The sequence below is a fragment of the Mustelus asterias genome, chromosome 7 (assembly GCF_964213995.1).
Source record: "Mustelus asterias chromosome 7, sMusAst1.hap1.1, whole genome shotgun sequence".
Classification (NCBI taxonomy): Eukaryota; Metazoa; Chordata; class Chondrichthyes; order Carcharhiniformes; family Triakidae; genus Mustelus; species Mustelus asterias.
In genome coordinates this window covers 137312720-137456599 of record NC_135807.1, presented here as the reverse complement: position 1 = coordinate 137456599, position 143880 = coordinate 137312720, and the positions used below count along the sequence as shown (strand labels likewise).

Genomic DNA, 143880 nt, shown 5'->3' with positions numbered 1-143880 from the left:
GGTCGGTGGGGGGGAGAACGGGTCGGTGGGGGGGGAGAACGGGTCGGTGGGGGGGAGAACGGGTCGGTGGGGGGGAGAACGGGTCGGTGGGGGGGAGAACGGGTCGGTGGGGGGGAGAACGGGTCGGTGGGGGGGAGAACGGGTCGGTGGGGGGGAGAACGGTCGGTGGGGGGGAACGGGTCGGTGGGGGGGAGAACGGGTCGGTGGGGGGGAGAACGGGTCGGTGGGGGGGAGAACGGGTCGGTGGGGGGGAGAACGGGTCGGTGGGGGGGGAGAACGGGTCGGTGGGGGGGGTCGGTGGTGGGAGACGGAGTGGTTGGTCGGTGGGGGGGGGGGAACGGGTCGGTGGGGGGGGGGGAACGGGTCGGTGGGGGGGGGGGAACGGGTCGGTGGGGGGGGGGAACGGGTCGGTGGGGGGGGGGGAACGGGTCGGTGGGGGGGGGGAACGGGTCGGTGGGGGGGGGGGAACGGGTCGGTGGGGGGGGGGGAACGGGTCGGTGGGGGGGGGGAACGGGTCGGTGGGGGGGGGGGAACGGGTCGGTGGGGGGGGGGGAACGGGTCGGTGGGGGGGGGGGAACGGGTCGGTGGGGGGGGGGGAACGGGTCGGTGGGGGGGGGGAACGGGTCGGTGGGGGGGGGGGAACGGGTCGGTGGGGGGGGGGGAACGGGTCGGTGGGGGGGGGGGAACGGGTCGGTGGGGGGGGGGGAACGGGTCGGTGGGGGGGGGGGAACGGGTCGGTGGGGGGGGGGGAACGGGTCGGTGGGGGGGGGGGAACGGGTCGGTGGGGGGGGGGGAACGGGTCGGTGGGGGGGGGGGGGGGAGAAAGGGGGGGGGGGAACGGGTCGGTGGGGGGGGGGGAACGGGTCGGTGGGGGGGGGGGAACGGGTCGGTGGGGGGGGGGGAACGGGTCGGTGGGGGGGGGGGGGGAACTGGTCGGTGGGGGGGGGGAACGGGTCGGTGGGGGGGGGGGAACGGGTCGGTGGGGGGGGGGGAGAACGGGTCGGTGGGGGGGGGGAGAACGGGTCGGTGGGGGGGGGGGAACGGGTCGGTGGGGGGGGGGGAACGGGTCGGTGGGGGGGGGGGGGGGGAGAAAGGGGGGGGGGGAACGGGTCGGTGGGGGGGGGGGAACGGGTCGGTGGGGGGGGGGGAACGGGTCGGTGGGGGGGGGGGAACGGGTCGGTGGGGGGGGGGGAACGGGTCGGTGGGGGGGGGGGGGGAACTGGTCGGTGGGGGGGGGGAACGGGTCGGTGGGGGGGGGGGAACGGGTCGGTGGGGGGGGGGGAGAACGGGTCGGTGGGGGGGGGGAGAACGGGTCGGTGGGGGGGGGGGAACGGGTCGGTGGGGGGGGGGGGAACGGGTCGGTGGGGGGGGGGAACGGGTCGGTGGGGGGGGGGGAACGGGTCGGTGGGGGGGGGGAAACGGGTCCGGGGGGGGGGGGGGGGAAACGGGTCGGGGGGGGGGGGGGGGGGGAACGGGTCGGGGGGGGGGGGGGGAACGGGTCGGGGGGGGGGGGAACGGGTCGGGGGGGGGGGGGGGGAACGGGTCGGGGGGGGGGGGGGAACGGGTCGGGGGGGGGGGGGGGGGAACGGGTCGGGGGGGGGGGGAACGGGTCGGGGGGGGGGGGAACGGGTCGGGGGGGGGGGGGAACGGGTCGGGGGGGGGGGGGAACGGGTCGGGGGGGGGGAACGGGTCGGGGGGGGGGGAACGGGTCGGGGGGGGGGGGAACGGGTCGGGGGGGGGGGGGGGGGGGAACGGGTCCGGGGGGGGGGGGGGGAACGGGTCCGGGGGGGGGGGGGGGAACGGGTCCGGGGGGGGGGGGGGGGAACGGGTCCGGGGGGGGGGGGGGGGGGGAACGGGTCCGGGGGGGGGGGAACGGGCCCGGGGGGGGGGGAACGGGTCCGGGGGGGGGGGGAACGGGTCCGGGGGGGGGGAACGGGTCCGGGGGGGGGGGAACGGGTCCGGGGGGGGGGGAACGGGTCCGGGGGGGGGGGGAACGGGTCCGGGGGGGGGGGAACGGGTCCGGGGGGGGGGGGAACGGGTCCGGGGGGGGGGGAACGGGTCCGGGGGGGGGGGGAACGGGTCCGGGGGGGGGGGGGGGGGGGGGCCGGGGCTGGGGGGGAGAGAACGGTTCCGGGGGTGGGAGGGGGGACGGGTCCGAGAAGGAGGGGAGGGGGGTGGGAGAACGGGTGCGGCGGGGAAGGGGAAACGGGTCCCGGGGGAGGGGGCGGGGAGAGAATGGGTCCGGGAGAAGGGGGGCAGAGTGGGGGGAACGGGTCCGACGGTGGAGGGGGGGAATGGGTCCGGGGGGGGGGGGGGGGGGGGGGAGAAGAGGGTTCGGGGGGGGGGGGGGGGGAGAGGCTGGAGGGGGGAACGGGTCCGGGGGGGGGGGGGGGGGGGGGGGGGAGGGGGGAGACGGGTCCAGGGGGGGGGGGGGAGGGGGGGAACGGGTCCAGTGGGGGGAGGGGGGAACGGGTCCAGGGGGGGAGGGGGGAACGGGTCCGGGGGGGGAGGGGGGAGAAGGGGAAAAGGGGGGAACGGGTCCTGGGGGGCGGGGGAGGGGAAGGGAGGAAGGGGGGAAACGGGTCCGGGGGGGGAAGGGGGGAAACGGGTCCGGGGGGGGGGGGGGGGGGGGGGGAGAAGGTGGGTCCGGGGGGGGGAGGGAGGGAACTGGTCCGGGAGGGGGGGGCGGGGGAAGGGGAATGGGTCCGGAGGGAGGGGGAGGGGAAGAGAATGGTTCTGGTGGGGGAGGGGGGAGGGGGGACGGGGGAGGGGGGAGGGGGGCGGAACACAGCTCCGCGCGGGGGGGGGTTGAGGGGGGAACAGGTCCGGGGGGGACGGGCGGGTCAGGGGGGAGGGGCGGCGGGGGGGGGGGGGGGGGGGGAGGGGGGGAGAAAGGAAGGGCAGCCGGGGCAGGGGGCGAGGGGTGGGGCGCAGTCAGGGCGGGGCGAGGAGGGGCCGCAGTCAGGGCGGCCGGCGAGGAGGGGGCGCAGTCAGGGCGGGGCAAGGTGCGGGGCGAGGAGGGGGTGCCGTCAGGGCGGGGCAAGGTGCGGGGCGAGGAGGGGGCGCCGTCAGGGCGGGGCAAGGTGGGGGCGCCGTCAGGGCGGGACAAGGTGGGGGCGCCGTCAGGGCGGGGCAACGTGGGGGCGCCGTCAGGGCGGGGCAAGGTAGGGGCGCCGTCAGGGCGGGGCAAGGTAGGGCGAGGAGGGGGCGTGGAGGGGCGGGGCGAGGAGGGGCGCGGTCAGGGCGGGGCGAGGAGGGGCGCGGTCAGGGCGGGGCAAGGAGGGGGCGCGGTCAGGGCGGGGCCGCGGTCAGGGCGGGGCGAGGAGGGGGCCGCGGTCAGGGCGGGGCGAGGAGGGGGCCGCGGTCAGGGCGGGGCGAGGAGGGGCCGCGGTCAGGGCGGGGCGAGGAGGGGCCGCGGTCAGGGCGGGGCGAGGAGGGGCCGCGGTCAGGGCGGGGCAAGGAGGGGCCGCGGTCAGGGCGGGGCAAGGAGGGGCCGCGGTCAGGGCGGGGCGAGGAGGGGCCGCGGTCAGGGCGGGGCGAGGAGGGGCCGCGGTCAGGGCGGGGCGAGGAGGGGGCCGCGGTCAGGGCGGGGCGAGGAGGGGGCGCGGTCAGGGCGGGGCGAGGAGGGGGCGCGGTCAGGGCGGGGCGAGGAGGGGGCGCGGTCAGGGCGGGGCGAGGAGGGGGCGCGGTCAGGGCGGGGCGAGGAGGGGGCGCGGTCAGGGCGGGGCGAGGAGGGGGCGCGGTCAGGGCGGGGCGAGGAGGGGGCGCGGTCAGGGCGGGGCGAGGAGGGGGCGCGGTCAGGGCGGGGCGAGGAGGGGGCGCGGTCAGGGCGGGGCGAGGAGGGGGCGCGGTCAGGGCGGGGCGAGGAGGGGGCGCGGTCAGGGCGGGGCGAGGAGGGGGCGCGGTCAGGGCGGGGCGAGGAGGGGGCGCGCGCGGTCAGGGCGGGGCGAGGAGGGGGCGCGCGCGGTCAGGGCGGGGCGAGGAGGGGGCGCGCGCGGTCAGGGCGGGGCGAGGAGGGGGCGCGCGCGGTCAGGGCGGGGCGAGGAGGGGGCGCGCGCGGTCAGGGCGGGGCGAGGAGGGGGCGCGCGCGGTCAGGGCGGGGCGAGGAGGGGGCGCGCGCGGTCAGGGCGGGGCGAGGAGGGGGCGCGCGCGGTCAGGGCGGGGCGAGGAGGGGGCGCGCGCGGTCAGGGCGGGGCGAGGAGGGGGCGCGCGCGGTCAGGGCGGGGCGAGGAGGGGGCGCGCGCGGTCAGGGCGGGGCGAGGAGGGGGCGCGCGCGGTCAGGGCGGGGCGAGGAGGGGGCGCGCGCGGTCAGGGCGGGGAGGGGGCGCGCACGGTCAGGGCGGGGCGAGGAGGGGGCGCGCGCGGTCAGGGCGGGGAGGGGGCGCGCGCGGTCAGGGCGGGGCGAGGAGGGGGCGCGGTCAGGGTGGGACGAGGAAGGGCCGCGGTCAGGGTGGGGCGAGGAGGGACCGCGGTCAGGGTGAGGCGAGGAGGGGCTGCGGTCAGGGTGGGGCGAGGAGGGGCTGCGGTCAGGGTGGGGCGAGGAGGGGCTGCGGTCAGGGTGGGGCGAGGAGGGGGCGCGGTCAGGGTGGGGCGAGGAGGGGCTGCGGTCAGGGTGGGGCGAGGAGGGGGCGCGGTCAGGGTGGGGCGAGGAGGGAGCGCGGTCAGGGTGGGGCGAGGAGCGGGCGCGGTCAGGGTGGGGCGTGGAGGGGGCGCGGTCAGGGTGGGGCGAGGAGGGGGCGCGGTCAGGGTGGGGCAAGGAGGGGGCGCGGTCAGGGTGGGGCGAGGAGGGGGCGCGGTCAGGGTGGGGCGAGGAGGGGGCGCGGTCAGGGTGGGGCGAGGAGGGGGCGCGGTCAGGCTGGGGCGAGGAGGGGGCGCGGTCAGGCTGGGGCGAGGAGGGGGCGCGGTCAGGCTGGGGCGAGGAGGGGGCGCGGTCAGGGTGGGGCGAGGAGGGGGCACGGTCAGGGTGGGGCGAGGAGGGGGCGCGGTCAGGGTGGGGCGAGGAGGGGGCGCGGTCAGGGTGGGGCGAGGAGGGGGCGCGGTCAGGGTGGGGCGAGGAGGGGGCGCGGTCAGGGTGGGGCGAGGTGGGGGCGCGGTCAGGGTGGGGCGAGGTGGGGGCGCGGTCAGGGTGGCCGTCGTAGCCCCGCCCCTTTCCCCTCCCCGTGACTGAGCTGGTTGCCATGGCGACTCCGCCTCTCGGGCACTGGCGACGCAGGGACTCCTCAAGACCCCGGATGGTGAGTGCCTCGCTCTCGCGCAGCACCCAGCACCCGGAGGCCGCGGCGGAGCCGCCACTTCATGAGGCAACAAGAAGGAGCCGCCTTCTGCTTCCTGAGCCGGGCGCTTCATGCTGCTTCACCTCATCTGACTGAAGTCACTCACTCCGTTTATCGGTTCAACCACCATTTGAATCCACGACGGACAGGCAGTTATGAAGGGGAAAGCGCACGTACCTGTCCTCCGAGGCTAACTCCTTCTTCCAACGGAATTTTCAGCCACCACACAACCGACAACCGCAAACAGAACCGAAAGCTCGAGGAACCTGCGTAGTTCCCCACTGCGCATCCCTGCTGACGTCAGAGACAGCTCGCAATGGGGGCGGGGCCAACGCTGGAAACGCGTCATAGTGACGAGTGGACGGGGCCAATGGGCAGGGCCAGCGCTGGAATCGCCCTCAGCATCCAGGGTGCGTGGCCGGTGCTGGGACCGCCCCTCAGCATCCACGGGGCGTGGCCGGTGCTGGGACCGCCCCTCAGCATCCATGGGGCGGGGCCGTTCTTTGGAAGCTGCATCCATACTCTTCGCAGGTGAAACACAACCCTCCAGGTCAGGCCTTAGTGCTGAGGGAATCATTGAATCCCTACAGTTCAGAAGCGACCATTCAGCCCATTATATCTACACTGATTCTCTGACAGGGCATCTTACCCAGACCCGTTCCTCTGCTCTATCTCCATAAGAAGTCTCACAACACCAGGTTAAAGTCCAACAGGTTTATTTGGTGGCACGAGCTTTCGGAGTGTCGCTCCTTCTTCAGGTGAGTGAGGAGTTGGGGTCACAAACAGGGCATATAAAGACGCAAACTCAATTTACAAGATAATGGTTGGAATGCGAGTCTGAACAGGTAATCAAGTCTTAAAGGTACAGACAATGTGAGTGGAGAGAGGGTTAAGCACAGGTTAAAGAGATGAGTATTGTCTCCAGCTAGGACAGTTAGAGAGATTTTGCAAGCCCAGGCAAGTCGTGGGGGTTACAGATAGTGTGACATGAACTCAAGATCTCGGTTGAGGCTGTCCTCATGTGTGCGGAACTTGGCTATCAGTTTCTGCTTAGCGATTCTGCATTGTGTGTCATGAAGGCCGCCTTGGAGAAAGCTTACCCGAAGATCAGAGGCTGAATGTCTGTGACTGCTGAAGTGTTCCCCGACAGGAAGAGAACACACCTGTCTGGTGATTGTCGTAGCGTCTACATGGTCTCCCCAATGTACCATGCCTCGGGACATCCTTTCCTGCAGCGTATCAGACAACGTTAGCCGAGTCGCAAGAGTATGTACCGTGTACCTGGTGGATGGTGTTCTCACGTGAGATGATGGCATCCGTGTCGGTGATACGGCACGTCTTGCAGAGGTTGCTGTCCACCATCAAACTCACCGTAGAGTCTGAATCGGTTGCATTCTTGGACACATGCATCTCCATCAAGGACGGTCACCTCAGCACTTCAATGTACCGCAAGCCCACGGATAACCTCACGATGCTCCACCTCTCCAGCTTCCACCCTAAACACGTTAAAGAAGCCATCCCCTAGGGACAAGCTCTGCTCAGATGAGGATCGCAACAGACACCTACAGACGCTGAAAGACCCCCTCCTAAGAACAGGATATGGCGCTCGACTCATCGATCAACAGTTCCGACGCGCCACAGCGAAAAACCGCACCGACCTCCTCAGAAGACAAACATGGGACATGGCGGACAGAGTACCCTTTGTTGTCCAGTACTTCCACGGAGCAGAGAAGCTACAACATCTTCTCCGGAACCTTCAATATGTCATCGATGAAGACGCACATCTCGTCAAGGCCATCCCCACACCCCCACTTATTGCCTTCAAACAACTGCACAACCTCAAACGGACCATTGTTCACAGCAAACTACCCAGCCTTCAGGAGAACAGTGACCTCGACACCACACAACCTTGCCACAGCAACCTCTGCAAGACGTGCTGGATCACTGACATGGATGCCATTATCTCACGTGAGAACACCATCCACCAGGTACATGGTACACACTCTTGCGACTCAGCCAATGTTGTCTATCTGATACGCTGCAGGAAAGGATGTCCCAAGGCATGATACATTGGGGAGACTGGAATGATCTGGAATGCACCATCTGAGAGTGTGGTGGAGACAGATTCACACAGCGAGTGGTTAGGATCTGGAATATACTGTCTGAGAGTGTGGTGGAGGCAGATTCACACAGCGAGTGGTTAGGGTCTGGACTGCACTGTCTGAGAGTGTGGTGGAGGCAGATTCACACAGCGAGTGGTTAGGGTCTGGACTGCACTGTCTGAGAGTGTGGTGGAGACAGATTCACACAGCGAGTGGTTAGGATCTGGAATGCACTGTCTGAGAGCATGGTGGAGGCAGATTCAATCATGGGATTTGAAAGGGAAATCGATCATTATCTGCTGAGGTAAAATTTTTAAGGCTCCGGAGACAATGCAGGGAATGAAACTGGGTAAAATTACCCTTGCAAGGAGCCAGCACAGACATGATGGACTAAATGGCCTCCTCTTGCGCTGCAACCATTCCATGATAAGTGCTATCCACTGAGCCATAGTTTGTCATAGTGTCACAAAATGGTAGGGTACTATTAAAAAATTTTTAACAGTGTGTTCCCACTGCTGTTCTGATGCCTTCAGCCCCTAATCTCTGGCTGAACTGGTTTCTGGGGATGGTTGCCTCTCTCTCTCTCTGTCTTGCTACTGCTTCTTCAACACCTCATCTGTATCTAAACTGCTGCCTGGCTCACAGCACTCTGACTGCTAATTGTACCAATTGCAAAGAACACCCTGTTTCCTATTCTTTTCTTAGTTGCTGCCCAGACATGGTTTACTAAATACATGGCAGTTTGATATTACTTATGCAAAAAATATTCATTTTAATAGCTTCCTACCATTTTGTGACAAGAGTAATGAATTAACTAACCTATTTAATGTAACTATCCCCAGGATAACAGAATTAATACAATCCAAGGGTTAAAAGTAAATAGATATCTACAATCAGCCAATTGAATCTAAATGATCTCAGGACCTATATGATATGTTTTATCTTCCGAACATTAGCTAACTTGTCTTTGCCCTACTGCTTTTTAGTTATTAATTGTTTTACACTACTTCTCTTTCTGTTTAAATTTTGGACTATTAAGTGAACTGTTGCAATGCAGTTACAGGGGCTGATGCTCTGAGCATTTTAGTGAGCCTCATCGTCTTTAGCTTGGTCACCCATAAGACCATAAGACATAGGAGCACAATTAGGCCACTCTGCCATTCAATCATGGCTGATATTTTTCCCATCCTCATTCTCCTGCCTTTTCTCCATTACCCCGATCCCCTTATTAATCAAGAACCTATCTATCTCTGTCTTAAAGACATTCAATGACCTGGCCTCCACAGCCTTCTGCGGCAAAGAATTCCACAGATTCACCACTCTCTGGCTGACGAAATTCCTCCTCATTTCTGTTTCAAAGGATTCAGCCTGAGGTTGTGCCCTGTGATTCTAGTTTTTCCTACCAGTGGAAACATCCTCTCCACATCCACTTTATCCAGGCTTCGCAGTATCCTCTAAGTTTCAATAAGATCCCCCCTCATCCTTCTAAACTCCAATGAATACAGACCCAGAGTCCTCAACCATACAGCAAGCTCTTCATTCCAGGGATCATTCTTGTGCACCTCCTCTGGACCCTTTCCAAGGCCAGCACATCCTTCTTCAGATACGGAGCCCAAAACTGCTCACAATACTCCAAATGGGGTCTGACCCAGAGCCTTATACAGCCTCAGAAGTACATCCCTGCTCTTGTATTCTAGACCTCTCGACATGAATGCTAACATTGAATTTGCTTTCCTAACTGCCGACTGAACCTGTACATTAGTTGGCAGTCAGGAAATCCATCCATTTAAAGCAACACATTCTCAGGATAGGGACATCACTGGCGGGGCTGGCTCATCCCTATGTGTGGAGGCGAGAAGGTGTGTTCTTTCAGGACTAGCTGCAGTCTATGTAGCAGCAGTAGTAGTTGTTACAACCGAAAAACAAAGATTTGCATTTATACAGGCCTTTCATGATTGTGGGGGCTCCCTAAAGCTTTTTTCCCCCCTTTATTCTTTCATGGGATGTGGGTATCTCTGGAACGGCCAACGGCTCGTCCCTAAATGCCCTTGAACTGAACCAGGCCACTTCTGAGGACAGTTAAGAGACAGTCACATTGCTGTGGCTCTGGAGTCACATGTAGGCCCGACCAGGTAAGGACGACCAATTTCCTCCCCTAAAGGGCATTCGTGAATGAGATGGGTTCTTATGACAATCATTTGATAGTTTCATGGTCACCATTATGGAGATCATGCTTTCAATTCAAGATTTTCACAGAATCATTGAATCCTACAGTGCAGAAGGAGGCCATTTGGCCCATCAAGTCTGCACCAACCACAATTCCACCCAGGCCCTACCCCTATAACCCCATGCATTTACTCTAGCTAGTCCTCCTGACACTAAGGGGCAATTTAGTATGGTCAATTTGCACATCTTTGGACTGTGGGAGGAAACCGGAGCACCCGGAAGAAACCCATGTAGATATGGGGAGAAATTGCAAACACAAACAATGACCCAAGCTGGGAATTGAATCTGGATCCCTGGCGCTGTGAGGCAGCAGTGCTAACCACTGTGCCACCCTGCTGCCCAATTTTATTAATTGAATTTTAATCCCACCAATTGTCACGTGGGATTTGAAGCCATTGCCCCAGGGCATTAACTTGGGCCACTGGATTACGAGTCTAGTGACATTACCACAATGCCACTGTCTCCCCACTTTACAAGCAGATACAGACTTTTGAAATTGCTGGGCCACTCCAGAGGAGCATTTAAGAATCAACCACATCACAGTGAGTCTGGAATCACATACAGACCAGACTGTGTAAGAGCAGCAGACTTCCTTCCCTAAAGGATATCAGTGAACTAGACCAGTTTTTACGCTAATCCAGTAGTTTCATGGTCACCATTACTGAGAGTCCCTTTTTGTGCTTGATTTATTTACAAACTGAATTTAAATTCTCCAGCTGCAGCGGTGGGATTTGAACTCATGTCATCATATCAATGCCTCTGGATTACTAACCAAGTAACCTCGCCACTATGCTACTCTACCCTGTCGCAATATGAGTTGTGATGTGGAGTCACGGTCACGGGCATTCGGCCTCTGATATTCGGGTAAGCATTCTCCAAGGCGGCCTTCACAACACACGACAGCACAGAGTCACTGAGCAGAGACTGATAGCCAGGTTCCGCACACATGAGGACGGCCTCAACCGGGATCTTGGGTTCATGTCACACTATCTGTAACTCCCACAACTTGCCTGGACTTGCAAAATCTCACTGGCTGTCCTGCCTGGAGACAATACACATCTCTTTAACCTGTGCGAATGCTCCCTCCACTTACATTGTCTGTACCTTTAAGACTTGATTAGCTGTAAAGACTCGCATTCCAATCATTATTCATTATTCTGTAAATTGAGTTTGTGTCTTTATATGCCCTGTTTGCTGTTTATGAGCAGATCGCCCACTCACCTGACGAAGGAGCAGCGCTCCGGAAGCTAGTGGCGTTTGCTACCAAATAAACCTGTTGGACTTTAACCTGGTGTTGTTTGACTCCTTGCAGTATGAGTTGACAGGATTGAACAGGTTGCGTTTTTACGATCTGACAGCCTCAAGGTCATTTATATTGATTTCGATTTTTGTTTTCGTAATGACACAAACAATACTTGATCTTAAATAACAAACTATCACACAGAAAATCCCACTCAACTCACTGCCGCGGATCATTTTCCGATTCATCAATCAGCTACACAGGATGTCCTAACCAGATTTACCGGATTTAAATTCGATTTGCAAAATGATAATTCCAATTATTTATTACTTTTTCATCTGTGCTGGCGTCTGCAGCTCTGGTAGAAGACAGCAACCTCCCTAATTAGGGAGCTATTCAAGGGGCCATGACATATTTATCTACTTTGCATCTTCAATACTGACGTGAGCGACTACAGGGTACTAATTAGATGCACCTGGAAATACCAGAGTGTGCACTTTTTTTAAAAAACGCCCTTTAATTTGAATGTCTCTTACAGGAATGGTAAGAAACATTCTGTAATTTGTATGACATATCCATCTACTCCAGAGAAATGGCCACTAAGCTGAGACTCCTAGTGCTGTACTGAGGGAGTGCTGCACCGTCAGGGATGCCATCTTTTGACTGAGTCTTAAATCCGGTATCACCTCATCAGTGGGTGTAAAGATTCTACGGCAACTTTTCAAAGGAGAACAGGGCAGTTCCCCTCGGTGTCCTGGCCAACCATTCCCAGCAGCCAACAACCTGAACAACAGATTATCGGATCACGTTTGTTGGTGGGAGCTTGCTGTGCACAAAGTGGCGACCGCACTTCCTACATTTCACCAATGACTACACTTCAGATGTACTGTAAAGTGCTTTGGGATGTCCTGAGGTTATGCAATGTGTTATAGAAATGCAAGTTCTTTTCTTTAAAGATGTAAATGTTGAGTATCTCCTGCGCTGTCAGCTTTCCCAACGTCATAGACATGGGTCGGAATTCTCCAGCTGCTGATGCCCTGCCGCTGCTGCAAGCGAGGGCAGAGAATTTGGCACTCAGCCAAATCTCCGTTCACTGCAGCGAGACCACAGAATCCCGCCAGTGTGAACGGCCTGAGAATCCTGGCCAAGATCTCCTCTTCTTTCCAGGCCATTCTGGATAGTGCCCCGGGTGTTTTCTCCTGCAATGATCTCCGTCAGGCCCACTGCAGGGCTTTTCTGAGGAAATGTTACCCTGGAATGCTATATGGGGCCACTTTTCTGTTGCTCACTTCCTGCTCCTGCTACATCAACAAGGTCAGGTGCTGGTGTGGAGAGCCATGCTATGGCCTTGCACATTACTCTGTTTCATGCCCAATGAATGTTTGCTGCCATTGAATGCAAAATGCACTTTAAGTCACTGCTGCCCATTTAATGGTGGGGTAAGCAATTCCACCTCCAATTGCGTGAATCCCTGCAAGAAGAGGAACTCGTAAAGAATAACTCATTAGGTGCAAATCCAGTGGTTTTATTGGAATGAGGTGGATGCCTCTAATGTGTGACATTAAGAGTTCAGTTACCAGAAAATCTGGACTCTTGTGAGAATATTTAGAATTGATACCCTGTACCTCGTGAGACAAGAGCCCTTTCCTGACTTCCTGCCAGAGATAGGCAGCTGGGACATTTAAACTCGGTATCCTAAAGCTGACAAATAAAACCAACCATACCCAACATTGCACTTTCCAGTACCTCAATGACTATTGATATCCAATCTTTGATATGCTGCCTGGGCCCTAAACTCTGCAATTCCTTCCATTCACCTCTCTGTCTCTCTCTCTCTCTATCTTTCTCTCTCCCATTTAAGATGCTCCTTAAAACGTACTTCTTTGACCAAGCTTCTGGTTACCTGCGCTAATATGCTCTGTGTCAGATTTAGTTTGATTGTCAATTCTGTGAAGAGCCTGGGGACATTTCACTGCGTTAAAGCTGCTTTATAAAGGTCAGTTGCTTTGCTGTTGCGATATTGTGCATGTCAGAAATTCCTGGCAAAAGTTGAAAATCAAGTGAAACCAGTTTTGTTTATCCATTTGTGATAACTACAAGTGTTGATCAGGCTGTCTCTTGCAGGTGGAGAGTATGAAACTAAATCTCAGCTTAAGAGGTTGGCCATTTAGGACTGAGATGAGGAGAAATTTCTTCGCTCAGTGGGTTGTGAAGATTTGCAATTTTCTACCGCAGAGGGTTGTGGGTGCTCTGTAGTTGTGTATGTTCAAGACTGAGGCTGACATTGAACATAAGGGCATCAAGAGATATGGGAATAGAGTGGATGAGGAAGAAAATCAGCCTGAATTCAGGAGAAACCTGTTTACCCAGAGACCGGTGAGAATGTGGAACTCACTACCCTTGAGGTGAATAACATAGATAAAAGAAAACTGGATAAACGCTTGAGGGAGAAAGGAACCAAAGATAATGTTAATGTTAATTGAGGTAGCTTGTGTGAAGTGTAGGCACTCAGATAGGTGTATGTTGGGACCAGTGACCTGTTTCTGTGCTGTGAATTCGACGTAATGTAATATAAATAAACTTGTGCATTTGTCAATCATAGGGTGTTAGAATGTTGCTCTTGGTGCAATTTTCACACCACAGAATGTCTGGAAATGTTCTGTCTTCTTGCTGAATTGATTCCAACACTTGAGGTAGCTGATGCGCACTTGCATAAAGGATAAGCTTAAAAAGACAGGACTCTGATCGCTCCTCAGAGAACACAACTGTTGTGGCAATTCATTCCTGGCACCATGCACAAAGCTAGCAGCACGTCTAAACATCTGAAGCATCTAAACGAGCTCCGTGAGGAAAATAATTTTATGCATGTCTTGGCGACTCTGCAACCGAATGAGAATTCAAAATAGCTCGAGTGAGAGAAGCTAGAAAATCTTAAGTCGACACAAGTCCACAAAAAAAGTTTTGAGGAATAGATTTGTTTTAATTCCTACTTGCCACAGTTTGCGGGGAATGATCAAAACTAAATTGCTAAAGTTCTGTTCAGTATGACAGCTTTTAAAACGTTGGTGGGGGGGGGGGGGGGGGGGGATGGGGGGAGGTGCTAGATTTCCTTCTGAGAATTCAACTCTTCTCAGGCCGTCCCAGAGATTAAATCAATGGAAACTGGATAACGCAGAACCTTCACCCTCTAAAAACTTTTGGGAATAAACCAAAGCGGCACCAAACTGCTGTGGGCAGGATCTGAACCAGGTGGGCAGAAGTGGACAGGTTTCCAAGCTAGTAAGTAACCCATTTAGTTTTCCATATCAGGTCCATGAAAGGGTTTTAGGGCAAAGTACGTGCTGTGTTGCCTGTATTTTACCCCAGCACCGTCTAATAGAAGTGGTTGTTCAGGCAGAGGTGGGGACAATGGCAACACTGTTTTAGCAGCAGCATGCACTAAATTTAGTAGGAAATCCCTTCCACACAATATAGGTAAATGTGCTTTGCAAGTGTATATTTATATAACAAATATCCACAACCATTCAGTACGAAACTTTGCAATCTTCCTCTTTCATAAAGTTTGGAATTCAGACATGCATTTATCAGGTATCACATATCTTAGTGCAGTTACTTGTCCAGCAACCATGTTGACCACACAATGAGACTCTCCAGATCTGAAACCACCTCTGTATCCAGAATGTTGCTTGCCCATTGCCATGACATGCCCTATTGGTGCCACTAGTTATTGGATCCACTTGCTTTCTCCTGCTAGAGTAGTTATTATGATTGGCCAAGCTGACCATGATGGTAGCACCCTTCCTCAATGTTACCGGTGTTTCCACAGTGCTGGAATTCATCAAACTGATCAACTGCACTCCGACTCTGAAATTCTGCTTTACATCTTACAATTTCACCAGGATGAGATTGTTGGAGGATGTAGAAGGGGCTGATCAGTGGCAAATAGAATTCAATCTGGGTAAGCATAAGGTGATGCACTTGGACAGGACAAACAAGGCAAGGGAATACATAATGAACGGCAGGACCCTGGGAAGCACCGTGGATCAGAGGGACCTTGGTGTGCATGTATAACCGGTCCCTTAAAGTAACAGGACAGGTGGATAAAGTGGTTAAGAAGGCATATGTATACTTGCCTTTATTAGCCGAGGCATAGAGTTTAAGAGCAGGGAGGTTATGCTGGAACTGTATAAAATGTTGGTTAGGCCACAACTAGAGTGTTGTGTGCAGTTCGTGAATTCACATTATAGGAGGGATGTGATAGCACTGGAAAGGGTGCAGAGGAGATTTACCAGGGTGTTGCCTGGGCTGGAGAGTTTTAGTCATAAAGACAGATTGGGTAGACTGGGGTTGTTTTCCTTGGAGCAGAGACTGAGTGGGGGACATGATTGAGATGTATAAAATTATGAGGGACATAGATAGACAGGAAGGAACTTTTCCCCTTGGTGGAGGAATCAATGACCGGGGAAAGAGATTTAACGTAAAAGGCAGGAGGTTTAGAGTGGATGTGAAGAAAAACTCACATCCCAAAGGATGGTAGAAATCTGGAACTCTCTGCCTGAAAGGGTGGTGGAGGCAGAGACCCTTGTACCATTTAAGAAGTATTTAGGTGTGCACTTGCGATGCCCAGGCATACAAGGGGAATTAGAATAGTTTGGGGGTTTATCTTTGACTGGTGCAGATGCGATGGGCTGAAGGGTCTTTTTCTGTGCTGTATACCTCCATGATCAAAAGGCGCACAAAAGAAGTTAACATTCACATGTACACATTGTGAGGACAAGTATTGAGATCACAGCGTAACAGCAGTGTCCATTCTCATTGTTTATTGGGGGACTAGCAGGATAAATATGTGGGGATAGGGGCTGGGAGGGACTGTGGTTGGTGCAGCTTCCTTCTGCACTATAGGGAATTCTATGGAATTCTATTACTGACACAGCACAGGTATGCTTCCTACTATTTGTCTGATGGGGTTTTGGTTTGAGGTGTTACATGGTGCTAAGTAAAAAGACTATCCCTAGCTCTAATGAAAGGCCATTGACCTAAAACATTAACCCTGTTTCTCTCCATAGATGCTGCCTGACTGGCTGAGTATTTCCAGCATTTTTTTTTGTTTTTGTTTAAAGCTTATTTATTAGTCACAAGTAAGCTTACATTAACTCTGCAATGAAGTTACTGTGAAATTCCCCTAGTTACCACACTCCGGCGCCTGTTCGGGTACACTGAGGGAGAATTTAGCATGGCCAATGCACCTAACCAGCACGCCTTTCACACATAGAGGAAACCGGAGCACCTGGAGGAAACCCAGGCAGACACAGGGAAAACGTGCAGACTCCATACAGACAGTGACCCAAGTCGGAATTCAAACCCAGGCCCCTGGTGCTGTGAGGCAGCAGTGCTAACCACTGTGCTGCCCTAACCTTAACCCTAACCTCTTCAAATTCTACTAAGAGCCAAGGTGATTGGTCAACATTAGTTGAACCCTGGAGTTGAACCCCAGACACACCTTGGCACAGCAAAGCTACGCCTGCAATCGAGGAGGATTAGTTCAGTTCCAAGCTACCATCTCTGGGCATGTGAATTTGCAACCAGCTCAATCCTGCACAAAATATTTCAGCAAATTCAAAGGAGCTTAATCATCAAAAGCTGCTGAGTGGACCTTACTTTGAGAGGAAAATGTTGAGCACAACAACATTTTTCTGGTTCTGCTTTTTTCCCTGCATGAATGCTAGTTTTTGAGAAGTCTTTCTCTCCTTTGTACACTGCGATGGCTACTGCATCTACTCTCATAGCTGAATTCCCAGCTCCTGATAGAAAGTTTTGGTAACCTGCCCAGGATAACAAACAGAAAACCTTTCTGCAAACTGCTTTTTCACATCTTCCAAAAATGGTGCACAAAATCAGACCTCGTTTCAGCCTTTAATTTAAAAAGAAGTGAATATGTGGAAGAAAAATGAATAAATAAATAGGTAACATTGCTATACTATACTAACCCACTCAAATGAAAACTATAAACCCCAAATATTACGCTATTATTTTGTAGGTAACCTTTTCAATGCTTGTTATTCTTTACTTGTAATCTTTTTCTAACCACAGGAGTTAGCCAACCATGCCTGATTTCCTCTGAAGTTTCCAGCTTGACCTGACTCAACTCTCAATCAGCTCCCAAGCTTTTGAACAGACCTAACTGATTTAAAGTTGAACAGTTGCCAGGGTTTGTTGATTTTTTAAATTACATATTCAACAGCAAATGTTGCGTGTACCCATGATAGCAAAATTCCACGCAGTGTAGGCTTGTTTGAATGCAGCTCAATTCCTCCCTCAAGCCTCGGAGATAACCCACAAAGCTTGGCGGCATTTGTGCTGAGGAAGGCTGGGGGGCATAATTCTGACTGCAGCTGGTTTTAACCTCATTTTAAAGGGGGACTACAAAGACATTTATAGCATATCTGGGTTTTCGTTCCATCCCTTAAGCCATTATTATGTGAGAGCAATATGGAATTTGACTATCATTTCAACCACAATAGACCATTCCAGTTCTGCTTGAATAGCAAACTTTTCCTAAGTTCCAGTTGCAACTAAAAGACTTGCATTTCTGTAGCGCCTTTGAGGACCTCAGGATGTCCCAAAGTGATTGACAGCCAATAGTATATTTTTGACACGTAGCCACTACTTTTATGTAACAAACAAATCCCGGAAATACCCAGATAAAAGCAAAATACTACTGATACTGGAACCCGAAACAAAAACAAAATTTGGAAAAACTCAGCAGGTCTGACAGCATCTGCGAAGAGAGAAAATGGAGCCAATGGCCCTGATTTTACTGGCACAGCCGCCCCAAAATTGGGACGAGCAAGGCTTGCAGAATGGCACTCCCTGTTGACCTCGGGCGCCATCTTACGAGCCTTGAGCGGCCATGCTGGTAAAATCAGGGCCAATGTTTCAAGTCAGGAATGGCCCTTCAGAATTCTCAGCAGATTAGGCAGCATCTGTCAAAACCAAAACTAGAGTTAACGTTTCTGGTTGCTGACCTTTTAGCAGAGCAGTTGTGCAAAGTTAACTTGCTTTCTCCCTCCACTGAAACCATCTGACCCGCAGGATCTCTGCTTTTATTTCAGATGTCCAGCATCCACAGTTTGCACACAGCAATCTCCCACACAAAACAATGTGATAATAACCGGCGGATAATCTGTCTTAGTGATGTTAGCTGAGGGATAAATATCGGCAGGGACATTGTGGAGAATGCCCATGCTCTTAGAACAAAGAAAATTACAGCACAGGAACAGGCCCTTCGGCCCTCCAAGTCTGCATCGACCATGCTGCCTTCTTCGAAATAGGGCTGTGGGATCTTTCACATAAATCTGAGAGAACAGGCAGCACCCCGATTTAATACCTCACTCTAAACGCAATACCTCAACTGGAGTGTTGTGTTTAGTTCTGAACACTGCACTCTATTGCACTGCACTGAAAGGACTGAACAGTCCTTCCCTATGAACGGTATGCTTTGTCTGTATAGCGCACAAGAAACAATACTTTTAACTGTATGCTCATACATGTGACAATAAATCAACAGATGCTCCATAGAAAGCATTCTTTCTGGTTGTGTCACAGCTTGGTATGGCTCCTGCTCTGCCCAAGACCGCAAGGAACTACAAAACGAATGTAGCCCAATCCATCACGCAAACCAACCTCCCATCCATTGACTCTGTCTACACTTCCCACTGCCTCAGCAAAGCAGCCAGTATAATTAAGGACCCCACGCACCCCAGACATACTCTCTTCCACCTTCTTCCGTCGGGAAAAGATACAAAAGTCTGAGATCACGTACCAACCGACTCAACATCATCTTCCCTGCTGCCGTCAGACGTTTGAATGGACTTACCTTGCATTAAGTTGATTTTTCTCTACACCCTAGCTATGACTGTAGCACTACATTCTGCACTCTCTCGTTTCCTTCTCTATGAACGGTATGTTTTGTCTTTATAGCATGCAAGAAACAATACTTTTCACTGTATGTTAATACATGTGACAATAATAAATCAAATCAAAGATTTTAGCATGGCCAATGCACCTAACCAGCACATCTTTGTAGGTGGGCCAAATGAGGCTAATGAAAACATATATAATCATGAGTTTAAAACACTAGCACAATACTGACATGGAGTGAGTGATCTTAGACTAAAGAATGTACTAATAAGAGACTGTCAGTGTAAAAGACAGTTTGATTAAACAACAAGAATTGTTCATTTAAACAGGTATTTTCAACATCGAATGGACATAGCTTATTTCTTAGAATGTATTTTGTAAAACTTCAGCCCACGGCAAGGCACAGCAAGGTTTGATGGGATGAGGCATTCAGGAGGGAACCACATTTTTGTAGAACAATAGACTGTTGAATGTGGACATTTTTATCAGTAGGTGTGGGGAACAAAATGGCTTCCAAGGCCAGCTCAATGAATGAGAGCTATACAAAGTCAGGCTGATAACACAGGAGCAGCCAGACACTAGCAATTTCTCAGGGTCTGGTATAGTGATGTGAAAATGAATCTGTGGGAATGTTAACTTTGCTGTGTTGCTGGGCAACTGAGGGAGGTAACATCCAAAATTAAGGACAAATAAAATCCCATGAGGTCAAGATGTAAATTGTTATTGGCTGGAGTTGGTGACAGGGATGGTTATTGATTGATTTGTATTAATGTTTACTGAATAATGCCCACCGGAAAGGTGGGAAGTAAGATCCTGAGAAATGTATAATTGGCCTTACAGAGGCATTGTACTTTAGAGTGGTATTGGGTTTGCCAGAGCCTCCTAGTGGGGTGCTGTGCCAACTTATGTCATTCTCCTATTTGATCGATTGGTCAATAAAGTAGCAAGGCCAATAATGTCTTTGAATCAGGACACTGAGTTCGTGAGTCTTGTATTTAGCTTAAGTTTTAAAGTTTTTAAAGTTTATTTATTAGTCACAAATAAGGCTTACATTAACACTGCACTGAAGTTACTGTGAAATTCCCCTATTCGCCACAGTCCGGCGCCTGTTCGGGTCAATGCACCTAACCAGCACGTCTTTCAGACTGTGGGAGGAAACCGGAGCACCCAGAGGAAACCCATGCAGACACGGGGAGAACGTGCAAACTCCGCACAGATAGTGACCCAAGCCAGAAATCGAATCTGAGTCCCTGGCACTGTGAGGCAGCAGTGCTAACCACTGTGCCATCATGCTTAGCAATACACGGTCTCAAAAGAAAATTCCCATCAACAGGGAGGAAACTTACACAGACACAGGGAGAACGTGTAGACTACGCACAGTCACCCAAGCCGGGAATCGAACCCAGGTCCCTGGCACTGTGAGGCAGCAGTGCTAACCACTGTGCCACCATGCCGCCGATAATCACAGTCTCTATACCCTCTCCGTTATACAGGCAGTTTTCCAAGTTCCCACTCACCTGTCAGCAACTTGATCATCGCATGATTTTTGAGTACACGATCAGATCTCCGATTTGCACTCCTGATGGACAAGGCCCCCCGCAGAAGTAGGGAACTTATTTCTACAAAGTCCTTATGCATCAATGTTAGCTGTTAGATGGCTGCATGGCTAACAGGTGCAGTAGCATAAGCAAGAACAACAGAACCATGACAATATCTAGCAGGTAGCTAGCCTTAATTTTATGTAGCATGCTGATCTGAAAATGCTGAGCAATTGATAAATTCAAGAAACAACCTGCAGGGATTTTATATTATTGATATTTCATAAAAGGACGAGGAAGGAGTTAGAATTCGTACAGTAAATGGCCACTAGTGACCGAAAAGGTCACATGTAACTTGACCCCAATAAAATCTTCTGCAGAGTCCACACTGCAGGCGAGCTGCAGCTAATAGATTGTCAATTAACAGAACAGTGGATAAATGAGCTGCTGCGGTGAGCAACAGAAGGCAGCTAATGGCACTGGAAAAATATCAGAACTGGCTGGCGTGCAACCAGGTCTGCGATGCCATCATTTGCAGACAACTGGTTTACAAAAAAAAATTAAACTATTCACTTTACAAGTAAAATGAAGGTACTTTTCACAGAGAGAGGGGAGTCTAGCATGCAGAGAAAGAGGAAGTGAGTTTCCTCACAATCTCAGAATGCCCCAAATCACTTCAGAGCCAATGACAAACTTTCGACTGTTGAAACGTAGGAAATACAACACCCAATTTGTACACAGCAAGCTCCCACCAACAGTAATGTAGAAATAACCAGAGAATAAATTTTTATTTATCCTTTTTATTAATATTGGGGCTGCACGGTGGCACAGTGGTTAGCACTGCTGCCTCACAGCGCCAGGGACCCTGGTTTGATTCCTTGGGTCACTGTCTGTGTGGAGTTTGCACGTTCTCCCCGTGTCTGCGTGGGTTTCCTCCAGGTGCTCCGGTTTCCTTCCACACTCCAAAGGTGTGCGGGTTAGGTGGATTGGCCATGCTAAATTGCCCCTTAGTGTCAGAGGGACTAACTAGGGTAAATGCACGGGGATGTGGGGATAGGGTCTGGGTGGGATTGTGGTTGGTGCAGACGCGATGGGCCGAATGGCCTCCTTCTGCACTGTAGGATTCTATGATTGATGGAGATATAAATATTGGCAAGTCAAGTGGGGAAATTCTCCCTGCTTTTCTTTGAATACTGCATGATAACTCCACCTGAGAGAACAAATGAGGCCTTGGTTTAATGTCTCACCAAAATGACATCTCAAATAGTGCAGCGATTGCTTTGTATTGCGTTGGGAGCCTGGATTTTGTATTTAAGTCTCGAAATTGGGTTTTGAACCCACAGTGACTCAGAGGTGAGAGTGTTATCAGCTGAGCCATGCCTGGCTGGTGCTGCCTTTACTCTGCTTTAACTGGAACTAGCTGATACCCTTGACAACAAGGTGTCTTTCACACGATGGGCAAATGCATATTGATGATCCACAATATCCAGTCCCATAACATTACTCAGACTCTGCGTTAGGTTCCACCAACCTCCTACTGCCTTGATCTCAGCCCTTTCGATCAAGGAGCTGGAAGGAAGCACCTGTAGGAATGCGCTCAATAAAGGAAAGCAGAAAGGTCAGCACAGGAATCAGGCCACGTATACAAGCAGACACTTGGCAGTACATAACGTCAATATTGCTGAAAAGGGAGACATGCTGTTGAAGTTTTCCGTCTTGCACAACAACACCAACTTTCAAATGATCACAGCAAATTAAACTACAGGAATAAAGGGTTTTGGTTGGTTGGCAGATCAACCATAGAAAGCATTCTTTCTGGTTCTATCAGAGCTTGGTATGGCTCCTACTCTGCCCAAGACCGCAAGGAACTACAAAAGGTCATGAATGAAGCCCTGTCCATCACTCAAACCAACCTCCCATCCATTGACTCTGTCTATACTTCCCGCTGCCTTGGCAAAGCAGCCAGCATAATTAAGGACCCCATACACCCCAGACATTCTCTCTTCCACCTTCTTCCATCGGGAAACATACAAAAGACTGAGGACACATACCAACCAACGCAAGAACAGCTTCTTCCCTGCTGCCATCCGACTTTTGAATGGACCTACCTCATTTTAAGTTGATCTTTTCCTAGCTATGACTGTAGCACTACATTCTGCACTCTCTCCTTTATGAACAGTATGCTTTGTCTGTATAGCGCACAAGAAACAATACTTTTCACTGTATCCCAATACATGTGACAATAAGAAATCAAATCAACTCTAGCTGAGGTGTTGTCATGGAGAAACCAACTGGGAACTATTCTGTTTCAGGCTGCACCTGCTGAACAATCATGAGTGTGCTAATAGCTACACTAACAACCAATTTAAGATATTTTGTTGAGATGATAACATGGCTCATTTACACTTGCTGGAAGTGACATGCATTCATACATTTGGACCTGTTTTCTGCGAACAAAAGGAATATGTTCAAGCCTTGTGTCTATTTTGAGTATCCACGAGTTTGGGAAATGATAGTTCCCCAGTTCTTTTCTTCATTTGAAATTTGGCATTCTTGTGGTTGTCCAGATGAGTGCAAGATAAAAAGCTTCAACAACAGGTCTCCCCTTTCAGTCATCCAAGCAGTGTCGTAAACAACACCACAATCGTATAGAAATTCTCATCAGAAGGAAGAGAGGCAAGATTGGAGGAGAGTTTTGGGTCAGAACCCACTTTCAATGCCATCCTGCCCTTTTTGGTCTTGTTTGTAAATGTTGGGGGCAGGGGGTGAGTACTGGGAGCAGGTTGAGGGGGTTGCTTCTCTCTGAATCATTGTCATGTTATCTTTGAACTAGGCTGGTCGAACCCTTGGCACCAGAAATCCTGACACATTCTTCAATTATGAGGCCAATGGTAAGTACCTTGACATGAAGTGGATGTGCTTGGCTTGCAATGGTTGTAAGTGAGCACCTACAATGCTGCAACCAAATGATGGTTGACTTATGAGAGGGGTCACCATTACTGCTGAGGCAGTGCAAACAGGAATAGTTTGAATTTGAGTTAACTTTTCAACTGCAATAACGAGGCCAACCCGATCCCATCCAGGCCCATCTTCAATGGGAGCCCCCTTATTCTGAAACTATATCTCCCTAGTTCTAGATTCTCGCACAAAGGGAAACATACTCCCAGTATCCAGAACAAAAACAGAAAATGTAGGAAAATCTCAGCAGGTCTGACAGCATCTGAGGAAGCTCTGAAGAAGGGCCATCCAGACTCGAAACGTTGGCTCTATTCTCTCCCCACAGATGCTGTCAGACCTGCTGAGATTTTCCTGCATTTTGGGTTCATGTCACACTATCTGTAACCCCCATGACTTGCCTGGGCTTGCAAAATCTCACTAACTGTCCTGGCTGGAGACCATTCACACCACTTTAACCTGTGCTTAACCCTCTCTCCACTCACATTGTCTTTACCTGTAAAGACTTGATTACCTGTTAAGACTCGCATTCTAACCATTATCTTGTAATTGAGTTTGTGTCTATGTGTGCCTGTTTGTGAGCCAAACTCTTCACTCGAAAGCTCGTGCTACCAAATAAACCTGTTGGACTTGAACCTGATGTTGTGAAACTACTTATTGTGCTCTTTCAGAGAGTGGGTGCAGATTGGATGGGCTGGATCGCCTCTTTCTACTTTGTATGGATTTTATAGTTATTTGGACTAGAACATGTTTTACCAACATAATCTAGCCTAGAATAATGATACATATTCCTTTATGATATTTGTGACTATAAATTCTGCCCTGGGATAAGTTCTAGCACCGCTTCACAGCACACAGCAAACTTGGGTTTATGCAACACCAGCAGAAATGTGTTCCCAAGGCGGCATCAGGAGCGATTGCAGGAAGAAATCTGAAAGGTTGTCAAAAAGACAGAGAACAGCGCCAACGTTTTGAGTCTGGATGATTGTTCGTCAGAGCCACTTTTATAGTCTGCTGTAGCCTGAGTCTGTGGTTAGGGATTGGTGGGGGAATTAAATGGCATTGGGCTTCCCAATCAATAATTGGAGGAAATCACAGTTCATCAGACAAGCACTCTGACAACACAGGGGCTCCAGCTCGATGTTTCCTGTTTCTATTAACATGTGCAGCCTATAGATTTGGAATACATACAGCCGAGCACACCGGTATAAACCTATACAATGCAGCAGCAGCAGCAGTGTGCGGCTGGAGGACACAGAGAGCGCAGTACAGCAGCTCTCTCCCGGGTTGGATCCCCCTCCGGTATGAGCAGAGCTGGGGGAGGCGGCTCTGAGGATACGTGCCGGGACGTGTGACGTGCCCCAGGCAGGAGGTTGTTGTTGTGGAGGTGGCGCCGGATCGGGAGCGTTGCTGGCAGAGTCAGAGAGCGGAGCAGTGAGTAACCAGAGCTCTGGCAAGCTCAAGCCAGAGTGAGTGAGAGAACAAGCGGGAAAGCGATACAGTGCTAGATACAATGTGTAGCTTCATGATGTAACACAATGTATCTGATTAATGAAATGTAATGTCTCTGTCTCAGAGTAATTCTGATACAATGTATCCATTTGATACAGTAGCTGATCTGATTTATTATATGCATTCATGTTCCTTGGTAGAGACCTCGGCCTGTTATTACCCAGCCTGTGCCAAATGTTGCCTCCAGATGAAGCAAGAATGTGTGAGTCAGTCAGAGATCGGCCCACTCACCCACCTGCTGGGGCTTCTTGCACAGAGCCACTGCCAGAGGCCTGAGCAGATAATTCGCTTCCCTCTCTGTCTCTGACCTGGTGTTGCACTGATTTCATGTGCTGTGGTGTGAGAGCAGTGTACACTTCGAAAAATATAAGCCCTTCAATTCTGTTCTTATAAATGAAAATAGTAACATTCGTGTTTTGACTGTTGTGTACATGTGACAGCGTGCTATGGAACAAGAAACGCTTGGAAAAAAAAGTAATTAATCAGCCTGAAACTTACAAGAGTTAAAACTACCCTCTGATCTCATTCCCACATTTACCTCTTTCCTGCTGTCCTGTTGTCAGCTAAATTTCTCAGCTGTGCTCAGACTTAAGACCACCCAATTGTTAAACCACAAGAGACCCTTTAAAGAACTTGTGGTTACTTTAACATCTCCAAACAATTTGAATCCCAAGGCACTTGGCATTTGATACATTACTTTAAATTGCTGTATTCTGGTGAGTGCTAAATTCTGATGGGGGAGTCATATATTGAATCATATGTATAAATGTTTTTGTTTTGCCTCTCCAAATCATTCTCTAATCTCCAGCCTACAACTATTCTTGCTTTTAGAATCCCTACAGTGCAGAAGGAGGCCATTCGACCCATCAAGTCTGCATCAACCATGCTCCCACCCAGGGCCTATCCCCATAACCCCACGTATTTATCCTGCTAGTCCCCCTGACATGAAGGGGCAATTTAACATGGCCAATCCACCTGACCTGCACTTTGGACTGTGGGAGGAAACCGGAGCACCCAGAGGAAACCCACGCAGGCATGTGGAGAATGTGCAAACTCCACACAGACAGTGACCCAAGCCTGGAATTGAATCCGAGTCCATGGCGCTGTGAGACAGCAGTGCTAACCACTGTGCCACCGTGCTGCCCCAATCCTGTCCCTGTTTTTAATGTTTGTGCAGTGTAAATAAGATATCCTGGGTGGTAAATGTTCATTATTTTCCCCTTTTATTTCACTGGCCACGATGGGCGTTTTCTTGGTGCCATTTCCCCCTCTCTACAAAAGGCATTGACTTGTGCCGAGGTCCCGATGAGCTTGCTGGTAATCTTCACATCCGAACTGAGAGATTTTGGTTATGATAATCACTGCAGTCTAAACGTATGGCCAGTTCCAGCTTTCTCTCCAATACTTCCATCTTGCAACCCAAAAGGTGCAACCCAAAAGGCTTCAGTAACCAGAGAAAATGGTGGAAGTGTCCTTCAGTGGCTGCCCATAATGGGCCTATGCCAATCAACAGTACATTTTACACCCACTTCATTTCCTTTGCTGTTGACTGGTGTCACCCTTCGCTCAGTGGGTGACACTCCCATCTGAGTCAGAAAGTTGATTTGATTTATTATTGTCACATGTATTAGTATACAGTGAAAAGTATTGTTTCTTGCACGCTATACAGACAAAGCATACCATTCATAAAGAAGGAAATGAGAGAGTGTGGAATGTAGTGTTAGTTATAGCTAGGGTGTAGAGAAAGATCAACTTAATGCAAGATAGGTCCATTCAAAAGTCTGACAGCAGCAGGGAAGAAGCTGTTCTTGAGTCAGTTGGTACGTGACCTCAGACCTTTGTATCTTTTTCCCAATGGAAGAAGGTGAAAGAGAGAATGTCTGTCTGGGGTACGTGGGGTCCTTCATTATGCTGGCTGCTTTGCCGAGGCAGTGGGAAGTGTAGACGGAGTCAATGGATGGGAGGCTGGTTTGAGTGATGGACTGGGCTGCGTTCATGACCCTTTGTAGTTTCTTGAGGTCTTGGGCAGAACAGGAGCCATATCAAGCTATGATACAACCAGAAAGAATGCTTTCTATGGTGCATCTGTAAAGGTTGGTGAGAGTCGTAGCTGACGTGCCAAATTTCCTTCGTCTTCTGAGAAAGCAGAGGCATTGGTGGGCTTTCTTAATTATAGTGTCAGCTAGGACAGGTTGTTGGTGATCTGGACACCTAAAATCTTGAAGCTCTCAACCATTTCTACTTCATCCCCATTGAGGTAGACAGGGGCATGCCCTCCACTATGTTTCCTGAAGTCAATGACAATCTCCTTCGTTTTGTTCAGTAAGAAGTCTCACAACACCTGGTTAAAGTCCAACAGGTTTATTTAGTAGCACAATGCAACACCATCCGCGCTCTCAAGGCCAACTACAACATTGTCATCAAACCAGCAGACAGAGGAGGGGGTCACCATCATACTGAACAGAACGGATTACTGCAAAGAAGTGTACCAACAACTGAACAACGAGGAACACTACAAACAGTTACCCGCAGATCCGACCAAAGAACACACCCACCAACTCAACAGAGTGATTAGGACCTTTGATCCGGACTTTTAGAGCATCCTCCGTGCTGTCATCCCACGTACTCTCCACTTTGGAGATGTCTACTGCCTCCCGAAAATACACAAGGCCTACACACCCATCGTATCAGGCAATGGGACCCAGTGTGAGAACCTCTCCAGCTACGTCGAGGGCATCCTGAAACCCATTGTACAAAGAACCCCCAGCTTCTGCCGTGACACTATGGACTTCTTACAGAAACTCAGCCCCCATGGAGCAATTGAACCAGGACCACTCCTCATCACAATGGATGTCTCGGCATTCTACACCAGCATCCCTCACGATGACCGCCTCAGTACTCAATGCCGACAACTGCCAATCTCCGGTCGCAATTCCAGAACTCATCTGCTTCATCCTGGACCACAATGTCTTCACCTTCAACAACCAATTCTTCAGCCAGACACACAGAACAGCCATGGGGACCAAATTCGCACCTCAATATGCCAACATCTTCATGCACAGGCTCGAACAAGACTTCTTCACCGCACAGGACCGTCAACCGATGCTATACACTAGATACATCGATGACATTTTCTTCCTTTGGACTCATGGCGAACAATCACTGAAACAACTCTATGATGACATCAACAAGTTCCATTTCACAATCAAACTCACCATGGACTACTCTCCGGAATCGGTTGCATTCTTGGACACACGCACCTCCATCAAGGACGGTCACCTCAGCACTTCACTGTGCCGCAAGCCCACGGATAACCTCACGATGCTCCACTTCTCCAGCTTCCACCCTAAACACGTTAAAGAAGCCATCCCCTACGGACAAGCCCTCGGTATACACAGGATCTGCTCAGATGAGGAGGAACGCAACAGACACCTACAGACGCTGAAAGGTGCCCTCGTAAGAACAGGATATGGCGCTCGACTCATCGATCAACAGTTCTGACGTGCCACAGTGGAAAAACCGCACTGACCTCCTCAGAAGACAAACACTGGACACGGCCGACAGAGTACCCTTCATCGTCCAGTACTTTCCTGGAGCGGAGAAGCTATGACCTCTTCGGAGCCTTCAACATGTCATCGATGAAGACAAAAATCTCACCAAGGCATCCCCACACACCCACTACTTGCCTTCAAACAACTGCGCAACCTCAAATAGACCATTGTTCGCAGCAAGCTACCCAGCCTTCAGGAGAACAGTTACCACAACACCACACAACCCTGCCACAGCAACCTCTGCAAGACGTGCCAGATTATTGACACGGATGCCATCATCTCACATGAGAACACCATCCACCAGGTACACAGTACATACTCTTTCAACTCGGCCAACATTGTCCACCTGATACGCTGCAGGAAAGGATGTCCCGAGACATGGTACATTGGGGAGACCATGCAGACACTACGACAACGAATGAATAGACTCCGCTCAACAATCACCAGACAGGAGTGTTCCCTTCCTGTCGGGGAACACTTCAGCAGTCAAAGGCATTCAGCCTCTGATCTTCAGGTAAGCGTTCTCCAAGGCGGCCTTCAAGACACACAACGCAAAATCGCTGAGCAGAAACTGATAGCTAAGTTCCGCACACATCAGGACGGCCTCAACCGGGATCTTGGGTTCATGTCACACTATCTGTAACCCCCACCATTTGGCCTGGGCTTGTAAAATCTTACTAATTGTCCTGGCTTCAGACAATTCACACCTCTTTAACCTCTGCTTAACCCTCTCTCCACTCGCATTGTCTGTACCTGTTAAGACTTGCATTCTAATCATCATCTTGCAATTGAGTCTGTGTCTATATATGCCCTGTTTGTGAACCCAACTCTCCACCCACCTGATGAAGGGGCAGCGCTCCGAAAGCTCGTGCTACCAAATAAACCTGTTGGACTTTAACCTGGTGTTGTGAGACTTCTCACTGTGCCTACCCACATCCAACGCTGGCATCGCCACATCATGGCTTCATTTTGTTGACCGTGAGGGAGAGATTATTATCATGGATTCAAGTTCCACTGCAAGAGACTTCAGCTCAAAATCTAGGCTGTCTCTCCTGAGTAGTATTGTGGGAGAGCTACACTGTCAGAGGTTGGTACAGTGGTTAGCACTGCTACCTCACAGCACCACAGACCCGGGTTCGATTCCTGATCTGGGTCACTGTCTGTGCGGAGTCTGCACGTTCCCCCTGCGTCTGTGTGGGTTTCCTCCGGGTGCTCCGGTTTCCTGCCATAGTACGAAAGACGTGCTGGTTAGGTGCATTGGCCATGCTAAATTCTTCCTCAGTGTACCTGAACAGGCGCCGCAGTGTGGCAACTCGGGGATTTTCACAGTAACTTCATTGTGGTGTTAATTTAAGCCTACTCATGACACTAATGAATCAAATAAATACTATCTTTCAGATGAGACATCAAATTATGAGGTTCCATCTGCCCTCTAAGGTCGATGTAAAGGATTTCATGTCATTATTTTGAAGACGAGGGGTGCTCTGCGCCCACCCCTTACTGCCCACCCCTTACTGCCCACCCCTTACTGCCCACCCCTTACTGCCCACTCCCTGCAATCTCCTGGCCAATATTTAGAGAGGGTAGATTCAGAAAGAATGTTCCTGATGGTGGGGGAGTCCAGAACTAGGGGGTCATAGTTTGAGGATAAGGGGTAAACCTTTTAGAACTGAGGTGAGGAGAAATTTCTTCACCCAGAGGGTGGTGAATGTGTGGAATTCACTCCCACAGAACGCAGTTGAGGCAAAAAAGTTTTGTGTGATTTCTAGAAGAAATCGGATACGGCTCTTGCAGCTAAAGGGATCCAGGGGTATGGGGGGAAGGCGGGATCAGGATATTGAATTTGATGATCAGCCATGATCATAATGAATGGCGAAGCAGGCTCGAAGGGCTGAATGGCCTCCTCCTTTTTCTAGTTTCTATATTTCTTCCTCAATATTGTCGCTAAGACAGATTCCCCAGTCATTATAATATTTCTGGGAGCTTACTGGGTGAAAATGGGCTACATTACAGCAGTATCTACATACCAGAAGCTTTTGATTGGCTGCAGTGCATTGTGGAACTCCCTGAGGTCATGGAAGGTTCACCATAAAATGCAAGTCTTTCTTTTTAAATAGAATAAAATACATTGACTGTCCAGTGTGTGGAGGTTAATACTGTTACTGATTTGTTTACAGATTAATTAGTATAAGGAATCCACATGCTGTAGAAAAATACTGAATTGGAAGAACGTTCATAGCAATCACTTTGGAAGCATTCTATAATATGTTTAAATACACGGTCAGAATCTGGTCATGTATGAGTGTTTGAGTTTATTTCAAGTGCTTTACTCCAGCTGCATGATGTGTATTTAATTTCCATCTTGTTTACTGACACTGACCAGTGATGGGAGAAAGCAAACTGTAGAAGTTAACAGTCGCTCTTGTATCCCTTTTCAGAATTATACCGTGCAGAAGAGGCCCTTCAGCCCATCGAGTCTACACTGACACATGAGAAACACCTGACCTCCCACCTAATCCCATTTACCAGCACTTGGCCCATAGCCCTGAATGTTATGATGTGCCAATTGCTCATCCAGGTACTTTTTAAAGGATGAGGTTCCACATCCCGCCTCCACCACCCTCCCAGGCAGTGCATTCCAGACCATCACCACCCTCTGGGTAAAAAGACTTTTCCTCACATTTCCCCCTAAACCTCCTGCCCCTCACCTTGAACTTTGACTGACACTTCAAATAAGGGGAACAGCTGTTCCTTATCCACTCTGTCCATGCCCCTCATAATCTTGTACACCTCGATCAGGTTGCCCCCTCCATCTTCTCTGTTGCAACAAAAGCAACCCCAGCCTGTTCAACCTCTCTTTATGACTTAAATGTTCCATCCCAGGCAGCATCCTGGTGAATCTCCTCTTCACTCCTTCCAGTGCAATGGCATCCAGAACTGCACACAGTATTCCACCTATGGCCTCACCAAAGTTCTGTACAACTCCAACATGACCTCCCTGCTTTTGTAATCTATGCCTCACGTGATAAAGACAGGTATCCCATATGCCTCTTTCACCACCCCACTAACATGCCTTTTCTGCCTTCAGAGATCTATGGACAATCACATCAAGGTCCCTTTGCTCCTCAGAAGTTCCCACTGTCATGCTATTCATTGAGTACTTCCTTGTCAAATTATTCCTTCCAAAGTGTAACACCTCACACTTTTCAGGGTTAAATTCTATCTGCCATTTTACCATCCCTCTATATCTTCTTGTAGCCCAAGACACTCCACCTCACTGTTAACCACCCAGCCAATCTGTGACATCTGCAAACTTACTAATCCTACCCCCCACATAGTCATCTATGTCATTTATATAAATGACAGGGGGCCCAACACAGATCCCTGTGGTACGTCACTGGACACTGGCTTCCAGTCACTAAAGCAATCTTCTGTCATCACCCTCTGTCTCCAACAACTGAGCCAATTTTGAATCCACTTAACAAATTACCCTGTATCCCAATGTGCATTTGCCTTTGTAAGTCTTCCATGTGGCTTTTGTTAATTCTTCAAGGGAATATTTCAGAAAATCTGGAAATGAAAGCAGCTGGTTATTACCACATCAAGTGTTTATTCAGACATAAAGCTATGGAAGCTCCTTAGCAAAACCATTCCCTGCCCCCCCTCAGCCCCAGCCCTCGGTTTGAACTTCCCCTTGAATGATACTCTGTATACCCATCACATATGACCCTCATAGCAGCAACCTGTAATCCCGCTGATCTCTTGTACAGTCCTTGGTGTGAATCCACCCCCCTCTCTCTCTCTCACCCCCACCAGCAGCACAACCCCTGTCGATATAGCATTCTGCTTGAAATGGTAAAAGTTCCACTGAAACCCAGGCTCTGCAAAAGCACAATTGTTCTGCTAGGACTTGTATCTGACCTTTTTATTCTCCTCACTCTAGCTTCACCTCTGGGATGAGCTCAGTCTGTATTGGCGTTTGTCTTGGGTTGTGTTGGTTTGAAGGCTCTCTGAACACTTTATGATGGTTTCATTTCCTGCTGGAGAAACCAAGAGAAACCAATAAATTGCAATGGATCATTAATACCCAGCAGGAAACAGGTATGTAAACCCAAATCTCGTTCCATTGACATGTTTTAAAATATGTACAGTTCACAGGTTAGTTAAGCACAGTCTGTAGTTAAGATAAGTTTAACACCAAATCTGCGGCTAACAGATAGTGGGACACACACCGCACAGTTAATAGATATGAAACACACATCATTGTTGCCTCATGAGTTTTGAACCAATTTAAGGTCATAAGTGTGAAGCATTTAAGGGCGTGTAATACAGCAGGACTATACATGTTTTGTACGTCACAAGCTTACTCTGATAAAAGATGCAAAAGGCCAAAATACCTTCTCTGATTTACTGCGGTTGCCCTGACAACAGCATCATTCAGAACCCTGAGGCACCTTTTGCGGTGATGGCTCCTGTATCTTCAGATCAGTACCTGCAAGATCCTCTTGAGCACTCACCTGGAACCATGCACCCCCCCATAATGCCATGTTCCTTCTGTACCGTACTAGAGTGTCAGCCTCGATACTGCACTCCAGTCAAGGTGTGTTATTAAGTACCTGCAGATGCCCCCATTGTTTACCGAATACTGCTCAAGATGGACAGGGCAGTTGACCAAATCCCTGGCAACATGGTGCCATTTTTAAAAAAAAAGGCCATTGATGATGAATTAAGATGGGCTGAAATGGCTTTCCACAACCTGTGCAGCTTGTGACGTTTCTCCGCAGGTTACAGATCGAGTGAAACTGTGGCCTTTAAAACGTGAAATAACCCCCGTGCTAGCTACTAAAATAACTAGCTCAGTGTTTGCGCATTGTTAAGCCATTTGTCTTTCTCTGCTTGTTGTTAACTGGACACAGAATGTTACCTGTTCACTGGAAGTGCAAAAAGGAATAACTTGCATTTCTATAGCACCTTTCATGACCTCAGGATGTGCCGAAAAGCTTTGCCAATTAAGTACTTCTGAAGTGTAGGCACTGTAATGTAGGAAACGCAACAGCCAATTTACACACAGCAAGATCCCACACACAGCAGTGTGATAATGACCAGATCATGTGATTTAGTGATGCTGGTTGAAGGATAAATGTTGTCAGAAGAGAACTCCCCTGCTCTTCAAAACTGTGGCATGGGTTATTTTGCATGTACCTGAGAAGGCTTGAAGGGCCTCAGGTTAATTGGGGTGGCGCAGTGGGTTAGCACTGCTGCTTCACAGCACCAGGGACCCAGGTTCGATTCCCAGCTTGAGTCACTGTCTGTGTGGAGTCTGCACGTTCTCCCCGTGTCTGCGTGGCTTTCCTCCGGGTGCTCCAGTTTCCTCCCACAATCCGAAAGATGTGCTGCTTAGGGTGCATTGACCCGAACAGGTGCTGGAGTGTGGAGGCTTGGGGAATTTCATAGTAACTTCATTGCAGTGTTGATGTGACTTACTTGTGACTAATAAATAAGCTTTACTTTATTTTGTAATATCTCATCCAGAAGACAGGACCTCAGACAGTGTAGCAGTCCTTTGTTCGAGAACTGGAATGTCAGTTTCGACCTTGTGTCCAAGTCACAGTGTGTTATTAAATAGCCAGGAATGTCCTCTCTGCTAATTGCACTGTGAGTGAGATGGAGAAACCCAGAACAAATATTAGTAGAAAAACTAAATCTTGCAAATAAAAGTGCACATTTCAAATCAGCTTATAAGTGCTTTTGAACAAGTTGGAGACCTGGTGTACAAACACCACATGATCCTGAAAGGCAGACTGAACAACAACAGGCTGTAATTGTCATATATCAGGCTAGAACCTGGAGCTTCTTACAGCTTCAGAGTTTATTTTTAATTAAAGCCACTGATGTACATTACACTTTGTGTCAAAATAGCACCAACAGTCCATCTCTGACCATTTGACTGTCTCATCGATGTGCCACACACTAAGGAATTACTTTGTCACCTTGTCTAAGTGTTCATTTCACTTTGTGAAAACCCTCTTAAACTTTAAACCAAGAAAATAAGAGCAGGGCAGGGTGCTCCGAAGGAGGTGGAAGACGAGGGTGTAACGGAGGTGGAACATGGGGTGCGGGGTTGGGATTGGTGTATACTGGGGGGGGGGGGTGATGTTACTGCACTAAGCAGGAGATGGAATGGGAGGGTGGGGGAATTGGTGTATACTAGGCAGGAGATGGAAGACTGGGCAGGGGGTGGTGTTGCTACGTTAGGCAGGAGATGGAAGATGGAATGTGCAGGAGACAAGGGAGGATGTGCAGGAGACAAGGGAGGATGTACAGGAGACCGGGGAGGTACAGGAGATGGGGGTGGGGGGATGTAATTAAATTAGTATATGAAGAAGATCCAGGGAGCTCTAAAAACTGCAATGTTGCTCCTGCGTTCTGAGTGTAGATGATTGGTGAGGCCTGTGCTGAGCTTCCAGGGTTGAAATCAGTTGTGTTGTCCGTGTAGAAAGGATTCAAAGTGAGGTAGAGAATAATGATGACAGGATGTGCAAACTTGTCCCAGGCAGTGCCAATGGTGACCAGATTTTCTACAAGATTAAACGATGTTGATGCCCAAACATGCCTCTGTGCCTTACAGATTAAGCAATGAATATTAGAACAAGAATTGACAACTGCCTGAAGGCAAGAAAAACATTTTTTATGACAGCTTTCCGTGTGTATGATGTTGCAAGCATTTTTTTAAGTAATGAGGCAATTTAACGAGTCAAGTTCTTCATGTAGAGTACAGTATTTGTCTGCTTTGATCTATGTTATTCATTGTCTAAACTAGTTAGTATACACATGCTCTTGTTTTACGATACACTGGGCACTATTGTGAAGATTTATTGGCTCATAAACCCAGATCTCCTGAGGGTCATACCCAGAAGGTACCCCAGAATATGCTCGAGCGGTCGAACCCAGAATTCATCATGCAAGAACTGCACTAAATTGCCCGGGCAGTTCAAACTTCTGCTGGGCAATCATCTTGCTCTAGAAATCACCTGAAACTCTGATTTAAATTGCAAACTTTGGATGGTTCTGACTGTCTTACCAGCATAGTAACCCAGGAAAAGTTAGAAGAATTTAAACCACTTCTAATTCCTGGGTAACTACAGTACTGACCCCACCAACCAACTGACCCACCCCTAAGGACCACCCGACCCCACCATCCCCCACTGATCATCTGACTCCCCCCACCCACCCACTTACCTTGCAAACTTACCTTACCTTGGATAAATGTGAGGTTATTCACTTGGGAAGCAAAAACAAGAAGACAGATTACTACCTGAATGGCTGTGAATTGGGAGAGGGGAGTGTGCAGTGGGACCTGGGTGTCCTTGTGCACCAGTCACTGAAAGTGCAGCAGGTGGTAAAGAAGGCAAATGGTATGTTGGCCTTCCTTGCGAGAGGTTTTGAGTACAGGAGCAGGGATGTGTTGTCGCAATTACACAAGGCCTTGGTGAGGCCACACCGAGAGTATTGTGTGCAGTTTTGGTTTTCTTTTCTGAGGAAGGATGTTCTTGTTCTCGAGGGAGTGCAGGGAAGGTTTACCAGGCTGATTCCGGGGATGGTGGGACTGATGTATAAGGAGAGATTGACAGGTTAGGATTGTTTTTGCTGGAGTTCAGATGAATGAGGGGGAATCTCATAAAGACTTATCAAATTCTAACAGGACTAGACAGGGTAGATGCAGGGAGGGTATTCCCTTTGGTGGATGTGTCAAGAACCAGGGGTCACAGTCTGAGGATTCAGGGTAGACCATTTAGGACGGAGGTGAGGAAACATTTCTTCACCCAAAGAGTGGTGAGCCTGTGGAATTCATTACCACAGGAAGTAGTTGATGCCAAGACATTGAATGTATTCAAGAGGCAGCTGGATATAGCACTTGGGGTGAATGGGATCAAAGGTTATGGGGAGAAAGCAGGATTAAGCTATTGAGTTGGACGATCAGCCATGATCATGATGAGCAGGCTCGAAGGGCCAAATGGCCTATTCCTGCTCCTATCTTCTATGTTTCTATGTTTCCCTGGCATCTCCAACTGGCTGGGATCTTTAAACTTACCTGCTAAATGGCAGCCAGTGCCAGGGGCATGGCTTCACTATCCCATACGCGGCTGCGCACAACTGAAGGCCTTGGGAACCCCCAGCATTGCCCTGTTCTCACTTGGCCAGAGCCGGAAGGTCAAGTCAGAAAGGTACAGCTATGTTCCAGCATCGGTGAAAATGAGCAGAATGGCAATCCGACTGCCAATCCTCAAGTTCTGCCCCAATATATTTTTCTTCCAGTGCATTCATTGGTAAGGAAAGTTGTGCCAATTTAGATATATTTTGGGATAAATGTGTAAGGTTTACCAAATCTGAAGAGCTTCACTATGCGAGTAGGCACCTGTGTAAAAATCGTATCTGCATTTTAGGTGGGAAACTTTTGCTGAAACTTCAGGTTATAAACTAACACCTTTTAAAATTATATTCATTCTCAAGTTGTGGACGTTGTTGGTTGTTGGCAAGGTCAGTATTTATTGTCCATCCCGAAATAAGAATGTAAGAACTTATTAAAAAAATAGGAGCAGGAGAAGACCTGATCCCTGTATCCCATGATTCCCTACGAAACCAAATATCTGTCTATCTCAGCTGTGAATATATTCAATGGTGACTCACATAAACATCTAGGGCAGGGATTTCCAACGATTCGCAAAACTTTGAATGAAGAAATTTCTCCCCATCTCAGTCCTAAAAGATCAACCCCTCACCCTGAAACTGTGCCCCCTTGTTCCAGACTTGTGCCCACACATCAATAAAACCATTACCGTCTGAGTTTTAGAAGGCTTTCTGTTTTGTTTTAGCTTGTTCTCTACACACGTTTCCTAACAAATTGTGAAGCATACCAGAGTTGATAGTTGTACATTTTTGTTGAACAATTTTCAGAAGTTGTAGATTTTTCACAATTTCTGGTGTGTTGGATGAATCCAAATCCCAGATTTTAATCACTCTGCCGTTGGTGGCCGTGTCTTCAGTTGCCTGGGCTCTTGAGTTTTTAAATTCCACCCCACCCCTGAACCTCAGTCTTTCTGCCTCTCTGTCCTCCTTTAAGGCACTCCTTAAAACCTACCTCTCTGCACAAGCTTTTGGTCATCGGACCTAATATCTCCTTATAAGGCTCACTGTCACGTCGACCATAGAATCCCTACAGAAGGAAATCATTCAGCCCATCAAGCCTGCACTGACCACAATCCCACCCAGGCCCTATCCCCATGCATTTACCCTGCTAGACCCTCTGACACTAAGGAGCAATTTAGCATGGCCAATCATCGAATCCCTACAGTGCGGATGGAGGCCGTTCAGCCCATCAAGTCTACACTGACAACAGATCCACCCAGACCCTATCTCCGTAACTCCACATATTTACCCTGCTTAAACACCCCCCTCCCCCCCCCCCCCCCCCCACCCTCTCCGTCACTAAAGGGCAATTTAGCATGGCCAATCTGCCTAACCAGCATTTTTGGACTGCGGGAGGAAACCGGAGCACCCGGAGGAAACCCACGCAGACATGGGGAGAATGTGCAAACTCCACACAGTCACCCAAGGCTGGGATTGTACCTGGGTCCCTCGAGCAGCGCTAACTCCTGTGCCACCATGCCCCACCATGATGTCTGATATCACTGATCACCTAAAGGTGCTGTTATAACTACAAGTTGGTGTTTTTGGATGCTGAGCAGAATAATTTGGCATTTGAAAGGCGCACTGGCAAGATCCGGTGCTCGTCCACCTGTTACGGTGAATCATTGCGCTTAACAAAGGTCATCATCGTCTACTTTGAATGAAACCATTTCATTTCAGGTAGCTTAAAAATCTAGAATCAATGGAAGTCCAAAGAAAGTACTAAAATGTAGCAGTCAGGCACAAAAACTAATCTGAATGTCTAATGGAACATCAGCCTTTTTATAACTGAGAGAACTCGAACATTAAGGGAAGGGAATGTTGCTGCAGCTATACAAAGTTCTGGTTCAAATGCGCCTGAAGTATCGAGTACAATTCTGGGCACCAAACTTAGCAAGGATTGGCCTTGTGGAGGGGGAGTGGGGGGGGGGAGGTGGGGAATGCAATATCCTACCAGAATATTACCAGAGCTCCAAGGGTTAGATTTTGAGGGGAGATTATAGAAACCAGGTTTGTATTCCCTGGCATATAACAGGTTCAGGGGGATTTGATTGAGCTTTTTAGATCAAGGCAGATGGGCTGATTTAAGATACAGATTAGTCATTGAATGGCAGAGCAGGCTTGAGGGGCTGAATGCCCCCTCCTGTTCCTATGTGTTTACATCCGTAGAAACCGAGTGGGAGTCTCTCATTACGTGAAGTGTGGCTGATCTGAGTGCAGAATATTTTTTGGCATCAATTAGGTTTGCAGCTGAGAGCAGCCAATTAAAGCACATTCACTTACAATTGGGAATTAGTCATCATGGAAACAAAATTGCCTTTCAATGCTTCATTTACTTTGTTAGTCAATCCATTATAGAATGGTGAACCATAAGTAAGGAGACAATCAGATTGCAGCGCAACAGTGAATTATAGAATCCCCACAGTGCAGTAAAGGTCATTTGGCCCATCGAGTCTGCACCAACTCTCTGACAGAGTATGTTACCTAGGCCCTCTTCCCATAACTGCAGTAACACAGTGGTGCTGTGGCTTCACAGCGCCAGGGACCCCGGTTCAATTCCCGACTTGGGTCACTGTCTGTGTGGAGTTTGCATGTTCTCCCCGTGTCTGCGTGGGTTTCCTCCGGGTGCTCCGGTTTCCTCCCACATTCTGAAAGACGTGCTGGTTAGGTGCATTGACCCGAACAGGCCCAGACTGTGGCGACCAGGGGATTTTCACAGTAACTTCATTGCAGTGTTAATGTACGCCTTACTTGTGAGTAATAAATAAAACTTTACTTTTACTTTTAACCCCACAAATTTACCACGGCCAATCCAGCCAACCTGCACATCTTTGGACACTAAGGCACAACTTTGGATACTAAAGGGCAAGTCCAAGCCCAGCAGTGTTTGACCCCCTAGAAGAGCTAGTTTGACCCTGTGTGATGTCGAGGCCAAGAGTCTAGGAGTAAATATTTTCTGGGTTAGAAATGCTTCTGCAATTTTTGAAGGGCAGGAAATTATGGGGATTTCTATTGGTGAGTTCTGACCCAATAATATAATGCAGGACCCATCTCTGAACAACTTTCAGCATCTCTGCTATTCTTGGATCAGGGATGGTCATTTTGGGATTAGAGGGGAGACAGGGTTTGGACTTTGCCAATAGATGGAAAGCCATGGGTGGGAAGAGAGAACCTATTGAGGGTGAGAGAGATGTGGAGATGATCCTGCTATTACAAAGTGGCAGAGACTGCAGGAGACGCATGCTGTTGTGCTGTGAGAAGAGGAAAATGAGGGTGAGGAACTGTCCAGGGGCTCTTTCCAGACAGCTGTCACTGGGACTTAGAGTGACCATGCTATAAAACATTGATTCACCATGAACAGTATTACAGGAAATCTGTGTAAGCGTGAGAGAGGCCGAGAACTCATCCATAAACATACGGTTCTGAACGCAGACAGAGAAACAATATTTGACACAAATAGCATTCATGACTAAAGCTTTTGCTGTATTTTAGAAAACCATTTTACACTGTTTTATTCATGTTGCACACAAGGCTGGTTCACAGCTCATTTCCACATTAACATCTGCTGGCTGGCTGTGATAATGTTGACCTTGTGTTTATTTCTGTCCTTGCTCCCAGCGCTTGGTGCGTTACAAGGAGCACTGCATGTAACCAACCTTTGGGATGCTGGCAAATAGCAGGAAGCAGCTGTAGAAGTGACAGAGCAGCCTCTACCGGGGAAAGGATTAAATAGAACTGGGAGGATAGGAGTGATCAGATAGTTAGTAAAGAACCTTTAACACTTCCAAATTAATATTAATCCAAGTGGAATTGATTTGAAGGTGGACAGGACCAGAAGTTGGGATGTTGTTGCAGTTTAATCTGTGACAGTGGAAATGTTTGATTTAATGTATCTGTGCCACAAAGGCTGTAGAATGTGTATAATACACTGGAGAGTATGCAAGTATACCCAGGGAGAGTAACTAACAAAATATACTGGAGCATGTCTCGTGGAAGGGGTGAGGCAAGGTTATCGGCTGTTACTTTGGAAGCACTGTAGAAATGTGAGTCACGTTCCTAATACTGATTTTTCTGCTAATTGTTTTCAAAATGTTACATTCCATTTATTTAGATGATTTCATCGTGCTTTACTGACAATACCAACTTGCATTTATATAACACTGTCACCATAGTGGACCATTATACATGAATGCTCCTTGGTTGCATAGTAGTGTAATGGTTATATGAAAGGGTACAGAGTTAAGATACTGATCAGCCATGGTTTCATTGAATGGCAGAACAGGCTCAAGGGGCTGAATGGCCAAATCACATTCCCATTTCCTGCTATGTTAAGACAACTGCATTATCTTCTGAGGGGACATGTAGGAGCAACTAAATAGAGGTCTTTAAAATGTATGAAAGGTTTTGATAGCATCGACACGGAGAATATTTATTTCCACTTGTGGAGAAGAGGAAAGCAAGCGGCTATCAATATAAGAGATGATATAAAGGAGCAGTGGCGAATTCAGAAGACAACCTTCCTTACCCAGAGTGGTGAGAATGTAGAACTCGCTACCACAGGAAATAATTGAGGTGAATATATAGATGAAATTAGATATGTCTAAAAGGGAGAAGGGAATGGAGGGTTATGCTGATAGAATTAGATGTGGAATGATGGGAGAAGATGTGAGTAAAGCATGGAAGCCAATGTGGGCTGGTGGGCTGAATGGCCTCTTTCTGTGCAACTCCATGCATATTAATAATTGGAATTGGCACTATTTTTCCAGTTTCTTTCAAATGACAACGAACTCTTTTTAAAAAAAATCATGAGCACAGTTTTCTTCCTAGTTTGGAATAACTATGTTAAGAAGTTCAGATGTAATGAGTTAACTATTAGTTTGATGTTCGTGAAACTATCTCCACCAAGCTGGCTCTTGTTTAAGTTGCTTAAAGTGGATGAGTGTTGTGGGGGCAAGTGTCAGCACAAAGTATTGTCTCCCAGCTACACAGGAGGAAGGAGTGAGTGGGTGGGTGGGTCAGAAAAGAACGTAAGGAATCAGTAGGCTGTTTGGCCCCTCCAGCCTCCTCCGCCATTTCATAAGATCATGGCTGAATTTTGACTTCTGTTTCACTCTCCCGTCCATTGCTGTATCCCTTGATATCTTCCATGCCCAGAAATCTACCAACCTTAGTCTTGAATATACTCAAGAACTGAGTATCCACAGCCTTCTATAGAACATTACAGCGCAGTACAGGCCCTTCGGCCCTCGATGTTGCGCCGACCAGTGGAACCAATCTAAAGCCCCTCTAATCTACACTATTCCAATATCATCCATATGTTTATCCAATAACCACTTGAATGCTCTTAATGTTGACGAGTCCACTACTGCTGCAGGCAGGGCATTCCACGCCCTTACTACTCTCTGAGTAAAGAACATGCCTCTAACATCTGTCCTATATCTCTCACCCCTCAATTTAAAACTATGTCCCCTCGTGTTAGCCATCACCATCCGAGGAAAAAGGCTCTCACTATCCATCCTATCTAATCCTCTGATCATCTTGTATGCCTCTATTAAGTCACCTCTTAACCTTCTCTCTAACGAAAACAACCCTCAAATCCCTCAGCCTTTCCTCATACGATCTTCCCACCATACCAGGCAACATCCTGGTAAATCTCCTCTGCACCCTTTCCAACGCTTCCACATCTTTCCTATAATGCGGCAACCGAACTGTACGCAATACTCCAAGTGCAGCCGCACCAGAGTTTTGTACAGCTGCAACATGACCTCATGGCTCCGAAACTCAATCCCTCTACCAATAAAAGCTAACACACCGTAAGCCTTCTTAACAACCCTATCAACCTGGGTGCCAACTTTCAGGGATCTATGCACATGGACACCCAGATCCCTCTGTTCATCCACACTACCAAGTATCTTTCTATTAGCCCAGTACTCTGTAATCCTGTTACTCCTTCCAAAAATCTGGGGTAGAAAATTCCAACCATTGCCATTGTTGGAAACCATAGTCACTGTTAGCCTGATGAACACACAAGAGACAGGATTGGCATCCTCCTTGTTGGTGCCTGTAGGTCCTGGAGCTGTCAATGATGCAAGAGTTCACCACCAGATTCATGGGAAAGGGACCCGGGTACTGAGCCAGTCGCTGGTAGATCTGTCACGTGCATTGGTTGAATACAGTGGTGCAGCAATTGTCCAGCATGTTGCCTTGGGGGAGAGGACACAAACTATGAGTCTTCGCCAAGTTTTCTTAGTTCTATTTTCCTGTACAATAACCCACCTTGTATCTGCTGTAAACCTGAACTCAGGTTCTAACTCACACCAAGTCCTGTTAATCTATCACACTCTGTGCTTGCGGAACTACAGTGGATCCTGGTCTGACAATACCTCAATTTTTACATTCTCATCCTTGTTCTCTAATCTCTGACTGCCTTCACTCCTCTCTATCTCTGAAACCCTCCTGAATTTCTGTGCTGATTCAATTCTGGTGTTTGGAATATCCCTGCTGCATCATTGGGCTGGAAACTCTGAAATTCCCTCCCTAGACTTCTCTGCCTCTCTTTCCTCTTTTAAGATGTGCCTTAGAACCTATTTGTTTTTAACCAAGCTTTTGGTTACCTGTACTAATATCGCCTTATCTGGCTCATAATCAAATTTAGTTAATGTTCCTGTGAAGCACTTTGGAACATTTCACTCTATTTAAGGTGCTATATCAATGCAGGTTTTATTGCTACTGTTTCCTCTTGCAGTGGGGCTAGGGGCTATAATGTAATTTCTCAAAGGTTTTGATTGAAGTAATAGCTTGGTAATGCTTTTTGTTCTTTTTTTAAGAACGCCCACCTCTGCCTGGGTTGAAGGAGTTCTCATCACCATCTCCTTGTTGTGAAATGCATTCATCCCTCGATGCATAGACCGAATTGCAGAATGAGCATCGCAGTCATCTTCAACGCTCTGTTGGTATCCATCCTGGCGGCTGTGTTGTGGAAGTACGTTAAGTTATCAGAACATGCGGCATCCATTGAGGAAGAGTTGACGCTGTCCCGGCAGACTCAGGAGCTGTCCCAGGTTAGGATTGATTACCACGATGCCTTGCAAGCCCTGATGGAAGATGGCACTCGGATGATTTGCACAGGAAGAATGCACACTGAGCGGATCTGCCGTTTCGAGTCCCTCTGTTACTACACCGAGGCTGAGGAGTTTGTCTTCTTCCATAGCAACGCTTCTGTCTTGCTGCCAAATCTGGGCTCCCGCCGCTTTCAGCCTGCTCTGCTAGACCTGTCTTCTGTCGATGATCACACCACACAATACTTCAACTTTGTGGAATTGCCTGTTGCTGCTCTTAAGTTAATGCCCAAACCGGTTTTTGTGCCAGATGTTGCTTTGATCATGAATCGTTTCAACTCGGACAACCTTATGCACGTCTTCCATGATGACCTCCTCCCGATCTACTACACCATACAACAGTTTCCAGACTTAGACCAAGACCTGCGATTGGTGTTTATGGAAGGTTGGAGTGAAGGCTCACACTTTGACCTCTACAAGACATTTAGCAACAAGCAACCCCTTCTGAAGGATCAGCTGAAAGGTCTGGGCAAGTTGCTTTGCTTCACAAAGTCTTATGTTGGGTTGTCAAAGATGACAACCTGGTATCAGTACGGGTTCCTCCAACCTCAGGGCCCAAAAGCAAATCTGCTGGTGTCTGGGAATGAAATCAGGCAATTTGCAAACTTCATGGTGCAAAAGTTAAACGTGACCAGGAACTCCGGTGGTGAAGGCTACATTGTGCTATTCAGTCGCACGCTCAACAGGTTAATTCTGAATGAGGCAGAATTGATCTTAGTCTTGGCACAGGAATTTCAGATGAAGCTTGTTGCGGTGTCTCTGGATGACTATTCCTTTGGGCATCTGGTCGGACTGATCAGTGGAGCCTCCATGCTGATCAGCATGCATGGGGCCCAGCTGGTGACGGCACTCTTTCTGCCCCCAGGTGCCGTGGTTGTTGAACTCTTCCCTTATGCTGTTAACCCAGAAAATTACACACCTTACAAAACCCTGGCGTCCCTCCCAGGCATGGACCTGCAGTATGTTGCTTGGCAGAATACTAAGGAGGAGAATACAGTTACCCATCCTGAATGGCCACGGGAACAAGGTGGAATTGCTCATCTCATCAAAGCCCAGCAAGAGAGTATAATAAAGAGCAAAGAGGTCCCTCGCCACCTGTGCTGTCGAAATGCCGAGTGGCTCTTTCGTATTTATCAGGACACGCTCGTTGATATCCCCTCACTGATAAGCACCATTCATCAGACGGTGAAATCCAAACTTCCCCTCAGAAAGGTTAGGTCAGGCAGTCTAATATTTCCTGGAAAAGTGAGAGATTCCCAGTGCCAAACCTCTGTCCAGAGCGCCAACGCAGCAAAGTTGTCCATTTCGTGGCAGGTACCTTGGAATCTGAAGTACTTAAAAGTAAAAGAGGTGAAGTATGAGGTTTGGATACAGGAACGAGGTGAGAACACATACATGCCTTACATCTTGCCTTACCAGAACTATACATTCATGGAAAACATTAAACCGTTTACAACCTATCAGGTTTGGATAAGGTGCATCTTTAACAAGAGCCTCCTGGGCCCATTTGCAGAGGTACTAACTTGCAACACATAAAGCAAGATCGCTGGACAGACGAGAAGAAACATCTGTACGTCATTAAATTGCGTGGCTTAAAAATGTGTAATTCAGTATTCATTTAGTCCTGTAGCTGAAAATATTTGTAGCGAACAACGGGACAGATCTTAAATAATGGGTTATTTTGGGGCATTCGTGCACATTTGACTGAGCTTGTAGTCAATTGTTGACCTGATGTAAAGAGGTACAGGTTCAAAGCCAATTAAGATGTGGCTGAAATGAAGTTCACCCTAGTTGTGATGAATTATATTAGTAATGTAGTTTTGGACTGGTTCTTAACGCAGTGGCTGGATAAAACCCCAGGGGTTATCTGAAATCACAAGTTCAGTGTCTAAGTAAGGGTGGTACCATTGGCTAAGAGAGTGCGTGAGCCAGAGAGAATGTGAATATCTGGGTTCATAATGAAGGCAACTTTGGGGTGTTGAAGCGGGCAGTTGGCTTGCTCATGCGTGTAACCCAGAAATGTTAAACATCGTTTCATTGAAGTGAAGAAACCAACCAAGGCTTCACCCCAACAAATGTAATGAGTGCTGGGTGACTGCTGAGAATTTTAACACAGGCCCGCTGTGATCTGAGCCACAACTGCATAAAGGAATACATGAGGGTTGCTATACTGACCCTGCTTGGTAAAAAAAATGTTTTGAGTTTTTAGATAGCTTTTTTCTTTACCTCTGTCAGATGTTCCCATCAGTAAAGCTCTCCAACTGGAAACAACTTTGTTACAGCTGCTGTATTGCAGAGTGGTGAGCAGCATCCGTTCCATCACCGTTCACATCTTCCGTCAGAGGCCAAAAACACGGTCCTTTATTGGACCTGCTGTTCCCCAATTTTGCCCGTTGTTTTTCTCCCCCTATATTGATGAGCCTTTGCTGATGAGATTTGACCATGTGCCACCTTTTTACAGTTTTCAGTTCTTCGATTCTGCAATCTGTGCAGGATTTTAGTAAAAATAACCTTAGCCTGATTCTAGATTATGACCTTCAAATCTTCTTTCCCTCCATCTCTTTTCAGAAACGTCAAAAGCCCAGAGTACAAAACCGCAGCTTAATGTGCTAAATTCTGACACAAATCTTCTTCATTTGGCTGAACCCCCATTAATGTGGTACTGCAGATATGGTCCCACCAAGGGGCCAGTGGCAATCTTTAAAATCTCCCCTTGGTTTGTTAGGTTATAATCTTGCTTCGTGTGTACAACTGTGTGCTTATTTGCAATGATCTTATTGGATTAAATGTAAAAGTGGATTTAACAGATTTGCACACCCAGTAGAAAGCATCTAGCATCAATCATTCAACCCAACACAGGCACGATGGGCTGAATGGCCTCCTTCTGTGCAGCATCATTCTGTGATTCTAATGAAAATGGATGGGACAGAAAATCTTGCAGATCCCATTCCCTCAGTTCCCAAATGGCCTGCGCTTTTGTGCTAATTTTTCATCTGGATGCTGAGAGGCTGGGAAGTGCTGGTCTTCCTATTCTATTGCTGCTATCATCCTTCCCAGTGGTAGAGTTTGTGTGTTGGGCTATACTGAAAGAATTAATCTGGCGAGTTTCTGCACTTCTTCAGGTGAACAGAGCGCACTGGAACCGCTGGGTCTTGAGTTTGGGTGTGCAGGCGCCAGTCTGGCAGACCACTTTGCCGTCAGTGATACTGAGCATATTGAATCACTTTCAGGAGACTGTCCCATCTCATTCATGACCGTGACTTGTGGAGAGGTATCAAGGGGTCAAAGAATGGGTCATTGGTCATAGAGTATCCAATGTCTGATCTTGAAGCCACTGATACATCTGACTCCAGTTTAGCTTCTGGCCAAGATGTCAACAAGGGAGCACTCTGCAGTGGTGAGGTTCATGGAAGGTCAGGAATGGGTACCTGAGTTTTCCTTCGAGACGGTCATTGCCTAGCACTTAATGTGATACAGATTATGGAGGAGTAAATCTTAACTACTTTGGTTTAATGCAGAAACTGAGTGGTGGAATCTGCTTTATTGGAATCCGTAACTCATTATGAATCATCAAATATGTTTTATTTTTGAAAATCAAAGGGGACGTGAAATAGAAAGTAAAACTTGCCAGCGCTGTTGAACGGGGTTGCAGTGCAGGTTAAAACAGGAATGGGTTGCCAGCACCTGTAACAGCAGGTTAGCATATTGGGTAGAGACCTTTCTGTCAACACGGGCATTGCAGTCTCAGTGCAATCTTCTAGTGTGGCATCCTAATGGCCAGGATTGAATTGCATGAATGACATTCATTGAATGTGAACTGTGCTAAATAACATTAGTTACAGGAGATGATTAAAGAAAGATCTGCCTTTTGTAAAGCACCTTTTACAACCTCGCCATGTCCCAAAGTGCTTTCCAATCAAATTACACCCGGATAGAAGAGGGAAACGGCAAACTGTTCCGGATAGATGGACTGATGAACAACTGCATGAGCTTTAACTCAGTAAGTGGGATGAACATAGAAAACAAATATAGAAATACATTCAATCTTGGGAACCAAGCAAAAATAATAACAATGTATGTGAACTGTAAGATGACTGTATTGTGAATGTTTTTAATTATGTGCTATACCTTTTTGGAATCATGGAGTATTAACTATTTATCAATGAATAATTAATTGTATTGTTGACCAGGGTGTCGTGAACTGAACAGAAGAAACATGCTGCTTTAATTCTGGTCTTGCGGGTTATTTAATGTGGTGCCCATGTGTGCATTTTTTGTTTGAGCAGAATCTGAGCCAAAGGCTGTGTGATTTTTGTTTTTGTTTGTTTTCAGTGTTAACATAAATCTGTGTGGCATTTCTGTACCTTGAAAATTAAATATAGGATTAGCGGATTCAGATTTCATCTCTGCATTGTGTTCTATATCTCCTTTGATCGTTTTAAACTGCACATGAAATTGAAATATCTGTTCCAAAAAGAAACTAACAATGTTCTCCAACTGTGTAATTACTCAGTTATAGTCTCATAATTTGAACAAGGAAAGAAACTCACCTTGTACCACTATTTAAAATTCTCACTCTTGTTTTCAAATCCTTCACCCCGCCTCATCTTTGATTAAACCCCCTTCAGCCCTACAACCCTCCAAGATCTCTGCATCTCTCTCATTTAAATCCTGTGCATCCTCCCTTTTTAATCGCTCCACCATTGGTGTTCATACCTTCATTTGCCTGAGACCTAAACTTTGGAATTACCTCTTGAAACCTCTCTGCCTCTTCATCTCCCTCCCTCCCCTCCCCCTCTCTCCCTCCTGCTCCTTTAAGACACTCCTTAAAACCTACCTCTTTGACCACGTTTTTGGTCACCTTTCCTAGTAGCTCCATATGTGACTTTATATCAAATTTTGCTTGATAATCACTTCTGTGAAATGTTTTGGGACATTTACTGTGTTAAAGGATGCCTTGTGGTGCACTGGGTAGTGTCCCTGCCTCTGGGCCAGAAGCTCTGGGTTCAAGTCCCACCCCAGGACTTGATGGCCAAGGAAGATGCCTTCATCATGTGGTCAAATGGGTTGAGTATCAATTTGCAAATCCTTACCACCTGCCACTGGCCTGTGTTGGAAGAGAGGGAGAGATTCCTGGTCAGTTATGGGATGGAAAGGATGTTGGAGCCTCTACCATCACGATCCATTGCTCCAGATTACGTGTGAAAAATACATTTTGCCACACCAACTCTGGACACCTTGAATGAACTGTAACATATCACCAACTGTGTGTTGAAGGCATTACATAAATGCAGGTTTTTATTATTGTCACCGTCTTGCTGAATGTTTATGGAAATTTGCCCGATTAGTATCACAAAGACATATCTTTTAAACTAGAGCTTTAGTCCATCTACTTTGCTATTATGACTTTCACTCCGATCTGGTCTCTATCAGCTCCAGCAAACTAAAAGTGATTGTTGTGATCGCAGTGAGAACACGATGATACCAGATACTAAAGCAAACAGTGCCCTTGATTTCTACTCCAGTTTGTTTGGTATTTTGTCAAAGCTGGTGAGTGGACTTTCTGCCTACTTTGTGAAGTTGTGCAGAAGATGAGGCTAAAGTGGATCATCCTCCTTATTGTTCCCCCAAAGCTCCTTGCACTATCACAGATTCAGACACTGTTAAAAAGATACAGAGCACAAAAGCAAAGAGGTTATGAGCCTGTGTGAATCGTTGGTTTGGCCTTGGCTGGAGTATTCTGTTCCAATTGTGAGTACCACACACTTGACAAAGGGTGTCAGCTTCTTTTGGTCACCTGTCCCAGTAGCTCCATATGTGACTTGGCGAGGGTGTGGAGGAGTTTTACTAGATTGATACTGGGGATGAGAGACTTCAGTGAGCAACTGGAGAAGCTGGGGTGGTTCCCTTTGGAGCAATGATAGTTAAGGGAAGATTTAATGCACGTGTTGAAAATTCTGAAAGGTTTTGATAAAATAAGGAGAAATTGTTTCCATTGACAGGAGGTTTAGTAACCAGAGGACACAGATTTACGAGTGATTTGTCATTTCTACCAACAGATGGGCAAGAGTAGCAGATGCATGAGAATACCACCATTTACAAGTTCCCCACCACATGCCACATTCTGACATTGCCATTCTTCATCATTGCTGGGTAAAGGTCCTGGAGCTCCCTCCTTAATGGGACTTTGGGTGTTCCAACACCACATGGACCTCAGCGTTTCAAGAAGATGGCTCACTCCCACCTTCTCAAAGGCAATTAGAAATGCAGGCCTCGACAATGATGACCACATCCCATGAAATAAAAAAAATCCATACTGTGTCCAAGTTATTAAGGAAATGTTAAGTTAAGTACATTGAATAGATGAGAACACCAAGTTAGAAAGGGGCTCAGACAAACTAAGTAAGCGAGGCTGGGATCCGACAAATGCAATTCAATGTGGGGAAATGTGAGGTCATCCACTTTGGATCTCAGAAAGACAAATTAGAACAATTTCTTAAATTAAAAACAGAAAAATGCTGGAAATAATGGGTTGGCAGAATCCGTGGAGAAATAAATAGAGTACATTTTTCAGACATGAGGTTGAGCGGTGGTTTAATCAAGATTCTTGCAACGACTAAGGGATTCAGTGAATACTGAAACTATTTTCTCTGGGAACTGAGTGCAGAACAAGAGGCCACAATCTCAAAACTAGATCTTGGCCACTTGGGAGTGAAACCAAGAAACACTTTTTTCACACAAAGGGTAAGGGAAATCTGGAACATTCTTGTCCATCAAAATATTTTTAAAAATTTATTAGTGTCACGAGTAGGCTTACATTAACACTGCAATGCAGTTACTGTGAAAATGCCCTAGTCGCCACACTCCGGCGCCTGTTTGGGTACACTGAGGGAGAATTTAGCATAGCCAATGCACCTAACCAGCACGTCTTTCGGACTGTGGGAAGAAACCGGAGCACTCAGTGGAAACCCATGGATTTGGGGTCATAAAGGCAGCTAAGTGGAGTTGAGGTACAGATCAGCCATGATCTAAAAGACCAGTGAAATGGACATGAGTAAGCTGCTCCCTCCTGTTCCTATGTTACTATTGTTATGATCACCGCAGATGTTAATTGCTGATCAAACCAATTCCTACATGGAAATGTGGCTTATGGGAAATATACTGTTTTTGTATTCTGAAACAGAAGAAAGCATACCAATCACTGCAGCAAAAGGTTCAATAACACTTTTGGGACTTAATAAACTTTTTTACCTTTAATTATAAACAAAAAGAGAAGAAAACTTAATCACACGAGATTACAGTCACACAGCTAAAATTAGCCTTACAAACATTGTCTCCCAAAAAACTCCCTACTCAGTCAGATCCAGAACTAAACACCAGCCACCGCGCTCTTATAGTTGTTTAACTATCAGAAATCCAGTAATATTACCCCAAGGCAAAGCTGTTATTGCTTTAATAAGACATACCACGCAACCTCTCAAATTCTCTTCCACTCTGTTGTGAAAAATCCAAGAAACCTTCAGAAATAAGTGGTGCGCTACTTGCGGCCTGAGGCTTTTCTGGCTTGACTGGATGGCTGATTCAAACTGCACCTCTTCTCCCAGCCCAGAGCTGTTTCCAGCAGGTCTTCCTCACATGGTCAACAATAAATCCTCTCAACAGTAACTCCAAAATACCGTCTCCCACTTTCACCTCCGATTCCATTGTTCTCAGCAGTTCTTTGAGCTCAACTTTTCCAAAATATAAAAAGGTTTCATGTTTTCCAATGCACCTCCCCCCACTTTAAGGTTAAATAAAATTTAAAAACTTTCCCTATTTACCTAAGAACCTTTTGCAAGCGGTAAAAGCCTTTTACTCCTCTTTCAAATTTAACAGCTGAGAAAGGTGTGTCTTTCTCCTATTGCAACTCTGTATCTCCTAATGCAAATTCCCAAACCTAGCCAATTTATTTATAAACCATGTGCCAAAATGTTTCATTACAAATACATGCATCTTGCACCTTTACTCATTTTCCAGAGCAACACCATATTCCCTAAAAATATTTAAAAAGTAACATCCATTCTCACACTATGTCGCTACATAGTTCAGTCTGAGTGGTTGAGGAATCATGGTGTCTATGGCCCTGCTCACATACGTATAGATCTTCTATGAAGGACATGCTCTGAAAAGGATCTCTGGGAACCATAAGTTGCCATTCAAAAAGCTTGCGAAAGATCTATGGGCGGCTCCAAGTGCAAACAACAGTGACACCGTTTCTTCGCCACTGACTGCAAATTCCAATACAGTAAGAAATCTCACAACACCAGGTTAAAGTCCAACAGGTTTATTTGGTAGCAAAAGCCACACAAGCTTTCGGAGCTCTGCTCCTTTGTAGACTTACCTGACGAAGGAGCAGCGCTCTGAAGGCTAATGGCTTTTGCTACCAAATAAACCTGTTGGACTTTAACCCGGTGTTGTTAGACTACTTACTGTGTTTACCCCAGTCCAACGCCGGCAACTCCACATCATGCAAATTCCAAGCCAGTGTAATTATGATTTTATAAAAAGCTCAGTCAATCTACAGTCCCAAAGGCTGTGTGCTATTCAAAATAATTCTTATTTTCAAGTAGCGCATGACTCGGGCCAGGAGACTACAGAGCCCCGAGGCTGAAACTGCACTCAGTGCTATTGGCACATGGATGTGTTGATGTGTCCCAAGGAAAATTCTTTTGTCTGTTACATCAATAAAGGCCCGAAACCCAGACTGTAAGCGAATGTAACACTGTAACATCACATCCCAATGGTAACATGATTCCCTTTATATTCCATTACTGGAAACATACTACGTGGAGAATCCATTTGACTGTGACATCTTTTAGAAAAGAGGCAGGTTCTGGGCAGATATTCAGATGGTCTTTAATGCAAAGATGTCACCTTGTTATTTAGTCTGTCTCTGGTTTGAGATAAGTGTGGCTCCTGTTAAGCTAGGAGGTGCATATGTCCATGCCAAACAGAATTAATAATTGCTGGGAGTACACAGTTCCCAGGGATGTTTTCCCTTATGCTTTATTTCAGTCACATCATTTTTGTTTCTGATTCCTGTATTTATAAATGCACTGAGGGATGTCTGTATCAGGTGACAGCCTCTCACCAGATATTGCTTTCCTTCACCTCAAGGTTATTTTCTGCAAGGGTAAGCTAGCAGATGTGATCCAATGCAGCGGTTTCAGCTGGTGCTGAGACATTGCCATTAAAGGCTTGCGTCTCTCTCTCTCTGGCTGGTTGTAAATAAAATCCTTTTCCAGTCCTTATCTGTTTGCTTGGCAGGTTTGTCAGGATGGAGCATGTGAACAGGGCTGACAGTGCGGCTCCTCTTAAAGAAAGAGCACCAGGGAGCAAAGCAGCTTTTTGATGACAAGCCATTGTGGAAATGGTGTTCGGGACGATACGCAATTCAGCTTCACTATTCACTGGGCAAGATATGACTTGCATTTCATCTCCTGTATATATCCTGAACCTGAAAACCTAAACCATTCTGATATGATCTCGTGCTACACGACTACAACAACAATGGCATCATTAATGTTTATTCATTTGTGGGACATGGGCATCGCTGGCTGGGCCAGCATTTATTGCCAATCCCTCGTTGCCCTTGAACTGAATGGCTTGCTAGACCATTTCAGAGGGTGGTTGAGAGTCAACCACATTGCTGTGGCTCTGGAGTCACATGTAGGCCAGACCGGGTAAGGATGACAGATTTCCTTCCAACCAGGTGTGTTTTTCTGACAATTGACAATGAACAAACAAAGAACAAAGAACAATACAGCACAGAAACAGGCCCTTCGGCCCTCCAAGCCCGCGCCGCTCCCCGGTCCAGGATTGAATCCTGAATCCAGGATCCCCGCCCAATTTTCCAGCCTATCTACATACCAATATCCTATCCACCGAGCTGTCCCTCACAGCTACGATGCTTTGTTCATTACAACCTATTAACTCACCCCCACCCCCCCATTCCAGACCATGTGATCTCCAGGGAGAGGCGAAAACCCAGAGTGAAAAACCCCAGGGCCAATATGGGGAAAAAAAATCTGGGAAATTCCTCTCCAACCCCCTGAGGCGATCGAAACGAGTCCAGGAGATCACAATGGCCCTGATCGGAAAATGCTTCCCAACCCTAGTCATTTCCACTTCCACGAACACCATATGAATTCCCTGCCCCCGAGACAGGTTCCCAACTATCCGCAGTCTCGCTCTGTACTGGCACCAGCAAGATGATCATAGAATGAAGCCTTGAAACGAGAAACAAGGAACAATTAGCCCGCGCCGCTCCCTGGTCCAAACTAGACCACTCTTTTGTATCCCTCCATTCCCACTCCGTTCATATAGCTATGATTGGTTCCATAGTCATCAGTAGATTCTTAATTCCAGATTTTAAAAATTGAATTCAAATTCCACCATCTGCCATGGCGGGATTCGAACCCAGATCCCCGGAACATTCGTTGAGTTTCTGGATAAATAGTCTACCGATAATACCATTAGACTATCACCTCCCCTAATTTAATAGTTTAGTATCCCAGTGCATTATTCAACCACATAGGGAGATGTTAGGACGGATCACTGAAATCTGGGTCAAAGAGGTAGTTTTCATTAATTCATTTGTTGGACATGGGCATCGCCGGCCGGCCAGCATTTATTGCTCATCTCTAGTTGCCCGAGGGCAGTTGAGAGTCAACCACATTGCTATGGCTATGGAGTCGCATTTAGGCCAGACCGGGTAAGGACGACAGATTTCCTTTCCTAAAGGACATTAGTGAACCAGATGGGTTTTAAGGAGTGTCTTGAAGCAGGGCAGGGAGATACAAGGCAGAGTGGTTTAGGTCGGGAATTTCAGAGTTTGAGGTCTCGGCAATTATTGGCACAGTCACCAATGGTGGGGCATTTAAAATTGGGGATGTTTGGGGCCAGATTTGGAACAGCGTTTGCAAGCTACTTGTGTAATTTAGAAAATGTCAGTTTCTACCTCTGCATCTCATAATTTGCAATCTCTTACTAGCTTTCAATTGTATTCAACCAGTTTATAAATGGATAACTAGTGCTGTTGATAGCAGATAGGATGCCCAGATTTGTGTTGCTAGATGTGTTTGAAGTCTATCCCATTTAGCACGGTGTAAATGCCACACATGGAGGGTAACCTTAATATGAAGATTGGGCTTTGTATCCACAGGGATTGTGCGGCGGTCACTCTTACTGATACTGTAATGGACAGATGCATCTGTGACAGGTGGGTTGGTGAAGACAAGATCAAGTATGTTTTTCCCTCTTGTTGATTCCTTCACCACCTGCTTCAGACCCAGTCCAGCAGCGATATTCTTCAGGACTTGGCCAGCTTGGTCAATGGTGGTGCTATCAAGTCACTTTTGGTGATGGACATTGAAATGCCCACCTAGAGTACATTCTATGCCCTTGCCACTCCTCTGTGCTTCCTTTTAGTGGTGTTCAACATGGAGGAGTACTGAATCATCAGCTGTGGGGGTATGGGGAAGAGGGGATGGAGGGGTGGGGGACCTGTGTATTCAGGTTCATATTCCATCACAGCAGCTAGTGGAACTTAAATTCAGTTAATAAATCTGCAATTAACAAGCTCGTCTCAGTAACAGTGGCCTTGCCGATTGTCAGAAAACGCCATCTGGTTCACTAATGTCCTTTAGGGAAGGAAATCTGCTGTCCTTACCGGGTCTAGCATACATGTGACTCCAGAGCCACAGCAATGTGTTTGATTTTTAAATGCCCTCTGAAATAACCTAGCGAGTCCTCGGTTGTATCAAACTGCTACAAAGCCCACATAAGGAATGAAACAGGATGGGTCACCCGGCATCAACCTAGGCACTGGAAATGGCAATGGCAAATCCAGCCCTGTCAAACTTTGTGCCAAAACTGGGAGAGCTGCCCCTAGACTAGTCAAGCACCAGCCTGACATAGTCACACACATGGAATCATACCTTACAGGCAATGTCCCTGATCCCACCATGCCACTGACAGGACAGACCCACCAGAGGTGGTGGGCAGCACAGTGCTATGCAATCGAGAGGGAGTTGCCCCAGGAGTTCTCAACATTGAATTTGGACCTGGGTTTGATTCCCAGCTTGGGCCACTGTCTGCACGTTCTCCCCATGTCCCTGCGTGGCTTTCCTCCGGGTGCTCTGGTTTCCTCCCACACTCCAAAGATGTGCAGGTTAGGTGCATTGGCCATGTCCAATTGCCCCTTGGTGTCCCGGGATGTGGAGGTTAGAGTGGTTAGCAAGGTAAATATGTGGGCCATGATCACTTTGCTGTTATTGCTGTGTACAGATTGGCTGTTTTCATCATTTCCTACATTACACTCCAAAGATGTGCGAGTTAGGTGGATTGACCATGATAAATTGCCTCTTAGTGTCAGGGGGATTAGTGGGGTAAATATGTGGGGTTACGTGGATAGGACCTGGGTGGGATTGTTGTCGGTGCAGGCTCGATGGACCAAATGGCCTCTTTCTGCACTGTACATTCTATGATACAGCAGTGACCACATTTCAGAAAGTACTTCATTGGCTTGGAAGTGCTTTGGAGCATCCTGAGGTCATGAAAGGTGCTATAGAAATGTAAGACTTTATTTTTGTTTATTAGTGGAAAGGTGCAGTGTCTACAGTTACACCATTTATCTTGCTGCTTTGATGTTAAGTTCTGAGTGCTGGACCCATTGCTGTGGCCATGTATCACTTGTGCCTTTTGTAACATCGCCATCTGTTGTTGAATAAATGCTTCTCATCCAGGGACAGAACTCATCAACAACAACAACTTGCTTTGTTGTGATGCTTTTAACGTAGCAAAAGTCCCAAGAGCTTCAGGATCATTCCAAAACAAAATCTGACTTAAGGAGAAAAAAGTTTGGTCAACGAGGTAAGTTTTAAGGAAGGTCTTATGAAAGAGAGAGGAAGAGTGTCTGAAAGGTTCGTGGGAGGAGGGATTCCAGAGCTTAAGGCACGAGCAGTTGAAGGCATGGCCACCAATGATGGAAGAAAATCAGGGTCATTCCAGAGGCCAAAATTGGAGCAGGGAATGGGGGGCAATGACCTCGGAGGATTTTAAGGTTGGAGAAGGTTATGGAGATAGGGACTATTACACCAGATGTTGACATTTTCTGTGAAACCTATTACTGTTTTCGTAAACATCAGGGTCAAACACATTTTCCCTCAAATCATATTTTCCTCTTTGAATGCCTGGAAAATTGTTCATTCACAATTGGTTTGATAATCAGAAATTCTGACAGGCACGAGAAAGTTACATTGAAGCTATAGTGCAGAGGTAGGCCATTTGGTCCAACCAATCTAAGTGTGTTTTGCTCCAAACGAGTCTCCTCCAATTCTAATCATCATCTCCCTCAATGGACACACATCCATAGAATCATAGAATTCTTACAGAGCAGAAGAGGCCATTGGGCCCATCAAGTCTGCACCAACTCTCCAACAGAGTATCTTACCCAGGCCCTCTCCCCTGCCCAATCCCCGTAACCCCACTCATTTACCATGGCTAATTCATCTAACCTACACATTTTGGGACACTAAGGGGCAATTTAGCATAGCCAATTGACCTAACCTGCACATCTTTGGACACCAAGGGGCAATTTAGCACAGCCAATCTACCTAACCCGCACATCTTTGAAGTGTGGGAGGAAACCTGAGCACCCGGAGGAAACCCATGCAGACATGGGGAGAACATGCAGACTCCACACAGACAGTCACCCGAGGCCGGAATTGAACCTGGGACCCTGGCGCTGTGAAGCAGCAGTGCCACCGTGCTGCCCAGTGATCTTATGGAACAGGAGATTTAATCTTGTTGCAAGGGTGTATGATCTTGTTTTCACTGGATTTCCAGAGTGGTGGGACATGCAATACTCTCGCACCGATGAATTTAATTCATGGAGAGCGATCAATCCATGAAATAAAGTTTCCATTGGAACAAAAGCTTCCATAGAAAGAATACGTGACTTTCCCTCATCTCGGGTACAATTATAACTTGTGCCAGGTTGATGCCAGGAATGAGGGAGTTCAGTGATCTTGAGAGAGTGGGGAAGTTGGGATTGTTCTCTAATAAGCTGAGAGAGCGTAAAGGGGATAATTAATAGAGGTTTAAAACATTAAGGAGTGGCATGGTGACACAGTGGTTAGCGCTGCTCCCTCACAGTGCCATGGACCTGGGTTCAATTCCCGGTTTGGGTCACTGTCCGTGCGGAGTCTACACATTCTCCCCGTGTCTGCATGGGTTTCCTTCGGGTGCTCTGGTTTCCTCCCACAGTCTAAAGATGTGTAGGTTAGGTGAATTGGCCATGCTAAATTGCTGGGTAAATCCATGGGGTTATGGTGATAGGGCCTGGGTGGGACTGTTGTCAGTGCAGGCTTGATGGGCCGAATGGCCTCCTTCTGCAGTATAGTGATTCTATGAGTGTTAATTTGTAAAGGCAAGTAGGGAGACTCAGTTTCCTTTGGCAAGCAAGTCGCTAACCAGAGGTCATAGATTTAAAATAATTGGTGAAGGAACTAGAGGGGAAATGGGGAGAAATGTTCTCATACTGAGGGTTGTTAAAAACTGACTACCCAACTGGAAACTATAGTATATACATGTCTAATTGCCTTTGAAAAACCCTATGGCATCTGTTTCTGTTCCACTCATCCCATTCCATCCCCCCTCCACTCTTTTTACTTCCCTTTCTGCATCTGATTCCACCCAATTTCCTTCTCCATATTTCCCCATGTCTTTCCCAATCCTTAAAAATCATTTAATTAAGGAAATAATCTTTTGATTCCATCTTTGACTGAGATCCCAGATGCCGTATTGCCCTCACCATGCTGTTGTATCAGCTCTTACTCCCAGCAAGATATAAGGCAAATTAACTGGAGCTGAAGTCAATTAAGTCCAACTAATGGGGAATGGCACAAGGTGCCTCACTTAAACAAGGTCCCAATATATCAAACACAACTTTGCTACAGATGAGCAAATTTCCGAAGCCTTTACAAACGACCTGCTTGTTTTATGTGATTGTTGCTTGTACAGATAATGTTACCACTCAGGGGTTGATCATTTGTGCCTGTTCTATGTGTTGGTTCCTTTTGGGCCCGATGACCCTGTGCAGGGTGTGAGTTTGTCTGTAAATTCTTGTCCTCTGGGTTGCTGTGAATGTAACACAGCCACCTGCAGTTCTCTGATAGGGAAGACTGCCAGTGACATATTTTTCTTTAAAAACACAGAAAGCCAATCTGTTGATGCAGTCAGGTGTTAGATCCTGACTTGTGCAGTCACGGAGTGGTAGTGGAATGCTTTAACTGAAGACTCACTTCATAAACAGATCACATCATTGGTGCTCCATAACAGTTAAACATCATCCCTTCATGATATTTGTCAAGGTGATGTGAAAGAATGATGTGGAGATGCCGGCGTTGGACTGGGGTGGGCACAGTAAGAAGTCTCTCAACACCAGGTTAAAGTCCAACAGGTTTATTTGGAATTACGAGCTTTTGGAGCGCTGCTCCTTCATCACTCACCTGATGAAGGAGCTGCGCTCTGAAAGCTCATGATTCCAAATAAACCTGTTGGACTTTAATCTGGTGTTGTGAGACTTTTTACTGTGAAAGAATGTTAGCACTAGGCAATCAAAAGCTGATAATGACTCTGATTGTACTTTCGCCAATTTGGACATTTGGATTAGGCAGCAGTTCGATATCAGTGCCTCACAAGCTGATAGTGTCAAACATATTGGCTCATAGTTCTGCTGGAGCAGGGTATCTAATGGCATTTGCTATTAGTTAGACTTGCCCTTGCCTGTTTAGCTGCTGAAAGTGCAAGTTGATGATGTCTCAGCGAACAAAACAGGACATCCAGGTGAACAGGTCAAGCATCCATCTACTTAACAAATTGGATTGAGAGATTGTGAAGATAGCAGCAGATGGACTGAGAAGGCAATGTAAATTAGATTTGATGAATTCAATGTCAAATCAGGTAAAGAAATAGAAATAAAGGGAGGGATATAAATTTTACGTTAAAAGAGGTAAAGGAAACACACAATTAAAAACAAGTAATGAAAAACTTTACACTTTTAAAATCTCCAACAATTAAAACCTGAAGGAATGAGACTCCAAACTTGTAATAGTTAATTTTCGTTGCAAAGGGGTTGACTGTGGTCATTATCACTAACCCTGTAGTAAAAGGGTACTAGATCTAATCGATGAGGCTTCATTTTCTGTGGCGAGTTTAGTTGTTATCAATGTACAAATATAGTAGTTTCACGCAACTCACAGTACATCAGTGAAGAGGCAGACAACAAGATGCTGTTTTTGCAAAGTTAATGGCAGAACACAATTTGGAAAGCAAATATTGAAAATTTGCCAATCACATCTTTGCTGTCTGAGATTGTTGTACTGTTTACACATAAATAATTGCAGGCTCGAGGGCCTATGTTTCTAAAGAGTTGGATTTTCACCACATTACGTTCCCTATGTAACTAATTCCCAGTAGTAATGTGGAGCACAAAGGCTCTTTCACACCTGGTTCTCGCCTTGCTCACTTCTGGTTGGGAGTCGAGTCAAATCCTGCAAGAGAGGATTCAAAATAAAGCCATTGATAACACCTGCAAGCAACGTTATTGGGGCCTGCACACTAACCTCACTGAAATCCAGCTGCAGACAGTGCCCACATTGACTGGGAGTGGCACACATTACATTTCAAAGCTTTGGGAATTTAAAGGGACAAGCACCGATTCATCAGATAATGAATTTTGGTGACTAAAGTCAGAAAACTCTTCACAAGTTACCTTTGCAGAAGAGGTGCCACTGGGGACAGGAATACCAAGAAGAATCTGTCATTACCACTGGCATGAGATGTGTGCCATGCAGACTCCCTTTAGATGTCTGTTTCTTGGTGAGAAAGAGAGACATTTGGATGGCAGCGAATGGGAACCATTCGATGAATATATAAATTATTTTCCTCTCGGCACCTTACAGAGACTCCTGAGGAGATAGAATATCATAGAATAGTATAATACAGGAGGAGGCCATTTGGCCTACTGCATTTGCACTGGCTCTTTCGAAGGACAATAGTTAGTTCCACTCTCCCAACGTCAGCAATGGCAGCCATACAAACAAACATTGGGATAAGCCATGAATCATTGATTCTGGTAGAGGCGGCTGAGGGATTTCACTGGTGCATTCTGGGAGAAGTCAGACTAGCAAAGTCTACTAAAAAGTGGGAAGCGGAAGATCTGGTGTCAAGGAGCGGTAAACCCGAAACACTAAATTAGTGTTTCCCTCCCTCTCTCCTCCTCTGACCAAAAAAAAGGCCACTGTGAAAAGGTAAAAATGAAGGTAAGAGTTTTATAAATTTTCTTAAATAATTTAATTGGTGTTAGAAATGTTGGTCAGTGGGGTTAAGTGCTGCACTTGTGAGATGTGGGAGATCTGTGACGCTTCCAGTGTCTCAGACGACTACGTCTGCAGGAAGTGCACCCAATTGCAGCTCCTTACAGACCGCATGGATAGGTTGGAGCAGCAGTTGGATGCACTTAGGAGCATGAAGATGGCGAAAAACGTCGTAGATAGGAGCTTCAGAGACGTGGTCACACCCAAGGTGCAGGCAGATAGATGGGTGACCGCTAGAAGGGGCAGGCAGTCAGTGCAGGAATCCCCCCTGGTCATCATCCTCTCTAACAAATATACCCTTTTGGATACTGTTGGGGGGGTTGGCCTATCAGGGGACAACAGCAGCAGCCAGAGCAGTGGCACCATGGCTGGCTCTGTTGTTAAGCAGGGAAGGACAAAGAAGACTAGAGCAATAGTTATAGGGGACTCTATAGTTAGGGGTGCAGATAGGTGCTTCTGTGGACGTGAAAGAGACTCCAGGATGGTATGTTGCCTCCCTGGTGCCAGGGTCCAAGATGTCTGAACGGGCAGAAAGCATTCTGAAGGGAGAGGGTGAACAGCTGGAGGTCGTGGTATATATTGGTACTAACGACATAGGCAGGAAGAGTGATGAGGTCCTGCAGCAGCAGTTTAGGGAGTTAGGTAGAAATTTAAAAAGCAGGACCTCTAGGGTTGTAATCTCAGGATTACTCCCTGTGCCAAGTGCCAGTGAGGCTAGGAATAGGAAGATAGTGCAGCTCAACACGTGGCTAAACAGCTGGTGTAGGAGGGAGGGTTTCAGATATCTGGACCATTGGGATCTCTTCCTGGGCAGGTGGGACCTGTACAAGAAGGACGGGTTGCATCTAAACTGGAAGGGCATTAATATTTTGGCCGGGAGGTTTGCTAGTGTCACACGGGAGGATTTAAACTAGTTTGGCAGGGGGATGGGAACCAAATCAAAGGTGAATTAGCTGAAGGGGAACCAGAGAGAAGGGCCAGTAAGACTCAGAGAAAGAGCAGGCAGTGTGTGATTGCTAATCAAAGAGGGTCTGCTGAACTGAGGTGCATTTGTTTCAATGCGAGAAGTGTAACAGTTAAGGCAAATGAACTTAGGAGCTTGGATTAGTGCTTGGAACTATGATGTTGTTGCTATTACAGAGACTTGGTTAAGGAAAGGATAGGATTGGTAGCTTAATGTCCCAGGATACAGATGTTTCAGATGGGATAGAGGGGGATGTAAAAGGGGTGGGGGAGTTGCACCACTGGTTAAGGAGAATATCATAGCTGTACTGCAGGAGACACCTCGGATGGCTCATACAGCGAGGCAATATGGATAGAGCTCAGGAATAGGAAGGGTGCAGTCACAATGTTGGGGGTTTACTATAGGTCCCCCAACTGCCAGCAGGAGATAGAGGAACAGATATGTAGGCAGATTTTGGCAAGGTGTAAAAGTTGTGGTGGGAGATAACTTCCCCTATGTTGACTGGGACTCAGTTAGTGCCAGGGGTGTAGATGGGGCAGGAGGGCTTCTTGAAACAGTGTATAGATAGTCCAAAAAGGGAAGGGGCCATACTGGACCTAGTATTGGGGAATGAGCCCGGCCAGGTGGTCGACGTTTCAGTAGGGGAGCAGTTCGGGAATAGTGACCACAATTCAGTAAGTGTTAAGGTCCTGATGGATAAAGAGTAGTCCTCAAGTTAAGGTGTTAAATTGGGGGAAGGCTAATTACAACAATATTAGGCAGGAACTGAAGAATGTAGATTGGGGACAGATGTTTGAGAGCAAATCAACATCTGGCATGTAGGAGGCTTTCAAGTGCAAGTTGACAGGGATTCAGAACTGGCACATTCCTGTAAGGATGAAGGATAAGTATGGCAAGTTTTGGGAACCTTGGATAACAAGAGGTATTGTGAGCCTAGTCAAAGAGAAAAAGGAAGCATTTGTCAAGGCTAGGAGGCTGGGAACACACAAAACAAGTGTGGAATACAAGGAAAGTAGAAAGAAACTTAAGCAAGGAGTAAGGAGGGCTAAAAGGAATCACGAAAAGTCATTGGCCAGCAGGATTAAGGAAAATTCCAAGGCTTTTTATACATATATAAAGAGCAAGAGGGTAGCCAGGGAGAGGGTTGGCCCACTCAAGGACAGGGGAGGGATTCTATGTGTGGAGCCAGAGGATATGGGCGAGGTATTAAATGAGTACTTTGCGTCAGTATTCAGCAAAGAGAAGGACTTGGTGGATGATGAGTCTGGGAAAGGAATGTAGATAATTTGAATCATGTTGAGATCAAAAAGGAGGTATTGAGGTTCTTGAGAAACATTAAGGTAGACAAGTCCCCAGGGCCTGTTGGGATATACCCCAGACAGGCAAGGGAGGAAATTGCTGGGGCCTTGAGAGAAATCTTTGCATCCTCACTGGCTACAGGGGAGGTCCCAGAGGATTGGAGAATAGCCACTGTTGTTCCTTTGTTTAAGCAAGAATAATCCAGGTAATTACAGGCTGGTGAGCTTTACGTCAGTGGTAGGGAAACTTTTGGAGAGGATTCTTCGAGACAGGATTTACTCCCACTTGGAAATAAGTGGATGTATTAGCGAGAGGCAACATGGATTTGTGAAGGGGAGGTCGTATCTCATTAACTTAATCGAGTTTTTTGAGGCAATGATGAAAATGATTAATGAGGGTAGAGCAGTGGATGTTGTCTACATGGACTTCAGTAAGGCCTTTGACAAGGTCCCTCATGGCAGACCAGTGCAGAAGGTTAAGTCGCATGGGATCAAAGGTGAGCTGGCAAGGTGGATACAGATCTGGCTCATCATAGAAGACAGAGGATAGCAGTGGAAGGGTGTGTTTCTGAATGGAGGGCTGTGACAAGTGGCGTTCCTCAGGGATCAGTGCTGGGCCTTTGCTGTTTGAAATATATATAAATGATTTGGAGGAAAATGTAACTGGTTTGATTAATAAGTTTGTGGATGACAGAAAGGTTGTTGGATTTGCGGATAGTGATGAGGACCATCAGAGGATACAGCAGGATATAGATCGGTTGGAGACTTGGACGGAGAGATGGCAGATGGAGTTTAATCGGGACAAATGTGAGGTAATGCATTTTGGAAGGTCTAATACAGTTGGAAATATACAGTAAATGGCAGAACCCTTAAGAATATTGATAGGCAGAGGGACCTGAGTGTACAGATTCACAGCTCACTGAAAGTGGCAATGCAGGTGGAGAAGGTAGTCAAGAAGGCATACGACATGCTTGCCTTCATCGGCTGGGGCATTGAGTTTAAAAATTGGCAAATTATGTTGCGGCTTTATAGAACCTTAGTTAGTCTGCACTGAGAATATCGTGTTCAATTCTGATCGCCACATTACCAGAAGGATGTGGAGGCTATGGAGAGGTACTGAAAAGATTTACCAGGATGTTGCCTGGTATGGAGGGCATTAGCTATGAGGAAAGGTTGGAGAAACTTGGTTTGTTCTCACTGGAACGACGGAGGTTGAGTGGCGACCTGATAGAAGTCTACAAGATTATGAGGGGCATGGACAGAATGGATAATCAGAAGCTTTTTCCCAGGGTGGAAGAGTCAATTACTAGGGGGGATAGGTTTAAGAGGCAAGTTTTTTTACACAGGTGGTGGGTGCCTGGAACTCGCTGCCGGGGGAGGTAGTGGAAGCAGATACGATAGTGACTTTTAAGGGGCATCTTGACAAATACATGAATAGGATGGGAATGGAGGTTTTAGTTCAGTTGGGCACCATGGTCGGTGCAGGGCCGAAGGGCCTGTCCCTGTGCTGTAATTTTCTTTGTTCTTTGTTCATGAGCCCAGCGATAAGGATGACAGGTGTGTTTGACTTGGGTCCATTTTAGCAATGCAGCATCTAATTTACATGAGGCTTAACCTGGGTGGAAGGGGTGTGGGTTGCAGGGAGAGGAAAATTATCTCCCATGCACCTGAGTATGTAATGCAGGCTTTAGGAAGTTCATTCTGTGTCTCATAACAATTAAAAGGGCACAGGTCAACATTAAAAGCTTTATTACTGGAACAATCAAAGTAAGATGGTATCTCTATTGCCTTTACATTATTTAAATAACGTAGAAAAATAGTTACTTGCTAGCACGAAACTTGAATATTGCTGAAGAGAGATATATTGCCAGAGATTTTTCTCCTGTTGTATAAATTGTTACGACTGTTTGAAATTTGGCATTCTTGTGTTTGTCCAGTTGATTGAAAGCTTTATTGGGTGAGGTATCAAATACAAAAGCAGGGATACAATGATGGAACTGTGTATAAAACACTGGTTAGGCCACAGCTGGAGTATTGTACGCAGTTCTGGTCACCACATTACAGGAAGGACATAATTGCTCTGGAGAGTGCAGAGATTTACAGGAATGTTGCCAGGCTTGAAAATTGCAGCTAAAAAGAGATTGGAGAGACTGGGGTTGTTTTCTGTAGAATAGAGCAGACTAAGGGATTATCTAATTCAGGTGTACAAAATTATGAGGGGGCTAGACAGGGAAGACTTGTTTCCCCTAACTGAAAGGTCAATTACCAGGGGGCACAGATTTAAAGTGATTGGTAGAAGGGTTAGAGGGGACACGAGGAAAAGCCTTTTCGCCCAGAGGGTGGTGGGTGTCTGGATTTCACTGTGCGAATTGGTGGTTGAGGCAGAAACGCTCAACTCATTTAAAAGGTCCCTGAATCTGAAGTGCTGAAACCTACAAAGCCACAGACCAGGTGCTGGGAAGTGGGATCAAAATGAGAGGCTAGTTTCTTTTTCTCTTTTTTTGCTGACGCAGACATGATGGGCTGAATGGCCTCTTTCTGCGACATAGCCTTTCTAGAGTTCGATGTCTCTCTTTTCAACAATATTCACGATTGACAAGTAAACATAATTTAAATGATGCAATTTAACCACACTGAGTTAAATCTGTCTGTGAGGAGCTGTACAAGCCCACTATATCCTGGCCTTGGCCACATGAACAAGGAGATGCATTGTCCTCTTTATCACACCACCACAGTACTCTGAATCAGGTTGTTGGTTCAAAATTCATCCTCATAGGAGAAGTCTGATGTTGGTCACAGAGAGATAAGTAAGAAATAAAGAGAGAGAGCAAGCCATTGGCCCTGTCTTCTCCACTCAAGGCCATAATGCAATCTGTATGTGGTACGGATAAACAGAAACCTTGAAAACTTCAGAAAATAGTTCGCCTTGTTTAATGGGATACGGGATGTATCTCCTACTCCTGGATGCAATGTGTTCCCAGTTTAACCGAGTGCATCTGATTCCAGACTCCCAGGAAGTTCTTTCAATCAAGTGGCACTTTTTGCTCACCTGGGAGATAGCTTTGGCTTTATCTTCATTTTCGAAAAGGTATATTAACCAGTTCACCTCGGGAATCTATCCTTTACAGGTTAATTTGTGAGAAAGACTGGATTCTACTCTGTACCCTGCCATCAGTTGTTTTACTGCTATATTTTAAACGCAGTCTATTTCAAACTTTTATTGCATGAATGGGTACAGGTACAGGTTTGCAAAGTGTGCCTTAAACTTAAAACCGCAGGTATAGATTTCTGAAGAAATCTAGCAGTTTCAATGTGGTTTAAATTGTTGTGTGTGATTTTGAGATGGTAGCATACCAGAATTCATGTATGTAGTAGGTCAAAATCCATTTCTGGTCTGACCACACATCAGATCCAAGCTCTCTTGTGGGAGCGGAATAAAACTGACACTAATCATAAAGGTATTACCTACATACCTTTTGATGTTTTCATGCAATGTGTTGTAGATGACAGATTTGAATCTGTGGTTTAGTTTAGTAAGAGTTTTAACAACACCAGGTTAAAGTCCAACAGGTTTATTTGGTGGCAAATGCCATTAGCTTTCGGAGCGCTGCTCCTTCGTCAGATGGAGTGGAAATTTCCACTCCATCTGACGAAGGAGCAGCGCTCCGAAAGCTAATGGCATTTGCCACCAAATAAACCTGTTGGACTTTAACCTGGTGTTGTTAAAACTCTTACTGTGTTTACCCCAGTCCAACGCCAGCATCTCCACATCATGTTTAGTTTAGTAACAGTGCATTTGAAGCATCAGGAATAATGACAGAATAAAAATGCATATCATATGATACACATTCATCATTATTGTACTAGCAATGCTGAGCACGTGGGACCGGAGTCTGTGTTGCTGAAGGCCGGGGGTTAGGTATTGAGGGATACGAGGAGGGTGCAGAGTTTTAAATGTCTTGTGACACAACTGGGATCAATCACAGAACGATTGGCTGAAGGTAGTTGACTGAAAGTAAACATCTGGCTCCAATCTTTAACAATACTCTTCGACTGGCACAGCCAGTCAGTGCTTGTCTCCACCCGCTGCCCCCTTCCCAACTCCACTTGAGGTGGCATCCTGCCAGTCCTGAAACATTTAAATGCCCCTTTCAAGGGAAGTGGGCTAGGTTGATGCAGACACAAGCATCAGGAGGACGCAAATCTCTGAATCCTTGGAGAATTCTCAGTGAATATTCAGTTTGTCCACGTGTAGTAAAGCGAAATTACTGTAAAACTGTATTTGATAACTGTCCGTCTCTCCAGGGATAATGATGGTTCCAGGTGCTTGACCATGCATAGCAAATGAAGAATTGTGCACTTATTTCCTGGAATAGGCTTCCCATCTCTGGTTTCAAACAATCGGTGGGTAAATGTCACACTTCAAACCGCAGCCTGTGGTGCATTCTCTTTTATCCCTGAACTAATTTGATATTGTTCTCCAGGATGTAGTTGAGCAGTAGCTGAGCTCTTTTCTCTATGACCTGAACCAGCTTCTTCAGGCCTCTGATCCCATTGTGGCTCTCCCAGAACTCGGTGTCCATGCGCAGGGATCTCAGCAACCTGCTCCGCAAGCATCCAGATTGTAAGAGTGAGATGGCATCTGCAGGAAATCTGTGGAAAAGAGCGAGAGGGACACCAGAATCCACTTATAAAGGAAGGGTTCAAGCTGCTGAAAGTCAATAGCTTCTGTAAACTTGTGCTCATCCAAAACTCTGTTGCCCATAGCACCAAGTCCCATCCACCCATCACCATACTGTGCTCGCTGATCTAGATTGGCCCAGTAACGCCTCAATTTTAAAATTCTCATCCTTGTCTTTAAATTCCTCCATCACCTCGCTCATCCCTCTTGCTATACCTCTTCCAAAACTGGCATCCCTCTGAAATACATTTATCTCTCTAATTCTGGCTTTCTGAGGATCCTCGATTTTAATCACTCCAGCAATGATGTCTTTCCAGCTGACAAGGTTTCAAGCTCTGGAATTCACTCCCTATACCTCTCTTTCCTATTTTAAGGTGCTGCTGTAAATCTACCAGTTTAAACAAACCTTTGTCATCTGGCCTAATATGTCTTATATCAATTTAAAACAAGTACACCGGGAAAAAAAGGTGAGGGAAAGAATAGTGCGATTAAGAGAGAAAGAGCAAAAAGAGACAGAAAAAAGTAACCAGTTACATTTTAAGTTGTAATTGTTTTAAAACTCCAACACTAAATACATTCTGAAGGAATGAGACACGACACTTACTAAAAAAAAACTTTTCAGGGACAGAGAGGTTGTTTGGCAATAACTTATCATGCCTTTAAAAATATACTTTCATCTCAATGGAAAAACTTTAATTTTTCATAGAATCATAGAATCCCTACAGTGCAGAAGGAGGCCATTCAGCCCATCGTGGCTGCACCGACAACAATCCCACCCTGGCCCTATCCCCATAATCCCACGTATTTTCCCTGCTAATCCCCCGACACTAACAGGCAATTTTGCATGGCCAATCCACCTAACCCGCACATCTTTGGACACCTTTTGTGGGTGTGTTTAATGGGTAACGAGCAGCTTTACACCTTGCCATGTATTTTAATACGAAGTCTCTCAGTGGAGGACTGGTGGGACGTGGGCTGTGAGGGAGCAAAGTATTTCTGTGTTTTACCTCACGTGAGGTTGTCAGATGTTACTGTCCAATTTATTCCATAATTACTCTGATGCAAAATCCAGACCATTATCTACTTTATCAGCTGTAAACCCATGTTGTGCAATACCTTTCCAAAGAATAAAAATGTAATTCAGCTGGTCATTCTGCAGTTTTATCCAACTTTAAGGCAATTTAAACCTGCTTGTACACAATTCCGCATCTACTGTTCAGCATTTCAAATGCAGAATGGAATGGACAAAACATTTTCATTCAGATGTGATAAACTTGTGGCACAGAATAGTGGGAAAATTATTGAATTATGAACAAAAAACCAAGACAGGATGCACAGGTACATGGATGGGAAAGGTTTAGAGGGACATGGGCCAAACGCAGGCAAACGGGACAAGTCCAGTTTAGGAAACCTGGTTGGCATGGACGAGTTGGGCCGAAGGGCCTGTTTCCGTGCTGTATATCTCTATGACTCAAATAAAGACGAGGGAAATTCCTGTTTGTAAATAGCAGAGATTTAGATTTGGAAATGGATCAAAGGAATCTTCTGGAAAATTGGATAGGAGTTGCATAGGGGCCAGATAAAAGGATCAAGGAGACTACCATTGCATGGAGTTGTGCATATCTACAATCTCGTATATTGTACTGTTGGACCATGCAGTGCTGTTTCATCATGTAGATACATTGATAGTGTCCAATGTAGCTGCCTCATGTACATAAATTTATAGTTCATACTGATGTTTCCTCATGTATGTAGACATATAGTGCACAGCTTTCCAGCCTCTACAACCCTCAGAAAGCTGCACTGCTATTGGTGGCATGGTAGCACAGTGGTTAGCACTGCTGCCTCACAGCACCAGGGATCCGGGTTTGATTCCTGGCTTGGATCACTGTCTGTGTGGAGTTTGCACGTTCTCGCCGTGTCTGCATGGGTTTCCTCTGGGTGCTCCAGTTTCCTCCCAGAGTCTGAAAGATGTGCTGGTTAGATGCATTGGCCATGTTAAATTCTCCCTCAGTGTATCCGAACAGGCGCTGCAGTGTGACGACTAGGTGGTTTTCACAGTAACTTCACTGCAGTGTTAATGTAAACCTACTTGTGACACTAATAAATAAACTTTAAACATTTCTGATTTTAATCACTTCACCTTTGGTGGCCATGTCTCCATCTCCCCAAGGCAAGAAGGTCTGGAATCCTTCTCCAAACCTCTCTGCCTCTCTCTGTTTCTTAAAGATACTCCTTAAAACTGACCTTTGAACAAGCTTTTTATCACATATAGTATCTCCTTTGGTTCGATGCCAATTTTTGTCCAATAACGTTCTTTCCATCGTTAAAGGTGCTATATAAATGCAAGTTGTTGTCTTAAATATGTACACCGATAGCTGACATTTTGTTGTCTCATGTACAATATTTATTGGGTTCTGTGGTCCTCCAAATGCCGTGAATTAGTTGAGCAGACATGCAAGCTGCAGCATCACGGGCAGTTCACTGCACAGTCGATTGTATGCACATTTAGAATCCCTCTAGGCTGCTATGACTGGATATTAATTTTAGTCACCTTTGTTTCCTTGGTTTGTCAGTCTGAGGTGGCTCAGATATAAGTTTCAGCAAAGTCAGGCCAATTCGAGCAGAGAGCTCATAGCATTCGAAGAAGGTCTGTTTGAGTAATTCTGCTGCTGCACACGTATCTCCAGGGGTGAACTGGTTTGAACAGCTGGTTTTCTACATTTATGTATTCATAGAGTTTTTCATCCGGGAATGTGGGCAGATGAATCCCTCTTCATACCTCAGTATCTCAGAAATTTCCAAGAACAACATTCCGCAAAAATCAACTGGAAACCACTCTGCAATAGCCGGCTTAGCTACACTACTTAGTAATATAACTCATTAAATTCTGGCGGCCTGCTGTATCTGTGTAATGAGTCAACATTGCATACTTCATTCAGGCCACATTGAATGCTGTATTCAGGTCGCATTGCACTCTGCATTCAGACGGCACTGCATGTTGCAGATGGCATTGCATGCTGCATTCAGGTTGCAGTGCACAGTGCATTCAAGTCAGATTACATGCTGCATTTAGACAGCACCGCATGTTGCAGGCGGCATTGCATGCTGCATTTAGACAGTATTATATGTTGCAGATGGTATTGCACACTGCGTTTTCAGGTTAATAAAATCCAGAATTCTATTTGCTTATATTATGGCCATTTTTACCTATCTTCATTCAAAGATTGATGAATCTACGCCCATGGATATCTCTTTCTAATACCCTTCTGTGTAGAGTACCATTATAATCATTGAGGGCATGGACTCTCATCTTGTTAAGAGTATATTTTACATTTTAAAATAAATATTCTACAAGGATGGTTAATGTCAGTGGCAGATGAGAGAATTGAATAATTGCAACAAATGGCATCTGTGGTGGAGGGAAGTTCCCTCCAAAGTCAATATTTGTGCCTCAACTGCTTTAACTGATTTGCACTCACACCACCTCCGAGACGTCCCCATCAGTGGTACTGTGTCAAAGAGCTGTACCGATGTAGTTCCCCCAAATTTTACTGGTCCCAACTTCCCTTCCACCCCACCTGCCAGCCTCCATTCCCACCTCCTGTGTTCTTTCCATCAGCCACTGTCTATTGCTCAGTTGCCACAGCTGTCGTAAGAGGCTAAACTGCCAAGAACACCAGCCTTGGAGCCTTAAATGTTAATGAATTTGAGAAGCATTGTTGGAGATGTGTAACCATGTTATTGGAGTCTGACAATGAAGGCGTACTTACTCATCAATGCCCTCTAACAGTCTGAAGTTGAGGTTGTCCTCATGCTGTAGAAGCCTTCCTGCATTGTCTATGTAGACAAGTTGAGATGGGTTTCCTTTTCGAACCTAATGCAACAATTTATATTGATTAATGGTTAGTCCAACTTGTTTTTAAAGTTTATGTATTAGTGTCACAAGGAAGGCTTACTTGCCTAACACTGCAATGAAGTTACTGTGAAAATCCCCTAGTTGCCACACTCCGGCACCTGTCCAGGTCAATGCACCTAACCAGCAGGTCTTTCAGACTGTGGGAGGAAACCGGAGCACCCGGAGGAAACCCACGCAGACATGGGGAAAATGTGCAAACTCCACACAGACAGTGACCCAAGCTGGGAATTGAACCTGGGACCCTGGGGCTGTGAGGCAGCAGTGCTAACTACTGTGCCACCGGGCCGCCCACGTATCCTTTCCAATTGCTAATATTTAATTTGATTTGATTTATTATTGTCACACGTATTAGCATACAGTGAAAAGTATTGTTTCTTGTGCACTATACAGACAGCATATCGTTCATAGAGAACGAAAGGAGAGAGTGCAGAATGTAGTGTTACAGTCATAGCCGGGGGGGGGAAAAAGATCAACTTAATGCGAGGTACGTCCATTCAAAAAACAGCAGCAGGGAAGAAGCTGTTCTTGAGTCAGTTGGCAAGTGACCTCAGACTTTTGTACCTTTTTCCCGACATAAAAAGGTGGAAGAGAGAATGTCCAGGGTGCGTGGGGTCCTTAATATTGCCCATGAATGGTTATTTTTCCATTGACCCTCCTTTACCACCTATCGATACTGTTGCCTATGCAAGGGACACGGGACAGTATACAACTGAAAACCCACGAAGATCGATGAAAGAGTGTCCATCCAGGATGTTCTTTCATTCTGCCTGCCAATGTTTGATAATGCTCTCTCCACTCACATTGTTTGTACCTTTAAGACTTGATTAGCTGTAAGTATTCGCATTCCAACCATTATTCTGTAAATTGAGTTTGTGTCTTTATATGCCTTGTTTGTGAACAGAATTCCCACTCACCTGAAGAAGGAGCTTAAGGCTCCGAAAGCTTGTGGCTTTTGCTACCAAATAAACCTGTTGGACTTTAACCTGGTGTTGTTAAACATCTTACTGTGTTTACCCCAGTCCAACGCCGGCATCTCCACATAATGTTTGATGGGGTCAAGGATAGGATAGTCAATTTATGTGATCAACCTCCATCAGCTGCCACAGACTTGGATGGCTTTTCCGTATTCTGTGGCACAGGGTGTTCCTAAGCCAAAGCTGAGGACACCTGCTGATGAGCAAATCTTCAAATAATTAGTGTAAAACGGGTGACTGATGCCATATTTCCATTCTTTATCATGTTCCAGTTGAAGAGGGGATGACAACTGGAGAGGGCTTTAAACATTTACTGATTGGTAGGCTTCCTAAGAGTCCAGGATATTTTAGACACAATCCACCTGGCCATTGAAGCTCCACATGATGACAACTTTTTTTTGTACAGCATCTTTAAGGGAAAAGAAAACTTGAAGATACTTCACAAATAGGCATAAGCAACGTGGCTGCTGGGTCAGGAAGGGCAAAATTAGGAGGAATGATTGAAAGCTTAGTTGAACAGACATACATGTATATAGAGGGGAGTGGAAAGGTATACAGGCAAAAAAGATGATCCATTGGCTGAAGATTCTTCCACTAATGGCATAACAAAGGGAAAAGTTGGAGGAACTAAATGTTGATGTGAATCTTGGACTGGAGCAGATTGCAGAGACAGAGTGGGATAAAGCCATGTATGAATAGATAAGGATTTAAAATTAAAAATGTTGGGGGTAGGGAGAGTAAAAATAGGTGAGCAGAAACAGGAATAAATGGTGAGTGGGGACATAGCGAGGCCAAGATTTTTGCAGGAGACATTTTCACACATTGGAGATTACTTGTGGTGGAGGAGATTAACAAGGAAAGGACTGGAGTAGTGAATGCTGGAGATGGTGAAGGTGTGCATGAGGGGCAATATTGTCGAGGTGGAGCTAGGTGAACTTTGTAGTGGAGGGGATGTTCAATCTGAAACTGAGCTCAGAGTTAGATCAGATTGTCAGCATTGAAAAAGACCTGGTTGAGCCAGAGACAGACAATGGTAAAAGAAAAAGGTGGTGGCAGGCAAGCTAAGTTTGTAGCATGGGTAGAAGATGATGATTGAGACCTTTCAAACTTCGAGCTTGAAGAATCAGTAACAAGTCCAAGGCTTAATGTCGGTCTGACAAGTGGAGGCAGTTCAGAGGTCAGGGAAAGTGATGGAGAGGACATGTTGGTGTCATTAGCATACTTATGAAAATTGACCCCTTGCATCTGGATGGTGTCATCAAGGGACAGCACGTGGATGAAGAAGAATCCCCAATGCATACACAAGTAGTTTCAGGCTGTAGACGAGTGACCCTGCACATTCATACCCGTTATCCTGGAAGCAGCCATGACACCTTCTTTCTGTGACAATTTAGCTGGCCCAACTGAGTGAATAGGTGAAAGGACTTGGGATAGCAGGACTATTCCATACATGCCAATGTAGAAAACTTGGAAAGGCCAATAAACAGCTTAAAAAAAACCCCCCAAAATAATGAATTTGAAAACACCCACGATTAAAGGTCTACGATCAAAGCCAATACTGAGTAAGTTTACTTCCTTTTCATTGCATTGAATTTCTGGATATTTTTTATTAGCTTCTTTGTACTTGGCATGTGAAATGGAGCAGAAGTGACACTTGACAATGGAGGATCACTTGGCAGGTTGAGTTTGATACATAGAAAAACACAGGGGGAAACAGTGGAAATGTCATAGGGCTAGTCATCCAGAGGCCCAGGCTAACACTGAAGGGATATGGGATTGATGGAATTTAAAATTTAGTGAATAAATTTGGACACATTTTTGGATTTTAAGGCTAGGCTCAGTAATGGTGATCATGAAGCTATGTAAATGATCGTGTAAAAACCCATCTGGTTCGCTAATGCCCTTTAGGGAGGAAAATCTGCCGTCCTTACCTGGTCTGGCCAAAATGTGACTCCAGAGCAACAGCAATGTGGTTGACTCTCAACTGCCCTCTGAAATGGCCAAGCAAACCACTCAGTCCAAAGGCAATTAATGATGGGCAACAAATGCTGGCCTTGCCCAGTGACACCCACATCCCATTAAAGAATTTTTAAAAAGGCCAGTTTGTGTGCTTAGTGCATTCGAATATCCAGAATGTCAACCTATTTGCTCAAATCATTGGAATGGCCTGCCTGATGCAACGGCGAGTTCCTTGCCTCTTGCGGTCTCAGACTCTGCTCTTGTAGTCAAGCTTTTAGCTTAGTGCTGTAGAAGCAGAATTTTGTGAACTAACATAGTACATTTTGTTGCACAAATCAAGATATTCTGCAATTGCAGCACAGGGTTTACCTGGCTGTGGAGCTGGAACAGAAGCAGATGGCATGACTGGTAGGGAATTAGCTATGATATTGGCCTGGGGCTTCCTTACCGAGGAGTGGAAATTTCTGTGCATTATGGTTGAGTTTCTCTCTTCTCCTGGGGTTTTCCGCTTACTGAGCCTTCAAGTTGTCAAATCGCTTCCCAGAATACAGCAGCTGGGAGAAAGAGACAGAGCAACATCCATCTGGGACTGTCCCTCATATAAACCATCACTAATCCACAGCTGGGAATGGATTGTGATTGGAGAGTTCCACTGTCAGTGTTCCCAACTGGAGCGTCTTGCTGTCTCTCTAGGCTTTAAAAAAAAAAAATTGTTCTCAATTTCTCTTTTGGTTTCTTAATGCATGATCAAGAGAGTTGGCAGGCAGCCCCGGCGTCAGTTTCTTAGCAATGTATCTCTGAAAGTCAGCTGATGATTGAGAATAGCATCTGTTCATTCATCTGTTTTTCATCCGCCTGTCCTCAGTGTCCCATAAGGTTATTGAGGTCCGGATTGCTGTGTTAGAAATCATTGGCATAACCCTGCATCCAGACACTCCTTGGCACAAAGTGTGAACATATAAATCAACTGCACTACTGGGAAATACAACCCTTTACCCCTTCTAACCTTAATTTTCTCACTGATGTGTATTGCACTAATTGATTTTCTCCATAGGATTTCTTTTAATTGGCTTTGCTACCTGGCCGTGTACGAAGTACAGAATTCAGGACTGTTTTTTACTGCCTTACATTATGAATAGTTGGTCTTTCTTCTCGGGTGAGTTGCGTTCCAGGTCTTGCTGTTCTAGTGACAGCTAGAATGTGCACACCAACTATATGGGTGCACTGCAGTGAGTCAATGTCACTTACCAATATTACAACATTGACATGCAGGGAAGGAAGACATTTCTCCTAATTTCAGTCCTGAATGCTCGGCTCCTTCTCCCGACACTAAATTTTGAGAACTTTAAATATTTCAATGGAATTGCTGCCCATTCTTCTAAACTCAAGACAATAATTATCTGAGGGAAGACCAACAACTATGGGCCTCAAAGGAAAAAGTGCTCTAGAAAGTTTCTTTCAAACCCTCTGAGTTAAAGAAAGAATATCAAGATATTCTAGATCCATATTTACAGAATAGTTAGTGTTATGGGAAGAATGTTTCTTTATTCAATGGTTTCCTCGCAGAGAATAGTTTTGTTGGTCAAGGATAATAAGTTTATCCAAATGGAAGACTGACAGTCGATTCAGCTTCAATATAAAGTTTTCCACATAAAAAGCACTCTGTGAGTGTTAGAGGGCTTTAGGATAACCTGGGACTAAAAAAGCCAGTAGATCAGAATAGGTTAATTTATAACAAACATAGTATAGTAAAAGTACAAGGTACCTGGAGTTACAAAGGTACTGTTTGCCTAGAAATACATGTAACCACTGTTAGAGAATTTAAACATGCATTTTTCTGAAAAACATATTGTATACTGAATTAAAGGCATGCCTTGGCTAATGACACTCTAGGGCATGATGAGCAAGAAGAACCACATTCCTTGAAAACAATAAAGCTCCTGAGCACTATCTTATCAGCTTTAGAAAATACTAGCTTCTCAGACAGTAGAATGAATAGAATAATTCAATTTTCCTGATAAGAGGTTGTTAAAGTAAACAGTGCGAAAATAAACTTTTGAACTCTACGGACTTGCATGTTGAAGTTGCTCGGAGACAGTGGGCAAAAACTTCCGGACTCTATGGACCTGTGTCTTCTCATGTTCTGATGTGTAGATGCTGGCGTTGGACTGGGGTAAGCACAGTAAGAAGTCTCACAACACCAGGTTAAAGTCCAACAGGTTTATTTGGTAGCAAATACCATAAGCTTTCGGAGCTTCCATCTGACGAAGGAGCTGTGCTCCGAAAGCTTATGGTATTTGCTACCAAATAAACCTGTTGGACTTTAACCTGGTGTTGTGAGACTTCTTACTGTGCTCTTCTCATGTTGCCAGAGGGTAGAGTGTCATTGGCCAAGGTAAATGATTCGTACTGAAATGATTGGCTCACTCTGGTTAGGATGAGTAGAGTAGGCGGACAAATGATTTTTGAAAATGTATAATTGTAATACTGATAACAATGCAATTTAGAATAATTTGGGCTGTCCTAAATCATTCTCCTACACATGTGGACCAGGCCTGGGCAAATAAAGTACGTCTTTAACCAGAATTACTGTCTCCATGAGTTCTTTGTATTTGCTGAGCTGTAATTAATAAAGAAAAATCTCTCACATGAAAGCCAGCATATTACACAGGTCTATGGAAAGGTTTTACAGCGAGCCTTGTATATCAAGAAATTGAACATGATTTGTGCCCAAAAGATTGAAAAATCAGCCTTTAGCAGTACAAATGATTAAATGTTGGGCTCGATTTATAAAGTGACATTGAATAAAAGGGGTAAGTACTTTTAACTGATAGTGTTATTACTGAAATATAGATGCAGTATTATTCTTCAGTGAAGTTACAGCATGGATAGATACTGAGATTCTACCTCTACTCCACTTTCTCGCCCTCTCCCCATATCCCTTGATCCCCCTTTATCGCCCAAAGACCTATTTATTTCCGCCTTGAATAATGTCAATAACTGAGCACCCATAGCCTGGGGATGAAAATTATTTTGACTGTTTATGTTACTCTAGTAAGTCTAACAAAGATAACCTTGTCTGGTTTGGTGATGTTTATGTGGAACGTTCGTGGTAAGCCAGTGTGGGAACCACAGCCTTGGCCCAGAAATACTCTGAATTCCACAGATGCATGAAAGTGGGTGCATAGGCACCACTGATGTTTGGGGGGCCATGAGGAGTGGGTGGGTGTACGGGAAATTAGTGCAGGTTGTTGCAGGTCATGAGAAAAGAGGACTTCGGGGAACAAGTGGTGCACACACATCACTCCAAAATCCCTGATGTTTGTGCAAAAATACAAAATGGTTGGCAACTATTCTAGCTTTTGAAGTCTTGGCTACCTATATAAGCATACCCCTCCAATATGCCAGTACATTTACTATGGGTCCAAGTTTCTGAGCCGCACACCACAGGTATGATTACGGAATGATTCTGTTGTTTGGAGGTGGGGGTGCTACACTGGAGATCAGCCAATCTCTCCAGCCCACAGTTACACAGTTTCCCTGCTAGATGTGGACTGAGCTTGCAGCAAGTTGAGGAGGAGGTCCATGGGACTGAAACCCCAAAGGAAACGGCTGTAGAAGCGACTGCATGTGACGTTGAGGACTGTTGTTCACATCAGGGCAGAACAAGTGCAAAAGTGAAATCTGTGGGAATCAGGGGCAAACTCTCCACTGATTGGAGTCATACCTGGCGCAAAAGAAGATGGTTTTGGTTGCTGGAGGTCAATTATCTCTATCCCAGGACATTGCTGCAGTAGTTCCTCAGGTAGTGTCCTCAGCCCAGCTATCCTGAGTTGCTTCATGAAGTTCCCTGTCACACATCATCCTGTCGTAGAACTATATCACTGTTCCTTCACTATCACTGGGTCAAAATCCTGAAACACTTTTCCTAATAGCACTGTGGGGGTACCTACACCACATAGGCTGCAGCAGTTAAAGAAGGTGGCTGACTACCATCTTCTCAAGGGCAATGTGTGTTGGGCAACAAGTGGTGGCCGACCCAGTGATGCCCACATCATATGAAAGGATGAAAAAGTGATACGCAGGCAGGGGAACCAGAGGCCGAATTTCATGTCCTACTTCAATGCTGTATCATTCTATGATAGAAAGACAGTAGCTAGCGTGTGCCAGCATTGTAAGTAGTTTTGTTTCTGATTTTGAACTTCACTCGCAGACTGCAATCTTTGGTCTGCTGCACTGCTGTTTCTTCAGTCCCTTAAAGTTAAACTGCATTGTAAGAAGCAGTGGCGTGAGCATTTCACTGAGAGTCAGGACATGGACCTGAAACTCTCAGACACTGTGAACCACAAAGGCAGCAAAATACAGTCAGAAAGTTGTGGGTTCAAGTCCACAAAGAATTGAGCCCAAAATCAAGGTTGACGCTCCTAGTGCAGTGCCGAGGGAGTGCTGCATTATCAGAGGTGCCATCTTTCAGATGAGACGTTAAACTAGGGCCCCAGTTGCTTTCTTGGGTGGATATAAACAATTCCGTGCATTTTTTAAAGAAGAACAGGGGAGTTCTCCCTGGTGTCCTGGCCAATATTTATCCCTCAATCAACAGCACAAAAACAGAATATCTGGTCACCACATTGCTGCTTGTGGGATCTTGCTGTTGTAATGGATGAAACGTGGCAGTTAATTTGCTCAAATTAACTGCCACGTTTTATCCATTACAACAGTGACTTGATTTCAAAAAGTAATTAATTGGCTGCAAGCACTTTGCAATGTCCTGAGGTCATGAGAGGCACAATATACATTTTCTTTTCTTTTCGTATGGGGCCATACTAAAATTGCCTCTTTCTCACATACCAGTATATGCACAAGGAGATGGTCCTTAAGATTTCTACATTTCTCGTGCAGCAGATCTTCTACACAGGGTTCTGAGAAGTCTGGGTTAAAACCGCAGCAATGTCTATCCAGCCGATCATGGACCTGGGGGAGACAAAAGCTCGTTTGTGAATGTAACAGATACATAAACATTTGCCACATGTTTGGACCATCTCCACACCTTGCAAAGTACCAGGACGTGTGCCAGCGAGGGCTAGGTCTTCAGCTCACACTCTCAGGAACCTGCATGTAGAGAGAGAATTTAGTGCAAATTTCATATTATTGTCAGCTCCAGTGGAATGGATAGTGAATGTTGTCCCAGGGAGGCTCCAGTTCTGTTTTACGCAAAAGATTGAAGTGCACAGATGGGACTTAAAGCTAGAATTTTCCCATGTCACAGTCAATGTTTGTAGGACATCGAACCATAACCGTTCTCTGTTGACACTTCTGTCAATGATGGGAAAATATAATGGGGGTGATAATGTAATTCTGCGCCCTCATTTCAACAAAAGTAGGCTATTCAACAACTTGAGCTGATTCTGCATTCAGTAAGATCATGGTTGATCTCTATCTCAACTTCATCCATTCTCCTGTTCCAAATCCCTTTATTATCGATTTCAGATCCACTGTTTTTGTAAAACATGCTTTGTGTGAATAAATGTATCCTGACTTCTCTTCTGAATGGTCTGGTTTTGATTTTGTCTTGGACTCCCTGAACAGCAGGAAAGATTTCCTCTCTCGAGAAACCCTGTCAATTTCTTTCAAAATCCTAAAAAGATGAACAAGTCATCCCTTAGCCTTCTGTATTCCAGGAAATGCAAGCCTGGTTTATATGATTACTCCTCATAATTTAACCCTTTGATCCCTGATAACATTTTGTTCTATCTGTACTGCACCACCTTCAAGGACAATATATCCTTTCTAAAATGTGGTGCCCAAAACTGTGCATAATGTTTCAGATGTGGTAATGCCAGGACTTTTTTTGGCTGTATCAAAACCTCCACCCATGTACATTCGAGCCCTCTAGTTATAAAGACTAATATTCCATTAGTCTGTTTGATTATTCTTTTGTACATGACCACAATCTTTTAGTAATTTGTTCATTCAGACCTCTTTGGATCTCCATCATTTTCCGTCTTTCTCACCATTTAAAAAATACTTGGGTCTATACTTTATCAGATCCACCACTGATGTACTGCGGCAGTAGGATGTACCATCTACAGGATGAGCAGTAGCAATGCCCAAGGTATTTTTGACACACCCTTCCAAACCCATGGCTTTTACCACTCAGAAGAACAGCAGTAACATGGACTGCTGCAGTCCAAGAAAGCAGCTCACTCACTACCACCTTCTTGAGGGCAATTAGGGATGGGCAATAAAAATGATGGCACAGCCAGAAATGCTCATGTCCTGTAAAGAATGTAAAAAAAAAACATGGGAACACCACCACCTAGAGGTTTCCCTCCAATTACACACCATCCTGACTTGAAACTTGTTGCTGGGTCAAAATCCTGGAACTCCCTTCCCAATAGCACTCTGGGCGTACCTACACCAAAGGGACTGCAATGATTCAAAAAGGCAGCTCACCACAACCTTCTCAGGAGCAATTAGCAATCTAGAATAAATGTTGGCCTTGCCAGCAATGTCTAGAGTCTGTGAATGTTGTTTTTAATGGGAAAAGTATAAGGGTGTAGAATTTTGTTTAAATATCTTTATTTACTAGTTATAAAGATTTTGGAGATGAGGACAAAAGATGTTTGACCAAATGGGATGGTTGCAGATGATAAGACATGTGTTGAAACCACTAGGAATATATTAAATCAGGTTTCGTAGCCACATTCAGGTGGCATCTAAGCTGGGTAGGTTTACTGAAATAGCAGGGCCCTTTAGGTGATAAAAATTTAAATCTTGTGGTCCTTTTTTGCAGGAGAGACTGGAGTATTTCAGCAACTTAACATGTGTTAAGAGGCTTTATTGTACCCTGTGTATACTCTGTGCTTGCTCATGGTGCACTGGCCATCAACAGTGGTGCATGCAAGGTGCCAAATGCATGGAGACAACCCAACTGTAAGGGCTCATGGATTTGATGTGCATCAAAACAATAGGTGCTGACCATCAGTTACCAGACCCAATATTTCACTGCCTGAATGCTTCAATATGAAAATTCATGCTAGTTGTGAAGATCTTGAAGTTGCAGAAGTGTGAAACTTCTTTTATTTAAATGCAAGTTATTTCGCAATTCTGTATATGTGCTGCCCTTCGTAAATTCACTACCAATTCTGGTTCAGTGTCTGAAATGAACATGACAAAGACAAATTGATGGAGTGGGCAAATAGGTGGCAGGTGAAATTAAATGCAGAGAAGTGTGAGGAGATGCATTTTGGTAGGAAGAACGTGGAGAGAAAATGGCTGGAATTCTCTGGCTGTTCATGCCCCACTACTGCTGCCAGCGGGAACGGAGAATTTTCCACTCAGCCAAATCTCTATTCACTGCAAAAGGACCGGAGAATCCCAGCCACAGGCGAGGTCAGAGAATCTGGACCAATATACAATAAGGGATAAAATTCTAAAAGGGGGGCAGGAGCAGAGCGACCTGTGTGTCCATGTGCATAGATTACTGGACAGGTGGAGAGAGCAGGTAATAAGCATACAGTATCCCGGGCTTTATTAATAGGAGCATAGAGTACAACAGCAAGGAGGTTATGCTGAACTTATACAAGATACTAGTTAGACCTCAGCTAAAATATTGTGTACAGTTCTGGGCACCACACTATAGGAAAGAAATATGTGAACAAATAGGAGAGTGCAGAAAAGTTTTACAACAATTGTTCCAGGGATGAGGAATTTCAGTTATGAGGATAGATTGGAGAGGTTGGGATTGTTCTCCTTGCAGAGAAGAAGGCTAAGAGGAGATTTGATCAAGGTGTTCAAAATCATGAGGGAACTGGACAGAGTAGACAGGGAGAATCTGTTTTGGCTCATTAAAGTATCAAGAATGAGAGGGCACAGATTTAAAGTTATTTGCAAAAGAAGCAAATGCGATGTGATAAAAATCTTTTTCACACAGCGACTGGTTGGGGTCTGGGATGCACTGCCTGAAGTGTGGTGGAGGCAAGTTTAATCGAGGCATTCAAGAGGGCGTTAGATTATTACTCGAATGGAAACAATGTGCAGGGATACGGGTGAAAGGCAGGGGAATGGCACTAAGTCATAATGCTCATTTGGAGAGACTGTGCAGACAAATTCAGCCAAATGGCCGCCTTCTGCACCGCAATATTAGTGATTACCATGGTGTGGTTGGGTGGGTTTATCCATCTTATAGAACAACCAGGAGCAAAGTGTGAGCTCAGGATCTGCGAGGGCCCCACGGAAGCGAGATCTCTGCAAAAGAGTGTGACTCCGGATTGTGAGGTTCACTTATGGGCAGTTAAAGGGGACATTGACTCACAATCAGTAACTTGCATTTATATAGCACCTTTAAGGTAGGGAAACACCCTTAGGCGGTTCACAGGAACATTATCAAACAAAAATATGACACTGAGTCACATAAAGCGATAATAGGACAGGTGATCTATGGTGAAAGAGGTAGGTTAGAATGAATGGTTCGAAAGTGGAGAGATGTAGCGGTTAGGGAGGGAATCCCAGAATTTAAGGTTTAAATAGCTGAAAGTCCCTAAACCTCACCCCCAATAGTTGGAGTAGAGAACTTAGCAAAATCTTGACTATATTGACCAAATAAGATCAGATATAATCTGAAGGATATAAAAGTACAAAAACTAGTGAAAGTTAATATTCAGACATATGAAAGAAATGATTGAAGAGATGAAAATGATTGAAAAGCAAATTGTAATAACAGCCAGGGAGATCAAATTATTCTGAGATATATTGGCCTGAATCTTTCAATGTCCAGAGCAGTGAAATCTCGACTTAAGTTGCTGCTGCATATCAGGACTCTGTGAAACACACATACTGTTATTGCCTGGGAAGTTTAAACTTCCGATGGGTTGATTTGCGCTGCCCAGGACACTAAGAGAATGTCTCCAACCCTGAGCTCAGTATCACAGACTTGGGCCAGCTACATAGGAGTTACTTGGATATCCGCCTGGGAAAATATTACGCGGGTTAATACAACTTGTAACTCACTGATTTGACAGTGTAGTTGAACCGAGCATCACAACTGATTTCCCCCCCGGCTAATCCATGAGGTGACCACACCCCCCCCCCCTCCCCCGATTTGACCCAACTACCTCATGACCTGACCCACTTCCCACCTTGACGTGACCTGACTAACTACCCCACTACCGAATTGACTATCTTACCAACCTGACACAACCACCCACCCGACACGACTACCCTCCCCACCCCAGTTGACTACCCCCTGACCCGACCACCCACTCACTCATCGACTCGCTAACCCACATTTACTGAAAACCTTGAAACCTTTAGAAACCAACCTGAAAACAGCAGTGACTGTTATATAAAGGGGGAGTGCTCTCTCTTCCTTCGTCTTCTCTTGCTCTCACCAGATTTGCCCTGGAGACACTGCGTTGGCCAATTGCTGCTGCAGCCGGGAGCAGAAATTGTGGGTGAAACCAAAAGAGAAAACGCTGGAAAATCTCAGCAGGTCTGGCAGCATCTGTAAGGAGAGAAAAGAGCTGACGTTTCGAGTCCAGGTGACCCTTGACAAAGAATCATCTGGACTCGAAACGTCAGCTCTTCTCTCTCCTTACAGATGCTGCCAGACCTGCTGAGATTTTCCAGCATTTTCTCTTTTGGTTTCAGATTCCAGCATCTGCAGTAATTTGCTTTTAATAGTGGGTGAAAATAGGCAGTATCGTTGGGGCACAGAAATCTTCACAGGTAGCAGCAATGCGCTCAGCATACCTGGACCATTATAAGCAGATAGAATACAGGACTGGGGACTGGGATACTAACATTTAGAGATCAGCAGATGCCAGATGTGAAGTAGATTTTTTACTGAAGTCTTTACAAATAAATTCAACCTGGCTCAGGAACCTCTGAACTGATATCAGTAAAGTATGTGTTGTGAAGAAATCCAAAGAATTTAGTGTATACTAAGCGTCTGGACGAGATGGGAGACATTCTACAATAAGAGCATAAGAAAGGGTATGGCCAGATAGATTTGTCTTTTTACAATCATTTAGCTCCCTAACTGAAAATCTGTTCTTTAAAAAGATAATGATCCAGGTTTTGTGTTTAGAGTAGCACTGAGGCTATCAGTGTTCACCATGATTACGGAGCAAACTGGACAGCAACAAGCGGTGTTCACAGATGTGCAGTTGGACATGGGTATCGGGGAGTTGCTGTCTGATTTTCCCTGCTCCTCAATAAGCTGTATTCCGCTGGTACCTCACTGAGAGACTTGACATTCAAACACATGAATGGTGTGAGTGAGTATTTACCCACTCAATAATTACTAAGCAGGAAATGTTGCCGTTGGCTGTTTTACATCTCCTGACACAGTGGTTTGCTGCAGAGGAATGCAGTGGGCTGAGAAGGTGCTGGCTTCTGTTTTCTCTGGGCCTTCTTATTACCCAACTGAGCTCTCCCAATGCCCTGCCGAACAGTCAGCCTCCAGAGGACATGGCCAGTTGTCTGTGTCAATGCCTGCCTTCTTCATATCTCACTTGAAGGTGTCCTTGTTGTGGAGGTATGGATGTGTAGCTGGTTGTGACCCAGTGACCAGTTCCCCATACAAAAGTCTTTGGGAGTATAGCTGCTATACATCCGACGAATGTCATGGAGCCAACACAGACATTGTTGGTTGAGTAAGTAGTCTCACAACACCATGTTAAAGCCCAAAACCTGTTGGACTTTAACCTGGTGTTGTGAGACTACTTACTGTGCCTACCCAAGTCCAACGCCGACATCGCCACATCATTGTTGGCTGAGCAAGGAGTGTATGCTGATTGAATTAGGATGCTGCATGACCTCTGAGTTGGCGACCTTGTCCTGCCAAGAGAACTGAGGATAAATCTGAGACAACAAAGTTGAGAAGTGTTCAGCCTTTTCCCCTGCCTATCATATGATGTCCAGGACTCACCACTGTAGAGGTATGCCCTGAGAGTGCAGGCTTGGTAGACTCACAGTTTTGTGTTTCGGAGCTTTTGCAATGTGCGTGTTGATTTCAGAAAAATTTGGGGCTGATGCATTCAGGCGTAAGTGAATTTTTATCAGCTTGGTATGTTTCAATTACTTTCAAAAAAACCTTTCTGCCCCTGAAAATATGATTCTAGAAGTGTGGAATCACATTCTGAGAGAATTTAATTATTTGAGAATTGCTAAATAAAAGAGACATATTGTTGAAGCTTTTCGCCATGCACTCATCAGGACAGGTGCAAGAATACCAAATTTCAAAGGGAGCAACAATTTATACTGCATGAGAAAAGGGTGCTGGTTCATTGGCAAGTCAGCTCTGATTGGTTAAAGCATTGCCATTTAGAACGCTCCAGGGAAATATTGTTCCCTGTGCTTTTATCTCAAAAAAATGCAACGCCTGGACATTTCTGGAGTGTGATTATTGTTGGAAATTTTTTTTAAATAAAGTAAATTTTATTTTACCTTTTCTTTCTGTCTCTTTTATCTCTTTCTGACTCCCATCTTTTTGTTTCCCTCTCTTCACTTCACTTCTGTGTTTGATTTTACAGTATACATTTCTTGGTCAGATACTGCAGGCTAAATTTTCAAGGTTAGATTGCAATTCCAATGTCAGTCTCACTTTCGGCTCAGGAACCTGGAAATGGCCATGTTGAGACACCAGTTGCAACCTTCTGAACTCAGACAATTAAGAAGCCACCTTCTGAAGCCCCACCCAATTAAGGACTGAAGGTGGACTAAGGAAGTGGAAAATCCAGTAGGAGAACCCAGACAGATATCTGGCCGACAGCCCCACTAGCAAATATAGGCACTGCTATGGCAGATAAGGGACCATGAGTGTGCCTCAACATGGATGTGCTCTCTGCAGTATTGTGAGAAATTAAATATCATGCAAGAAGGAGGAGGATCCTGACAGTGCCATCTCCCTCAATTAATCGGCATAATTGTCCTCTGTTGTATTTGGCAAGATCATTTGGAGGTGGGAATATTTTGGGTAGTAGATCCAATGTACTATTTTCCGGCACAGATCCCAGTCCTGTCTCCTAACCTACTTCGGCAGGAAGGGGAAAACTGAATTCTGCGTGTCTCTCTGAGGATACTTCAATTTGATTGGTTAAGGAGACACTCCTGCCCTGCTCATGAATGTTACTGTTCCCGTGAAGAGAGTGTTGCACTGTAAAGGATTTGTAAATATCCCCATTTGACACTCAAAAGCCTATGAAATGTCTGTGCAAGGTTGTAAGCACGATAAATGGCGATGACCAAAACATACTGGCCAGTATACAGTGTGAAACAGGCTGCCAGTAGCAAAGAATGTCTCGTGTGTCTATTTAGTTAACTTTGGAAGACAGAAGCACTCTTGTTGGGTTTAGTTTCATGTGGTGGTGTAAGGCAACATTAGCATTTCTAACCAATGTCAAAGGGTAGTTAGCCCCAGGCAAAGGGGAGCATCATTCATTAGCAGGTGGTAGGTTGGGCTCCGGGCAGATACAGTGCTGCGATTATCACTGAAGGAATATCACACAGCTAGCTGAGATTCCACACTTTCACTGGAGATCACATCAGCTACGATTTTATAACTTTATCCTTTGGGCTGTTTAAGCAACTTGCGTCCAAAAGGGCTTTCCCAGCCATAACAGGATACCTTTCTGAAATCTGTGATTCTGTTTATGAAATTAGCCTTGGAAAAATAATCAAAGATGTGACAATGTCTTCCTCTGTATTATAGTTCGGGGGGGGGGGAGGGGGGGGATATTGGTCAGAAGGAAGATGGTCATATGGTATCCTTGGGATTCAGTTTACTCCATGAAATGGGATATTGGAATTATGTGGAATTACATAGGATTTACAGTAAAAATAAAGGCCTTGCTACGGGGAATTTGTTTCATGAGTGTCAGAGTGTGGCCACATGCCATGGGTCTTCACACCGCATGTCTGGGGGCCAAACCTCCCACGAGTTCCCCTGCCACGAAGGACCCAGTTTCTGTAAGCGAGGCACAACTGTAGACATGCCAATGGACAGGCAGTGTACTGACAGGGAGAGACTTACACATCTAACTCTCTTTTTCGCATTGCTGCCAGCTGATGATGTAGACTGAAAATGAGAAGCTAAATATCACACAAAAGCATGCTAACTCTCTTCACCCACCAGACACATCACATCAACCTGCTAGACATTTGCTACCAACTGAGGTGCCAGCTGACACCTATCATATAGCATTCATTACACAAGTCACATTCATCGAAGCAGGTTGCTACTTTTGGAGAATGATCTATCGTCTGATTTTTTTTGTTTTATTAGGTCTTTGATGTGCACAGCTGGTCATTACCAAGTAGAATCTAATTTAAGTGGAGTTTCTGATTGCTTGATTAACCTATTTGCAGTAAATATCTGGCATAGGAATTGAACCTGCATCCCCAAGGAAGGGACCAGAATTCAATAAAGCACTAATTCACATTTTCTTGAGTGTGGCAATGTAGACCATTTGGACAATTGGTAAACAGAAGGATTTAAACCCAGATCTCTTACGTACTCATTCAATAAAAGTCCCAAAGTAAGAACCATACACCAAGACCAATAAAGGCACTATATAATCTGCAAAGACCCAAAGTCTCTGTACTATTACACATCTCCACCCCTGCCTCAGCTCATCTGCTGCTGAAACCCTCACTCATGCTTTTGTTGCCTTCAACTTGACCATTCCAGTGCTCTCCTGACTGCCCAGCTTCCATAAATTGGAGTGCATCCAAAACCAAACGACCCATCTTGTAACTCGCATCAAGTCCCATTCACCCATCATCCCCGTGCTTGACTTCAAAATACTTATCATTGTTTTCAAACTCCCTCTATGGTCTCATCTCCCTATCTCTGTAACCCCTTACAACGCTCCCCCAATTCTGGTTCCTTGTGCATCCCCAGTTTTCATTGCTACAACATAGGTGGCCATTGCTTCAGCTGCCTGAGCCTTAGGCTCTGGAATTCCCTTCCTTAACCTCTCCACTTTACTCTCATTTAAGATTCTCCTTAAAACCTATCCCTTTCACCAAGCTTTTGGTCTCCTATCTTATTATCCCCTTATGTAACTTGGTTTGATAATGCTCCTTTGATGCCCTTTGGGATGTTTGCTATGTTCAAGGTGCTATGCAAATGCACGCCATTGTTGTTGCAGGTTGGTCTGAACTGGGACGAACATTGGGAGGTTTATGAGTGCTGCCATGCTGGATTATAGCCGATGGAACAATGCCATACCCATGTGCGCACTTGGGGATCCCTAAGCCTGGCACTCTGCCACCTGCCAGTATCAATAAGTAAGATCCCTACAAGGAATGGTTACCAGGCAATCGGAAACTCGACTTTAATTAACTTCTCCTTGGTAATAACCATCTGAGCACCTAATTAAACCAAAAGAGAATTCAGATGGTACTAATCATTCTTCACAAGTCTTCAATGAACGTGCCTTGTGTAATGAATGGTACATGATAGGTCAGTTCAGTTGGTGGCACTCTCACTCACAAGTTAGAAGCCCAAGTCCAGCATAGGAGAGTGCAAAATCATGGCTAACACGCCCAGTGCCGTACAGAAACAGTGCTACCCTACTGGATGTCTTTTGGATGAGATGCTAAACCGAAGCCCCATCTGTTCTCCTAGGTGGACATTAAAGATCCCACAGCACTATTTTGAAAAATAGCTGTGGAGTTCTCCCCGCATTCTGGCCAATATTTATCCCTCAACCAACACTGATCACCAAAACAGGTGATCTGGCCATTATCACATTGAGGCTTGTGGAACTTTGCAACATAAAAATTTGGATGCCAATGGTTTCTACCTTACAACAGTAACGGCACTTCTGTTGACTATAAAAGGCTTTGGGATGTCTTGAGATTGAGAAATGAGCCATGCAAATGGAAGTTCTATCCTTCTGTTCACTGAAATCTTCCAATGTGTAGCTATGTTTAATTCTGTGATCCTCAATAGCATAATTCAAAACCCGTGCCCAGATATTTGTCTGCGAGATTGATCCTGGAGAAAGTGCAACTCGGCTTTCGGTTGAGGCTCAGGTTGGGCCCTGTCCCAGGTGTGTGAAAAGGCCAAACAGTCTTGGGTTGTAGGGGGACTGAAGCAATATTTTTTTTAATAAAGAAACCACCTGGAGGAAGGGGAGCAGCAACCCTATTACCCCCATCGCCCCAGGCCAGCTGGCTACAGTCAGTCATTCTGGAGTTGAAGGTAACAGGGGAGAGACACTGGAGGATATGGAAAATTCTGAAGAGAAATGATTATTCTGAGTATTAGTGAGGTTAATGTCCCAGTGTAGATTCAGAACAAGCTGACTCCTCAGGAATCATGGGCTGTTCGGTCTGCAAGACAAGTATGTGACCACAATAATGAGTATTTGGGACTGGAAGTAGGTGCATATAATACATTCTAAAAAAATTAATATACTGTTGAAAGGACACCCTTCCTGAATTGTGTGGTGAAGAGATGGGAAGTATCTCCATTTCTCTGTTACTTGACAACAGTCCTATTTGACAACTGGAAGCATTTATTCTAACACTGGCAACAGAACAAGATGCACACTGGAATGGCAGGCAGAAATGTTCAAATTCTCTGTGACAGGAAACTTGTGCTTTTTAATCAGTTATTGTTTGGACATCAGGTTTTCATTTAGATTATGAGGGATGTTTGCTTCAGTGTTTGGTCATGGTAATTAATGTCTGCGATGCAGAGTAATGACTAATCACTGAATTACTTCCAGCCTATGGCTTTTTTTTACAGCAATGTAATGAATCACAGCACTAACAGCAGCTGCTGTAGCCTTATACAGCAACTCCTTTGATTTCTGTATAAGCTCCATATCATTCAGCAATGTCTTGATACTGTTATTTGGCAATTGCAACAAATAAAATCTCAAATTACTTGGGTTTTCCAAAGTTTTATTAGTCATCCTGGCACACTAGGCTTGGCTTCCTTCTGCTATCCATTTTGGGATTGATTGGTGGTAAACCAGGAGAAACTAGATGGTGCCAATGGCACTGCCAGCCTCCAAGGCTTACCCATCTCTTAGTTCTGTCTTCTTCAATAGCATACTTCTAAACTCTGGACCTAGTCCTGGGGACTAAAAATGATTGGCTCCTGACAACTACAGCCATCCTCATCTGTGCTAAGTCTGACTCCAGCCAGAGTAGAGCTTTCCCTTGATTCGTACTAAATTCAATTTTACCAGGAATTACTGACCAATCGGAGGGCCAGCAGCTCAGGATTGCCACTGGGTAAAATTCAGCCCATCCTTTAAGACGTCCCTTAAGACTGCCCAGATCACTAATATATACAACAAACAGCAAAAGTCCCAACACTGAACCCTGTGGAATGCCACTAGAAACCGCTTTCCACTCGCTAAACACATCCATTGGCCATTGCCCTTTGCTTCCTGTCACTGAGACAGTTCCGGATCCACCTTGCCACCTCCCCTTGCATCACATGGAATTTCACTTTTCTGACCAGTCTGCCATATGGATCCTTGTCAAATGCCTTACTAAAATCCATGTAGATAACATCCACTGCAGTAACCTCACCAATCCTCCTTGAGACTTCTTCAAAAAGTTTGATTATGTGGTAAGACACGATCTTCCTTTGACGAAACCACGATGACTATCTCTGATCAACCCGTGTCTTTCTAAGTGATGGTTTATTTTGTCTCAGAATTGATTGCAATAACTTGCCCACCACCAAAGTTAGATTGACTGGCCTATAATTTTCCCTTTAATTCCTTTAAAATTAATGGTATACAGGATTGGTTAAATACCAATATACCAGCAGGAAGTAGCCTTTAAATGGTCATTAATTGGACATGTAAGAGCCTCAATTGGCCAAAGAGTGTGTGGGCCATCTGCCATTTACTTGGCTGCTCGTAAAAAACCAGTGAAAGTGAGAAGTCAATAGGCCAAGCACAACCTTCACCATCTCGCCCATTTTCACACCTCACCCTACCTGCCAGCCTGCTACCGTGGTGGGACTTGTAAGATTCCAACCATTGTGTCTAATATTTCTAGATTTTAAAGACTCTGAAAAAAAGCTTACCTGTAAGAGGAAATCAAAAAGAGCTAATTTGCCCCACTCTGAGCGTTTTACACTGAGGCAGGACACAGTTTGATTCTCAGGAGCCTTGTTGGTGCCGCACTGTTGCCGCAGCACTGCCTGGTATTGAAACCAGCTCAACTCGAATGAATTTTGGTCATTGCTGGGATCATTCAGATGTTGTATGTCTGCATCCCACCAAACAATTGGCCTGGCTGCTCCGTCTGTGAACTTGTATGGGAGCAGCGCATCATTAAATCTTCGGGCTACAACGGGCAGACTTCGGTTCAGACCCAGCACCCTGTCCAAATGAAAAGCTAAGACTTCGTCGAGGTCACTGGGCCGCTTTATTAGGCCGCACAGTCCCTCTTGACAATGCCCCATGAGGTCATGGATCATGATGGAAGAATTAAAGCTTAGGCCTACTTTGATGACTTGTCCATGAGCTGGTATCCGTGCTTTTGCAACCACTGAACCACTAGCCAACAGTTTCATCTTTTCAATGTCGCTTGAGTCAAACCAGGGTGGAGGATCCTCGAGGAGCCTAAAATGATCTTCCATCTCCAAATCTGGATGACTGGTTTCAACACCGTCACAAATTTCTGGCTCCGTTATCCTTCTGCTCACTCGGGAAGTGATCAGTTGATCACTTTTCCCATTGTTTGCCAAGGAAAAATCCAGGTACTTCATCCCTGCAGTGTTAAAGAGTGGTACTTTTCCATGTCTCTTGTTTTCATTGCCCCGAACCTTCTGAACAAATATTTTGTTTCGATTTGGAGGAATTTTAAATTGTGGTAGGCCTCTTTTTTTAGCAGCAGGAGTCTGAACGCCAGATTTGCAGCGGGTCTGCAGAGACCTCATGTCCTTCGTATCTGCTGTATAATTCAAAATAGAAGGTATTCCTGACATATTCCCAACATCTTGGATGGCTGTTTTGTTCCCATTGGACTTAATAACTTGTGAAAACACCTTGTCCACTGAGGACTGATAACATATTGGGCCAATCCCTGGAGGACCTGGTATCAGAAGTGGCTCCCTGATGAATTCTTGCTTCTTGCTATTTAGTGTTTCAAGCAGTATAATCTTTCTGTGTCTTTTCTGCAGCACTTTGTTTCTCTGTTCCAATGTGCTGAAAGTCTTTTGCATTTCTCCATAGCTATACTGCTTTTGAAATGGTTCGAGGTAGCTGTGTGGCTTACCATTCGAATGCCATCTCTTCAGATGATTGTTTTCCATTGGTAGTAATTTGTCATTTCTGTGGAAGGGATTTGTTTGCTTGGGGAAGGTGCCAGTGTTTCTCCACAGTCTTCTTTGCTGAGTAAGTTTTCCATGTGGCTGGCTGGGTGGTTGGTAATCAAGGCCAGACATTTTGTCATCAAAATGGAGAGATGGGTAAGTGTTTATCACCACCATAGATAGGGCAGTGAAGAAACAGCAGACAGCCATGGGCTTCTTCCTTAATCTCCTCTTCAATTTAAATCTGGATGTCTGAAAGGAGAGGGAAAATAATAATAGTTCAGCAAAATTGCGCTGTTTCATAAAAATCTCAGTGCTCATTACCACAAGCTACTGGAGAGAGTTGATGGAAAATGTATTAAATGTTCATGAGATTTACAAAACTCTTCGGTGAAAACAGTGGAGATGTTTTTCATCAGAGAAGCAGCAAAATAACGTGGCTTTACATTGCATAGAATTGGCAAGCAGAAACAGATTGCTCAGCCCAATGCTTCACATGAATCACTCCCCCACCCCCTGCCAACTCTACTTCTTCTCACTCAATCTGCATATCCTCCTTTCCCTCTCATGTGCTTAATTAGTTTCCCTTTAAATGCATCTTTGTTATCTGCCTCCACCACTACATGTAGTTGCAAGTTCCACATCCTCATCATGAAGGTTTTACTTCCGCTGTTCCTGCACAGATTTTGTTCTAAAATTTCAGCATCAATTGTTGGACACTGTTATCTTCAACAAAATGTTTTGTGCAGTTGAGGGACAGCAAACCACCCGCAGCTGCTCGTGTTGGTTAAGTAGTTGTACTTACAGAGGCCTGTCCAAAAGTTTCAGAACCAAGTACCTCCCGTGGAAACAACATTTCAGAAACAAGCTTGCGAGTGTGCTTTGGAATAGTGCTATGGAGAAAAACACTAAGCATAACCTGAAACTTTTAAACTGCAGACTTTGATGGGCCAGGATTCAGCGTAAGTTGTCAAGGCAGAGATATTGGGCTGTGTTAAGTGCTCAGCAATTTACTGAGAATGGAGACAAACAACCAGGAACTGGGGACCATGAACAAGGGTGAGCCTGAAGGAGACAGGAGGATGCAGATTCAGGGCTAGGTCGGAGAGGAACATTGGCTTAAAAACAGAAAGTGCTGGAAATGCTCAGCAAGTCTGACATAATCTCTGGAGAGTGAAATCGCATTAACGTTGCAAGTTGAATATGATTCTTCTTCAGAACTGGAATTTTCAACAATTTGGAGCTTGTGTTCCTTAACACCGGAAAGGAAAAGTTTTTTATTAACGTGTCAGATGATATGAAGGATGAAATGAAGCTGCGTACCATGGCAGCCTTGAGATAGGATGAGTTAGTGCTGCTGGTGAGCAGGGTAGAGTGTATGGATGTGTTGGCCATGGCACTGAGTGGGGATCTCAGAATGAAGCAGAAACAACAGCTTGAGGAGTGTTGTAAGTCTCAGAGATACCTGTAACCTTGGATGGATTCAAAACATGAAGGGTGTTGTAAAGGTGGTTTGATGTTTCACGGAGCGGTCTGCAGGCTTGCTCGGTTTTTTACAACTGACCCACAGGCAAAGTTCCCCAAATCTGTTATCCTGGGCGGGATCTCTCAAATTGTTAAATTCCAGTGGGTTACCCCCAAATTGTTATGTCTCTGGGTTCAACGGGATGGACTGGCTCTCTTTCTTTATTAACCCCCTTGGTTGGTCGCAGCAAGATTACTTCAAAAAGGATCCCTTCCCTTGTGGATACCTTTTCTTAGTCCCAAAGTATTTATACCATAAAAGGAGCCAATTTAACCAGACCTTCTTGAGTTAAAGAGAGAGTGAGTTTATTAGCTACTAAATGTGAGGAATATACTAAAATACACGCACATACATTAACACAGATTAGAAATGAGAATTGAGTCCAAAAATAAATTTTAAAAATATACGAATCAGTCTTTGACTTATCCATGAGGACTAGATGGTGGAACACCATGGCTATTGAGATTTGTGATTCCAGTAGCGCTGACTTCAACAACTGAACAGTCAGTTTTGAGATTCCAGTGTTCTAGCTGAGAAGTTGTCTGACTTAATTTTCAGCTGAAGCTTTGCTGATTTGGCTTGCTTCAAAAATCAGAGAGACAGAGTTTTACTTGCAAAACTTTGGCAGGGGTGTCTGCTTCTGTCTTTCCTCTTGTGTCACACATGCTGACACACCCCACACCAGTACATTGACCAAGTTGTGCAGTTGATTTTTATCCCAATCTTTGTATATTCTTCGAAGGTGAAAATCCACTAACAGGTTAGTGGGCGGCACGGTGGCACAGTGGTTAGCACTGCTGCCTTACAACGCCAGGGACCCAGGTTTGATTCCTGGCTTGGGTCACTGTCTCTACGGAATTTGCACATTCTTCCCGTGTCTGTGTGGTTTTCTTCCAGGTGCTCCGGTTTCCTCCCACAGTCCGAAAGACATGTTGGTTAAGTGCACTGGCCATGCTAAATTGTCCCACAGTGTACCCAAACAGGCTCCGGAGTGTGGCGACTAGGGAATTTTCACAGTAACTTCATTGCAGTGTTAATGTAAGTCTGCTTGTGACACTAATAAATAAACTTTTTAAAAAAATATAATTCGCTTCCATTATCTCCATACGAGATGGCAGTTATTTTCTGTATGGCTTTCATGCCTTTAATGTGTCCCGGTCTAGAAATTAAGGATGTGATATTTCATTATCTCTCTCTTAGTATCACCCACTGGAATTCAGACAGCAACTGAATTTACATTCTCAGAATTTACATACTCAGTCAGCTTTGGCTTATATGTCAATTTTTAAAACCACAGGTATTATTTAAAATTCAGTATATCAGAACATAATTCAAGGTTTTTCTCCATCATCATGACAGGCTGAACATGAACCATTTATTTTTTTAATAAATTTTTAATAAATTAATTAATAAATTAATAAATTTTTAAAATAACCTCATAACCATTTTTTTCACTCTGGGTTTTCGCCTCTCCCTGGAGATCACATGGTCTGGAATGGGGGGGTGGGGGTGAGTTAATAGGTTGTGATGAACAAAGCATCGTAGCTGTGAGGGACAGCTCGGTGGATAGGATATTAGGATGTAGATAGGCTGGAAAATTGGGAGGGGATCCTGGATTCAGGATTCAATCCTGGACCGGGGAGCGGCGCGGGCTTGGAGGGCCGAAGGGCCTGTTCCTGTGCTGTATTGTTCTTTGTTCTTTCTTGTTCTATTGGTAACCCATAACTACATACATACCCGAGGTAATGCCATGTATGGCTGCTGGCTCCATGCAGGCTCCTTCCAGACTCTTCACCACAGACAGTCTACACTTATGTGGTTACATCATAACACGGGAGTACTGTTCTCTGCTCCCATATTAACCCATGCTCTGTTGAACATTCTTATACCAAATTAACGTTCTCATGCCAAATCTCCTTACCCAAACATGTTTACAATACAATCTTTACTTGCTACTCTTTCTCCTCGCTCAAATCTCTGACTTCATAAATTCAGGTGGTCTGGAAGCTGGGCAATCATCCACATCTGGACATAAAGAAAGAGGAGTGGACATAAAGAAAGAGGATGTGTTGGAACTATTGAATGGCATCAAGGTTGGTAAGTCGCCGGGACCGGATGGGATGTACCCCAGGTTACTGTGGGAGGCGAGGGAGGAGATTGCGGAGCCTTTGGCGATGATCTTTGCATCGTCGATGGAGACGGGAGAGGTTCCGGAGGATTGGAGGATTGCGGATGTGGTCCCTATATTCAAGAAAGGGAACAGGGACAGCCCGGGAAATTACCGACCGGTGAGTCTAACCTCAGTGGTTGGTAAGTTGATGGAGAGGATCCTGAGAGACAGGATTTATGATCATCTAGAGAAGTTTAGTATGATCAAAAGTAGTCAGCACGGCTTTGTCAGGGGCAGGTCGTGCCTTACGAGCCTGGTTGAGTTCTTTGAAAATGTGACCAAGCACATTGACGAAGGAAGAGCGGTGGATGTGGTCTATATGGACTTCAGCAAAGCGTTCGATAAGGTCCCCCATGCAAGACTTCTTGAGAAAGTGAGAGGGCATGGGATCCAAGGGGCTGTTGCCTTGTGGATCCAGAACTGGCTTGCCTGCAGAAGGCAGAGAGTGGCTGTGGAGGGGTCTTTCTCTGCATGGAGGTCAGTGACCAGTGGAGTGCCCCAGGGATCTGTTCTGGGACCCTTGCTGTTTGTCATTTTCATAAATGACCTGGATGAGGAAGTGGAGGGATGGGTTGGTAAGTTTGCTGACGACACCAAGGTAGGTGGTGTTGTGGATAGTTTGGAGGGATGTCAGAAGTTGCAGCGAGACATAGATAGAATGCAAGACTGGGCGGAGAAGTGGCAGATGGACTTCAACCCGGATAAGTGTGTAGTGATCCATTTTGGCAGATCCAATGGGATGGAGCAGCAGTATAAAATGAAGGGTACCATTCTTAGCAGTGTAGAGGATCAGAAGGACCTTGGGGTCCGGGTCCATAGGACTCTTAAATCGGCCTCGCAGGTGGAGGATGCGGTCAAGAAGGCGTATGGCGTACTAGCCTTCATTAATCGAGGGATTGAGTTTAGGAGTCGGGAGATAATGCTGCAGCTTTATAGGACCCTGGTTAGACCCCACTTGGAGTACTGCGCGCAGTTCTGGTCACCTCATTACAGGAAAGATGTTGAAGCCATTGAAAGGGTGCAGAGGAGATTTACAAGGATGTTGCCTGGATTGGGGGGCATGCCTTATGAGGATAGGTTGAGGGAGCTTGGTCTCTTCTCCCTGGAGAGACGAAGGATGAGAGGTGACCTGATAGAGGTTTACAAGATGTTGAGGGGTCTGGATAGGGTGGACTCTCAGAGGCTATTTCCAAGGGCTGAAATGGTTGCTACGAGAGGACACAGGTTTAAGGTGCTGGGGGGTAGGTACAGGGGGGATGTCAGGGGTAAGTTTTTCACTCAGAGGGTGGTGGGTGAGTGGAATCGGCTGACGTCGGTGGTGGTGGAGGCAAACTCGTTGGGGTCTTTTAAGAGACTTCTGGATGAGTACATGGGATTTAATGGGATTGAGGGCTATAGATAGGCCTAGAGGTGGGGATGTGATCGGCGCAACTTGTGGGCCGAAGGGCCTGTTTGTGCTGTGACTTTCTATGTTCTATGTTCTATCTGGCTCTGTCGTATTTGGAGCAATGGCAGTCTCAGTTGCTTTGGGTTGACTTTGTCGGTTTGGCATTAAAATTGTACTACTCTTTGTTTCTGGCACTTGCTAACCTCCATTTGATTAGCTTTCTGCACTCCTTCCAGTTGTGTTTCTCTTTATCAACAACTCATGGGTTTGTCACGTTCCTTCTGGAGGGAATGTTCACTCTGTTTATCCCGAGAGTGCACTCAGATTTTCTTTTTCCATAGGGTCTGCATGTTCTTGCTGGATGTTGACATCTCAAAAATGCAACCTTCCTTTCCACTTGTTTTGCAATTTCAGCCCTGTCATTTTTCAACAACTCAATGGTTCTCAGTTTGTTTGAGGGAGCCAATGTTTTCTCTTCTAGTTCCTTCAGCTTCAGTGTCAGATTTACATTTTCCGATCTAATTTCTGTCTTTTCTTTCTCTATCCACAGCTTTGTCCTTATCTTTCACTGTTGGCCAGGTCTGTCTCCGATGAAGTCTTAACTTGTTTCAGTTCTGTAACTGTGCTAATCATGGATTCATTATCTGCTTACCGCTTACTAAGTTCTACGACTTTTACTTTCAGTGCATCCTCTTTTACATTCAGCTGGGTCTTCAGTTTCTTTCTTGTACCTTTTGGCTTCCTCCTGGAAGATTGATGTGTCTTCTCTGCTAAGTCTTCCCAGACTTTTGAATAGACCTACCTCATATTAAGTTGATCTTTCTCTACACCCTAGCTATGACTGTAACGTTACATTCTGCACCCTCTCCTTTCCTTCTCCATGTACTGTATACTTTGTCTGTATAGCGCACAAGAAACAATACTTTTCACTGTATCCCAAAACGTGACAATAATAAATCAAATCAGCTTTTCCTGTAGCAACGGCAGTGAGCTATTGGTCACCAGCAGGATCTTCTGTTCCATCCAAAGCCAATGGTAATTTGCATGGCTCACTGGCCCTGCTGCCAGGGAATCAGCTGTGAGGGGTCAACTTCAGCGGTCCCTAAAGATTCAGCTGGACAGAAGGGCCGGAAAATCCTGTCCTCTCTCTTTTTCCCGCATTTTGTCAGTTTTGACTGGCTCCCGCTGTGCTGATGGTCAATTTCCCCCATTTAAAACTTTTTAACTGCACAAGAAATCTTTAGAATAGTTATTCTGGCCAGCTGCTGAACTTTAAAACAAGGGACTCAACCTAAAGGCAATTTTTAAACTCTGTCTGCAGTTTTTAAAAAAATCAAACTTTTTTCTTTAAGTTCAGCTTGTTCACCTCATGGACACTTGCTGCAGCTTTCTTGCACCTGTGCTCTGCAGGTGCTGATCCTAATGGCTGCCTATTTTAAAAGGTAAGTTTAGCCTTTTTACTGTATTTTGTTTACCCCTGTTATGATTTGGCTAGGGGGTCTCTGGACTCTTCTTTCACTCAGATTCTTCTTTTCATCTGCACAATGCATTATTATTCTTTTCAGCCTTTAAAAAAATTTTGCTGAGCCTTCTTGTCATTTGGCTGAGTCCTTTGACTCTGCATCTACTTATGATCAGGTCTGGCATCTAGTCAGCAGACTACACTCCTCTTTTTTTTGTTAAATTTTGTTCAGCATTTTCATGATTTGCTAGGTTCCTTGACTCTGTGTTTGATCAGGTCCGGCAATAGACCTCCGCATCCCCCTTTGGAATCATTCATGTCTACAACGGATTTTTTTATTTAGGTGCTTTCCAACTGTGTCTTCAATTTGGACACTCTTCTCTTAGGCCAGTTTTCAGTTTCTTTACTCCTTCATGCTTTGAAAATCTGGGTTCCTCCTCCAGCTTCTCTGGGATTTCGGGATCCATCCTTCACTGCCACCATGTTGTAAAGGTTGTTTGGTGTTTGACAGAGAGGTCTGGAGGCTTCTATGATTGAACATAAACTATTTATTGCTGTTCATAACTCTGTACATATCCAGAGGGGATTCTGACTTTAGAGGTGTTCAGTCATAATCAAACATATGGTAGCTTCGGACCATTGGATCCTCAAACAAGCACGTATACCAAGGCCGGAATCCTCTGGTTTCACAAGCCCCGCTACTGCAGTCAATGAGAATGGAGAATTTGGCGCTCAGCCAAATCTATGTTCATTGTAGCAAGACTGCATAATCTCAGCTGCAGGTGAAGTCAGAGAATTCTGGCCCAAATATCTGAATCTGTGGTTCCTCTTGTACTCAGCAGGATTACTATTGAAACAACACTTGTACTGGGTGCTGTCTCCATGCAGGATTCGTTCAGACTCCTCCATAGGCAGTCTACTCTCATGTGACTCTCTGCATTATACCATGGGCAGTCCTGTTCTCCTGTCCCACATTAAACTTGCCCTGCTGAACATCCTTATACTATAAAGGATGGAACTTCAGTTGGAACCCATGTGGAATAAGTCAGAGCCAGCTGCTGAGGAAAGAGATATTATGGTTGCGCAAGTGAGAAGCTTACCATACACCAGAAGGAAAATGGAAATTAATGAAGGGAAACAGAGTAAGAGACTAAAGGAAAGGCTTAAGGGGGAAGAGCAGAACTTCTTCAAGGCAGGCATTCCTGGAAGAGAAGTGGACTTGAATCAAGCACTAAAATAAAAGCAAATACTAAAGATGGTGGAGATCTGAAAGAAAAAACAGGAAGTGTTGGAAATACTCAGCAGGTCTAGCTGCAGTTGGTGAGAGAGAAATAGAGGCTGAAATTTTCTGCCCTCATTCGTGGCTGGGATTTACCATTACTGCTGAAAGTGAATGGAGTTTTGGCTAGAATGTCAAATTTTCCATTCTCGCTTGCAACAGGAGCTGCCACGGTCTGGCCCGGAGAATCCACTCGGAGGTAACTGCTGGAATTATACTGCCTCGCCCACCCTACGCTCTGTAAGATACCTCCTGCGGCCAACGGAAAATGCCATTCTGTGAGTCTCGTCTGCCCCAATTCTGGGGCGGGGGTGGCGGTAAAATTCCGGCCAACATTTCAAATCGAATATGTGTTTAAAACTGTTAAATGAAGTCTTGCATCTCTATATTTACCTTGAAGATCCTCAGAATGTTCCAAAGCATATTCACAGCAACAAAACAAGGGGAATTTCACAGTAACTTCATTGCCGTGTTAATGTAAGCCTTACTTGTGACTAATAAATAAACTTTACTTTAAATTACATTTTAAGTAAAACATACCAACCAACTTATACATGCCGTGCTCCCAATAATGGCAATGAGATGAATTATTATTTTTTTGGTGATGGTTAAAGGATGAATGATGGCCAGGTCTTTGGCAGAGCTCTGTACACCTCTTTAAAAAGTGCCAAGGAATCTTTTACATTCAATTGACCTAGTGGCGGTGGGTCCTCTGTTTAACATCACCACCAAAAGACAGCAGCTCTAGCAATGCAGCACTTGCTCAGAAAGGTACTGAACCTAGGTTATGCACTTAAACCTTGGAGTGAGCACACAACCTTCTGTTACAGAGACACAAATACACCCACTCAACCAAGTTTACACTTTTTTTTGGATTCTTACAACACCACAAAATACCTGCTTATCAGAAACAATCCTGTAGTACTTGCTTCATGGGTTTCACTCTTGCCTTGTACTCAAACGGTTCTGTGTTAAAATCTCACGATGTGGAGATGCCGGCGTTGGACTGGGGTGGGCACAGTAAGAAGTCTCACAACACCAGGTTAAAGTCCAACAGGTTTATTTGGTAGCAAATACAATGGTATTTGCTACCAAATAAACCTGTTGGACTTTAACCTGGTGTTGTGAGACTTCTCACTGTCCAAATCTCACTCCAGGGACTTAATTTAAATATTCTCAGCTGACAGTCTAGTGAAGGGGCATTGGAGGTGAAATGTTGGTTTAGGGAAATGCTAAACGGAGGTCCTATCTGCTCTCTGGAATTAAATGTCCCAGGTGAGATTCTCCCCAAAATATTCTAAGCGTTGAATTTGTGTAAAAACTGTTTTTTCAAAGGAATTTTCAAAATGAATCTCTGTGCAATGCAGAGCGCACTGGTATGGGTCAATAGAAAAATCAGTGGGTGGTGCCTATTCCCGCTGGAGAGGCCGGCAGCATAGCGCTGAGCGGGCCACTAAGCATGCACCGATCTGTCAGTGCCGAGAACGGTGTATGCGCAGTTGCCCTGCACTCGCAGCCTCCCAATCGCTGGTCAGCATAGCAACCACCAATCGTTGCCAGTCCAGCTCTGCCGCCCCCCCCCCCCCCCCACCCCACCCGCCCCGATCACTGGCCCCCGGACATGTCTGGCCCAGCCTCGATGTCCCCCCCGGGCCTGCCTCAACTCCCCTCCACCAATCCTGGCAGGCTGACCGCGCCCCCCCCGGCCCCTCCCCCATCCCGATGGCCAGACCCGATCGCTGACCTCCCTCCCCCTGTCACCGCTGAGTACAGAGTGGCAGTGGGACCCTCCTGCCCACCGATCTCTCCCATCCCCCAGAGGCTCCGCCCAAGGTGCCCCTAGGCATTGCCACTTTGCTCCTTGGGGCAATGCTGGGGGCCAGGCTGGCACTGTCAAGCTGGCAATGCCCAGGGGGCACCCTCTTCACCTCCACCTCCTGTGGGGGCCTCCATGGCCCCCCCCCCCCCTTCACTCCAGCGGGGTCGGGGGCCGCCAGCTCCCTGCAAGTGGGGAGCCATTGTAAACTCTGCTGGAATGAAACTCTCCTGGCGGCAGTAGCAGCGGGGGAGTGAGGGGGGTGAGAGAGAGAAAGACTCAAGCAAGCTTGGAGACTTCAGTCCTGGGACCGCTAACCCGTTAATGCGATTCTAATTCTCATCTCCATAAATTGCACATCTCCACGCCGATTTCTGACGCGGAGCTGACGGCGCTGGAAATCCAGCAGCCTGAGACTCGCAGAGGCCGTGGCGCCAGGCGGGAAGTCTGATACATGGCCTCCGCTTGAGTGGGAGAATCCCCTCCCCATTGCACGATTTTGAAGAACAGCAGAGGAATTCTGACTAGTCCTGACCAATGTTTATCCATCAACCCCAACATCACTAAAAAAAGATTATCTGGCCATTATTGCATTGCTGTTTGTGGAAGCTTGCTGTGTACAAATTGGTTGCTATACCTCCATTGCAAAAGTCTCATTTCAAAAGTACTTCATTGTTTGCACACAGGGCTTTGGGATATCCTGAGTTTGTGAATGGCACTATAAAAATGCAAGTATTTTCTTTTACAGTACATCTCACTTTGATATCACAATATGGTTTTAAGATCCCACTGTCCTCCTGCTGAGACTTGGAATGACTGTAGCATTGCTTTTGAGAGTTGCGAGCCAGGTCTAAGTGTTATGAAGCTTTGACTTACCTACACGCTGTGATAGATTTTCTTTTAGAAAATTGAGTTGAGTCTAATGCTTCAAATTAAATGTACAAAAGCACTTTGATACAAAATAATGAAATCATACCATTTCTCCTCAGGAATGACGATTCTCTTGCACCTTCTGAAATGTAACTTTTACATTCATGTCAGAAATTCTTCTGCTATCTTCCATCCGTTCCTTCACATGGGGATTTACTGCATTTTTTCCCTTCTCTGCAGTACAGGCAAGGCATTTCAGTAAGAAACCTGAGCTAGTTTACATGGAGCCAGTTTTATACTGGAGCCAGTCTTAAGTATATTTTTGTGTCATTATTGCTTTATAGACCCTTCAGTGCTTCTTTCCATTTATAGGAGAAATCAGATAACTCTCCCTTCTATCTGCAGTCCAGAAAGTTCAGTGCAAATTATTTGTTCATTTGTTTCTGGTGAAATGTATCTTTCTTGCCAAGCATTGAAAAGCAGGACCACATTTGTATAAACTCCTTTACTCCTTTGAGTCTCAGCCCACTAAACATCACTCCCACTGAACTCCCGTATCATTTCTAATCTATAATGAAAAGTACCAGCAGTAACACAGTTAAAACAGCCTGCCTATCTCCTCCCCTTCTAGGGAGGGCCCTCTATGTGCAGAAGATCATTTCAAAGTAAAAGCTTTATTTCTTTGTGAAGGGCCACTTTACACAAGAAGCAAATACTTGTCATTTTAAACAAGAAAGTGAGGTTGACGATACTGGTACTGGACGAGCAAGCAAATGACTAGGTTAAAGATTTGGAGACAGAGTTAAAATCCCATTGCAGCAGCTGAGAAATTTAAATTCAGTTAGTAAATAAACCTGGAATAAAAAATTAGTATCAGTATTGATAACCATGGCAGATTGTTCTAAAAGGCCAGCTGGTTCACTAATGTCCTTTAGGGACAGAAATCTGCCATCCTTACCCTGTCTGGTATATTTGTGACTCCAGACCCAGTGTAATGTGGATGTGCACTTGTGATGCCAAGGCATGCAAGGCTATGGGCTAAATGCTGGAAAATGGGATTAGAATAGTTAGGTGGTTTGGCTTTGATCAGCACAGGCGCGATGGGCTGAAGGGCCTTTTTCTGTATACCTGTACAGGTATACCTGGATACCTCTACGACTCTTAACTCTGAAATAGCCTAACAAGGCTCTCAATTGAGGGCGATAAATGCTGGTCTTGCCAATGATGCACCCATCCTGGGAATTAATAAAAAAGGTGTTTACAAACAGGAAGAAAAATGTTCTTGAAAGTGATTGGATTTGCCTAGAAATTGAGTTGAGGCTGGTAGTTCAGTCATATTTTCTGCGCCTGAAACTCTCTGAATCGGAAACTCTCCAGATATTGTGCCACGGTCTTTGTCTTAATGTTCCCAGAAAAGCTTCAAGAGCCTGTCGGTGAAGAGGACTCCAAGGTTGGGTCATTACTAATGTTGCAGCAGTCCGCGGGTAAGTGCTGACAGGGGTGGGGGCCTGGTTTGGCAATCAAGGTGAGGTTCAGGGTGGGTCAGGGATCTAGTGCGGGAATGGTGGGGTGTGGGTCAGGGATCTAGGAGTTAAGTGCGGGAATGGGTCAGGAGCAGTGAGGAGACTGGGTGTGGTGGGTGAGGTTGGGAGTGACCAAATGCAATGGGTCAAATCCCCTGCTTAAGGTTTGGGGAAAGGACAACTCTTGTTTGTCCTTGTCCATCATGACGGATAACGCATTTCCCACCGGAAATGTGCAGACACTTCCTGCCAGCGAGGCTGGGGACTTAGTAGTCTAATCAGTGCTGCAGAAACGAGTAAGCATGCACCGACTTCTAAAATACTTGCGCACATCATGATTCAAAGATACAAACAATCCAAAACAATGATAGGCCTCCCATCCATTGACTCTGTCTACACTTACTGCTGCCTCGGGAAAAGCAGCCAGCATAATTAAGGACCCCACACCTCGCACATTCTCTCTTCCACCTTCTTCCTTCGGGAAAAAAATACAAAGTCTGAAGTCACGTACCAACCGACTCAAGAACAGCTTCTTCCTGCTGCTGTCAGACTTTTGAATGGACCTACCTTGCATTAAGCTGATCTTTCTCTACACCCTAGCTATGACTGTAACACTACATTCTGCACTCTCTCGTTTCCTTCTCTAGTATGTTTTGTCTGTATAGCGAGAAGAAACAATACTTTTCACTATATACTAATACACGTGACAATAACAAATCAAATCAAATCAAAGGTTAGCAATTTTACTGAATCCATCACATAGCCACAAACAACTCAAATAAATGTGCTGGGCAGCTGTCCTATACCCAGCTGTTTGCTCTCTGTAACAATCACTGAAATCTCTAAACTTGGAAACAGCAGATTCTGTGACAACTGAAAATAAACCTGAGATTGGGGATGTTTGTAAATTTATAAAAGCATCATCATGGTACACAGGACTTTAAAGGCACTGTTTGAATCATTTTCTGCACCATTTAAAGAAATCAGACTAAAGCTGGGTATTTTTGTTAAGTTAGCCAGGCCTAAGGGATAAAGTCCTTACTCATAATTACAACAGGAAATTGGTTGAGCTGCTGTATGAAATTCTGAAGCAAATGGCTCAAGATGAAGCAAGTTCCGATTAGACTTTAAATCATCATTCATTTATATCAGTGTTAGTTGGCCCAGTCTGACTTTGTGGTCCCCCACTTCCTTTGCAAAATCCTTTGCCTTTCAGATTGAGCTGTGAAAGATGTTTCCAAAAATACGGAGATCGAGCCATTATAGTGGGAAAAAAATACTTGAGAAATACTTTAGTGTCTTCATTAGAGAAACACTCAGCATACACCCATGCACATTAGTTTGATCATGAGTGACCCAGCCATGGAAATCATGCAAGATCACATCACTGCATCATGAAAGTATCGTTGTGCTGTTTGTCTTCAGTACGACTGTCACAGAAATAACATACGGAGTAACAACATAACACAATAACATGTGTATTTTCTGGCTTACTGCCTTGGAAAAGTTTGTGCAGTTTCTGTTTATAATATTAGACGCCATGGATTACCTCCTCTTTAAGGAAACTTGAAAGGAAGAGTGCAAAGATGCAGAGACAACAACAACCCATAACAACAACTTAATAGTGGGGCAGATATTCCTCATTGCACCTGCACGTAAAAGACGGGTTTAGAAAATCAGATGGAGGAAGCTTGTGCACAATATGGTGCGTGGGAAGGTGTCTGATGCAAAACAAGGTTTTAAAGATCTTGCTAAGAATTAAAGGGAAATAACCCTGTCTGATAGTTCTCTGTATGCAGCACGTAATTATTTACACCAGTGTTGTCCAATTCACCAGCCGCTAGCCACATGTGGTTAATTGGGAATCCAGATGTTTCCAACCACATTTCTGATGAAAGTGACACACTGGGCCTGTGATTCCAATACTCACATGTGCACAGTGTATGAATGCGAACTCACAGGTCACAAACTTTGGATCCCTGGCATCTATTGTTTTGGCACTACAGGTTTTGGTTTTGAAATGGCTGCTCACACTTCTTTCATAGAAATCATAGCATCCTTACAGCGCAGAAGGAGGTCATTCGGCCCATCAAGTCTGCACCGACTCTCTGAAAGAACACCTTACCCAGGCCCACCTGCCGCCTTATCTCTGCAACCCCACACACTTACCATGGCCAATCCACCTAACCTGCACGGCTTTGGACTGTGGGTGGAAACCGATGCAGACACAGGGAGACCATGCAAACTCCAGTCACCCAAGGCCAGAATTGAACCTGGGTCCCTGGCACTGTGAGAGCAGCACTGTGCCGCCCATTGTAGCCTGACTGAATGCTATCCTGATGAGGGCATTACCAGAGTGCATGGGAACTATGCAGAGTAGGCAAATTGTGACTTTAGTCAATGCGTAGTGATGATCAGACACCAGTGCTGTCATTCTGGACCTCACTGCTATGGCTAAGGCCCTCTCTTAAACACACAAAACTGGACATATGTTCAACATCAGGAAAACATGCCCCCCCCCCTTTCTCGCCCCCCAACCTACACACCTTCATCTCCAACACCAGTGCTACTTAAAAGGATCACCATCAACTTGCATGTTGGTTCCTGGATACTTTTTATTGTTTCTGTTTAAGTTTGTGGAAGGGCTGGTATTTTGAGGAGTTGCTTACAGTTGGTGAATTCTTCAGGGGCTGGTGCTTCATGTGGGGAAGGCATAAAACGTTGGTTGTGACTGAAAAGGTTGTGGGTACACTACTTTCTCCCGGTCATGGATGCGGTAGTCGCAATCCCTCTTGGGTTTGTAACATGAAGCAGATATGGTGTAGAGACAGCAAATAAGAAAATAAGATGCTTTTAAAGGAAGGAGGGGGAAAAAGGCTCTCAGCAGAAGGTCGAACCCACATAGGGGTTTCCGGGAACACTTTTCTTACCTTCAGCGAAGACAGGAGCAGCATGTATGTGTCACTTGCAATTCACAAAGGAGGTGCTCACAGCCCTCAGGGTCTTGGTAGATAGCTGCCAATTTTGGAGGACAGATGGGCTAGGGGAGATTTCAGAGATAGGGAGAGTTGTGGCCACGGAAAGATACAAAAACAAGGATGAGAATTTTTAAATCGAGGCATTGTTCGTCCAGGAGCCAATGTTGGTCAACAAACACAGGGGTCTTCGGTGAACATGACCTTGTGCGGGTTAGGATGCAGGCAGCAGAGATTTAGTTGAGCTCATCTTTTTGGAGGGTGCAAGATGGAGGCTGACCAGGAGAGCTTTGGATTAGTTAAGTCCCTAGTTCAGGGCTATTCCCACATTCCTTTCGATATTTCAGGCTGCAGACTCATGCCATTTCCCCCATCTCTTTCTCCTACAGTCATCTTCTGTCAGAAGTTACAAACTAGACCTAAAGTTCATATACATTGTTCGATTACGTAGAATTAATAGCACAGAAACAGGCCATTTGGCCCAACTGTTCCATGCTAATGCTTATGCCCCACATGAGGCTTCTCCCAACCTACATCACCTCACCCAATCAACATATGCCTTCCAAACCTTTCTCACTCATGTATTTATCTAGTTTCGCCTTAAATGCTGTAAGTTTCCCAATACAAATGTTTGACCTGTTCATACCATCAAAGTTCAACAAAAAAAGCCTCATAATAAATCTTTCCCATTCTCCCGTTGATCACATGACTAGGTAACATGACTAGTGCTGCTGTATTGCTAATATAAAACTTAGACACCTGAGGGCCTGTAGGAAAAATACAGGAAATAAAGTCTAACCATTACAGTCATCTCAGGAACCATTTGTTTTTACTATCTATAATTCTCAGTGTATTGAATCTGCACAAAATACCTCAGGATAAAGTGGATGATGGTAGAGAAGCACTGGAGGAGAATGGGGTAGTGAAGCTTGTCAAAAGGCTGCAGACAGGTTGAGAAGGATGATGAAGGATAGCTTCCCTTTGTTACACTCACATAGGATATCATTTGGTTAGACTTTCAGTTCTAACCACGTGCCACGTCCCTGCCCAATGTTTGTGGGTTGAGTATCATCTTCCCGTATGTCTTGAGTTTTCTGAAAAAGGCAAAAAAAAGTGCAAATACAGTAAGTTAGTAAAGAAACTTATGTGAAAGACATGAACTGAAAGAAAAAGAAACAGAAGAAAGACGATATACCCATATGGATAGATAGAGAATGTTAAGTTTAAGTTAAGTTTATTTATTAGTGTCATAAATAGGCTTACATTAATACTGCAATGAAGTTACTGTGAAAATCCACTAGTTGGCACACTCCAGTGCCTGTTCGGGTACACTGAGGGAGAATTTAGTGCGGCCAATTCACCTAAGCAGCATGTCTTTCAGACTGTGGGAGGAAACCGGAGCACCCGGAGGAAACCCACGCAGATACGGGAAGAACATGCAGACTCTGCACGGACAGTGACAAATAGAGAGATTAGAGATTATGGGCTAGATTTTCATAACTGATGTGGCCAGCAGGATGTGTGAAAAAAACTTAAACAAAAAGAGCTTGTCCGACAACCCAGAAGTCCACTGTTCCTGTTGAAATACCCAAGCCTCAGAGAAAACTGAACGATTGACAGCTCTGACTCTTCGGTCTCTGCTGTCAGTTTCACAATGTTTATTTCAACGTAGTTAAGTTGTTTCAAGTACTTGCTGTTTCTGTTATTGATATTTTAAAGGGTCTGGATTATTGACACTCCTATTGCCCAGGATTGAAATTACTTTTTTCGACATTGTGGAAAGTAAGGAATTAATTACTTTTTAAAGGTTTTTTTCCTCACATTCTACTGTCACTACAGGGCTCATTGGTTCTGTACAGTGTGTAATGGTTCAATGGGCATTTAAGTTCCATAGCTTGGCATTGGAGGCATATGGGGTGGGTGGGTGGAGTGATATGGTTTGTCATGTGAGGTATGAGGGGCATGGGAGTGGGTGGAGAGGCATACTTTAGCATACCTGAGGGGTGATCTCATAGAGGTCTATAAAATAATGAGGGGCATAGATTAGCTAGATAGTCAAGATATTTTCCCAAAGGTTGGGGAGTCTAAAACTAGAGGGCACAGGTTTAAGGTGAGAGGGGAGAGATACAAAAGGATCCAGAGGGGCAATTTTTTCACACAGAGGGTGGTGAGTGTCTGGATCAAGCTGCCAGAGGTAGTAGTAGAGGCGGGTCCAATTTTGTTTTTTAAAAAGCATTTAGACGTTACATGGGTAAGATGGGTATAGAGGGATATGGGCCAAATGCGGGCAATTGGGACTAGCTTAAGGGTTAAAAAAAAAAGGGCAGCATGGACAAGTTGGGCCGAAGGGCCTGTTTCCATGCTGTAAACCTCTATGACTCCAATGTGGTGGCATGAGGGACCATGGAAGGTGGATGGAGAGGCATCGTTTGGCATAAGGGGCATGAGAGACCATGGGGATGGTCGGGGGGATACTTTGGCATGGGGAGCATGAAGGTGGACTCTTTGAATTGACCTTTTAAAAGATCCCCTCATGAAGACTGCATGAAAATTGTGGAGGAGGAGGACATGCCTATCTTTGCAATCATGCCGGCCAGGTTGGGGGTGCCCAGTGAGGGCATTTGACCTGAACCAGCCCGCACCCTTTAAAGGTACTCCCAAAAATCCAGGGAATGGGGTCTGGAAACCCGCAAATGAAACATGCCCACCATTTTTAAGCGGCTACTAAGTCATCCTGACTTGGCGAAAATCCAACTGTATTAAACAGCGTTTGAAAACCGAAGAAGTGGACAATGAGAGATGCACATTTTTCAAGTATCTCCATCCATGCATTGCATGGAGATCGACTAGTAAGGGGTTAATTGGTGACTAGATGCAATTAACAATGTGGGATGCAGAGCATCTGACTGAAACACAAGTACTCTGAACAGTTGTCAATGTGGACTGGCAAAGCAGAGCCGCTGGATCAGACTGGATTAAGAACACATCTGGTAAAGGTTCATTTTGGAATTCATTGCCTGAGGGTTCAAGCAAGCACACCAAGAGCAGCTGCGAATAAAGGATGCACAGCAAGACCCCAGCTGGGCATCATTGCCTACAGAGATGCAGAGTAGCTTTGCATTGACATAAATAGAGAGCTATTCTGGGTACATTTTCCTTTGCTGTTTTCACAGTTTGACAGCTGAAAGAATGTCAAATGAAAAGCTTCCCCTGCAGTTTGAGCAAAAACCTGATTATTAACCTTTACTTCTGTATAGCAGCTGTCAGTCTGTTATAAACCAGTCTCAGGACAACTGCTCCTCTTACCTGATAAGATTGGCACTGTTTCATTTTTTTAGGGTTCACTGTAGTGCGAGTAAATGAAATGTTAAAATGTTCCTTTTGGTGTTAGGTTTATTTCTTAATGAAAACTTATAATTAAAATGCAGCAACCTGGGATAAACCATTCACAGACAGGGTCTAAGGTATTTAAATATTCAGGAAAGATAGGGAAGGTCAAAAAGGAACCTGAAAATTGGATAAAATTGGAAAGAATTGCAGAGATATGGGGAAACAGCAGGACTAATTAGATTATTCTTTGAAAGTGCCAACACAGACACAAAGGGCCGAATGGTCTCCTTCTAAACTGTATTATTCCCCCTTCCCTAACTCCCTCTAGTCAAACAGTGAAATGGATACTTTTCAGGATTATGCTGAAGTATTCTTCAAATGAACACACTGTGCCTCCGTAAATTGGAGTGTTTTTGTAATGGAACCGCTTGCTGACTCAGCCAAAACAGTGGCTGCAAACAGAATGGAGATGATTGGGTAATTCCTCTGTCAATCATTGCTACACGTGAATGGGATTGATTTTACGTACAGAATTCGTAACTATCCTCTACTCCCTGCTTTTTGCTGGAGAAATAACTAATTTGATTCACTTAACTATCCTTCGCTCAGTATTCTACTAGAAAAAAAATACCCCCTGAAAGCCTTGACAATAGTAGTGTAGTTGATGTCATAAATTTGGATTTTCAAAGGTCTTTGATAAGGTTGGGCATAGTAGGCTCAAGACTAAGGTTGGAACATGTGGTGTCAAAGAATAACTAGCGGAATAGTTAGCTAGCTGGATACAAGACAGAAGCTGGGTGTTAGGGTGCTTGCTCAGATAGGCATATGGTAGGAAAGGGCCAGTACTGAGACCACTGTTATTCACCATTTACATAAATGATTTTGACTCAGGAATTGGAAGAACAATTCCAAAATTTGTGGACTACACAAACTGAGGAATCGGAATATAGGAATATTTGGCCAGTTTATCCTGCTCTGCCATTGAATTAGATCATGGCTGAATCATCTAACTCAATGCCACTTTCCTGCTCCATCTCCATATCCTTTAGTGTCATTAGTCTCCAGAAACCTATTGATTTCTGTCTCGAATGTGTTCAATGATTGAGCTTTCCACAGCCCTCTGGAATAGAGAATTCCAAAGATTCGCCACCAGCTGATTGAAGAAATTTCTCCTCATCTCAGTCTTAAATGGCCTGCCCCTTACTCTGAGCTTATGTCCTCTGGTTTTAGACTCACCAGCCAGGGGAAACATCTTACCTACATCCACCCTGTTCAACCCTGTAAGTTTCAACACAGTTAATTTTGAGCACGATACGAGAAGACATTAATAAACTGGCAGAACAGGTGTGTAGTTGGGAAATTAATATAAATATATCTAAATGTGAGGCAGTGTATTTTGATGGGAAGAATGAGGTGACCACATACTCCTTGGACAATATGAGTCAATATAAAATACAGCGGAGACATCTTACCGACATCTACCCTGTCGATACCTTTAAGTATTTATAGAATACAGAGCATAGTGATCTGGGGGTACAGATACACAAATCACTAGAAGCAGGGTCTTCAAGAAAATTAAACAGCAACTCTCATCCAAAAATGTATTGGTACATTATGACCCCAAGAAGGAATTGATACTCACCTGTGACATGTCCCCACATGGAGTGGGCGCAGTCCTGGCACACAGGTGGCAGAATGTACAAGAGCGGCCAATAGCGGATGCCTCCAGGGCCCTGGCAATGGCAGAGCGAAGATATGCACAGATTGAAAAGGAAGGACTGGCGGTAATCTTCACAGTCAACAAATTTCACCAGTATTTATATGGGCGAAAATCTACGATCGTAACAGAGCATAAAACCTTGCTGGGCCCACTGAAGGAAGACAAAGCAGTGCCGCCGATAGCGTCAGCCCAGATCCAGCATTGGGCATTATTGCTGGCGGCATATCAGTATCGATTGGAGCACCGACTAGGGACTAGAGTGGCAAATGCCGATGCCTTAAGCAGCTACCCTTACCGGACACCCCGCCATTGATACACAGAATGGAGGAGACTGTGATGACATTAAACTTTATGGATACCCTCCCGGTGGATGCACACAATATACGCCATTGGATGCAGAAAGACCCTGTATTGGCGAAGGTAAAGCACCTGGTGCTAACAGGGCACCTGGAAAGACCGGTCCATCCACAGTTCCACCCATACTGGAGCAGGAGGGAGCAAATCACGGTGGAAGACGGTATCCTGCTGTGGGGAGCACGGGTCATCGTCCCAAGGCAGGGCAGTCGGGACATACTGGCCGAACTACACCATGGGCAATCCGGAGTATCAACAATGAAGATGCTGGCCAGGAGCTGCGTCTGGTGGCCAGGTCTGGATGCAGACATAGCGAAGCCGGTAGGACAGTGCCAGCAGTGCCAACAGAGGCAGAAGGCACCACCGGCAGCCCTGCTGCACCCGTGGGAATGGCCAGGCAGGCCATGGTTGCGACTCCATGTCGATTTTGCTGGCCCGTTTATGGGGTCCATGTTTCTGGTGACAGTAATGCCCATTCCAAGTGGTTCGACGTCTATAAATTAAACTTGGCAAACACTTCGGCAACCGTTGAGAAACTGCACACCTCGTTCGCAACGCACGGGATCCCAGAGGTGTTAGTTTCCGATAATGGTTCAGTGTTCACCAGCCTAGAGTTCACAAAATTTGTGAAATCAAATGGGATCCGGCACAGCAAGACGGCACCTTATCATCCGGCATCAAATGGGCTAGCGGAGAGAGCAGTCCAGACGTTAAAGGCCGGGTTGAAAGAACAGCCAGCAGCCTCATTAGAAACAGTTATTTGACTATAGGACCACTCCACACACCACCATGGGAACTGCGCCAGCAGAGTTACTGATGGGCAGACGGCCCCGCACCAGACTGAGCCTGTTGTTGTCAAACCTGGGAGGAAAGGTGGAAAGGCACCAGGAAGCCCAATGCAGGGGTCATAACAACACTCACTGAGAGAGGCACTTTGAAGCAGGGGAGAGAGTTTGGGTCAGAAATTATGCAAATGGACCCGCCTGGGTAACCGGAACAGTCGAGTCCAGGACCGGACTGGTATCCTACCGAGTACGTGTAGGCCGAGTCTGCTCTGCAGCCCTAGGGAGGAGCACAATCCCCCCTTGACAAGCCAGTACTGCCTCCCCTGCACCCTTGATGGGGACCTCAGGGTCCGAAATGGACACAAGCTGCAGCGATTCCCCTACCACCTGAGGAACCAGACCTCCGGTGTTCGCGGCGGAAGAGACGGGCGCCCAACCGTTACACACCGCCGACATCAGAGGCCGAGTTGGAGGATCCTGAGCCGGCGCTCAAGCGGAAGAAAAGACCCCTGAGGGAAGCAAACCGAGGGGATTCCTCGGACTTTGGCGGGGAGGAGTGTGATAACTTCAGCCAGGCTAATGAGGTTGGCTTGCTAGAGTATGAACTGCCTGATGAGTCCTAATTGATGGTTAAATCAGGGAGCCTCACGCTCCCCATTTAAAGCAGGTGTGTCAGATTCCCAGCCTGAATTCAGCAGGGAGCAACTGGAGAGCTGGCTGTGTATAGATGTATGGTGTAAATAAAGTAACTTGGTGACGGGACTTTTGTCTTCGTGGTTATTACAAGAACACAGTCCAAAGATGTGCGGGTTAGGTTGATTGGCCATGCTAAATTGCCCCTTAGTGTCAGGGAGATTAGCAGGGTAAATATGGGGTGATGGGAATAGGGTCTGGGTGGGATTGTGGTTGATGCAGACCTGATGGGCCAAATGGCCTGCTTCTGCACTGTAGAGATTCTGTGATTTCTATGGGGCGGCACAGTGGCACTGCTGCCTCACAGCACCACGGGCCCGGGTTCAATTGCAGCCTTGAATCACTGTCTGTGTCGACTTTGCACATTCTCCCCATGTCTGTGTGCGTTTCCTCCGGGTGCTCTAGTTTCCTCCCATACTCCAAAGATGTGCAGGTTAAGTGGATTGGCCATGATAAATTGACCCTAGTGTCGGGGGATTAGCAGGGTAAATATGTGGGGTTGGGGAATAGGGTCTGGGTGGGATTGTGGTTGGTGCAGACTTGATGGGCCGATTGGCCTCCTTCTGCACTGTAGGGATTCTATTATTCTAACTGGAAAACCTGAAGCAGGGTAACAGGTTCTAAGGAAATTTAGATGCGGAAAAGAGGAGGAAAGAACAGAAAGATCTGTTACACCTCTAACTTTCAGGAAAGACTAAACAGGCTGGGCTCTTTTCTCCAGAAATGGTCCAGGGTTCAAGGATGACCTGCAAGAGGATTTTAAGATCCTAAAAGGATTTGATAGGATAGGGTTAGTAGAACAGGATTAGTAGAATATTTGTAGAGAAATGGTTTTGGGGAAATTGATGGGATTGAAGGTGGATAAATCTCCAGGTCCTGACAATCTTCATCCTGGAGTATTTAAGGAAGTGGCCCTGGAAATAGTAGATTAATTGGTGCTTATTTTCCAAAATTCTTCAGACTCTGGAATAGTTCCTACAGATTGGAGGGTAGCTAATGTAAGCCCGCTATTCAAAAAGGGAGGTAGAGCGAAAACAGGGAACTATAGACCAGTGAGCTTAACATCGGTACCAGGGAAATTGCTAGAGTCTATTATCAAGGATTTTATAACTCGGCATTTGGAAGGCAGTGGTATAATCAGACAAAGTCAGCATGGATTGACAAAAGGAAAATTATGCTTGACGCATCTATTGGAATTTTATGAGGATGTATGTAACTAGTAGAGTTGACTGAGGAGAACCAGTGGAAGTGATTTATTTAGGTTTTCAGAAGGCTTTTGACAAGGTCTCACATAACAGCCGACTATGTAAAGTTAAAGCACATGGGATTGCAGGTAATGTCTTGAGATGGATAGAAAGCTGGTTAGCAGATAGGAAGCAAAGAATTGGCATAAATGGGCCTTTTTCTGATTGCCAGTCAGTGACTAGTGGGGTTCCGCAGGGATCTGTGCTAGGACCCCAACTGTTCACATTATATATTAATGATTTGGAAGAGGGAACTGAATGTATTATCTCCAAATTTGCAGATGATACAAAGTTGGGTGGGAGGGTGAGCTGTGAGGAGGATGTTGGGATGCTTCGGTGTGATTTGGACGGGCTGAGTGGGTGGGCATCTGCATGGCAGATGCAGTATAATGTGGATAAATGTGAGGTTATCCACTTTGGTAGCAATAATAGGGAGACAGATCATTATTTGAATGGGTGTAAATTGGGAGAGGTGGATACTCAGCGAGACCTTAGTGTCCTCGTGCATCAGTCACTGAAGGTAAGCACGCAGGTACAGCAGGCAGTAAAGAAGGCAGATGGTATGTTGGCCTTCATAGCGAGAGGATTTGAGTATAGGGATAGGGATGTTTTGCTGCAATTGTACAGGGCATTGGTGATGCCACACCTGGAGTATTGTGTGCAGTTTTGGTGTCCTTATCTGAGGAAAGATGTTGTTGCTATAGAGGGAGTAAGGCTGATTCCTGGGATGGCAGGTCTGTCATGGAAGGAAAGACGTAACTCAGTCAGGATTATATTCACTGGAGTTTAGAAGAGTGAGAGATTATCTCATTGAAACCTACAAAATACTTAAAGGTATAGACAGGGTAGATGTCGGTAAGCTGTCTCCCCTGGCTGGGAAGCCCAGCACCAGGAGACACAATTTCAAAATAAGGGGGAAGCCACTTAGGATTGAGATGAGATTTTCCTTTTACTTTGAATCTTTGGGATTCTCTACTCCAGAGGGCTGTGGAAACATAGTCATTGCATGTATTTAAAGTACAGATTGACAGATTTCTAAATACCAATGACATAAAGTGATATGGGATAGGGTGGGGAAAACACATTGTAGTGGATATTCCACCCAGGCCCCTATCCCCACAATCCCATGCATTTACCCCACCCAGTCCCCCTGACATTAGGGTTAATTTAGCACGGCCAATCAACCTAACCTGCACATCTTTGGACTGTGGGAGGAAACCGGAGCACCCGGAGGAAACCCACGCAGACACAGGGAGAACGTGCAAACTTCACACAGACAGTGACCCGAGCCGGGAATCGAGCTTGGGTCCCTGCGTTGTGAGGCAGCAGTGTTAACCACTGTGCCACCGTGCCACCCAAAGAGGACCAAATCTGCACACAGTACTCCAGATGCGGTCTAACCAAGCCTCTATATAACTGAAGCAAGACGTCGCTACTCTTGTACTCAAACCCCCTTGCGATAAAGACAACAAACAATTTGTTTTTCTCACTGCTTGCTGCGCTTGCATGTCAGCCTTCAGTGACTTGTTGACAAGCACACCCAATTCCCTTTCTACATTTAAACGTTCTAATTTCTCACCATTTAAGAAATACTCTGTGTCTGTTCCTCGTACCAAAGTGGATAACCTCACATTTTTCCACATTATATTCCATAATATCTTGATCAGACCCAGAATGATGCTGTCACTCAGTGGCAGCCCCAGGAACTGCAGCTATATATTTCACATTGAACACAGTTTTATTCGAGTCCCCGAGTGTTTTGCAGCCTGAACTATACATGGAGAACAAGCCATAGACAATACCCCTTCAGGTGGTAACCTATATAATTGAGTCTTGTGAACAAAGAGAAGCAAATTAACCTGTTGTCAAGCTTCATCCTTTTATATTTTGGGCGGCGTGGTAGCACAGTGGTTAGCACTGCTGCTTTACAGCTCCAGAGACCTGGGTTCGAATCCCGGTTCGGGTCACTGTCTGTGTGAAGTTTGCACGTTCTCCCTGTGTCTGCGTGGGTTTCCTCCGGGTGCTCCGGTTTCCTCCCACAGTCCAAAGATGTACGGGCTAGGTTGATTGGCCATTCTAAATTGCCCCTTAGTGTCCCGGGATGCATAGGTTAGATGGGTTAGTGGGTAAATATGTAGGGATATGTGGATAGGGCCTGGGTGGGATTGTGGTCGGTGCAGACTCGATGGGCTGAATGGCCTCTTTCTGCACTGTAGGATTCTATGATTCTATGATATTCTATTCCTCAAAGTTACACCTGATACTGATTGTCCCCAGGTTTTATGGTGAGCTTGCTGTAATGTGGAGATGCCGGCGTTGGACTGGGGTAAACACAGTAAGAAGCCTCACAACACCAGGTTAAAGTCCAACAGGTTTATTTGGCAGCACGAGCTTTCAGAGCTCTGCCCCTTCATCAGGTGAGTGGGAGTTGAGTTCACAAACAGGGCAGATAAAGACACAAATTCAATTTACAAGATAATGGGTGGAATGCGAGTCTTTACAGGTAATCAAGTCGTAAAGGTACAGACAATGTGAGTGGAGAGAGGGTCAAGCACAAGTTAAAGAGGTGTGTATTGTCTCCAGCCAGGACAGTTCGTGAGATTTTGCAAGCCCAGGCAAGTCATGGGGGGTCACATATAGTGTGACATGAACCCAACATCCCGGTTTAGGCCGTCCTCATGTGTGCGGAACTTGGCTATCAGTTTCTGCTCAGCGATTCTGTGTTGTTGTGTGTCATGAAGGCTGCCTTGGAGAACGCTTACCTGAAGATCAGAGGCTGAACGCCCGTGACTGCTGAAGTGTTCCCCGACTGGAAAGGAACACTCCTGCCTGGTGATTGTCAAGCAGTGTTCATTCATCCATTGTCGTAGCGTCTGCATGGTCTCCCCAATGTACCACGCCTCGGGACATCCTTTCCTGCAGTGTATCAGATAGACAACGTTGGCCGAGTTGCAAGAATTTGTACCATGTACCTGGTGGATGGTGTTCTCACGTGACATGATGGTATCCATATCGTTGATCCAGCACGTCTTGCAGAGGTTGCTGTGGCAGGGTTGTGTGGTGTCGTGGTCACTGTTCTCCTGAAGGCTGGGTAGTTTGCTGTGGACAATGGTCTGTTTCTCTAACGTTCTCTAAGACGGCCTTCACGACACGCGACAACGCAGAATCGCTGAGCAGAAACTGATAGCCAAGTTCCGCACACATGAGGATGGCCTCAACCGGGATCTTGGGTTCATGTCACACTATCTGTAACCCCCACGACTTGCCTAGGCTTGCAAAATCTCACTAACTGTCCTGGCTGGAGACAATACACACCTCTTTAACCTGTGCTTAACCCTCTCTCCACTCACATTGTCTGTACCTTTAAGACTTGATTGCCTGTAAAGACTCGCATTCCAACCATTATCTTGTAAATTGAGTTTGTGTCTATATATGCCCTGTTTGTGAACACAACTCCCACTCACCTGATGAAGGGGCAGTGCTCTGAAAGCTCGTGCTACCAAATAAACCTGTTGGACTTTAACCTGGTGTTGTGAGACTTCTTACTGAGCTTGCTGTAAGCAGAAGACCAACAGGTCACCCATGTCTGCGATATAGGGATGTCTGCAAACAACACCTCAGGTGGACCAGGACCAGAGTTAACAAATGGGAAATCCTCACTGCTGATCCTAGAGACAAGCAGATCGGGAGGGTCTGGAAAAAAGAGGACAAAAGAAATGACCAGATGGCGGAACAGAGGGCCCACCAAAGGAAAGAACATCAGTCAGCCTCGGGCCAATACTGTTTATCTGTGTCAGCTGTGAAAAGGTCTGCCATTCACAAAACATCTTCTATAGACACAACAGGTGATGTTCAATCCAGAAGTGACAGACAACTTGGGCGCAGTCCAATATCTTGCAAGAGAAAAGGACACCATCAATATAATGTGATACTGAGGACAGTTCCATACAAATAAAAGAAGGATGCTAAGGGACAGTAAAGAAAAAGAGTAAATATTCTCTGATCCTTCGAGAAACAGTTACAAGATGAAGGCATGTAAAATCGCCGGCTCCAACGCACCCCTCCCTGATGAGCTCAATGCATTCTATGCCCGTTTTGAGCAAGAGGTCAGTGAGAGCATGCCCTCCATCCTGTAAGCCCTAGATGAACCTGTATCTGGGGTCACCATTGCAGATGTCAGAGCAGCTTTCTCGAAGGTCAACCCATGGAAAACGACTGGCCCGGATGGGGTACCCGGATGAGCACTCAGATCCTGCGCGGATCAGCTGAGGGGGATTTGCAGACATCTTCAACCTCTCTTTATAACAATCTGCTTTAAGAAGACGACCATCATCCCAGTACCTAAGAAAAACCAAGCAGCGTGCCTCAATGATTATCATCCGGTGGTTCTGACATCCATCTTTATGAAGTGCTTCAAAAGGCTAGTCATGGCATTAACCAATTCCAGCCTCCCGGACTACCTGGATCCACTAGAGTTTGCCTACTGCCACAACGGGTCCACAGTAGACGCCACCTCCCTGGTCCTGCACTCAACCCTGGAACACCTAGATAACAAAGACACCTATGTCAGACTCCTGTTCATTGACTACAGCTCAGCCTTCAACACCATTATTCCCATGAAACTCATCTCCAAACTCCGTGGCCTGGGCCTCGACTCCTCCCTCTGCAACTGGATCCTGAACTTCCTAACCCACAGACCACAATCAGTAAGGGTAGGCAACAACACCTCCTCCACGATCATCCTCAACACCGATGCCCCACAAGGCTGTGTTCTCAACTCTTTACTATACTCTTTATACACCTATGACTTTTTGTCCAAATTCTCCTCCAATTCAATTTTCAAGTTTGTTGATGACACCACCGTAGTGGGACAGATCTCAAACAATGACGAGACAGAGTACAGGAATGAGATAGAGAATCTGGTGAACTGGTGCGTCAACAATAATCTCTCCCTCAATGTCAACAAAATGAAGGAGATTGTCATTGACTTCAGGAAGCGTAGAGGAGAACATGCCCCTGTCTACATCAACGTGAACGAAGTAGAAAGGGTCGAGAGCTTCAACGTTTCAGGTGTCCAGATCACCAACAACCTGTCCTGGTGCCCCCCCCCCCCCCCCCATGCCGACAATATAGTTAAGAAAGCCCACCAACGCCTCTACTTTCTCAGAAGACTAAGGAAATTTGGCATTTCAACTATGACTCTCACCAACTTTTACAGATGCACCATAGAAAGCATTCTTTCTGGTTGTATCACAGCTTGGTATGGCTCTTGCTCTGCCCAAGACTGCAAGGAACTACAAAAGGTCGTGAATGTAGCCCAATCCATCACTCAAACCAGACTCCCATCCATTGACTCTGTCTACACTTCCCGCTGCCTCTGCAAAGCAGCCAGCATAATTAAGGACCCCACGCACCCTGGACATTCTCTCTTCCACCTTCTTCTGTCAGGAAAAAGATACAAAAGTCTGAGGTCACGTACCGACCGACTCAAGAACAGCTTCTTCTCTGCTGCCACCAGTCTTTTGAATGGACCTACCTCACATTAAGTTGATCTTTCTCTACATCATAGCTATGACTGTAACACTATATTCCGCACTCTTTTGTTTCCTTCTCTATGAACGGTATGCTTTGTCTCCATAGCGCGCAAGAAACAATACTTTTCACTGTTTGCTAATACATGTGACAATAATAAATCAAATCAAATCAAATGATAATTAAAGATACCAACAGACTGTGTTAGAGCTGGACACCGCATTCCAACAGCAGAATGGAGGATGGGCAATAGAACAATCAATGGTTCCAGAAAATCAGTGCATAGAGACAAATTAAAGGTCCAGATATGGATGCCAAACTCTACCCGACAGACAGACTTATTCGACCTTGCTGCAGATAGTTTAGGGGAAGTTGACAAGATCAAGGATTGTATACCTTCAAATGTCTCTCCCTCTGTACCAGCATTTAGGGGCCATTTCCCAGTTCAGAGAACTGGGATGGTTCTCACTGTCTCAGCCCAGATGGCTCCAGTGGTTGGCCTCCCTAGTCTCGGTTTCCCCCTTCATCATAAATTGGGTGAACTGCCTTCAACACAGATGATGGGGTTACACATGGTAGGCTGTTAACCGCCTTGATGTTCTCGACATTTAAATCCGTTTTCCAGGCTCACTCAACACCAACAGTGTCAATGGATGCCATGTCAGGGAGTTCAGCAGAGGCATGCTCACCTTGGGATTATTCTCCCTCCCGGTCACTTTGATTTTCCCAGAGTCTTCCCTCTGTGAAACAAGTTCCCTTTTTTGTGTGAACTCTACCTCATAACTTAGGTTGTAAATCTGGTGAATCTGGGGCTGAGGACGTCCTGTCACTGCATAACTCGAGTATCTCAATGTCTTGACAGAATTGTTGCCCACCAACAGCAACTAGTTTCACATTAAATAAGCAAAACAAAAATAGTAATGAACATGGATGTCTAATTGTATAGCTTAATTTTTATATAGAAAAAGTACTTGATTCCCATGACATTTTTATGACAAGGGGCAGAAGGGTTCAAAAGCCAAATGGTTAAGAACCCCAGCAATAAGAAATTCATGAGAAACTTTGTAGAGTGGCGTGAATGTGGAGCTTGCAACACAGGGAATGCTTGAAGAATAAAGGAAAAAACTTACATTTATATGGCACTTTTCACAACCAGAGTGTCCCAAAGTGCTTTACAGTAAATTAAGTACTTTGGAGTAATTACTGTTGTCATAGTGATGGAGCTTTACAGCACAAAAAGAGACTCTTCGGTCCACCGTGTCTGCACCGGCCATCAAGCGGCGGTGCAGACACGGAATTCTAATTCCACTTGCCAGCACTTGGTTCGCAGCCTTGTATGCTGTGATTATAGGATGTTGGATGAACGTGAGAGAAAAATAAAGCAGAAGATTATCTTGATGGAGTGGGATGCTGAGGTGTAGGAAGAGACTTGTGTAGTGCAGAGTCATCAGGAGTATAGAAACACAGAGGGACCGAGGTGTGCAAGTCCACAAATCCTTGAAGGTGGCAACACAGGTGGAGAAGGTGGTGAAGAAGGCATATGGTATGCTTGCCTTTATAGGACGGGGTATAGAGTATAAAAGCTGGAGTCTGATGATGTAGCTGTATAGAACGCTGGTTAGGCCACATTTGGAGTACTGCGTCCAGTTCTGGTCGCCGCACTACCAGAAGGACGTGGAGGCGTTAGAGAGAGTGCAGAGAAGGTTTACCAGGATGTTGCCTGGTATGGAGGGTCTTAGCCATAAGGAGAGATTGGGTAAACTGGGGTTGTTCTCCCTGGAAAGACGGAGAATGAGGGGAGATCTAATAGAGGTGTACAAGATTATGAAGGGGATAGATAGGGTGAACGGTGGGAAGCTTTTTCCCAGATCAGAAGTGACGTTCACGAGGGGTCACGGGCTCAAGGTGAGAGGGGCGAAGTATAACTCAGATATTAGAGGGATGTTTTTTACACAGAGGGTGGTGGGGGCCTGGAATGTGCTGCCAAGTAGGGTGGTGGAGGCAGGCACGCTGACATCATTTAAGACTTACCTGGATAGTCACATGAGCAGCCTGGGAATGGAGGGATACAAAGGATTGGTCTAGTTGGACCAAGGAGCGGCACAGGCTTGGAGGGCCGAAGGGCCTGTTCCTGTGCTGTATTGTTCTTTGTTCTTTGTTCAGTTTGTGTTGAGCTCCACTGGTCCAACTAGACCAATCATTTGTATCCCTCCATTCCCAGTGCTGTACTGTTCTTTGTTCTTTGTAAAAACGCTAACATGAACCAAATGGGCTATACTTTGTGCTGTAAATGGACAGATGTTTGATCTCTGGGGTAATGAATGCAGGGATACAGGAAGCGGGATTGTGGAGATGAAGCTGAAGATCAGCCTCTGGTTCATTAACATTCTGTATCTTGCCAACATTTATAAATGTGAATAGCGCTCACTCCACCAGCCATTATCGTATTGAACAGAGGAGCAGAGCCGTGTGATTTACTCCTGCTCCCATTTCCTATGCTATTTCTATGCGTCTATCTGCAGACTTTCAAGCGCCTGCTCCCTCACCTACAACGACAACCGCCATGACAACCCACACCGCATGCACTTCTGACATTGGGCATGCGCAGTGTGGCTGCGGACCGGAGGAGGCGGGAAATGGATCCGCTCGCCTTCAGCGGGGGGGGGGGGGGGAGAACAGTGGGAACGGCGCATGCGCCCCTGGACAGCCAGCAGATGCGGCGCATGCGCGCCCAGATCAGTCGCCACAAACCGCACATGTGCGTCCAGATCAGACGGTAAGAACGGCGCATGCGCGCGCCAGGAATCCGACACGAGCAGCGCATGCGTGCGTCGGGCACCCGACACGAAAAGCGCATGCGTGCGTCGGGCACCCGACACGAACAGCGCATGCGTGCGTCGGGCACCCGACACGAACAGCGCATGTGCCGCCTGTGAGACCGGAACCGGAAGCCGCCCCCGTATCTCTTTCTCTCTCTCTGTCCCCTGGCTGCCGGCCGCCATGGTGAGTGTGGAGCGGCCGGTGATAATCCCCCAGCCCCGCGGGGGGGAGGCAGGGCGCCACAGGCCCGCATTGGATTACCGACAGAATAACATTCATATATAGCGCGGCTCTCCACACCCAACCCAACCCGGTCCCCGGGAGGACAGCCCCTCCCGGGGGCCGCGTGTTCCCGGCTCCTGGGCCTCAGGCGCGGGTTAGGCCCCGGCCGGTGGCTGAGCTCCAGGCCCCGGCCATCCTGGGTTGATTCAGCCTCCCCGGGCTCTCTCTATCTGTGCCCGGCTGATTCTCTCTCTCTCTCTCCCTCCTCAGGTCTACAAGCGATACGTGGAGATCGGCCGCGTGGCGTACATCGCCTTTGGCCCTCACACTGGCAAACTGGTGGCGATTGTGGATGTCATTGACCAGAACAGGGTAGGTGCTCTCCCACTGACCCCCCTCTCTCACAGAGAACTCTTTCATATCACATTGCTCTGGTTCTCCCCCTCCTCTGCCTTCACTGGGCTTCTACCAAATATAGACGAGAGTCTCACAAGAACTAGGCACACTCACCTCACTAAGTTAACACTTAAATGCAATTTTAGAAGTTTACATCCAGCACTTTGAGTGCCACACTATTATAATTTAGATGCAGGGGCTGATGGACTGGTGGCACAGTGGTTAGCACTGCTGCCTCACAGTGCCAGGGACCTGGGTTCGATTCCCGGCTTGGGTCACTGTGTGGAGTTTACACATTCTCCCTGTATCTGTGTGGGTTTCCTCCGGGTGCTCCAGTTTCCTCCTATGGCCTGAAAGTGCATTGACCCGAACAGGTGCCAAATTGTGGTGACTAGGGGAATTTCACAGTAACTTCATTGCAGTGTTAACGTAGGCCTTACTTATGACTGATAAATAAACTTTAACATTCCTCCAGTCACACAGATTCACACACTCTGGGTGAGAAGTTGTCTCAAAAATTACCTTTAAATTGGGCAAAAACAAAAACTGGATGCTGGGATCTGAAACAAAAACTGAAAATGCTGGAAAGTCTCAGCAGGTCTGACAGCATCTGTGGGGAGAGAATAGAGCCAACATTTCGAGTCTGCATGACCCTTCGTCAGAGCTGGACAATCATCTGGACTCAAAATGTTGGCTCTATTCTCTCTCCACAGATGTTGTCAGACCTGCTGAGGTTTCCCAGCATTTTCTGCTTTTACTTTAAATTGGGCATCTGGTTGATGAAGCTGATATGCTTGTGGCAGGGTTGTATTTTGTTTATATTAAATCTTTTTTCATCTCTGGCACAGTTGGTAGTACACCCTCCATTCTAATTCAGCAATTCTCAAAGTTTCTCAGTTGAAGGATGCTTTTTTAAATGGATTAATAATCTCAGTACATCAGCCCCTGCATCTAAATTATAATAGTGTGGCATTCAAAGTACTGGATGTAAACTTTTAAAATTGCATTTAAGTGTCAACTTAGTGAGGTGAGTGTGCCTAGTTCTTGTGTCTATGTTTGGTAGTAGCCCAGTGAAGGCAGAGGGAGAGCCAACACAAAGGGGAACCACCTTGCAGCGAAAGAGGAAGCACGGGGGCAGTAACCCTCTGGCTGCTGCTCACTAATCTGTTCACGACTATCGTGCTCTGGGTTATCGATCACCCTTGGGGCCCATCCTGTAACATGGTCCCCGGAAAGTCTCCATGGATCTCCGTTTGAGAAGCCGTGCTCTAGATCCAGAGATTTTGAGTTTGTGCCCCACCCAAAGAGTACTAAAATCAAGTCTGACTCTTTCAATGCTGAGACTATTGTTATGGTCCCCAAGGGGAACTTAACCAAATAACCCCCCTAAGAACAAATTGCTTGGTCCGCCCTGAAAAGAATTCCTCTTTTCCTTTAACACGAATCAGAATCAACACACATTGCCTGTGAATTCGAGGAACATAATGATTCAAATAAGAAAATCAAGTTTGCTTTAAGTCAGGGTTTCTCAAACGTTTTGAGCTGTGGAACCCCGGTGACTTCCTGAGAACACTGGGCAACCCCAGACATTCTCATGATGTCAATTTTCCTTGTTTGCTGCAAAATAGGTGTCTATGTATATATCTAGCTATATCTGCATATGTTAATCTGGTAATGAAAAAGTTCTCTGATTAAATATGTCTTACCCTTTGTCATTTTTAATGGGAGGAATGATGCTGGAAAGCTGATTCTAATATCGGACGCATCTCATTCACGAGTACACAGCTCTCTCATGCACGCTCACACCTTTCCCTCACACATTCACGCACTCTCTCACACAAACGGGCGGCACGGTAGCACAGTGGTTAGCACTGCTGCTTCACAGCTCCAGGGACCTGGGTTCGATTCCCGGCTTGGGTCACCGTCTGTGTGGAGTCTGCACATTCTCCTCGTGTCTGCGTGGGTTTCCTCCGGGTGCTCCGGTTTCCTCCCACAGTCCAAAGATGTGCGGGTTAGGTTGATTGGCCATGCTAAAATTGCCCCTTAGTGTCCTGAGATGCGTAGGTTAGAGGGATTAGTGGGTAAAAATATGTAGGGATATGGGGGTAGGGCCTGGGTGGGATTGTGGTTGGTGCAGACTCGATGGGCCGAATGGCCTCTTTCTGTACTGTAGGGTTTCTATGATTTTCAAACACACTCGCCCTCACTCTCATTTGCTGAGTTTAAGGTGATTAGTCTGCCACTGAGTCTGTAGAAAGGGCACTCTTTGTTACTAAGCAGTATTGTTTGTGTCTCTCAACAGATGCTTAAGGGGTTTGAACTGAGGCCTCAGTGGTTGAAGTTTGCTGGGCAGGGGTGTTGGTCTTAACAAAGACATTCTCGTGGTAGTTCAAAATCTCCCTTTCAACAGATGGGGTCTGTCATTAGGAATTTGTTTCGTGACTTTTCACGTTTCCCATTCCTTGATCCAGAGCTTGTCTGCTGGTAAATCTTGCTCAGAAAGGTTGCTCCATGTGGGAGGTGGGTAGTGGTGAGTTGAACAGGTTGACATGGAGTGGTAAGTCATGTGCAGTATGGATAGTTTCATCAGTGTTTTGTCGTAGTGAATTGACTTGTGATCTGCTAATCCTCCCACAGCCTCTGTTGTGATCCCGCAGCTATCTTTTCATCAAATCTAACTGCTTGCTCTCTACCAGTTGATATTCTTCCAGCTATTGCTTCTTTCCTTATAGAGTCCTTCCTTAAAGCCATGACTGTGTACTATGGTAGAAGAATCTTTGTTACTCTTCAGCCTGCTTAACTACAGCTGTTTTCTATCCTCATTGTCTTTCCTATGAAGTGCTCTGAAATGACTGTCAGTGAGGGTCAGTAGAAATCATTGCTGAAGCATCGTGATTTGGGGGAATTCAGCCTTTACCCATGTAGACTTCATACTTTGCTTTGTAAGATTTTTCTTTGCAAACATCAGCTACGAGCTGCACTAAATCAGGCCACTCCTTTGAATCTCTCCTAGGCATTGGTGGATGGCCCTTGCAGTGGAGTACGGAGACAAGCAATGCCATTTAAATGTATGCAGCTCACTGATTTCAAGATTCAAATACCACACAGGTGAGGTCTGGATTTCTTCCACTCAAGTTAAATATTCTTTTCATACTGAAGCGGAACTCAGCATTGTTCATTTGTTTATGTTAGAATCTCATTGCTCTGCTCAGAACCTTGAACTGGGTTCAACCCCGGTTTCTCGGTGATGAGCCAATTCATTGTTTTAATAGAGTTGAGGGTCAGATTAGATTCCCAGTGGACTGAAACAATTCCGTTGAAGTCAGCGCAATGACTTGTAACTTGGGCAGCATGGTGGCGCAGTGGTCAGCACTTCTGCATCACAGCGCCAAGGATCCCAGGTTCAATTCCTGGCTTGGGTCACTGTCTGTGTGGAGTTTACACTTCCTCCCCGTGTCTGCGTGGGTTTCCTCTGGGTGTTCCAGTTTCCTCCCACACTCCAAAGGTGTGCAGGTTAGGTGGATTGGCCATGCTAAATTGCCCCTTAGTGTCAGGGGAACCAGCAGGGTAAATGTGTGGAGTTGCGGGGATAGGGCCTGGGTGGGATTGTGGTTGGTACAGACTCGATGGGCCAAATGGTCTCCATCCATTGACTCTGTCTAAACTCTTACTGACTCAGAAAAACATCCAGCATAATTAAGGACCCCACACACCCCGAACATTCTCTCTTCCACCTTCTTCCGTCCGGAAGAAGATACAAAAGTCTGAGGTCACGTACCAACCAAACAGCTTCTTTCCTGCTGCTGTCAGACTTTTGAATGGACTTACCTTGCATTAATTTGATCTTTCTCTACACCCTAGCTATGACTGTAACACTACATTCTGCACTCTCTCCTTTCCTTCTCTTTGAACGGTATGCTTTGTATAGCGTGCAAGAAACAATACTTTTCGCTGTTAATACATGTGACAATAAATCAAATCAAAATCCTTCTGTACTGTAGGGATTCTATGGATTCTATGAACTTATACTGCAGTATGGCAGAATATGGGGTTGAATGTGTGGTTTCCTTTGGGCAAATTGCACAGTTGTTACACGTTTGTTTTGTAGCACGGTTTTACTGATGGTTTTGTGCAAGGATGTGATCTTGCCAGTGTCGGCCATGTTACCAGGACATATCTGCTCATCTCAATTTCAAGACTGTGTGTTTGTGCATTCCAACAATTTCCTCAGGGCATCTTTTTTTAAAAAAGTAAATCCTGGTGGGGGGCAGTTTTAGGAGAAATGAACTTGGGACAGTTTTGGAACTGGATCACCCAGAGTGTGGTTAGAATATGGAACTTGCTGCCACTGGAAGTCATTAAGGTGACTGGCACAGATGCATTTAAGGAGAGCACAGGTCAGCATGTGGCGAGGCAAATGAAAGATTCTGCTAATAGGGTTAGGTGAAGAGATTCGGGAGGCAGTTCATGTGGAGCGCAATCATCAGCATGACCTATTCGGACTGAAGGACCTTTCTGTACTGTATGTTCTATGTAATAATAGTTTCACTGGCGTGTAGGTTGTGTACTTATATCCTTTGTATAATGGAATTCCAAAACTGGATTTCATTAATTATGGCCTAACTATTGCCATGTCCAATGTCTTTACTCTTAATATCTATTTATAAACTTTAACAAATGCTACTGGTCTAGATACATGGACTTGTTCTTTCAGGGAAATTATGCATATAAACTCCTAGTTTTCACTCTCCATTCACAGCTATCAACATTTTCCTATTGAATGTGCCATAATCCATTGCAATTCCATGTGGTTACACTTGTTAATTTGCACCCATCTACCTCCCGTCTGTTATCTGAGGAAGTTGGCTTTGGTTGGGTGGCCCACCCAAAACATGCTTTAATTTGAAAATGAGTAGAACTTGGGTCATTTTCCCAGCTAAGGAATGTCAGTATTCTGTTTACTTTGAGTTCTTATTTCTTCAAACCGTTCCTAGTGATCACTTAGTGCATCATCACAGAAGCTCCTCTGAGCTGCTTAATGTAGTGTTTTGTTTTGGGGGAGGGACACATTTAATTAACATATGCACCATATAAGAAAGGCTTTTGAAGTAAGCTACTTGCTGAGCAAAATTGCGCACATTGTGTAATTGGGTGGCCTAACGAGCATGTACATTATGTCATTTTCTCTTAGTGTCCGCCACAAGTATGTGAAAGCTGCTTGGGAAAAGGAAAAAATCACTGAGAAATGGGAAGCCACCCAGTGGGCAAAGAAAATTGAAGCCCGTGCAAAGGTCAGTGCTTTATCAACACCTTTACCTATGGGGAATGCAAGTTAGTGTTTGTGTTGAGCAGTTAGTGCTGGTGTTTAACTGCAGATTGTAATTCAAAAAGCTATAGATTTACATCCTCACATGGGTGTGTCAACGTCTTGTCTAATTAATTGACTTCCCAAAAAGAGTGAATATAATTGACCTATTTCTCTCTCTCTTTCTCAGAGAGCCAAAATGTCAGATTTTGATCGCTACAAGGTCATGAAGGCCAAGAAAATGGTGAGTTAATTTTCACGAGTGACTGATCACTTTGTTGTTTGGTATTTGATGAAATGTATGCATTTCAGCTTTTAAATTTGTTCTATTCATGTAGCTTGTTTAGGTAAAATGTGAATTAAAAATTCTGTTAATGTTATGCATACTTAGTAGACCCTTTTTGATTTTGCACTATAGTCACAAAGGGGGGATATGTATGCCAGAGAAATTTAAGAGTCCGCACCACATGCTGTCAGTCAGTTCCCATCTGGTTCAACAGCAGCGTGTGACCCTGACACTGAGCGTGTAATGGTTAGCTGGATTGCAGTAACTTCATTTCTTCTTCCCTCTCCACAGAGAAACAAAATTATCAAGCAGGAGTTGTCAAAACTGAAGAAGGAAGCTGGCAAGAAAGCATAAATGTTCATTGTTTAAACAAGAAGAATAAACCTGATACCCCAAAATTTCAAATTGGTCTTTGACTTTATTGCCTGTGTTGTTTGGTGGATTAATATGCAGCATAGCTGGTTAGAAATGTTTGCTTTGCATTTTGGCTGAAGAAGCTTCGCTTGTAAATACCCCAATTTCCAGGTTTCTCAGCACTGGGTTGTTTCTAGTGAAATTACAGGTTTAACATTGATGTAATGGTGTGTAAATTTAGAATGAGAGACAAACCCTTTTGCCAGATAATTGGCCTCAATGTTGCATACTGTTGATGTGCAATTAGGCCAGGGAGTAGAAGTGACTGAGGTATGGATGAGGCGAAATCCAGAACTTATTAATAAATAGATGCATACTTAGTAGACCCTTTCTGATTTTGCACCATAGTCACAAAGGGGGGATATGTATGCCAGAGAAATGAGAGTCTGTACCACATGCTGTCAGCCAGCTCTCCATCTGGTTGAACAGCAGCGTGTGACCCTGACAAAGTGTGTGTGTGATGGTTTGCTTCACTGTTCAGTTGCTCTACAGTGCAAAAAACATCTTGAGTTGAAGAGTTTGCAAAAGTAAATGGCACCCACTCCAGTAATATTGTCTTGGTTTCTCATCTGATGAGTTAGACCATGATGAAAGCAAAATACTGCGGATGCTGGAATCTTAAAACAATAACAGAAAATGCTGGAAAATCTCAGGTCTGACAGCATCTGTGGAGAGAGAATAGTTGACAAAGGGTCATCTAGACTCCATGTTGGCTCTATTCTCTCCCCGCAGATGCTGTCAGACCTGAGAATTTCCAGCATTTTCTGTTTTGAGTTAGATCATGGGCGGCCTTTGCGACTATTAACACCGCGTCATTGCGTTTTTGTTGTGATATTCAATTTTAAAAGACTGGCATGTGTCAACCTTTACATGTGTTTGGGCAATTAAAGTGCTAGTATAATTATTTACCCCAGTATCAAGAATGCTTTAGTTTTGGGAACTTGAAGCTCCCCAGGATCTCCATTTTCTAGCTGGTGCTTGTTGGTCACTGCCAAAACCTGATGGGAGACGTTGGAAGTTGTGTTTACCGTGCATTGCATATAGTGGGAAAATCTGAGTGTAGACACACTCAAGGTACTATCCCACTTGTATCCTCTAACTGATTATCCAAAATTGCTGCATGTGTCCAAGCTCTGACCAAGTCTACAACTGTAAAACCCCTCATGTTCTGACAATTGTGCTCTTTTATCCATCCCCAATTTTTAATCACTGCATCTGCTAAGGCCGTTGCAGATTAGCAACTTTAAAAAAACTACCTAAAACAATTTGTGGGAAATGGAAAGTTGGCATTTCCAAACCAAATTCTTGGCAAATTGCTAAGTGTCCCTGCTGGCTGCAATTCAAATATATCAATAGCAAAAAAATGTACCAAACTGAATTATTCCTTTTTTGACATTTTACTATAATTATCAGTAAATATGTCTTTAAAAAATTGACTTACGGTGGGTAAAGTTAAAACTTTCGACTATTGATTCCTGTGTTTAAAAAAATATTTCCAATAGCATATTCAGAATAACTTTTAATCTTGAACTATATTAGGAACAATAATGATTGCAACCATAAAGCCTGTACCTCAAACCTAAGCCATCTATATACGTTCTCTGCCATTCAATTGCATTTATTTTGAGAAGAATTTTTCTTGCTAAAATGGTTACTTGAAACTAATAAGAGGAAGAGGACATGGGTGGGAGTAGTCCATTGGCCCTTTAAGAGCTATGTTGTAGGATGGGGAATACATCAGGAGATAATGAAGGCATGCAAAAAAATACAGGCAGTGAATTAATCATGGGTGTGTTCAAACTTCATGTGGATTTGGAAAATCAAATTGGCAGAGGTAGCCATGAGAAAGAATTCATAGTGTGTATTTTGAGATGGTTCCTCAGAATATACGTTTTGTGGATCCAACCAGGGTTCATGGCAATTTTAGGTCTGGTGATGATACAGGTTTAATAAACAATGAGTGAAAGGTCCCCTACAAAACTGACCAGGTTTCCCACGGATGTGGGGTAACATCAAAGCTAGTTCCCACTGACAGCGGTAGGACCAGAGAATCCTGTCGCGAGCAAAAAACGCACTACCTCCTGCCGGCGGGAAACACGTGATTGGGAGGCCAGAGAATGTCGCCCATAATGTGACAAAGGCAGAAGATTGAGAAAGCTTTATAAACCAACAAGGTAACCCAAAATAAATTGAGGGAGAAGATGTGGGACTAGGTAATGGCAAAGGAGTTAAATGCATACTTTGCGTTAGTCTTCATGTTGGAGAAACTAATGTTCCAAAAAAACAATAACCGGGGGCTGGGGGGGGGGGGGGGGAATAATTACAAAAGCTCACTAGACAAAAAGTACTAGGGGAAACTAATGGGGCTAAAGGCTAATAAGCCCTTTCTGATCTGTTGCATCCGAACATTAAAGGAAGTAGCTACTGTCATAGTGGATGCATGGGTAGTAATCTTACAAGAATCCTCAAATTCTGGAGAAGTCCTAGAGGATTGGAAAACTGCCTTATTCAAAAAGGGCAGAAGACAAAAAATGGGCCAGTTAGCTTAACATCTGTCACTGGGAAGATGTTAAAGGGTGCAACAGCAGGGCATTTAGAAATACACAATATAACCAAGCACAGTCAGCATGGCTTTATGAAGGAGAAATCATGACTGATGAATGTATTAGAATTCTTTGAGGTGTTAACATGCAGCATAGATAAAGGGGTGCCAGTAAATGTAATATACTTGGATTTCCAAAAAGTGTTTGATAAGGTACCACAAAATTGAGTACTTAAGCCTATGGTGTTGGGAGTAGTATAGATAGAGAATTTGCTAACTAGTAGAAGTCCGGGTTGGGATAAGAGGCATTTTCTGGATGGTAACCTGCACCCAGCAGAGTGCCATGGATCAGTGCTGAGGCCACAATGATTTAAAATATATATTAAAGACTTGGATGAGGGGAGTGAATGTACGATTGAACAGTTTGTGGATTGCGCAAATACAGATGGGAAGAACACAGTGGTGAGGTTGGAATCTTCCCATTTTCTGACTTAATGGTCAATTGAGATGGGAATAGTGGTGTGTAGTCTGCTGGTTTTCCTGCCATAATCTTTGACATGGCACATACCTGTGCACTCCAGCGAGATCTTTTCTCCAGGTCCCCATTTGTCAGGACCTGTTGTAAACTCTACTGACATAATTCCGGGGGGGGGGGGGGGGGGGGATTATCCAATGGTGGGAACCCCATTATGTAATTGGCCACCGAAGTCGGGATGGAGAATCCCAGCCACAGAGTATGGAGGTATGTGGACAGGTTAGCTGAGTGGGCAAAGATTTGGCAGATAGAATATAATGTAGGAAAATGTGGAGTTATTCATTTTGGTAGGAAGAATAAAGGAGCTGAGTGTTTAAATGGAGAAATACTGCAGAAAGCTGCAGCACAGGGATTTGGGAGTCCTCATGCATGCAAGTTCAACGGGTAATAGGGAAGGCACTTGGAACGTTGGCTTTATTTTAAAGGAAATAGAGTATAAAATAGGGAGGCCTTGCTAAAACTATACAAGGTACTAGTTAGACTGCTCCTGGAATACTGTGGACAGTTTTGGTCCCCTTACCTAAGGAAAGATCTACTGGCATTGGAGGCGGTCCAGAAAAGGTTCACACGGGCAATCCCAGGTATGGAGGAATTTTCTTAGGAGAGGTTGAGTAGGTTGGGTCTGTACTCATTGGAGTTTAGAAATTGAGAGGCAACTTTATTTTGACATTGGATTCTCAGGGTGGATGCTAAGAGGTTGTTTCCCCTTGTGGGAGAGTCTAGGACCAGAGGGCATAATCTTAAGAATAAGGGGTCACCCATTTGAAACAGAGATGAGGAGGAATTTATTCTCGGGGTAATGATTCTGTGGAATTCTTTATTGTAGAGGCTGGGTCGTTAAGTATATTCAAGGCTGAGAGACATTTTTAATTAGTAAGGGAATCAAAGGTTATGGGGATAAGGTGGGAAAGTGGAGTTGAGGATCATCAGGTCATTGAATGGCAGAGTAGGCTTGATGGGCCAAATGGCTTAGTTGTACTCCTATGTCTTATGGTCTGAGACCCTTCTATAAATGCAAGTTGTTGGGGTGTCATAGTGGTTAGTACTGCTGCTTCACAGTGCCAGGGCTGAGTTTAATTTCCGGCTCGGGTCACTGTCTGTGCGGAGTCTGCATGTTCTCCCCATGTCTGTGTGGGTTTCCTCTGGGTGCTCCGGTTTCCCCCCTCAGTCCAAACGATGTGCTGGTTAGGTGCATTGGCCATGTTAAATTCTCCCTCAGTGTACCCGAAAGGCACCAGAGTGTGGCGACATGGGGATTTTCACAGAAACTTCATTGCACTGTTAATGGAAGCCTACTTGTAACTAATAAATAAACTTTATGCGGTGGTGGCTGTATCTAAATGTAACCTATCTGCGGAACTGATGTCTCTCTGCTTGTGGTTGTAAAATCTGTCACAGTCTGATGCTGCAAGTGGAAGAATTAAATTGGGCACCTTTGCAAATCAAAATCTGAATTCACGCCAATTCATTTGAGGGACCTTGTCAATAATTGAAAATGATCTCCAAATGGTAGCATCTATAACTTTAATTTATTGACTAAGTGTTGGAATACATTCAACCACAACATGAAAGCACAACGCAGTTTGATACATTAGCTCTGAAACGACTGCTTGAGTGTCAGATTATATAATGGCACATAGCATACAAACATGCCAACTAATCTTGGTAATACTGTTAACCGGGAGCCACAGATAGAATGTTTTGTCGGGACAGTCAGCTGCCATTAAGGAGACTTAATAGAGGTTTATAAAATGATGAAGGGGATAGATAGAGTGAACGTTCAAAGACTATTTCCTCGGGTGGATGGAGCTATTACAAGGGGGCATAACTATAGGGTTCATGGTGGGAGATATAGGAAGGATATCAGAGGTAGGTTCTTTACGCAGAGAATGTTTGGGGTGTGGAATGGAATGGACTGCCTGCAGTGATAGTGGAGTCAGACACTAGGAACATTTAAGCGGTTATTGGATAGGCACCCAGGATGATAGGGAGTGGGATAGCTTGATTTTGGTTTCAGATAAAACACGGCACAACATTGTGGGCCGAAGGGCTTGTTCTGTGCTGTACTGTTCTATGTTCTATTCAGCCCATTAATTCTGCACCGACTCTCCGACAGAGATCCCACCCAGGCCCTATCCATGTAATCTCACGTATTTACCCCACGAATCCTAACCGACACATCTTTTGGACACTAAGGGGCAATTTAGCATAGCCAGTCCACCTAACCTGCACATTTTTGGACACAATCTATAATGTCCAACATCTGAGGATTTTAGGTCCCTTGGCAGCTGCTTTCAGTGTTAATTTTATTTTATGCTCGAATTCATGATCCACGCATTTTAATTCAGCCATGTGCTATCTATATTGTCAGCAAACTTGGTTTTATTGTTTCATGTCGACTTGCTATCTGCAAGTTCTGAAAAAGGCCATTGACCTGAAACATCGGGCCCCGATATGAACTGCAAGCGAATGAGTTTCCAATGAATTAAAATCTCGTTGAACCTCAGAACGGAGCTGTGACGTTAGCTCAGCTTCTCTCTAAGAGAAGCGGCATGGTGGGCACACTGGTTAACACTGCTGCCTCATAGCTATAGGGACCTGGGTTCGATTCCAGGTTTGGGTCACTATCTGTGGAGTTTGCACATTCTCCCCGTGTCTGCGTGGGTTTCCTCCGGGTGCTCCAGTTTCCTCCCACAGTCCTAAGATGTGTAGGTTAGTTGGATTGGTTATGCTAAATTGCCCCTTGGTGTCCCAGGATGCGTAGGTTAGGAGGACTAGCAGGGTAAATATGTGGGGTTACGGGGTAGGGGCTGGGTGGGATTGTTGTCTGTGCAGGTTCATTGGGCTGAATGGCCTCCTGCATTGTAGGGATTCAATGATTCTCCACTGATGCTGCCAACACTGCAGCATTTCCAGCACTTTGTTTTTTATATCGGACCTGCAGCATTTTGCTTTTGCGTAACTCCATTTTATTGCAAGCAGCAGTGAAGACCGTTTGCTCAGTCATTCAGCTCTTGATTAGCATTTCAATGAGAAAGTCTCCCAGTATCACATCCTTACACTTTGAAAACGCTTTATATATTTCCTACATGTAATGACTGTCACAGGACCAGTGTTTCCTGAACTCCTTTTTTATATTCACGTATAAATTATGAAACAATTTTTTTTATTATTTTAGTCTCAAGTATACTGATATGCAGCGTTACATTTTGGGTGTTTCTTTTATATGCATGACACAGCAAGACATTCCACATTAGGTGTGCACCCCCAGCTAAAACTTACACGTGCCAGGAGTGAATGGGTTAATGTAATGCATGATTAATGACTGTAATTTAATGATTTTTGAGCTAAATGTCGAACCAGCAAGGATTTGTTGCAGGAGAGCATAAAATTATACGGTTGAAAATATTCATAGAACCCCTACAGTGCAGAAGGAGGTCATTTGGCCCATCGTAGGGATGTTATAAAGTTCCTGTCAGCAAATAGGATTCCTGTTTATTAGCTGTGCAGTGCATCGAAAGAACCTTGTGTGAAGTCTATTGGCAGCATGGTGGCACAGTGGTTAGCACTGCTACCTCACAGCACCAGGGACCTGGGTTCAATTCCTGGCTTGGGTCACTGTCTGTGGAGTTTGCACGTTCTCCCCGTGTCTGCATGTGTTTCCTCCGGGTGCTCCGGTTTCCTCCCAGAGTCCAAAGATGTGCAGGTTAGGTACATTGGCCATGCTAAATTGTCCCTTAGTGTCCTGGGATGCATAGGTTAGAGGGGTGAGTGGGGTAAATATGTGGGGTTACGGGGATAGGACATGGGTGGGATTGTTGGTGTAGACTTGATGGGCCAAATGGCCTCCTGCACTGAAGAGATTCTATGATTTCTGAGTCCTCAGATTTGCACCAAAGTAAAGACCAATACAATTCTTGATGATCATCAAACCCCACCATCTGTGTGTGTGACTAAAAGACAACTATTTTCCACCAGCGCATGAACAGCTTTCCCTCTATCTGAGCCCCACAAATAGAACCCTCTAACCCTAAATGTGGCTGCTGCTTGTCCCTGTGGAATTGAGCCAGTACTGCATGCACAGTCATAGGTGCAATAATATATTTATTTAAATTCTTTCTATGCCTTGTTCTCTTTATTGTCATCTTTTCCACTGACTCTTCCCTACCTTTCTCTTTTCTCACACAGTTTCTGTTGTCGAATCCATGTGTTACGATCACTCTGCTTTTTCAGTGTAGTAAGAAGTCTAACAACACCAGGTTAAAGTCCAACAGGTTTATTTGGTAGCAAAAGCCACTAGCTTTCGGACTGCTGTTCTTTCGTCAGGTAGGTGGGTGGGAGTTCTGATCACAAACAGGGCACAAAGACACAAACTCAATTTACATGAATAATGATTGGAATGTGAGTCTTTACAGCTAATCAAGTCTTAAAGGTACAGACAATGTGAGTGGAGAGAGCATTAGGCACCGGTTAAAAAGATGTGTATTGTTTCCAGACAGGAAAGTTAGTGAGATTTTGCAAGTCCAGGCAAGGCATGGGGGTTACCGATTGACAACGCAGAATCACTGAGCAGAAACTGATAGCCAAGCTCTGCACACATGAGGACGGCCTCAACCGGGATCTTGGGTTCATGTCACACTATCAGTAACCTCCATGCCTTGCCTGGACTTGCAAAATCTCACTAACTTTCCTGTCTGGAAACAATACACATCTTTTTAACTGGTGCCGAATGCTCTCTCCACTCACATTGTCTGTACCTTTAAGACTTGATTAGCTGTAAAGACTCACATTCCAATCATTATTCATGTAAATTGAGTTTGTGCCCTGTTTGTGATCAGAACTCCCACCCACCTACCTGACGAAGGAACAGCGTTCTGAAAGCTAGTGGCTTTTGCTACCAAATAAACCTGTTGGACTTTAACCTGGTGTTGTTAGACTTCTTACTGTGTTTACCCCCAGTCCAACGCCGGCATCTCCACATCGTTTAAGTGTAGTGCCAGGACAGAGGAAAGCAAACCACTAACAAAGCAGGGCACAGTGCTTTTTACATTTCCCATTCAATCCACAGGGACTATAGTTTTAATATGGGGCTATAAACAGAGGTGTACATTTTGGGGAAGTTGTTCCATCTCAGTGTTTTGCCTTCGCATTATCCAGATAGCGCTGCTTTCTTCCTCAAATATTCAAACATTCTGTTACCATAAGGGTCTCAGAAAGCCCTAACTTGCACTAAAGCGAACGTATTATTGACATACAAATGAACATTGAACAGAACAAAACTAAAATGGAAAACACAAAGAGAAGTCCGCAGAATACAGCTTCGCTAATCGGTGTTTGAATCACTTGATTTTGTGATGGGATCATGTTGGTAAGGTTTAACATGTAACCGAGTGCCCAGCCAAAGCTGCTGCTTCGTGTCTGCAACAAGGGAAACAGGGTATTAGAGGTTTAGATATTTCGCAGTCTTAATGGCACCAAAAGTTAAGAAGGCCTTGCATTGAAATTCAAAGGATCACTACTACTGGACAGTTAATATGGGGATGACACTTCAATAGAAAATAGAATAGCTATGAGTATGCAAATTGGCAGGAGCAGGCGAGTCAACTCCTCTAGTCTTGCTCTGTTTAATAAGATCATGGCTGATCTGATTTTAACCTCAACCTCACATTCCTGCCTACCCTCAGTAACCTATCACCCCCCCGCCCCTACACACACACACACACACACTTGCTAATCAAGAATCTATCTAACTCACAGACTGCTTCCACTACCTTTTGATGAAGAGAGTTCCAGACACCACCCTCTGAGGTAAAAAAAATTCTTATGAGTCTTCACTGAGTGGCCTCTTACTTTTAAATAGTGACCCCTAGTTTTAGATTCTCCCATTCGGTGAATATCCCTCAATTTCAGTGTAGTGCCAGGACAGAGGAAAGATATGAATGAAATTGCCTTTTACCCCTTTGAAATGTTTACCTATCTTGGAATTTCCCCAACAAAATATCACTCTTGGGTTGATCATAAGGGAGGCAGTAATATTGTCACTGGATTAATAATCCAGAGAAAATTCTGGGGGACCTGGGTTTGAATCCCACCACAGTGGATGGTGAATTTTGAATTCAATAATTGGAATTAAAAGTCAAATGATGACCATGAAAGCATAGTTGATTGTTGTAAATAAACCCATCTGGTTCTCTAATGTCCTTTAGGGAAGGAAACCTGCCGTCCTTACCCGGTCTGGCCTACATGTGACTCCAGAGCCACAGCAATATTGTTGACTCTCAAATCCCCTTTGAGATTGAGGGCAGTTAGGGATGGACAATAAACGTCCCTGAAATGAATTTTAAGACACTAACTTGAGCCACAATAAACCTCTGGAGAGATGTAACTCATTCCCACCATCATTTGGGATATTAGTTGCACCACATGATTTGCGCAATCTGGGGAAAGCTTTGATTCATAAACAGTGAGGACCCTGAACATCTCTTACACCTCATCCGCAACATCTCCGTGAGGAGTTTTCAAAACTTATCCAGAGTAACAAATCTATGCTACCCAGAAATCAGCTTTTTCTACCAATTAGTCAATTTATGTTATCTTCACCCATCTATGAATCAATATCTGTGGATATATGTCAACTTTTAATACTTTCCAACTTTTGTTATGTTCCTATCATTAGTTGTTGCCCAACCACTGTAACTGGAAAAGAATAATCTGGCTGATAGCAATACTTAAGTGACTTATTTAGGCTCCCATAAATGTATAACAGAATTAAAGAATGCAGATTGACAAGTGTCCAGAAAATATATATTTGCTTAAATAAAGTACACTGGGAGAGAAAAATAATTAACTATGTTATGAGTTTGACATCTCAGAGTATGAGGGAGGGTTTAAACTAAACCATTCCTTTCAACCCAAAGAAGTGACATTTTGGAACTCCAGGTGAATGATGGAAGTGCATGACAACAAAGGCACAATCCTAACTATTGCTGAATATTAGGCAAATGCAACCTAGTGTGTGGGACTTGCTACAAGTGATACTACCCAATAGCCTTTTGAATCAGTATTATTGAAATGAAATGTTCTGCTGTGGGTGAAGATGAACTGCCTCTCCTCCCATTGTTGAGAGTTGGAATAATATAGATGAAGTAACTTTAACCCCAAAACAAAAAGCAGGAGGAGTTAATTTTTCACGTTTCTAAACTTACCTCTTCTTGAAAGTTTATCCGATTCCAGCTGACTTGATCAAAGTTATAGCCTCGCTTCAGTAGGGTATAGACATAGATGGCATTGAAACAATACGATCCTCGAAATGAGTCCTTCACATTTGGAAATAGCTGCTGAACCTGCAACGCAGATCATTTTTTTGTTTATTTTCATTCTGCTGCATTGATAATGATGCATATTTTGTTTTGTATCTGTCGCTATCAATTTGCATTGAACTTGATATGCATCACAACTGTTAGTAGCATGTAATGTGCCATCTCTGAGTAGTATGTAGCGCAACATGTCTGTGAGTAGCATGGAATAGACCATGTCTGTAGGTAGCATGTAGTGACCATCCCCATAAGTAACATGCAATGTGAATTCTGTAAGTAGCAAGCTATGACTACATAGCATGTAATGGACCATGCCTGTAAGTATTATGTAAAATGCCATGTCTATAAATAGCATGTAGTAGCTAATGTATGTAAGTAGCATGCTATGCCTGATAGTAATAGTAACATGAATATGAATGGCATATAAACAAGTTTGGATTTTAAACTCAGGCACACGCTGAATGTGACTGTACAAGTGAAGGGAGGCCCGGTGGCACAGTGGTTAGCACTGCTGCCTCACAGCGGTTAGCACTGCTGCCTCACAGCGGTTAGCACTGCTGCCTCGCAGTGCCAGGGACCCAAGTTCAATTCCCGGCTTAGGTCATTGTCTGTGCGGAGTCTGCATGTTTTCCCCATGTCTGCATGGGTTCCCTCTGGTTTCTTCCCACAGTCCTAAAGGTTAGGTGCATTGGTTGTGCTAAATTCTCCCTCAGTGTACCCGAACAGGCACTGGAGTGTAGCAGCTAGGGATTTTCACAGTAACTTTGCATTGTTAATGTAAGCTTACTTATGATATTAATAAATAGATAAATGAAATGTCACTGTGCGTTTGTTGCATGGTAATTGTACCCTTTACATAATTTACCCCATTGAAAAAAATGCCCGTATGAGTCTGGAGCAAATAAGCTAGCAAACAACTCACAGCCACCCAGGGACCTCTAACTGACTGCAGTGAATACGATACGGACGCGGATTCCTCTACTTACCTGATCCCAGTTTTTCTGGCAGAAATCCTGAACTGTTAAGGTGAAGGTTTTCATGGAAAAGTAATTGGATAAATTCAAGGCTTGCATTGTGTAATAGAAACCAGAAAAGGCCTAGATAGTTTGGATAAAGATAAGTAAAATATCACAAGTAAAGCCCATGACCAAATAACACGGAGAAAGTAAAGAGATATTCCAAACATTTGGTAACATACCACAAAGTTTCCACGGAATTCTGGCAGATGTTTTCTCTGTATCCAGTTACCTTCACTGTTGATACTTGTAAAATTAAACATTGAAAACAATTTGTCTTCACACAGCCGAGGTTTTCCAATTCCTATAAATGTGATGTTGTTGTCACGATCATAACCATTTGGTATCTTAACTCCAGGGCATAAACCATCAAATATTTTCCTCAGTTGGAGAGTCAGATTGTAGTTTGAGGGAATGCAAGGATCTTCAATACTTGATGCATTCTTTGAATCCTGAATTGATAAAACAGAAAGGGATGTGTAAATATAGTTATTTATACTAGATTGGAACAAGAAAGAAAGAGAAAAAGAAAGAAAAATAGAGAGAGGAAGAAAGAACGTGTATATTTATAGATTCTTTAGAGAGTGTGTGCGATGGGTCAGTGTTCCTGAAGTCTAAATAATTTTTTGAAATCATGCAAGAATAGTAGCGGGCTTGATAATGTAGATAGAAGTTGTTTCTCCCAGCTTGGTAGTCTAAAACTATGGGTTATAGAATTAAGATGAGAGATTTTCCATTTAAGACTGAGATGAGGAGAAATTTCTTCACTCAGAGAGTTGTGAATCTTGGGAATTCTTTGTGCCATAGAACTGTGGGTGCTGAATCATTGAGTATATTCTAGACAAAGATCATTAGATTTTTGGAAACTAAGATCGAAATTTTCACCATGACGGAGAGGGTCCCCAGCTTAGCCAAACTGGCAGTAAAGGTCCAAACCTGGAAGTCCCACCTCTGAACCCAGAACCCGCCATTTTGGCATGTGATGTGGGGGTGGGAAGAGTTGTAATTTGCACATCCACGGGCCACAGAGACAACTGTACATGTTAAAGTGCTGCTCCTTCAGTCAGATCCAGTTTTCGCTCAGGGGACGTCCAAAACACGACTTGAGGGCTTTAGACCTTTCAGGAGAAGATCTAAAGCTGCCAGGTGTCTATGGAATGGTAGGGTACCCTTATGGATAAGTCCAGGGACACCTTTGGAAGTGGTAAGATGCCCTTTGGGATTGTTGAAA

At 45.6% G+C, this 143880-nt stretch overlaps 5 protein-coding genes and 1 long non-coding RNA gene across 10 annotated transcripts in view; 3 read left to right on the top strand and 3 right to left on the bottom strand.

Moving 5' to 3' along the window:
• The window catches only part of snrka (SNF related kinase a), a 48689-nt gene extending 43114 nt beyond the window's left edge, over positions 1–5575 (bottom strand). For both annotated transcript variants that reach the window (XM_078216912.1, XM_078216913.1), the window contains exon 1: positions 5451–5575. The gene's annotated coding sequence lies outside the window, so the exon portion shown is untranslated. The remainder of the gene's footprint in view (positions 1–5450) is intronic.
• Positions 5576–24490: 18915 nt separating this feature from the next.
• On the top strand, positions 24491–48014 carry pomgnt2 (protein O-linked mannose N-acetylglucosaminyltransferase 2 (beta 1,4-)). Of its 4 annotated transcripts, none has more exons than XM_078216918.1 (4): positions 24491–24688; positions 30756–30895; positions 32261–32418; positions 43332–48014. In XM_078216918.1, exon 4 carries the CDS (start codon positions 43404–43406, stop codon positions 45156–45158), a length of 1755 nt encoding a protein of 584 aa, XP_078073044.1. In that variant the 5' UTR covers positions 24491–24688; positions 30756–30895; positions 32261–32418; positions 43332–43403; the 3' UTR covers positions 45159–48014. The 4 variants fall into 4 exon arrangements, with proteins under 4 accessions (XP_078073044.1, XP_078073043.1, XP_078073045.1 ...); XM_078216917.1 differs by having other exon boundaries at positions 24491–24723; XM_078216919.1 differs by lacking the exon at positions 30756–30895 and having other exon boundaries at positions 24583–24688.
• Positions 48015–67755: 19741 nt separating this feature from the next.
• On the bottom strand, positions 67756–93264 carry gask1a (golgi associated kinase 1A). Its single transcript, XM_078215521.1, has 4 exons — positions 91900–93264; positions 79686–79808; positions 71759–71862; positions 67756–67957 (listed from the first exon to the last, which is right to left on the bottom strand). The coding sequence occupies exons 1-4, from the start codon at positions 93262–93264 to the stop codon at positions 67756–67758; spliced, it is 1794 nt and encodes a 597-aa protein (XP_078071647.1).
• A 2841-nt stretch (positions 93265–96105) lies between these two features.
• LOC144495996 (uncharacterized) lies at positions 96106–96348 on the top strand. Its single transcript, XR_013498368.1, has 2 exons — positions 96106–96166; positions 96236–96348. It is a non-coding gene; the product is annotated as an uncharacterized LOC144495996 (long non-coding RNA).
• A 28329-nt stretch (positions 96349–124677) lies between these two features.
• Positions 124678–131231, top strand: rpl14 (ribosomal protein L14). The gene is made up of 6 exons (XM_078216891.1): positions 124678–124800; positions 125110–125211; positions 128249–128343; positions 130427–130526; positions 130731–130784; positions 131118–131231. Exons 1-6 carry the CDS (start codon positions 124798–124800, stop codon positions 131178–131180), a joined length of 417 nt encoding a protein of 138 aa, XP_078073017.1. The 5' UTR covers positions 124678–124797; the 3' UTR covers positions 131181–131231.
• An 8230-nt stretch (positions 131232–139461) lies between these two features.
• entpd3 (ectonucleoside triphosphate diphosphohydrolase 3) overlaps positions 139462–143880 on the bottom strand; it is a 15406-nt gene continuing 10987 nt past the window's right edge. Inside the window, exons 6-9 of the mRNA XM_078215520.1 lie at positions 142832–143101; positions 142620–142730; positions 141523–141660; positions 139462–139735 (exon numbers count right to left, since the gene is read on the bottom strand). Coding sequence (XP_078071646.1) covers positions 139547–139735; positions 141523–141660; positions 142620–142730; positions 142832–143101 — 708 coding nt within the window. The 3' untranslated portion in view covers positions 139462–139546. The remainder of the gene's footprint in view (positions 139736–141522; positions 141661–142619; positions 142731–142831; positions 143102–143880) is intronic.

Excerpts from the sequence above, each read along its gene's own strand:
- pomgnt2 (XM_078216918.1), top strand. The coding sequence starts at position 43,404 with ATGCATAGACCGAATTGCAGAATGAGCATCGCAGTCATCTTCAACGCT.
- rpl14 (XM_078216891.1), top strand. Across the intron at positions 130,527-130,730 it reads AAATTGAAGCCCGTGCAAAG|AGAGCCAAAATGTCAGATTT; the intron begins GTCAGTGCTTTA and ends TCTCTTTCTCAG. Across the intron at positions 130,785-131,117 it reads TCATGAAGGCCAAGAAAATG|AGAAACAAAATTATCAAGCA; the intron begins GTGAGTTAATTT and ends CCCTCTCCACAG.
- gask1a (XM_078215521.1), bottom strand. The coding sequence starts at position 93,264 with ATGTCTGGCCTTGATTACCAACCACCCAGCCAGCCACATGGAAAACTT. Across the intron at positions 71,863-79,685 it reads ATCTCCTTGTGCATATACTG|GTTCGAAAAGGAAACCCATC; the intron begins GTATGTGAGAAA and ends TTGTTGCATTAG. Across the intron at positions 67,958-71,758 it reads CTGTTAGAGGGCATTGATGA|ATTTCCTGCAGATGCCATCT; the intron begins GTAAGTACGCCT and ends TCTTTTCCACAG.